Below are 144179 nucleotides of genomic sequence, written 5' to 3'. Positions count from 1 at the left end.
GCTAGTGCAGTGGTCAGTCACATCTCAGATATGTGGTCAAAGCCTGTGTGATCTGTAGGTCATGTACCTTAATGGTTTCCACATGATGGCGCTGCAGTAGTCATGCTGCTATTTGTTTCTAGCTGTAACGTTAACCATTTATGAGTAATGTTAGCTAGCCACCAACTGTATGGCTGTTAGTCGTAGCTACACACACTGTCAGCTTGCTCACTTTCACTAGTATGCTGCTAAAGCTAGTTACAGTCGCTAGTTAGTAAAGCTGGCTAGCCAGCCAGTTAGCTAACGAAATTCTAAAGCTTCTGCTCTTGTCTAAACACTTCAATACAGTAAGCTATCCTTTCACGGTAGCATCGATATAATCAATACTAACTCACCATGTTTTATTGCTAAGATCCGCCTCTATCAAAGACTTGCAACATAACTTTTTTATACACTTGTCTACGATGAACAAAGTCACAGATGACCCCTCATGTTTTGATCCGTGACTTCTCTTGTATATTTCTGGCCTGACAGAAATTAAAGGCACATGTCGTAAAGACTCAAGTCAATTGCTCAGCACTGTCGCAAAATGATAGGGTCCCAATTCTATAGAAATGTATGCCTAGTCCCTAGCTACTTCCTGCCTAGTAATTTAGTGTCCTATAAAATATGTTGCCTATCTGAAAATGCTCATGCATTAATAAAAGAGAATTGTGCAAATACAGTGTTTTTCAGAACACATTATTAAGGTAATGTATAACATACTTATAAATCAGCCTTTTTACCTATTCCCCAGATGTAATACTATTATTTAGATACTTTTTCTCCAGAGACCTGCTTGTTTGACATGCTAAAAAAAGATGTGTATATATACACATATTTTTATTTTATTTTATCCAATGGAACAACGGTGCATGTATAATACATACATGTCCAGTACAAACACGCAGTATTGTACAGCAGTGGGAATGTAATGCCAAATAGTCACACATTAGTCACTCAAATTACAACAGGCACTCATTCATTCAATATACAGTACATTCGGAAAGTATTCAGACCCTTTCCCTTTTTCCACATTATGTTATGTCACAGCCTTATTCTAAAATGGATTACATTAAAACATTTCCTCATCAATCGACACACAATACCCCATAATAACAAAGCAAAAACAGAAATCTTAGCAAATGTATTGCAAATAAAAAACAAAAATACCTTTTTAACATAAGTATTCAGACCCTTGGCTATGAGACTCAAAGTTTCCATTGATCATCCTTGAGATGTTTCTACAACTTTATTGGAGACCACCTGTGGTAAATTCAATTGATTGGACATGATTTGGAAATGCACACACCTGTCTATATAAGGTCCCATAGTTGAAAGTCAATGTCAGAGCAAAAACCAAGTAATCAGGTCGAAGAAATTCTCCATAGAGCTCCGAGACAGGATTGTGTCGAGGCACAGATCTGCGGAAGGGTACCAAAACATGTCTGCAGCATTAAAGGTCCACAAGAATACAGTGCCCTCCATCATTCTTAAATTGAAGAAGTTTGGAACCCCCAAAATATTTACTGGAGTTGGCTGCCTGGCCAAACTGAGCAATCGGGGGAGAAGGGCCTTGGTCAGGGAGGTGACCAAGAACCCGATGGTCACTCTGACAGAGCTCCAGAGTTCCTCTGTGGAGATCGGAGAATCTTCAAGAAGGACAATCGTCTCTGCAGCACTCCACCAACCTTTATGGTAGAATGGCCAGAAGGAAGCCACTCCACAGTAAAAGGCATATGGCAGCCCACTTGGAGTTTGCCAAGAGGCACTTAAAGGACTCTCAGACTATGTGAAACAAGATTCGCAGCTGCAAATGAGAACTTCTTCTCAACTAGCCTACCTGGTTGAATAAAGGTGTAATAAAAATAAATAAAATAAATTCTCGAGTCTGATGAAACCAAGATGGAATTATTTGGCCTGAATGCCAAGTGTCACATCTGGGGGAAACCTGGTACCATCTGTATGGTGAAGCATGGTGGTGGCAGCATCATGTATACTGAGTAAAAGGTCTGATTACTTATGTAAATGTGATATTTCTGTTTTTTATTTTTAAATACATTTGCAAAAAATTGTAGAAACTTGTTTTTGCCTTGTCATTATGGGGTATTGTATGTAGATTGGCGGGGGGGGACACACTATGTAATCCATTTTTGAATAAGGCTGTAGCTAAACAAAATGTGGGAAAATTCTAGGGGTCTGAGTATTTTCCGAATGCACTGTATATACGAAAGTATGTGGACAATCCATCAACTTAGTGGATTCAGCTATTTCAGCCACACCCGATGCTGACAGGCGTATAAAATCGAGCACACAGCCATGCAATCTCCAAAGACAAACATTGGCAGTAGAATGGCCTTACTAAAAAGCTGCCCCCTTTCCAACAAGTCAGTTCCTCAAATTTCTGCCCTGCAAGAGCTGCCCCAGTCAACTTTAAGTGCTGTTATTGTGAAGTGGAAACGTCTAGGAGCAACAACGTGCATAGCGCGTAAAAATCGTCTGTCCTCAGTTGAAACACTCACTACCAAGTACCAAAATGCCTCTGGAAGCAACATAACTATTCATCGGGAGCTTAATGAAATGGGTTTCCATGGCTGAGCAGCCGCACACAAGCCAAAGATCACCATGTGCAATGCCAAGCTTCGGTTGGAGTGGTGTTAAGCTCGCAGTCATTGGACTCTGGAGCAGTGGAAATGCATTCCCTGGAGTGATGAATCATGCTTCACCATCTGGCAGTCCGAAGGACGAATCTGGGTTTGGCAGATGCCAGGAGAAAGCTACCTGCCCCAATGCATAGTGCCAACTGTACAGTTTGGTGGAGGAGGAATAATAATCTGGGGCTGTTTTTCATGGTTCGGGCTACGACCCTTAGTTCCAGTGAAGGGAAATCTTAATGCTACAGTTTGGGTAAGGGCCTTCCTGTTTCAGCATGACAATGCCCCCGTGTACAAAGTGAGGTCCATACAGAAATGGTTTGTTGATATTGGTGTGGAAGAACTTTACTGGCCTGCACAAAGCCCTGATCTCAACCCCATCGAACATCTTTGGGATAAGTTGGAACACGGACTGCGAGCCAGGCCTATTCACCCATCATCGGTGGCCGACCTCACTAATGCTCTTGTGGCTGAATGGAATCAAGTCCCCTCAGTAATGTTCCAACATCTAGTGGATAGCCTTTCCAGAAGAGTGGAGGCTGTTATACAGTAGCTGCGAAGGGGGGTGACTCCATATTAATGCCCATGATTTTGAAATGAGATGTTCGACGAGCAGGTGTCCACATACATTTGGTAATGTAGTGTAACTAGAAAGAACATAATTGATCTTACCTTACATGGTCAGTTCCCAAGAATTGCAATAAGATAGGACTGAACAGAACTTTAACCAAACATCTGCTCTGAGCAATTTAAAATAGAATAGGACATGGTTATCTCTCTTCCCATTGGAATGAAGCACACTGGAGCAACACAATGAGATGTTGAAGGTCCTAATTATTGCCCCTATCATTTGCATAATTACAATGTTTTCCAAGGCACGGGCAGTATAGAAATTTCAAACTGTAGTGGACCTGCAGCAGTCAGTGAAAGTCAGGTTTAATGATGAATCTGTCCTCCATCAGGCAGGCACACTGGCTGGAGGGCTGGAGTTTCAATAGGATTTAAAAAGCCAACTGTGTGGATAAATTAGAGTTTTGCCCCAAAATCATATGGAATTACAGTGCTGGGTGCATGTGGTGAGCCTACACACAAAAAGCCCAGAGGAAGCAGCTATTTCTGTTGGTTTTATTAAACCAACCAAGCAATTTAATTCTTTTGTTCAGGGGAGTTCTACTTCATTGATTAACAAAAGCAGGGATATAATTTTTTCAGCCTTTTTGAAAAGCCTGAAATGTCAAGCCTTTTAAAGCAGATTATTCTGCCTCTGTGCGGTGAATGCTGCCAGAGTAACCTTTTGTCTACAATTAAATATTCCAGCATAAATATAAAAGAAAATCAGAGATGGAGAAGATTGACTCACGAGAGATTGGAGAGGTAGATCCTCACACTGATAGTGCAAACAGCTTGCTTCTAATTAAATATGCCACAGAGTCTCAAAGCATTTGCTTTCAGCCGCAGAGAGAGGAAGCTGCCTAAGAATGAGGGGGAGAAATATATCACATCATCTGTCTGTCCACAGCCTTCCTCTGGGCATCTGAAAGGTATTTCATTTTTTTGTTTTTGTAATGATTTGTTTCCCTTTTTTCGTAGGAAGTATCTAAAGGCAACACCTTCAGGGATATGCATAAATAGAGAAACACAATAAAAGTTCTCAGATTGTTTATGATTCAGACTCAGATGATTAAGCATGACAATGTGGCACTTCAGGGACATGGGGCATTTATTTTACATTTATGGAACTGGGTGCATTCTCCCCATGTCTATGATGCAGAGAGGGGGTATATTCAAAGTCGTTATATTATGCAACGTTTAACTTAGTAGTGTTCAGTTTCAGTCGTATACTTTATGTAGTGGTTCATTTAATTGATGTGTGATTGCATCTAAAGGAAAGAGGTTATATAGAAAGAATATGTGGTATTGTATAACTAGGGGTCATTCCTTGTACCTTTAACAGACATATTACTACATTTGTTGGTGAAATAATGTATAGATAGTCTGGAGTAAAGATAGATGTTTAGTGGTTTGTTTATTGTCAGGTTGACATAGAGGTGACCTCTAATAGATGTCTTGTTATATGTGTTTGCTTACTAACTCCTAAGAGAGTATTGATATTGTAACTTTGATCTGATAACAGCAGTGTTGATAATATTCAACTCTACTTTACATGTGAATATGATATTTTCTCACGCAGATACTTAGCCAAGTTTAGGAAACAGTACTTTGTGAATTTTAGAATGGTTTACTGGAATTGGATCCTATCAACCTTATCAAGTCGTCAAGTGTTTTGAAGAGGTAAATGCATAGCAAATTCTGTCATAGCAAAAATGTGTGAGCACATATTAAATCATAGGTTCTAAATAAGTAAGATAGAATGATTATTGGGAATAAACTTTTTGTTGTTGTTGAGCAGAGCATAGCTGTTTTGATAAGTTGCTAATGTCAGCTTGTTAAAAGTGTGTTATCCTAATAGTATGTTGTTGGTAATAATTTCATTACATTACAGGTTCATAACAGTTATGTTGATCATCATACATCACACATATATCTTCATGGAGGATGTCAGTTTACACATTTGAATGTTTGCTTGCTGCAAAAAAAACATCACAAAGTATTTTCCTTTAAGTATGCTATGTGTATAGGAGAACAAACTCCCAGATAATGGGGGGATATATGGCCCCCTAAGATGTTTTCAGTGGGTGACTGAAGGATTTCAATGAATGCAGATTACTTCAACTGTTGGCTTTGTCTTCTCAGATCTCACTACCTGTATATATCAAAGAAGTAGTAGAGAGGGCTGTGGACTGATAATGTTTTGCGTGAGAAATTGGGCACTTTTTTAAAGTGATTCATTCCAAGCATTTGAATGCTCTGAAACATCCAGACAAAACAGAGGCCCCAACATATGCCCCCTCACCATGACCCCATCCCACTTACCCCATACCTGCAATAAGGTCTTATCAGAAAATTGGGCAAGTCAAGAGTCTGTTGATGAACCCTGACAGACCTAATGATTGTGGGTCAGGGTTTCAGCTTGTGAGATAAAAAGAAACAACCACTAGTGTCAAATAATTAGATGCACTGACAGGCAAATTGTGCTCTGTCATTTGCGTTTTAGGACGATAATGGATTCTGAACTGACCAGCTCTGACTGGTGATGGCGTTGGCTGCAGCTTTTCCCCACGTCTGAAGTGAACGGATGTGGCACGAGGGACGAACCTCATCGCTTTCCCAGACCACAAGTAAATCTTGCATTATGCTGAATTTTAGCTTCCCAAAAGGATTGCAAGGTTTGCAAAAAAAGGAAACAAGAATTATTCAATCAAATTGGCACCTCCACATCCAGATTCGACTAGTGCTGCATAATGCAATCCAGTAATCCCTTTATCAAAAACTCAGATGAAATGGTCTTATTGGAAAAGGAGTTAAAAATATTTAAGGTCATTCTATCACTAGTTTATTTTCCAAAATTGCCCACGCTCTTTTTATCTTCAGAGACAATAATTACTTCTAGTTCAACACACTGGCTGATGAATGTTCAGAGAATCCACAGGAAGAAATCTTTGCAATAATCAGCAGTACAGGTTTCTCTCCCTTTTAACATTTCTATAAATTTGAACATACATGGCTGTCTGAGGATATGCAATGTTAATGTCTAGGTGATGATGGCAATATGTCAGCAAAATATGGTAACCTACTTGAACTGTCATTGTTGCCGCATCAGCATCTTACATATCTTAGGCTACAGTGCTTTGTGGGCTTAGCTAAAATGCAGTTTTTCCAATACATTTTGGGAAGGCATTTCTTTCCTCCTTTTTATTTATTTTATTTTCAGTAATCATCATGGTTCATGTAATTTTTCTAGGTCATAATTGGAAGAATGCTGGGTGAATACTAAACAGAGCCTATATACTGTACATGTAGGCATCCTTTGCTGACTGTTCACATTCCCCACTGCTGAAACCTCATCAGCAGCTGACTGATGCCAAATATCAGCATTCAATTTATCAATAACCCACTAGGCCTAATTGTTTATAAGTCTATTAGTCTGTATAAATGAGAGTGTTTCTGCTACATGTATAGTGCTTTCAGAAAGGATTCATACCCCTTGACTTATTCCACATTTTGTTGTGTTTCAACTTAAATTCTAAATATATTAAATATAACTTTTTTCACACCCATTTACACACAATACCCTATAATGATGAAAGAGAAACATGTTTTTAGACATGAAATACAGAAATATCTTATTTAATCAGTATTCACACCACTGAGTCAATACTTTGTAGAAGCACATTTGGCAGTGATTACAGCTGTAAGTCTTTCTGGGTCTCTAAGAGCTTTCCACAACTAGTTTGTGCAACATCTGCCTATTATTCATTTCAAAATTCTACAAGCTCTGTCAAATTGGTTGTTGATTATTGCTAGACAAACATTTTCAGGTCTTGCCCTAGATTTTCAAGCAGATTGAAGTCAAAACTGTATCTCGGCCACTCAGGAACATTCACTGTCTTATTGTAAGCAGCTCCAGAGTATTTTTGGCCTTATGTTTTAGGTTATTGTCCTGCTGAAAGGTGAATTAATCTGCCAGTGTCTAATGGAAAGCAAACTAAACTAGGTTTTCCACTAGGATTTTGCCTGTGCTTAGTGCCATTTCATTTCTATTTTATCCTGAAAAACTCCCCAGTTACAAGCAAACCCATAACGTGATGCAGCCACCACTATGCATGAAAACGTGGAGAGTGGTACTTGGTAATGTGTTGAAATGGATTTGCTCCAAACATAACGCTTTTGTATTCAGAATAAAAAGTGAATTCCTTTGACACATTTTTTCAAAGTATTACCTTAGTGCCTTGTTGCAAACAGGATGCATGTTTTGGAATATTTGTATTCTGGACAGGCTTCCTTCTTTTCACTGCGTAAATTAGGTTCGCATTGTTGTGTAACTACAATGTTGTTGATCCATCCTCAGTTTTCTCCTATCACATCCATTCAACTCTGTAACTCTTTTAAAGTCACTATTGGCCTCATGGTGAAATCCCTGAGCAGTTTCCTTCCTGAACACAAATGCTTTGTTTGTAAATTATGTCTGAGTGTTGAAATATGCACCTGGCTATCCATAAATTTAAATAACGAGAACATCATGCTGTCTAGTTAGTTTAATACAAGGAATGTGATATTATTTATACATTTTAACAATTACATTTACTTGTGATACTGAAGTATATTTAAAACCAAACATTTTTAGACTTTTACTCAAGTAGTATTTTACTGGGTGACTTTCACTTTTACTCGAGTCATTTTGTATCAAGTTATCTTTACTTACTCAAGTATGACAATTGGGCACTTTTCCCAGCACTATATATTTATTTATACTCTACGGGCTTCCTTCTTTTCACTCCATCAATTAGGTTAATACTGTGGAGTAACTACAATGTTGTTGATCCATCTTCAGTTGTCTCCTATAACAACCATTAAACTCTGTAACTGTTTTAAAATCCCCATTAGGCTCAAGGTGAAATCCTTCTCCGGCAACTGAGTTTGTAAGGACACCTGTATCTTTGTAGTGACTGGATGTATTGATACACCATCCAAAGCTAAATAAATAACTTCACCATGCTCAAAGAGATATTCGGCATTTGCTTTTTCTATATTTTACACATCTACCAGTAGGTGCCCTTCTTTGCGCGGCACTGAAAAACTTCCCTGGTCTTTGTGGTTGAGTCTGTGCTTGAAATTCACTACTTGATTGAGGGACCTTACAAATAATTGTATGTGAAGGGTACAGAGATGGGGTAGTCATTCAAAAATCATGTTAACCACTATTATTGAACACAGAATGAGTCCATGCAACTTAATATGCAATTTGTTAAGAAATGTTTTACTCCTGAATTTATTTAGGCTTGCCATAACAAAGGTATTGAATATTTATTGATCATTTTTTAAATTCATTTTAAACATTTTCAAAGAACATAATTCCACTTTGACATGATGGGTTATTGTGTGTAAGCCAGTGACAAAAAATAATCTAAATTGAATCATTTTTAAATTCAGTCTGCAACACAACAAAATGTGGAAATGTCAAGGGGTGTGAATAATTTCTGAATGCACTGTAAAGTGATACTATATGGTTATTCAGATTCATCAGGGAATAGAAGATAATGCATGTTTTGCCTAGATGTATTGCAATGTTATCAATCAATAGCATTGATTAAAAACTAGCGAGCCCAGGTATTGCAAATACAATTAAACCTGGTGACTATTGACAGTGCTCACAAGACTTAAGCAAAAATATTTATTGATGGTACAAAAATGTAATTCCTATGCACAGGATAGTAATGTTACGCACTTGAAACCAATCATAAATCGATCATACAACATTTTGCCTCTACATTTCAGTAGTTTTACAATGTAACAGAGTTGATCTTTAACACGCCCTTCTGCTTCTGTCAGCTCCCTGGACACAACTACTCATTCCAGGGTTTTTCTTTATTATTAATATTTTCTACATCGTAGAATAATAGTGAATACATCAAAACTGTGAAATAACACATATGGAATCATGTAGTAACCAAAAAAGTGTGAAACAAATCAAAATATATTTTATATTTGACATTCTTCAAAGTAGCCACCCTTTGCCTTGATGGCAGCTGTGCACAATCTTGGCATTCTCTCAACCAGGTTCATGAGGAATAATTTTACAACAGTCTTGAAGGAGTTCCCATAATACAGTGGGGCTAAAAATTATTTAGTCAGCCACCAATTGTGCAAGTTCTCCCACTTAAAAAGACGAGAGAGGCCTGTAATTTTCATCATAGGTAGTACACTTCAACTATGACAGACAAAATGTGAAAAAAAATCCAGATTTCTAATGAATTTATTTGCAAATTATGGTAGAAAATAAGTATTTGGTCACCTACAAAAAAGCAAGATTTCTGGCTCCCACAGACCTGTAACTTCTTCTTTAACCTCTTAAGTCGACCCGACACGCATGCGTCCCATCTAGCCATCTGGAAATGCAAATGTGCTACGCTAAATGCTAATAGCACTCGTTAAAACTCAAATGTTCATTAAAGCACACATGCAGGGTATTGAATTAAAGCTACACTCGTTGTGAATCCAGCCAACGAGTCAGATTTTTAAAATGCTTTTCGGCGAAAGCATGAGAATCTATTATCTGATAGCATGCAACACCCCTAAAGACCCGCAGGGGACGTAAACAAAATAATTAGCATAGTCGGCGCTACACAAAATGCAGAAATAAAATATAAAACATTCATTACCTTTGACCATCTTCTTTGTTGGCACTCCTAGATGTCCCATAAACATCACTATTAGGTCTTTTTATATTATTAAATCGGTCCATATATAGCCTATATATCGATCTATGAAGACTGTGTGATCAAGGAAAAAAACAGCGTTTTATAACTCAACGTCATTTTTTTAAATTAAAAAAGTCGACGATAAACTTTCACAAAACACTTCGAAATACTTTTGTAATGCAACTTTAGGTATTAGTAAACGTTAATAATCAATCAAATTGATCACGAGGCGATGTATATTCTATAGCTGTACGTCTTGAAATAATGTCCGGATGAATCTCAACCAAAATATCCGGTCGGAGACCGGAGGAAATGGGCTGTCTCTTGTCCGTTTGACCAAGAAACAAATCCTAGGAAAATGACAAGACTGTTGACATCGTGTGGAAGCTGTAGGTATTGCAACCTTGGCTCCAGGTAATGTGGTTTCTATTCAACAATACATTCAAGTGGCGCATTGATATATTTTCCAGTTTTCAGTGATCAGATTTTCTTGCGCTTTTCGATGAAACGCACGTTCTGTTATAGTCACAGCCGTCATTTTACCAGTTTTAGAAACGTCTGAGTGGTTCTATCCACACATACTAATCATATGCATATACTATATTCCTGGCATGAGTAGCAGGGCGCTGAAATGTTGCGCGATTTTTAACAGAATGTTCGAAAAAGTAGGGGGTAGACTTAACAGGTCTTGATTCTAGCCATCCCGGATCCGGGATCGTGAATACAGCCTCAAGCTCATTACCATAACGCAACGTTAACTATTCATGAAAATCGCAAATGAAATGAAATAAATAGATTTGCTCTCAAGCTTAGCCTTTCGTTAACAACACTGTCATCTCAGATTTTCAAAATATGCTTTTGAACCATAGCTAAACAAGCATTTGTGTAAGAGTATTGATAGCCTAGCATTCAGCATGCAACATTTTCACAAAAACAAGAAAAGCATTCAAATAAAATAATTTACCTTTGAAGAACTTCAGATGTTTTCAATGAGGAGACTCTCAGTTAGATAGCAAATGTTCAGTTTTTACAAAAATATTATTTGTGTAGACAAATCGCTCCATTTCTTCATCACGTTTTGGTAAGAAAAAACCCTGAAAATTAAGTCATTACAACGCAAACTTTTTTCCAAATTAACTCCATAATATCGAAAGAAACATGGCAAACGTTGTTTAGAATTTTTTCGTTGTTTAGAATATCTATCGATGATAAATCATTCGTGGCAGTTTAGTTTCTCCTCTGAAGAAATGGAACGCACATGGACCTAGAGATTACGCAATAATTTCGACGCAGGACACCGGGCGGACACCTGGTAAATGTAATCTCTTATGGTCAATCTTCCAATGATATGCCTACAAATACGTCACAACGCTGCAGACACCTTGGGGAAATGACAGAAAGGGCAGGCTCATTCCTGGCGCATTCACAGCCATATAAGGAGACATTGGAACACAGCGCCTTCAGAATCTGGGGCATTTCCTGTATGAAATTGCATCTTGGTTTCGCCTGTAGCATTAGTTCTGGGGAATTCACAGATAATATCTTTGCAGTTTTGGAACCGTCAGAGTTTTTTCTTTCCAAAGCTGCTAATTACATGCATAGTCGAGCATCTTTTCGTGACAAAATATCTTGTTTAAAAAGGGAACGTTTTTTTATCCAAAAATTAAAAGAGCGCCCCCTATCTCGAAGAAGTTAAGAGGCTCCTCTGTCCTCCACTTGTTACCTGTATTAATGGCACCTGTTTGAACTTGTTATCACTATAAAAGACACCTGTCCACAACCTCAAACAGTCACACTCCAAACTCCACTATGGCCAAGACCAAAGAGCTGTCAAAGGACACCAGAAACAAAATTGTAGACCTGCACCAGGCTGGGAAGACTGAATCTGCAATAGGTAAGCAGCTCTGTTTGAAGAAATCAACTGTGGGAGCAATTATTAGGAAATGGAGGACATACAAGACCACTGATAATCTCCCTCGATCTGGGGCTCCATGCAAGATCTCACCCCGTGGGGTCAAAATGATCAAAAGAATGGTGAGCAAAAATAACAGAACCACGCGGGGGGACCTAGTGAATGACCTGCAGAGAGCTGGGACCAAAGTAACAAAGCCTACCATCAGTAACACACTACACCGCCAGGGACTCAAATCCTGCAGTGCCAGACGTGTCCCCCTGCTTAAGCCAGTACATGTCCAGGCCCGTCTGAAGTTTGCTAAAGAGCATTTGGATGATCCAAAAGAAGATTGGGAGAATGTCATATGGTCAGATGAAACCAAAATATAACTTTTTGATAAAAACTCAACTTGTCGTGTTTGGAGGACAAAGAATGCTGAGTTGCATCCAAAGAACACCATACCTACTGTGAAGCATGGGGGTGGAAACATCATGCTTTGGGGCTGTTTTTCTGCAAAGGGACCAGGACGACTGATCCGTGTAAAGGAAATACTGAATGGGGCCATGTATCGTGAGATGTTGAGTGAAAACCTCCTTCCATCAGCAAGAGCATTGAAGATGAAACGTGGCTGGGTCTTTCAGCATGACAATGATCCCAAACACACCGCCCGGGCAACGAAGGAGTGGCTTCGTAAGAAGCATTTCAAGGTCCTGGAGTGGCCTAGCCAGTCTCCAGATCTCAATCCCATAGAAAATCTTTGGAGGGATTTGAAAGTCTGTGTTGCCCAGCAACAGCCCCAAATCATCACTGCTCTAGAAGAGATCTGCATTTACATTACATTTAAGTCATTTAGCAGACGCTCTTATCCAGAGCGACTTACAAATTGGTGCATTCACCTTATGACATCCAGATCCAGTGGGACAGTCACTTACAATAGTGCATCTAAAACTTAGGGGGGGTGGGGTGAGAGGGATTACTTAACCTATCCTAGGTATTCCTTAAAGAGGTGGGGTTTCAGGTGTCTCCGGAAGGTGGTGATTGACTCCGCTGTCCTGGCGTCGTGAGGGAGTTTGTTCCACCATTGGGGGGCCAGGGCAGCGAACAGTTTTGACTGGGCTGAGCGGGAGCTGTACTTCCTCAGTGGTAGGGAGGCGAGCAGGCCAGAGGTGGATGAACGCAGTGCCCTTGTTTGGGTGTAGGGCCTGATCAGAGCCTGGAGGTACTGAGGTGCCGTTCCCCTCACAGCTCCGTAGGCAAGCACCATGGTCTTGTAGCGGATGCGAGCTTCAACTGGAAGCCAGTGGAGAGAACGGAGGAGCGGGGTGACGTGAGAGAACTTGGGAAGGTTGAACACCAGACGGGCTGCGGCGTTCTGGATGAGTTGAAGGGGTTTAATGGCACAGGCAGGGAGCCCAGCCAACAGCGAGTTGCAGTAATCCAGACGGGAGATGACAAGTGCCTGGATTAGGACCTGCGCCGCTTCCTGTGTGAGGCAGGGTCGTACTCTGCGGATGTTGTAGAGCATGAACCTACAGGAACGGGCCACCGCCTTGATGTTAGTTGAGAACGACAGGGTGTTGTCCAGGATCACGCCAAGGTTCTTGGCGCTCTGGGAGGAGGACACAATGGAGTTGTCAACCGTGATGGCGAGATCATGGAACGGGCAGTCCTTCCCCGGGAGGAAGAGCAGCTCCGTCTTGCCGAGGTTCAGCTTGAGGAATGGGCCAAAATACCAGCAACAGTGTGCAAAAACCTCGTGAAGACTTACAGAAAACGTTTGACCTCTGTCATTGCCAACAAAGAGTATATAACAAAGTATTGAGATAAACTTTTGTTATTGACCAAATACTTATTTTCCACCATAATTTGCAAATAAATTCATTAAAAATCCTACAATGTGATTTTCTGGATTTATTTCCCTCATTTTGTATGTCATAGTTGAAGTGTACCTATAATGAAAATTACAGGCCTCTCTCGTCTTTTTAAGTGGGAGAACTTGCACAATTGGTGGCTGACTAAATACTTTTTGCCCCACTGTATGCTGAGCAATTGGTGGCTGATTTTCCTTCACTCTGCAGTCCAACTTATCCCAAACCATCTCAATTGGGTTGAGGTTGGGTGATTGTGCAGGCCAGGTCATCTGATGCAGCACTCCATCACTCTCCTTCTTGGTCAAATAGCCCTTAAACAGCCTGGAGGTGTGTTTTGGGTCATTGTTCTGTTGAAAAACAAATGATAGTCCCACTAAGTGCAAACCAGATGGGATGGCGTATTGCTGCAGAATGCTGTGGTAGCCATGCTGGTTAAGTGTGCCTTGGATTCTAAAAAAATCACAGACAGTGTCACCAGCAAAGCACCCCCACACCATCACACCTCCTCCTCCATGCTTCACGGTGGGAACCACACATGCGGAGATGATCTGTTCACCTACACCTACTCTTCGTCTTCATCTACTCTGCGGCTGGAACCAAAAATCGCAAATTTGGACTTTTCAGACTGAAGGACAGATTTCCACCGATATAATGTCGATTGCTCGTGTTTCTTAGCCCAAGCAAGTCTCTTCTTATTATTGGTGTCCTTTAGGAGTGGTTTCTTTGCAGCATTTCAACCATGAAGGCCTGATTCACGCAGTCTACTCTGAACAGTTGATGTTAAGATGTGTCTGTTACTTGTACTCTGTGAAGCATTTATTTGGGCTGCAATCTGAGGTGCAGTTAACTCTAATGAGCGTATCCTCTGCCTTTTCTGTGGCGGTCCTCATGACAGCCATTTTCATCATAGCGCTTGATGTTTTTTGCTTCTGCACTTGAAGAAACTTTCAAAGTTCTTGAAATGTTCCATGTTGACTGACCTTCATGTCTTAAAGTAATGATGGACAGTTATTTCTCTTTGCTTATTTGAGATGTTCTTGCCATAATATGGATTTGGTCTTTTACCAAATAGGGATATCTTCTTTATTCCAACCCTACCTGGTCACAACACAACTGATCGGCTCAAACGCATTAAAAAGGAAAGAAATTCCACAAATTAACTTTTAACAAGGCACACCTGTTAATTGAAAGGCATTCCAGGTGAATACCTCATGAAGCTGGTTAAGAGAATGCCAAGAGTGTACAAAGCTGTCATCAAGGCAAAGAGTGGCTACTTTGAAGAATCTCAAATATAAACACTTTTTTCGTTACTACATGATTCCATTTGTGTTTTTTCATAGTTTTGAAGTATTCACTATTATTCTACAATGTAGAAAATAGTTTTAAAAAATAAAGAAAAACCCTTGACTGGTACTGTACCTCAGTGGTCAGATCCGAGGTGATAACAATGACAGTGCCTTGCAAAACTATTCACCGCATTGGCATTTTTCCTATTTTGTTGCATTTTAACCTGTCATTTAAATGGATTTTAATTTTGATTTCATGTAATGGACATACACAAAATAGTCCAAATTGGTGAAGTGAAATTAAAACAATAACTTGTTTCAAAAAATTATTTAAAAAATGAAAAGTGGTGCGTGTATTCACCTCCTTTGCTATGAAGCCCCTAAATAAGATCTGGTACAACCAATTACCTTCAGAGGTCACATAATTAGTTATATTGCACACAGGTGGACTTTATTTAAGTGTCACATGATCTGTTACATGATCTCAGTAGATATACACCTGTTCTGAAAGGCCCCAGAGTCTGCAACACCACTCAGCAAGGGGCACCACCAAGCAAGCAGCACCATGAAGAACAAGGAGCTATCCAAACAGGTCAGGGACAAAGTTGTGGAGAGGTACAAATCAGGGTTGGGTTATAAAACAATATCAGAAACTTTGCATATCCCACGGAGCACCATTAAATCCATTATAAAAAAATGGAATGAATATGGCACCACAACAAACCTGCCAAGAGAGGGCCGCCCACCAAAACTCACAGACCAGGCAAGGAGGGCATTAATCAGAGAGGCAACAAAGAGACCAAAGATAACACTGAAGGAGCTGCAAAGCTCCACAGCGGAGATTGGAGTATCTGTCCATAGGACCACTTTAAGCCATCCACTCCACGGAGTTGGGCTTTACAGAAGAGTGGGGTGAAAAAAACAGTGCTTAAAGAAAAAATAAGCAAACACATTTGGTGTTTGTCAAAAGGCATGTGGGAGACTCCGCAAGCAGATAGAAGAAGGTACTCTGGTTAGATGTGACTAAACTTTAGCTTTTTGGCCATCAAGGAAAATGCCTGGCACAAACCCAACACCTATCATCACCCCGAGATTACCATCCCTGGTAATGTTTTTCATCGGCAGGGACTGGGAAACTTGTCAGAATTGAAGGAATGATGGATGGTGCTAAATACAGAGAAATGTTTGAGGGAAACCTGTTTTAGTCTTCAAGAGATTTGAGACTGGGACAGAGGTTTACCTTCCAGCAGGACAATGTCCCTAAGCATACTGCTAAGGCAACACTTGAGTGGTTTAAGGGGAAACATTTAAATGTCTTGGAATGGCCTAGTCAATGCCCAGACCTCAATCCAATTGAGAATCTGTGGTATGACTTAAATATTGCTGTACACCAGCAGAACCCATCCAACTTGAAGGAGCTGGAGCAGTTTTGCCTTGAAAAATGGGTAAAAAATCCCAGTGGCTAGATGTGCCAAGCTTATAAAGACATAATACTTGCAGCTGTAATTGCTGCAAAAGGTGGCTCTACAAACTATTGACTTTGGGGGGTGAATATTTATGCACGCTCAAGTTTTCCATTTTTTTTTGTCTTATTTCTGGTTTGTTTCACCAACAAAAATATTTTGCATCTTCAAAGTGGTAGGCATGTTGTGTAAATCAAATGATACAACCCCCCCAAAAAGGCAACAAAATCGGAATAATGCCAAGGGGGGTGAATACTTTCGCAAGCCACTGTACAATTAAAGACGTCTTTCAGTGATTTTTGCACTTTTACTGTTGAAAAGGAATATCATAAGCATAAATTCAGTAAAATACACACACTGAAGGGTAGAAAAATACTTTTTGAGCAAAATTGTTTTTTTTAGACACAACTGCAAATTTCAAGGAGTTGGTCTGATGAGAATCTGCGATGTCATCTGCTTTCCCTCTGCTTGAACAATAGAGGACTTGTACTATGTCATGACATACCTGGACCACCTATTAAGATGTGCCTTTTGTTAAGTAAATCAAGTGATAAATGAAGTAAAAAGGAGACTGGAGTGCTACTTTAAGCGCTTGGCTACAAAAGCCTCCTTATCTGTTTCTTTCAGAGGATTCCCAACTTTGCCAAAATTCCATTTGACTATATCTATCAGAACTCAGGAAAAGACCCAGATGCAGATAGCTAGAATCACAAATGTTTATTGACCCAAACATGTGGCAAGCTCAAGACAGGTCAAGGGCAGGCATTCCCCCTCAGAAGACTGAAAAGATTTGGCATGGGTCCTTAGATCCTCAAAGGATTTACAGCTGTACCATCAGGAGCATTCTGATGGGTTGCATCACTGCCTGGTATGGCAACTGCTCTGCCTCCGACTTCAAGGCACTATAGAGGTTAGTGCGTATGGCCCAGTACATCACTGGGGCCAAGCTTCCTGCCATCCAAGACCTCAATAGCAGGTGATGTCAGAGGAAGGCCCTAAAAATTGTCAAAGACTCCAGCCACCCTAGCCATAAACTGTTCTCTCTGCCACCGCACAGCAAGTCGTACCGGAGTGACAATTCTAGGTCCAAGAGGCGTCTAAACAGCTTCTATCCCCAAGCCATAAGACTCCTGAACATCTAATCAAATGGCTACCCAGACTATTGCATTGCCCTCCTCTTCTACTTTGCTGCTACTCTCTGTTATTACCTATGCATAGCCACTTTAATAACTCTACCTACATACACATATTACCTCAACTACCCCGACACCGGTGCCCCCGCACATTGACTCTGTACCGGTACCCCTTGTATAAAGCCCCGCTATTGTTATTTTACTGCTGCTCTTTAATTATTTGTTATTATTATCATCTCTTACTTTTTTTAGGTATTTTCTTGAAACCGCTTAGTTGGTTAATTAAGGGCTTGTTGTATTTGACGCATGTGACAAATAAACTTTGATTTGATTTGAACTGGCAACATACAAACAGAGAACACAGGTACACATACATAGGGGATAATGGGGAAGATAGGAGACACATGGAGGGGGTGGAGACAAACACAAAGACAGGTGAAACTGATCTGGGTGTGACAATACCAGCGTCATCAAAAACTGATGGAGTTTACTAAAGGAGGGCTGAACTGGAAGTGTTTGAAGTGGGTGTGTTATGTTCACTACCATTGTGTGTTCCTCTCATAGAGTTAGATGGACATCACATCTAGTGTTGGGGAAGCTACTCTGAAAATATATTTTACCAAGCTACCAATACCTTCACAGTGGAAAAGTTAAGCTACACTAAAGCCCTTGGAAAACATATAGTTTACTTAATTAAAGTTTATTTGAAAAAGCAGTTCACCACATCCAAACTACTCTGTGATAAATTATCCAATCTAAATCTGAAATGTTATAGACTACAAATTGCAAGGTCAGATCACTCTGGAGTCAGATGTTAGCAGAATGTGTAATTTAGCCTATTATCCACAAAAACTATGTTTCAAGTAAGAATTAGGCAGGTCTGATGCTGAAAAAGAAAGGACATTCTTGCCTATTTCACCCATATTTTATTTTAGCAAAGGAAATTGTGTGTAGTTCCATTAGCTGGCTACACCGCTGCATGACAAAAAAGTAATTGACTACTGACAGCACTACCAAGACTTGAATTGAGTTCAACTGCCACCAAGCTACTGCAAAATGTAGTTAAATTACTAATTGAATTAGATGTAGTTCACTACTCCCCAACACTGATCACATCATTGTATCTGTCCCATTATGGCATCTGTGAGAGCACAGGCAGCGCCACTTAGGCCATCTCGATAGAATACCACAGTATACGTCATAATACTCATAAAACCTAGAGGTCAAACAAGGAAATGATTCTAATCATTTTTCCACCATTCATCTTTCCTATAGCGGATTTTAGAAACGCTTAAGGGCTGTGTTCAGTGTAGGCTTACCCTGGTGTGATATATTGATAACTGTGTAAATTGCTCTAGAACAAGGTGACTTTTATCAATATATTTAAAAATGAATGCTATTTAGCTGATAATGTGGCTATCATAAAGAACTACAAATGCCATGATGATCTAGACGAGACTGCCATATCGAGGCAAAGGTAAGAATCTCTGGATTAACTATCTAATGTTAGCTAAATTTAGTAATGAATAAATTGGCAAAATGTCTTTAAATGTACAATTCTGTGAACTGCCTTGTGCAAGTTTTAAATGACCCAAAACCTGTTGACAAAGGTGTCAGCTAGAGATGACGTGCAGGAGCTTGCAGGGATTTGTAGTTTTGCATGATGTCTGCTGATCCTAATTAGCATTTCCGGGTCTGAGAGTAAATTAAGCTGAATATATTGATAAAAGTCACCTTGTCCGGGAGAGATTTACATGGTTATCAAAACGTCACGCCAAAATAAGCCTACACGAAACACAGCACTTAAGTGTTTATAAAATTTCCTATGAGAAAAAAATTAATGGTGGAAAAATGATTGGTACCATTTCCCTGTTTGACCGTTAGGTTTTATGGGTGTTATGACACCTCCACTGTGGGGCTCTATGTTGTAGTAGTCAATTGTACTTTTTACTACATCTATGAGTTGGCAAAAAAACTGAACAGGTGCACACTGCCACCTAGAGTGTGTTGTTTTAACAGGTATAAAGCCAAGTTTGGCGATTTACTGCCACCTGTAGATATGGAATGTTTCCTCACTAGTAGAATTAATTGGCTGATCCTTCCTGGTGACCTGGATGGAATTATGTGATTCATCATTAGACCATAGGAAGTCCCATCCAGTTTACTACTTGAAAATGCCCATGCTAAAACTGGCTTTTTGGTACTAGAGTCCTCTATCTATCTCTATGCTTCCTCTTTACTTGAAACATCCCAAACAGCCACTGTACGCGTGACGAATGGCTTAGCATCCTTGTGACGCATGACAACATGAATGTGATTTGTCAAGAATCCCAACCTCCGAGCATTTCCTAAATTCTAGAGTATCAGTATTTGGTCATGTTCCCCTGCTCAGATGTTGCATGTCACATCATTAACTGTAGCTTCGGGCAACAGATTGTTATAACATAGGATGTGGCTAACTGATAAGGAAAATAGCCTACCTACAGTATCCAGGCATTGTGAAAGTAAGCTGGTATGGTGATACTGACGGCTTCTCAGAGCTGATGGCTTCTATGTTTGTGGCTAGATGAAGTACAGCTCCACTTAGTTGTCGCATTAGGGACAACCGGAGCATTTTAGCTAAGCATAACTCTTTTCCTAACCTTAATCTAATTCTCCTAACCTCCTAACTCCATCTAGTTACAACCGTAGAAGCCATCAGTTCCCGACAAACCATCAGTTTCACCACACTTGGAAGAAATTAAATCTATTTTCACCCCTGCCACAGATGTGACTGAAACAGGAACCAACTTTGCTGCGATTCATGTAGGCTACGCAGTGGATATATACTTTGAGTTTTCAAAACATTAGGAACATCTTCCTACTATTGAGTTCCACCCCTTTGCCCTCAGAGCAGCGTAAATTCGTTGAGGCATCGACAACAAGGTGTTGAAAGCGTTCCACAGAGATGCTGGCCTATGAAGACTCCAATGCTTCCCACAGTTGTTTCAAGTTGGCTGGATGTCCTTTGGGTGGTGGACCATTCTTGATACACATGGGAAACGGTTGAGTGTGAAAAACCCAGCAGCACTGCCGTTCTTGACACACTCAAACCGGTGTACTTGTCACCTACTACCATACCCCGTCCATAGGCACTTTAATATTTTGTTTTTTCACCCTCAGAATGGCACACATACACACTCCATGTCTCAGTTGTCTCAAGGCTTAAAAATCCTTCTTTAACCTGTCTCCTCCCCTTCGTCTACACTGATATAAGTGGATTTCAATAAGGGATCATAGCTTTCACATGGATTCACCTGGTCAGTCTATGTCATGGAAAGAGTTGGGGTTCCTAATGTTTTGTACACTCAGTGTACATATGAATGGAATATTTGAGGCTCACCAATTGATTGTTCAATGTACACACATATGATTTCACTTTGTGAGTGTCTGATATGGTGGTTGGAGACATGTTTATTTCATAATTATGAAGAAATGCATTATAATAAACAATGTTTTACATCACCAACTTCACACCCAGGCTTGTAAATGAATTGAACGCAGGAAAATAATTTTCGATGATGAGGTGATTGTGGTCAAATGCTTTGCTCTTTGCCTGGTTATGGTACCCTGGCCTTTGCTTTCACTGACTTCTTTTGCAGTTGCAAGTTTATCACATCGATTCCAGCAGCATAGCACACTGCATCCCACTGCTGGTTTGCCTCTGAAGCTAAGCAAGGTCTGTCCCTGAATGGGAGACCAGATGTTGCTGGAAGTGGTGTTGGAGTGCCAGTAGGTGACACTTTCCCCTCTGGTTTTACTATCATATTCCAGTGCCACATGGCAGTGATGGGGTCATCGCCCTGTCTGAGGTGCCGTTTTTGTGATGGGACGTTACAATGAAGTCTTGATTCTCTGTGGTTCTTTAAGAAAAATCCCATGGCACTTAATGTAAGACTAGGGGTGGTAATTACCTGGTGTCATGGCTAAATTACCAACATGGCCCAATTCCATGTGGATAATTACTGGTGGAGTCAACTAATAAAATAATGGACGACCTGACCAGAGGTTCAGGACCTGAAGAACAGTACAGAGTTCTCCCAGGGTCAGCTCGATGAGTTCAAACAGTTAAAAGGCAAGATGACAGCAATCTGCATGTCATTGAGAGAGGACATCAGTTTTGTATGTGAATCCATGATAACAATGATGGAGAAATCAGATTATTTCAAGGGATAATCAAGGCGGAACTATTTGCAGAATCTCCACGAGAGACCTGGATGGAGTCTGAGGACAAAGTGAGGGAAATGATCTCTTAGAAATTGAAGATGGACGACAGGAATATTGAAGTGAAGTGCGCCCACAGGATTGGAAAACCAACCACCGGCTCAGGTGACCGGCCCAGTCAAGTTCCAGAGGTTCAAGGACAAGGTAGCTGTTCTGGAAATAGCCAAGAACTTGAGAGGAATGTACATCTTTCTCAACAAGGACCATTCTGAAGCTATGTGCCAGAAGAGAAAATAACTTATCACGGCCATGAAAGCTGCCAGAGCGAGTAGGGGCATTGCTTACATCTGCTATGATAGGGTCATTGTCCACCCTCCGTCCCAAAAGCCTAGAAGGTATGAGAGGGCCATACCTATGGGTTTGTAGCTTCAGCACACACACATACTTACACACACCTGATTGATGGACTTCTGAATGTTTGTTTGTTTTGTTTGTTATTTTCCATATTATGTTTATCTCTGAAAAGCCCAGAAAATAGCCTATATTAATATATGTAGCTTAGAAATAAGGTTTGTGAAATCAATAACTTGCTAACATCAGATAACATTCATACATTAGCCATTTCTGAGACTCATTTACATAATTCCTTTGATGATACAGCAGTAACAATACAAGGATATAACATCTATAGAAGAGACAGGAATTCTCATAGGGGAGGTGTTGCTATATACTTTTAGAGCCATATCCCTGTAACGCTTAGAGAAGATCTCATGTCAAGTGTTATTGAAGTGCTGTGGTTGCAGGTTCACCTGCCATCTAAAGCATATTATTTTGGGATGTTGCTATGTGCCACCAAGTGCTAACAGCAAGTATCTAAATAATGTGTGTGAAATTCTTGATAATGTATGTGATGTAAACAGAGGCCAGCTTTCTTGGTGGCCTGAATATTGACTGGTTTACATCAAGCTGTCCGCTCAAGAGAAAGCGTCTCACTTTAAACAGTTCCTGTAATCTGGTTCAGGTTATTAATCAACCTACCAGGGTGTTTACAAACACTACAGGAACAAGATCATCCACATGTATTGATCACATTTTTACTAATACTGTAGAACTTTGTTCTAAAGCTGTATCCGTACCCATTGAATGCAGTCATCACAATCTAGTAGCTGTATCTAGCAGAGCCAAAGCTACAATAATGTATTAGAGATCATACAAAAGATGTGGCTGTGACTCATATGTTTGATGTTAAAAATATTTGTTGGTCTGACGTGATTAATGAGGAGCATCCAGACGCTGAACTTCTTTCAATTATTGCCCCTGTTATGAAACGGACTATTAGAACTGTTATGGCTCCATTGATTTATGAGGAATTTAAAAACTCTATGGTTGAAGGAGATGGTGTCACGCCCTGGTCGTAGTATTTTGTGTTTTTCTTCATGTATTTGGTCAGGCCAGGGTGTGACATGGGTTTTTGTGTGTGGTGTGTAGATAGTGGGATTGTAGCTTAGTGGGGTGTTCTAGGTTAGTCTATGGCTGTCTGAAGTGGTTCTCAATCAGAGGCAGGTGTTTATCGTTGTCTCTGATTGGGAACCATATTTAGGCAGCCATATTCTTTGGTTGTGTTGTGGGTGACTGTCCTGAGTGTCTTGATGTCCTTAGGCTGTGTTAGTGTGCACCAGTTAAGGCTGTTTTGGTTTTCACTACGTTTATTGTTTTGTAGAGTTTGTGTTTTGGATTCGTGTTCCGTTGTGTGATTAAACGTGGATCGCAATATACACGCTGCAGTTTGGTCCGACTCTCCTTCACCACATGAAAACCGTGACAGATGAGGTGAAAGGAGTGTCTAATAAGTCTGTCTGCACATCTGACTGGCTGACTTACTGCAAATTGAGGAAGCTATATTATGAAGCCAAGATCGATGATATAAAGAAAGATGGAAAAAAAACTTTGGAATACTTTAAATGAAATTATGGACAGAAAGATGAATTCAACTCCATCTTTCATCGAATCAGATGGCTTATTCATCACAAAATCATTTGATATAGGCCAATTATTTGAATGATTACTTCATTGGCCAAGTGGGCAGACTTAGGCAGGAAATGCCAACAACGAACAGTGAGCCAATGTATTCAGGCATAAAATTGACAAAATAAATAAAGAAAAGCATTGTAAGTTAGAATTTTGTAAAGTTAGTGTGGGAGAAGTGGGGAAATGATTGTTATCGATCAATAATGACAAACCTCCTGACATTGACAACTTAGATGGAAAGCTACTGAGTATGGTAGCTGACTCTATGGCCACGGATATATGTTACAGTGTCGTGAAAGTATTTGCCCCCTTTCTAATTGTCTCTACTTTTGCATATTTTGGATACTGAACATCATTAGATCTTCAAGCAAAACCTAATATTAGATAAAGGGAACTTGAGTGAACAAATAACACAATAATGACATATGTATTTAATTTATTTCATAATCAAAGTTAAGCAACACCCAATGCCCCTATGTGAAGAAGTAGTTGCCCCCTTACACTCAAGTGCCACCTTTAGCTGCAATGACTCCAACCAAACACTTCCTGTAGTTGTTTATCAAGCTCTCACGTTGCTGTGGAGGAATTTTGGCCTAGTCTTCCATGCAGAAATGCTGTAACTCAGCGACATTTGTGGTTTTTCAAGCATGAACTGTGCGTTTCAAGTCCTGCCACAACATCTCAATTGGGATTAGGTCTGGACTTGACTAGGCCATTCCAAAACTTAAAATTTCTTGCATTTTCATTTAGACTTGATTGTGTGTTTTGGACCATTGTCCTGCTGCATGACTCAGCTGCCCTTAAGCTTCAGCTCACAGACGGTTGGCCTGACATTCTCCTATAGAATTATTTGATACAGAGCAGAATTAATGGTTCCTTCTATTAAGGCAAGTTGTCCAGGTCTTGAGGCAGCAAAGCATCCACAAACCATCACACTACCATCACCAGACTTTCTTACTGTGGAATGAAGTGTTTGGTTTTTACCAGGCATAATGGGACCTATGTCATCCAAAAAGTTATATTTTTAAATCATCTGTCCATAGAACATTCTTCCAAGAGTCTTGATGATCATGCAGGTGCTTCCAGGTGCTTTTATGGCAAACTTGAGTCAACATTGTGGAATTAAGTGTTTGGTTTTCGCCAGTTGAAATGTGACCATGTCATCCAAACAGTCATCTGTCCATAGAACATTATTGATGATCCTTCAGGTGCTTCCAAGTGTAAGAACCTCATACCAATGGTCAAGCATGGTGGTCAAGTGTGATGGTTTGGGGATGCTTTGTTGCCTCAGGACCTGGATGACTTGCCTTAATAGAAGGAACCATGAATTCTGCTCTGTATCAGATAATCCTATAGGAGAATCATGTAGTGTTCTGTTGAAAAACAAATGATAGTCCCACTAAGCCCAAACCAGATGTGATGGTATATATCTGCAGAATGCTGTGGTAGCCATGCTGGTTAAGTGTGCCTTGAATTCTAAATAAATCACAGACAATGTCACCAGCAAAGCACCCCCACACCATAACACCTCCTCCTCACAGTCCCAAAATCCAGAACAAATTCAAGAAAATGTACAGTATTATATAGAGCCACTATTGCATGGAACTCCCTCACATCTCATATTTCTAAAATGAACAGCAAACCTGGTTTTAAAAAATGGATAAACCGACACCTCACAGCACAACGACTCTCCCCTATTTGACCTAGATATTTTGTGTGTATGTATTGATATGTAGGCTATGTGTGCTGTTTTTAAATGTATGTAGTTCTGTCCTTGATCTGTTCTTGTCTATTAATGTTCTGTATTATGTCATGTTTCAAGTATTGTGTGGACCCCAGGCAGTGGTGAAAAAACTATCCAATTGTCATACTTGAATAAAAGTAAAGATACCTTAATATAAATGACTCAAATAAAAGTGAAAATCACCAAGTAAAATACTACTTGATTAAAAGTTTAAAAGTATTTGGTTTTAAATATACTTAAATATCAAATGTAAATGTAATAGCTAAAAAATAGTCAAGTATGAAAAGTAAAAGTATAAATCATTTCAAGTTCATTTTTAAGCAAATCAGACAGAACAATTCTCTTTAAAACAAATTCAGATAGGGTTTATGTTCTGCTTTCAATATCATTATTTTGTTTGCAATACAAAGAATTTTGTTCTCACCTTCAAAAGTTTTACTTGATTTTAATGGCACAAAAGGAACTCCATACAAACTCCACCACCTGGTGAACTGGACCCTCTTAAATCGAATCCCCTCAATGTGGTGTGGAAGTGTGGTGCCAGGAAAATAACCTCTCACCCAACGTCAACAAAACAAAGGAGTTGATAGTGGACTTCAGAAAACAACAACCATCCACATTGACAGGACAGCAGTGGAGGAGGTGGAAAGCTTCAAGTTCCTCAGTGTACATAACACTGACAAACTGAAATGGTCCACCCACACAGACAGTGTTATGAAGAAGGCGCAACAGCTTCTCTTCAACCTCAGGAGGCTGAATAAATTTGTCTTGGCACCTAAAACCCTCACAATCTGTTACAGATGCACAATTGAGAGCATCCTGTCGGGCTGTATTACCGCCTGGTACGGCAACTGCCCCGCCCACAACAGCAGGGCTCTCCAGAGGGTGGTGCGGTCTGCCCAATGCATCACCGGGGTTAAACTACCTGCCATCCAGGACACCTACAGCTCCCGATGTCACAGGAAGGCCAAAACCAAAAAGATCCTCAAGGACAACAACCACCCGAGCCACTGCCTGTTCACCCCACTATCATCCAGAAGGATTTGTCAGTACAGGTACATCAAAGCTGGGACCAAGAGACTGAAAAACTGTTTTTATCTATAGGCCATTAGACTGTTAAAATATGTTAAATAGCCATCACTAGCACATTAGAGGCTGCTGGCCTATATACATAGACTTAAAGCTGGCCACTTTATTAATAACCTCTTAAGGATCAGAGCATTGTTTTTCAATTTTCGCCTAAAATGACATACCCAAATTAGATTTTGGCCACTAGATGGCAGCAGTGTATGTGCAACGTTTTAGACTGATCCAATGAACCATTTCATTTCTGTTCAAAATATTGTATCAAGACTGCCCAATTGGGCCTAATTGGTTTATTGATACATTTTCAAGTTTATAACTGTGCACTCTCCTCAAACAATAGCATGGTATTCTTTCACTGTAATAGCTACTGTAAATTGGACAGTGCAGTTAGATTAACAATAATTTAAGCTTCTGCCCATTTGAGATATGTCTATGTCCCGGGAAATTTTCTTGTTACTTAAAACGTCATACTAATCACATTAGCGCACTTTAGATCAACCGTCCTGTGGTGGGGACACCGATCTCGTAGAGCAGGTATTCCCAAACTGGGTTACGTGTAATGCTGGCAGGGGTACGCCAAATCACATTTTAAAAATATATATAAAAATATATAAATCTTTTTTTTCTTATTCACACTTTCAAACAGTCCATCCATATTTTCCAACGGGGCTATACATTTGGGTGACGTTTTATTCTCACCTGAGTCACCTGGTTTCACTGCCAAAAATAAAATGAAACCATCTAGTGTTCAGCGAAATAACAACACAATGTCAAATACATGTAGCCTAGTCAAATAATTAACATCCAATCACATTAACCTTACTCTCTCGCGGGAATTCCACTAATGGTCCGTATGTAGTCAAACGTAGCTGATGCTCTTTCCCTTTCAATTTTTTATTATTTTTTTATAAAACTTTTGAAAAAGTAAAGCCCGCATCCATAGAGACATATACCAGCTCTACTGGTAGTGCTGCTACTACCAGCAGTACTACACCTGCACCTGTCGACGACACAAGTTGTTCTGCTTCCACATGCACATCCAATGCTAGCATCAGTAATTCCACATTTGTTGATAGTCCAGCTAGCATGGACACTGACAGTTGTGATTCTGATGCAGTCAAAGAGCTACTGCCCCCTTACCCGGGAAAGCACCGAACAACAGACAGGGATGTTGGACCATTGAAGAGGCGCAAATATCACTTATTTTTGTAGTAGTGCCTTTCCTCAGCCACAGTGTGTTATATGTGCAAAAAGTATTATCTCACAACTCGATGAAACCTTCACTCTTGCGCAGACATTTAGAAACAAAACATCGCGTCTTGTGACGGCCGGCCGCCCAACAACCTGCCCGCTCGACCCTATCCCCTCCTCTCTTCTCCAGACCATTTCCGGAGACCTTCTCCCTTACCTCACCTCGCTCATCAACTTATCCCTGACCGCTGGCTACGTCCCTTCCGTCTTCAAGAGAGCGAGAGTTGCACCCCTTCTGAAAAAACCTACACTCGATCCCTCCGATGTCAACAACTACAGACCAGTATCCCTTCTTTCTTTTCTCTCCAAAACTCTTGAACGTGCCGTCCTTGGTCAGCTCTCCCGCTATCTCTCTCAGAATGACCTTCTTGATCCAAATCAGTCAGGTTTCAAGACTAGTCATTCAACTGAGACTGCTCTTCTCTGTATCACGGAGGCGCTCCGCACCGCTAAAGCTAACTCTCTCTCCTCTGCTCTCATCCTTCTAGACCTATCGGCTGCCTTCGATACTGTGAACCATCAGATCCTCCTCTCCACCCTCTCCGAGTTGGGCATCTCCGGCGCGGCCCACGCTTGGATTGCGTCCTACCTGACAGGTCGCTCCTACCAGGTGGCGTGGCGAGAATCTGTCTCCTCACCACGCGCTCTCACCACTGGTGTCCCCCAGGGCTCTGTTCTAGGCCCTCTCCTATTCTCGCTATACACCAAGTCACTTGGCTCTGTCATAACCTCACATGGTCTCTCCTATCATTGCTATGCAGACGACACACAATTAATCTTCTCCTTTCCCCCTTCTGATGACCAGGTGGCGAACCGCATCTCTGCATGTCTGGCAGACATATCAGTGTGGATGACGGATCACCACCTCAAGCTGAACTTCGGCAAGACGGAGCTGCTCTTCCTCCCGGGGAAGGACTGCCCGTTCCATGATCTCGCCATCACGGTTGACAACTCCATTGTGTCCTCCTCCCAGAGCGCTAAGAACCTTGGCGTGATCCTGGACAACAAACTGTCGTTCTCAACTAACATCAAGGCGGTGGCCCGTTCCTGTAGGTTCATGCTCTACAACATCCGCAGAGTACGACCCTGCCTCACACAGGAAGCGGCGCAGGTCCTAATCCAGGCACTTGTCATCTCCCGTCTGGATTACTGCAACTCGCTGTTGGCTGGGCTCCCTGCCTGTGCCATTAAACCCCTACAACTCATCCAGAACGCCGCAGCCCGTCTAGTGTTCAACCTTCCCAAGTTCTCTCACGTCACCCCGCTCCTCCGCTCTCTCCACTGGCTTCCAGTTGAAGCTCGCATCCGCTACAAGACCATGGTGCTTGCCTACGGAGCTGTGAGGGGAACAGCACCTCAGTACCTCCAGGCTCTGATCAGGCCCTACACCCAAATAAGGGCACTGCGTTCATCCACCTCTGGCCTGCTCGCCTCCCTACCACTGAGGAAGTACAGTTCCCGCTCAGCTCAGTCAAAACTGTTCGCTGCTCTGGCTCCCCAATGGTGGAACAAACTCCCTCACGACGCCAAAACAGCGGAGTCAATCACCACCTTCCGGAGACACCTGAAACCCCACCTCTTTAAGGAATACCTAGGATAGGATAAAGTAATCCTTCTCACCCCCCCCCTTAAAATATTTAGATGCACTATTGTAAAGTGGTTGTTCCACTGGATGTCATAAGGTGAATGCACCAATTTGTAAGTCGCTCTGGATAAGAGCGTCTGCTAAATGACTTAAATGTAATGTAAATGTAAAACATGCCCGTTTGAAAAATAAGCCACAGAAGTTTTTTGAGCGAGATTTAAGTCGACTTTCGAGTAGTAAGACATGTATAAAAACAACAGATACCATGAATAAGTAGGGGCTAGAAGCGTATTATAAGGTGAGCTACCAAGTGTCTAGGACAGGCAAGCCCCATACTATTGTGGGGGACTTCATTCTTCCTGCTGCCGCGGATATGGCTGGAACAATGCTGGGGGAAAAGGCCAAAAAACACTGTTTCACGAAGCATCAATGACATGGCAGGAGATGTTTTGAAACAATTACTGCTTCTCATACAAGCCAGTGAATTCTATGCTTTACGGCTGGATGAGTCAACAGACGTGGCATGCCTGGCACAGCTCCTGGTATATGTCCTTTATGTTTATGGGGAGTCAATTAAGGAAAACATCCTCTTCTGTAAACCACTGGAAACCAGGACAACAGGAGAAGATATTTTTAAAGTACTGTACAGCTTTGTGATATCAAATGGTCAAGATGTGTTGGTATCTGTACTGATGGCTCAAAAGCCATGACAGGGAGACATAGTGGAGTGGTAATGAGCATGCAAGCAGTTACTCCCGACGCCACTTGGGTACACTGCAGCATCCACCAAGAGGCTCTTGCTGCTAAGGGAATGCCTGACAGCTTGAAAGGCGTTTTGGGAAAAAAAGCAAAGCCCCTGAATTCTTGTGTATATTCTGCACTATGCAATATATGGGCAGCAACCATTTAACGCTTTTGCAACATACAGATGTGCGCTGGTTATCAAGGGGCAAAGTATTGACGCATTTTTGTAAAATTGAGAATTGTTTTCTTTACTGATCATAATTTTGACTTGTGTGACCGCTTGCATGATAACGAGTTTCTCACATGACTGGCCTATCTGGCCTGAATGATCTGAATCTAAGATTACAGGGACTCTCCACGTCACGACTTCTACCGAAGTCGATCCCTCTCCTTGTTCGGTCGGCGTTCGACGTCACCCATTTTCCATTTGTTTGTGTTTGTCTTACACACCTGGTTTCAATTCCCCAATACCTGTTCATTATTTAACCCTCTGTTTCCCCATGTATGTTTGTGGGTGATTATTTGTTGTATTGTGGTCTGTATTGTGGGCTTGGTAATTCTCTTGTATTTTGAAGACTTTGAGTAAAGTTTTATTTACTCATCTCTGCTGTCCTGCGCCTGACTCCTCTGCACCAGCTACACACAGATCCTTACACCACAACTATATTCAATGTGAGGGACAAAATTGAGGCTATGATTAAGAAGTTGGACTTCTTCTCTGTCTGCATTAACAAGGACAACACACAGGTCTTTCCATCATTGTATGATTTTTTTTGTGTGCAAATTAACTCAAGCTTACGGACAATGTCAAATGTGCGAAGCACCTGTGTGAGTTGGGTGCGCAATTACACAGGTATTTTCCCGAAACGGAGGACACAAACAACTGGTTTTGTTATCCTTTTCATGCCCTGCCTCCAGTCCACTTACCAATATCTGAGCAAGAGCAGTTCTGTGAAAATTGAATTTAATCAGAAGCCACTGCCAGATTTCTGAATTGGGCTGCACTCAGAGTATCCTGCATTGGCAAATCGCGCTGTTAAGACACTGATGTCCTTTGCAACCATGTACCTATGTGAGAGTGGATTCTCTGCCCTCACTAGCATGAAAACTAAATATAGGCACAGACTGTGTGTGGAAAATGATTTAAGACTCTCTACTATACAACCCAACATTGCAGAGTTATGGGCATCATTTCAAACACACCCTTCTCATTAACCTGTGGTGAGTTATTCATAATTTTCGATGAACAAATGAGGTTTTATATGTAAGATGGTTAAATATAGAGCAAAATGATTGATATTATTATATTATTATTAAAGAGCTATAAGAGCTCTTTGTCACTTCCCACGACCCGGATTGTGACAGAAACTCACACTCATTCTTATGTTTAATAAATATGTGGCAGGCTTACAATGATGGCAAAAAACAACATTTGAGACCCTGGCGCTAGAGGGGGTTTGCAGCTGGAGGTTGAATGTTTGAAGGGATACGGGACTATAAAAAGTGTGGGAACCACTGCCGTAGAGGTTAATAATGGAATATTAGTCACTTTAATAATGTTTACATATTTTGCATTACTCATCTCATAAGTATATTCTGTATTCTATCCTATTCTACTGTATCTAAGTCTATGCCGCTCTGACATTGCTCACCCAATATTTATAATTTTCTTAATTCCATTCCTTTACTTTAGATGTGTGTGTTGTTGCGAAATTGTTAGATATTACTGTTGGATATTACTGCACTGTTAGAGATAGAAACACAAACATCTGCTAAACACGTGTATGTGATCAATTTGATTTGATTTGACACTTTCCACCAGCACGATCTGGCTCTGCTTTCCACATTTCGCTCTGAACTGGCACGTGAAGGGCTAGCCTACTGGAACAGGCAGGCCCTGAGACTCAAGAGCAGGTCAACTAATATGACAAATCATAAAGCATGCATTGATATATTGGTTTGAAGCACATTTGCAACATTAACATTAATCAATGCAATATTCAATTCCACCTAAATGGATAATTGTGGGCTATCTATCATAACGATAGACAAATGGTTATGCTTGCGGGTGGAGTCTCATTATGGCCCGCAGTGGTCATCATTTGTAAATGATAATTATAAGGATTTGAAATGAGCTGTGAAATTAATGCAATGAAATATAAATTGTATTCAGCTCAGACCACAGTAAGAACACATCTGCTCTATGACACTTTATAGCACCACTGGCAGAGGTGTCATGTTCATAAGGGGCACAAGAGCATGTGCCCCATCAGATTTGTCCGTTTTTTTTTCAGATGTTGAAATAATTACTGAACTTCATTTTTAAGCCCACGTTTTATCTTAATTATTTATAAAATTCAAGGTGCACCATGGAGCAGATATGCCTTCAGACAGTATCAGTCAGAAGCGAAGGAGAAAGAGTGTAGAGTAACACCCACAGCGTTTGATTTGAATTTAGCTGCCGGTGATGGGCAGGACTCGCAGTGGGTATGTTTGTAAATTCATTTGATCAAGCTACACTACTGTTCAAAAGTTTGGGGTCATTTAGAAATGTCCTTGTTTTTGAAAGAAAAGCACATTTTTTATCCATGAAAAAAACATAAAATTAGTGAAGAAGCGACTCCAGGATGCTGGTCTTCTAGGTAGAGTTCCTCTGTCGAGTGTCTGTGTTATTTTGCCCATCTTAATCTACTATTTTTATTGGCCTGTCTGAGATATGGCTTTTTCTTTGCAGCTCTGCCTAGAAGGCCAGCATCCCGGAGTTGCCTCTTCACTCTTGACGTTGAGACTGGTGTTTTGCTGGTACAATTTAATGAAGCTCACAGTTGAGGACTTGTGAGGCGTCTGTTTCTCAAACTAGACACTCTAATGTACTTGTCCTCTTGCTCAGTTATGCACCGGGGCCTCCCACTTCTCTTTCTATTCTGGTCAGAGCCAGTTTCTGTTGTTCTGTGAAGGGAGTAGTACACAGCGTTGTACGAGATCTTCAGTTTCTTGGCAATTTCTCACATGGATTAGCCTTCATTTCTCAGAATAAGAATAGAGTTTCTGGCCATTTTGAGTCTGTAATCGAACCCACACATGCTGATGCTCCAGATAGTCTAAAGAAGGCCAGTTTTATTGCTTCTTTAATCAGAACAACAGTTTCAGCTGTGCTAACATAATTGCAAAAGGGTTTTCTAATGATCAATTAGCCTTTTAAAATGATAAACTTTGATTAGCTAACACAACGTGCCATTGGAACACAGGAGTGATGGTGGCTGATAATGGGACTTTGTAAGCCTATGTAGATATTCCATTAAAAATCAGCTACAATAGTCATTTACAACATTAACAATGTCTACACTGTATTTATGATCAATTTGATGTTATTTTATTTTAATGGACAAAAATGTGCTTTTCTTTCAAAAACAAGGACATTTCTAAGTGACCCCAAAATTTTGAACGTAGTGTATGTAGCCTATTGATTCCTTGTTGATGAATAAATAAAGCAACATTTTTGTGTTGTTTCTCTGTAATACTAGCCACCTAGCAATTTTATGTAGTTGGCTTTATCTAGCCAGCTAGACAGGTTCCCAATTTCCCAACCCCTGCCAATTTGTTTTTGTTGAAATTTGTTAAATACATGTGAAATATAAAAGAAATGCCAAATAATATATTTGCATTCAAATGTATGTATTCCAAATAAATTTTCAAATGTATATCATGCATTAACATTAATTTCAAAAAGTATAAAAAATACATTATTTGGCCAATTTGTTCTATTTCTTCTATTTCACATGTATACTAAAATGCATCCACAAATATACATTGTATATGTACATATTGAAATAGCTACCAAGACATTTCATCCTATCATTCAAATTAAAGTAGCTTGTCTACGTATCTTAGCTGGCGTGCTTGCTGACAAGTTTGCTAGACTTGAGAAAATACTATAATTGCTTTAATTCTTAGGTTATGCGGCAGGGTAGAGCATTCGACTTGTAACCAGAAGGTGGCAAGTTCAAACCCCTGAGCTGAAAAGGTACAAATCTGTTGTTCTGCCCCTGAACAGGCAGTTAACCCACTGTTGCTAGGCCGTCATTGAAAATAAGAATTTGTTCTTAACTGACTTGCCTGGTTAAATAAAGGTAAAAAATAAAAATAAAAATAAAACAAATATTACTACTGTATATACCAGTGTGGCAGTTGTACTAAACTCATAAGTCATACAAGTTATTAAAGAATCAATGTGCATCATTAATTAAAATGACAATTAAACAGCGAAAGAGGTATGCTTAGATAACCTATGCAGAGAAATATACATATTTTTAACATAGAATTAGGCATAATGTTTATGGCCCAGGATTTCAGTAAAAAGCCGTTTCAGGTGTTTGAAAAATGCAGCCCTCCTCAAGACCACCCCCCATCCAGCCTCACATCCATCCTCTAAAATATTGGGTGCATGACGCACCTGAGCATCAGTGCTCCTTGTCAAAACAAATAATGCATTAGCTCTATAAATGTAACGTGACGTGATGCTCCATATCCATTACAGGACCTGGCACACATTTTTCAACTAACCTTTTCTTGGCGATACTTTCTTCGTTCTCGATTCGGAAGAAACTTCCATTAAAATATCAAATCCACTTTTTTTTTGGAGTGAGAAATGCCTCTTGCATGTGTGTAGATCTTCGCTTTGGTCGCACTGTGTGACACACTCATCTACTTCTACACATGGCGTCGCATAGAAGCGACAAGTTCCTGCAAAGATGTTGGGAAATGCGAGATGTGCGGCAGCTAAAATGGCAGTGCAAAAAGTGGATTTCTTTTTTTTTTTTTTGCATTTTCTCTGGTTTTTGGAGAACGACCTGCAACTGGACACAGACGTTTATAAAAGACAGGTTTCGTCATCAAGAATTAAGAAAGTATCAGTAAGAAAAGGTTAGTTGAAAAATGGGTGCCAGGGCTTTCCATTAGCTAAGCTATGGAGCATTACACATCATGCTACAATTCTGTAGCTAATAATGCATAGCAGCCTACCTGATTTGAGACAATGTGTGAATGTGTGAATGTGTGATGTGTGATCAATTGTGGCTATTCGACACTAAAGTAGGTACTTCTTTTCAGGTTCAACAACTGATTGACACATCAACCATCTTTCAGCCATCTGGAGATGAACAACATTTCTAAGTTCTCTTGTTTGCTCCCACTCTTTCTTCTCTGTGTGTGTGCGAGACACAACCCTGTAATTACCCACAAAGGAAAAACAAGTACAGGCTGAAATGCTTATTGTGGCCATAGAAAAGGAATTATACAGCCCATCTCTTTTTCTTTCTCTCATGGAAGAATGCATCTTTTTGTGTTATGAAATGTTTTTTTGTGCGTTTCGTTTGAACTGTTTTGTAGTGTGTGGGTAAGGGTGGGGGTGCTCTGCAGACCAGTCCTGTGTGTATTTCTTTGTTAAATCCCCTCCTGTCTTGATGATGGAAAATTGATCAGGCTTGAATGAGAGGCTCGATACATGCCCCCCTCTCTCTCTATTGTCTCGGTGAATAGCACACACTGAAGGCCATGGGCAGGTTGCTATTAATATGACAGCCTACTTCATATCCAACTATAATTTCTAATGAAATACCTCATCTCCATTATTTTGATCTGGGAAGGAGATTCACTGAAAGACAGTGGGAGAGAAAAAGTATTTTATTTGAGTTGCTCGTGTCAGCAAACCAATAATTTTGTCAAGTTCTTTTTTTAGCCAACTGAAACGCTTTGTATTGCCACAGTTTATAAAGGCACACAGATAAATCCTTTCAGAGTGCTGAATGAGGACGCCATCTGTTTTTTTATGTCCTCCTTTTTCCTTCTAGTTTTTCAATCCTTGTAATCAAATTTGAGCAAAATCAAATGGGGGGTTTTCAATGAAAGTACCTTTTGTTGGTCTGAAACGAGCAAGTCATTTACAAAATGCCCTTCCTTTGTGTGGGAGGCTAAAGGAAAAAAGAAATCAGTAGCTTTTAAAGCTAGGCCTTGCTGTGACTGCGAAGATAATGAAAGCCGTCTTGTGTTGTGGGGTAGAAAGCATTTCAAAGGCAGGGCCCGACTCAGGGTTACAGTGCTGAAAACCCTGTGTGTTTGTTTTGTGTGGAGTGCCAAGCCAGGCATCCACAGTCTACCATCTTTGGGGTGAAATGGTGAAGACGAGTTCCAGGTAGTGCGAATAGCCCCGGCTTTAATGTTTCTACCTTCTCTCTCTAGGCGGCCCTTGTGTCATGCTCAATCCGCCACAGAAGAAGTGGGAGTGGAGCAGGGGTTCTCTTATTCTGCTTGGTATGATGAGGAGCTTTCACTGAAGACTGGAGTTCCCCGGTTGTTTTTCCTTCAGTCGCCAGGCAATGGAATACCTCTCAGAAGGTTAGTTGTCCTCTTTTCCTGCTTGTAATGCATCTTTCTGGGCATCCTTAGTTTTGTAGCTATTTACATTGACTGACAGAGATATTCCTTTTTCATTTTTAAAGCTTCTGGGCTCTTTTCACTGCACAGTACATGTATTAGACAATGACTCAGGTCCATAATGTAATGTATGGAACTGAGTTGATGTCTCAAACTCAGAACAAGGTCTGTAGGCTTTAAGTATCTTCATGGAAATGTGAATGGAGGCAGATGAAGGCAAGTTAAGGCAAGCCCCCCAGGGCATGCTAGCCTGCTGTCTCAGGGGCAAGGCACAAAATCACTGCAGCACTAACAAATGAGTTGTAATGATGTAATTAGCATCCTTGTTACTAACCGATGAGAGGAGAAACACAAATCATTTATAGAAGACTCACCTGTGTGAAAGTTGATGATATAGCTTCTGTGATTTTGTAAAGATATAATGACATATCATTCTATAAAGATATCAAGGAATGTCACAAATTAAATTATATATGAATAATGTAAAATGAACATTCTTATTGTTTTAGCAGTCTTCTTTGACAATTAGTCTGACGTTATTGTGGTTGTCGGATACTGTCCAGGTGTCCAACTGTCTGTTTGTTTCTTATGCTGCTGCCTTTAAACTTCCCTCAACTGAATTGGTGTTCTCAAGACATGAACGAATGTGTTAATCATATGCCTATGCACACAGCATTTCTTGAGTATTTTCATGTTCAAAAAGTTGGCAACTTTTTGAGAAACTATTTTCTCATATCTGCAAAGTTTCATGTGTGTAATTTCCACCTCTATATTCTCAGTTGACAATAGACAAGCGAGTAATATTCAAATGAGTTGATTTCTCACTTGGCAGATTGAAATGTCAGAATTTGCACTGGAACAAAAAACTTGGTAAAATTCAATTTCAAAAGAATATTTAATCAGTCAACCAATACTAGCAAGGGAATCTTACAGCCTTTGGGGAAAGAAGTCAGTCAGGCAGCCAGTATGCATCGCTGCATTGATTGTTACTAGACTTCCCATTTAGGCTTGTGTGTGACTCTGAGCAGCCATATGTAGGTTATAGTAGGGATTAAATACCACTGCATTTTGTCTCTATTTTAACATGATACATGTCTACTTTGAAGCCCTGTCTTCTAAATCTTTTAAGCATCGTTTTTTTCTGGAATAGTTTTCTGTTCAGTTGACATAATAGTATGTTATGTGTATGCTTACTGTGTGGGTCATTTCAAGTGTTTTATATTAGAGATATGTAGGTTTTGGGGCTGTTTTGGGGCTGTTAGCATAGATTTGGTAGAATTCTATAACAGCCAGTGTTGCTGTGAGGGAGTAAATGGAGTTTTATTCATACCTCGTACTTTTCTGTCAAAATAGATAACATAGAAAAGATTATGGAGCAATAGTATTTTTTGGGGTGATCATTTACTTGCGTAATGTGATAAAACATAACCTCTTTACTGTACAAATGATCATATTAACGTGGTCAGTTTGATGCTTTGCAAGCAATTACCTAAGTCTTTGTAATTACACTGGAATACATCAGAAATAAGGTTGATGGATAAATCTGTCTCCATTATGCTGGGTGTATGCGCTTTCCTCAGGCCCTCCAACAAGAGGAACTTAATGGCGTGGTAAAGTGGGAGGAGGACTTGCTGCTGAGCTGGAGGAGTGGAGGGGCGATGCTGACCGGCAATTAGAGCCCATTGAGCTGGGGCCTGCCAGTCAGTGATGACAGGGCCGCTCTTCCACCCTGGTACTCACAGACTCTGTCATTAGGCCTACTCTGAGGCTGAGCCAGGCCTGTGGTTAGCTAACTGACCCCTGGGCACTCAGGGAGGGATTCACCCGTACGCTGCACTAACCAGTGCAATTAATCACATGCAACGAGTGACTGAACTGCGTGTGAATATGACTGCCCTTCCCGGTGGTGTTAATAGGGCGAGGTGACATGCAATGGAGACCAGTGAACTTTGTGCACATTGTGCATGTATGTGTTAATATGTGGGCAGGGTTATCATCGCTGGTATTCCTTAATTTAAATATCTTAATGGGTTTAATTTCCATGTAGGATTAACCTGAGACCACTTTGTCTTAAAAGCTTGGTGGAATAATGAAGTCTTAAACACCTGCTAGTTCTGATACAGGAAATTAAAACGGTTTATGGACAAACCCAAGCAAAGGAGACCCAAAACTTGATTTTAAAGTCAGCAACTCCATCTTGCGCCAGAGAAAGCTGCAACTAATATGGTTAAAGACCTCTCAAGAGTCTGTCTTGTCTTAATCTTCTAATGTAAATGAAGGATTTAAAAACTATATTACCAGATGTCGGGGAGACACTTGAGAATTAAGACCTCAATCTAGGTTTTCCAGCAAGCTTCAGCCATAGCTGATAGAGGGCCTATGACTCCACAGGACAGGATTTCCACCATAGTAAAACAGAACCAGAAAGTCAGATTGTGAGCTGCCCAGGGAAACATACACTGCTGTTGCCTAGAGCCTTAGAAGACTTGCCTTAAAGTACCATAGTAATTCCTAGAAAATGTTGGCCATTGTTGATTTCGTGGAACTGCACTGGGTTACCCATACAATATATTCCCACACAGTCAAAACTAACTACTGTTAAGAGCTAGATTTTTACAATTTTATTGGAATGTTAAAAAAAATTCCAGCCTCATTGTGAAGAGGGCAATCATCCACAGTATTGCAAAAGTGCAAAAATAAATCAAATAAAAGTACTTGCAGGGCCATGGCTGCAATCTTGAAACAATAACAATGTGCCCTCCCCGCCACTGTTTGGGTAAAATGCTTAGGAACGGGTCTTGAGAAATGTAACCACGCAAATTCATAGACAGAGCCGTGGACGCAAGGACTGGCCATCCATGATATCAAAATTATACTTTTAACCATGTCTTGAGGCTATGCTATGTTTGTTTACATTTGCATTGTTTACAAACATTGGAGTAAAACAAGCATCTATTTTGAGTTCTAATCCAGCCTCATTATGAAGAGGGCAATCATCCACAGTATTGCAAAAGTACAAAAATAAATTAAATAAAAAAACTGTTCGCAGGACCATGGCTGCTTTTTATAATTAGCTCATACAGCTGCTTTTGTCTAATAACTCTCTGGCCCTTTTCATTGTACACAAGAGATCCCCCCCCCCCCCCCCAGTAGTCTTACAAAGTTTCCTTCTTCCTTGTCTGTAAAAACTCTAGTTTGGGTGCTGAAGCTGTGAGAATTTGTATGTGTTTGGCGTGCACGTGTCATGGCAGGTGCTGAGTCCTGTGAAAGCAGGATATGTGAGGTAGCTTATTCTCTCTGCCAATCTGCTCTGGCACAGCAGATCATTGCAGGTGGTCAAACGAGGCCATTAACAACTCAGGGGTGCTGACTGACACTTATCTATCACATGTAAACGCTGTGCCATAGGGGCCCACAGGGGAAATTGGAGTTATTATCCCCTGAATACCCAGAGCTCTTTCTGTTCTATCTTTTATTTGTGTCTGTGTTTTTTAAAATTGTAGCACCTTTGCTGGCTGTGCCGTTATGATCCCAGACAACAACAAACATATTTTGGGGAATGTAATGCACTGTTTCCACCCCATTCAGCTGGATGTCGCTAGTTATCTTAAACTGCTCTGCTTTCTGAGGTCTTTGCATACTGTGACTGACGAACATCAGCCTGTTATTTAGAGAGGAGAAGAATAGATCCAGGCGTAATGTGTACAAACTGACAGCTGAAAATGGGAACGCATCACTCATGAATAATTGGTCACTTTTGCTTTTTACTGTATCCTCCCATCGTGTTTTCCCCCTCTGAGAGGTCATAGTTCCAAGCCATTAAGAGCTGCCATACTGAGTGAAGACAGCAAGGAGAGCATTTGTCCAAAAGGCCTTACATTCAATAAACAGCAGTAGCAGTCAATTTATTGCTCCAATCTATAAATAATAGCGCTGATTATGAGGCTGCTGACGGCAGACGCTGTAATTGTCTGTCATAAATCTTAGTCGCTGGTGACAGCAGCACAATGAGCACAGCCATCTGTTTGAGGGAAAAGGATGAATATCTGCTCTGTCGAAATGCACTTGGATGTGTCTCAATATTGTGGACAGGCTTTCACATCGGCTGCAGGAATGTGAACTTACTTTTTGCTTGCATTGATTGTTAAGACCTTTTTAGATGACGATGGATGGCTACATCTAGGAAGAGTTACGTGATTTCTCTCCAACCACTTTAAGATGTACTTTCTAAAGTACGTGCTGAAGTGAGAAAATATAAAAAACTCACTTTGTCATTTGGGGTGCTGAAAAGATGACAGAATCCACTTTATCATTTGAGGTGCTGAAAAGATGACAGAATCCACTTCATCATTTGGGTGCTGAAAAGATGACAGAATCCACTTTATCATTTGGGTGCTTAAAAGATGACAGAATCCACTTTATCATTTGGGGTGCTGAAAAGATGACAGAATCCACTTTATCATTTGGGTGCTTAAAAGATGACAGAATCCACTTTATCATTTGGGGTGCTGAAAAGATGACAGAATCCACTTTATCATTTGGGTGCTGAAAAGATGACAGAATCCACTTTGTCATTTGGGTGCTGAAAATATGACAGAATCAACTTTATCATTTGGGGTGCTGAAAAGATGACAGAATCCACTTTGTCATTTGGGTGCTGAAAAGATGACAGAATCCACTTTGTCATTTGGGGTGCTGAAAAGATGACAGAATCCACTTTATCATTTGGGGTGCTGAAAAGATGACAGAACCCACTTTATCATTTGGGTGCTGAAATTATGACAGAATCCACTTTATCATTTGGGGTGCTGAAAAGATGACAGAATCCACTTTGTCATTTGGGGTGCTGAAAAGATGACAGAATCCACTTTGTCATTTGGGGTGCTGAAAAGATGACAGAATCCACTTAAAGGGGAAATCTGCAGTTGAAACAATAACAAGGTGTATTCCCTGCCACTGTTTCGGTAAAGAGCTGAGGAATTGGGCTGGAGAAATGTCACCACTCAAATTCATAGACAAAGCTATTGATGCAAGGGCTGACCATACATGATATCAAAATGACACTTTTAACCATGTCTTGAGGCTATGCTATGTTTGTTTACATTTGCATTGTTTACAAAAATTGGAGTAAAACAAGCATATATTTTGGGTAAGACAGTTAAACTAAGTTTATGAGGTGTTTATATTCTTCAAGAATCAACGAGAACTTGTCATTCATTTATAAGTCCAAAAATGCATGCAGCATCTGTGGATTGCCGCTTTAAATGGACTTTGGTCAAATGATTAAACATCAACTAAAGGATTCTTCTTTCTCAGTTATGTTTTTGTTTGGTACATTGTTCTTACAAACAATGAAGGATTTAGATTGTTATGCTGCAATCACACAGGTACAGTAAGAGTATCTTACCAGAAGTCCCGATCATGTATTTGGACATTTGGAGAAGAGGCATCAGATGTGTTCATGGGTAGTAGTTTGTAAACAAAGACACTGTGTACGCATTGCTATGGCGGTTTCCATTTAAATTCCAGCCCTAGAAGTCTGTAGACACGTTCAGAGTAATGCAGGCACTAACAGGCTAACTGACAGACTTGTTTTATGATGTCCTCTTGGGTTGAATCAGTAAACTGTAATTTGCTGTCTCTCTCTGTCACCCTCTCAAGGCCACTTCAGAGTGGCCCACTTCACACATGGCTGTGTAGCAGCACAGTAGCAGCCTCCCCCAGAGCTCGGCTGCTTTTTAGTCCAATTAATGTCAAGCCTCTATCAGCATGTGATGGATGGAAAATGTCCTTCTGATGGAGGCCAGATCCTCCCCACGATTTGAGGTCAGATCGATCCCAGTGGCAGAAGAGAGATTCCCTGGAATTAGTCCTAGGATTTAGTCAATTATCAAATGAACCCTTTGCCCTGTGTGGCCCCTGTTAGGCCATTGAGACGGTGTGATGGTGGAAAGAGTGTGTGTACAGAGACAAGGAGAACGTAGTGAAGCCTTACTTGCTCATGGCCTTCTCCAGACCAACAGGGTCATCAGAACCACCGCTATTAAATGTGAGTGCAACATTCCACCCGGCAGCAACAATTCTACTGATGTCCATGGGTGATTTATTTGCACACAATTGTTGCATAGAAAACCTCATCCTTCCCATATGTGCTGCGATCATCCACAAATGTCATGTCAGATATATCCATAAATCTGAGCAAGTTCTTCTTCGCCTTGATCTTGACTTAACTCTTACATTGGTTTTGAAGGCATTCCAATGAGTGTGTCCCATTGTTCCTGTCTGGACTGATAGGAGGGCATTCCCAGGGAACAGATGTCTTTAATCAGGAGTAATTGCAGTAAGTGGGATGAGTTGAGTGCTGTGTATTTGTTTGGATGCAGTGCCCCCTGCAGTAATATTAGAGTAGAGGGAGATAAGATTTCTAAATCAATGATACATTAAGTATCATGTGCTGTTCAAGAGTGGTGGGTAAAACCATAGACTGTATACAGGTGAACCCAAGAGTTGAACCAATTTGTTGGAGCAACATATATGTGCATAAAGCATTGAAGTATCTTGTGATATTGTTTGAATTGACAGTATATTTATTGTTATTACATTATTCATATCATGTTTACAGTTCTAAAGTTCAATACAGGAAACCATCCACTTTGTATTTCATTTTCGTGTTCTGTGATTTCCAATGTTTGGGAGAAAAGAGGAATGCTTTGTATTGATCCAATTCATTGTTTTTCTTTATGAAAACACATGGCATCATGCAAAATCAAGATATCTCTAGTTCACGATCATATCACCATTTCATCATTTGAAATTTGACTTGGTAGAAGTGGTGGAGATATAATCATTCTGATATCAAAATGAGCTGAATGTTTACTCAATGTTTGTTGCGTAGAATTTAGTAACTGTAACTGATGTATTTATAATCGACTACTTCTATTATGAGGATAGTCACTCTGTATACTCCCCTTGATAAATTGGTCAATTATTCCAATAGATGGCATCAAAACACTAGGCCACGGTGGATAGGCATCCTGTAGTCTTCATTACTAGTCCCCCCAGTCTGCAATACAGAACAGTTCACATCAAGATAGTGCAGAATATGTCAAATTTATTTTTGACATTCTTTTAATGTATAAAAATTATTTGTTCAATATTGACAAAAAAATATATATATCCGAAGCAAAAGTGTAAGCAATATTTGTATTAATGTAGGCAAACACCTTAATGTACCAAGTCATACCTTTCTAACAACAACAAAAATATTTAATTGTGTGCAAAATGTTCTAAGAAGAGGCACTATCTAATTATATCCTCTTGAAATATTTCCTTTGAAGAGACTACTTTTCCTTATGCACTAGCATCTTCCAAGAACTGGACATCGTGAGACAAAATATAACATGACTGGGAAAACTACTTGCCGTAAATTGTTCTATGGCACTAAGTCTCATTGTATCCCATTATTTGACTGATCATACTTAATCATATCTCTCTGTCATTTGATTTATTGAACAAGACATTCAATGTACGGGATAACATTGATGACCTATAAATATATCAATATTAAGTTATCTGAGTAATATCATCCTTTATTTTCTACAATTAAAGAGGGGTTCATCTTACATACTGACTTTGGACCTTTTCAAACCTCTGTAATGTCTGGCTTTGTACTGGGCAGTAGAATGCTCCTTCCTACAGGCACCCTTTGACAGTCACCCCTCACACCGTAATTAAATGATGATTTAGGACGTGTGAGAAGGCCGCTATAGGACCAGGAGAAAATAGGTGCTTATTGGAACACTGAATAACCCTCATTTTCTCCAGTGGTAATTTCCATCTCTTGTCTGTATAACAAACCGGCCCTTCTCGTCCTTTTACTCTGTTTCCCGATAAAGGACTAAACTCCCTGCTGTTGTGTATCTCATGTATTTTCCTTTATATTAAGAGTTGTTGAGGTTGAATTGGCATACTGTTTTTGCAGACAAATGCAGGGTTGACTTGAATTATTAAGTTAAAAATGTATATAATTGTAACACTATGAAAGATAGTTATACTTATTGTATACTGTAGGCATATATACTGACCTCTACTATGTACTGTCAATATAATTGTGGGAGACCCTTAATATGTATATATATTGAATTATATATATTTTTTTAACGTATTTTTCTAAAGAGCCTATATATATTGATATTGTAGTATCTACTATATTATTTTATATCTACAAGAAAATATTATATTCTGTGCTTTTGAAATGTGTAACTTTGCTCAGTGGTAATCTTCAGATCTACTGTAGAACAATGGAGTCTCTCTGTACCTCAAGTTTTTGAGCTTTCTTCAAAATTAAGCTTGATGTCTAATTTGTAACATTGAAGCACAAAAGACCTCCCCAAAGGAGGGCAGCTGTTGAGATGATTTGATTGAATAGAAGAAGAGAAAAAAAGTGGCACCAAAAGATGTTTTAATATAAGGATGTATTGATGGAAGCCTATCATTTTAGGCAATTAATAATGTGTGGCTCCAGAAAGATCATTGATTATAGACAAACCTGCTCCCTCTAAAAACGGCAGCTTTTTATATCCAGGCACCTCTCGAATGATCATCTCTCTGATTATTAACACAAATATATACTTTAAATCAAGACTGCAAATTTAGGAGAGCCTCCGAATCATTGTAGCAGAGCTGTCAGTCAGCAGTGCTACCAAGGCACACTGCTCAATGTATAGGTTACTTAACATGTATAAATGAATATACATGTGTTTATAGATAATACTTGTTTTACAGATTTGCGTGTATTACCCTTCACTATTTGAATAAGAATACTTTTTTAATGCATATTGCAGTGCCTCTATACATAGATTTGCCTTGAAAGCTTCAAAAGACCCTAAAATGTAATAACATTGTTTTTGTTAAAGATATTAAAACACATTGTAAACATATTTTCTTTTTAATGTCTTGCTTATTGTCGAGATGGACTGACTGTCTCAAATAACAATCCAGTTTAAAAAAGATGTATCCTCCAGTTGAATGTTGAATTTTTGATTTCTGTACATTTTATTTCCACTCCCAGTCAAGTCGTACACTCATGCAAAAGTACTACATCCAAATCTAACAGTGTAGAGAAAAATGCATCATTTCTTACCCCATTCCAGTGCTTCAGGGTTCTCCAGACGGATGTGCCGGCGGCTTTTCCAGAGGTGTGCCATAGACAGCGAGTGAGCAGCAGATCCTGTGAACAATGAGCGGAGAGGCCTCAGTGTACTGCCGCCCTGCAGCCGGCTCTCAGCACATGGTTTCTGACCAGCTCTGCCTCTCATTGATACCTTTCACTGTAGGTTTCCGGTTCACCTGTACACTGTAAAGATGTTTTTTATTCTAATTCTTTAAAAAATATTAATATAATTATTTCAGATAATGATTGTGATTAATTGATCTTGTCAAGCTGCCAAGTATGTATGCCCAGAAACACAGTGAGGAATAACTTTTCAAATATCACCATAATTATATTTTTGCTATATCCACTTTAAAACGTTGGTGTTTATATTTTAGGACAAAAACGTGCCTCTTATTCTAAGTCTTGGAATTGTATTGCACAGATAATAAGGATAGTTATGTTAAATTATACAGTCATTTTCATTTTACTTGTTCTTGGTAGTCGTTGATTTAGTTGATTTAATTTCAGTCATTTCATTTATCTATATAGCACCATGTATTACTGTATTATACTTTAAATGCCTCTGTTGCATATTCTATTTCAAAACTCTGAACTGACCTGAGCACTTAGCATATGCTACATGCAAGAGAACATCTCTGGTGATTCTCATCTGTGCTCTTATCTGATCGCCTACATTATGGGTTTATCTCTAACCATGACTGGAGAGACACTTTTGTTGATTTGAATTCAATTGATCCCCCCCGATTCCCCTCATCACAGTAGCCATGTAACTCTTTCAAGTTCAAGTTGAAACTTCCATGAACCAGGTTAAGATAAGGTCAAGCAACTACACTCTTCTCCAGATTAACCCCGTTTGGCTGAATCTGCTTGGCTCCTCTTGGAGAGGGGTAATTTCCACCCTCTGCCAGGCCCCCATTATTAAGGGGATCAGGGGGTTGAGCAGCCCCTCTCCCTGCTCTCCCTGCTGGAGAGTTGGCGAGTCGCTGCTTGTCTGTTTGCCGCTCTCTGGTTCTGACGGCAGAGGTTAGAAAAGCACTTGACTGCCGTCCCAAAGGTACTTTCAACTTAACGAGGAGGGGGGATATCTGTTTCCTCAAATCAATTGCGGTTTTAACTGAACATCATGGACCATCTGTTCGGGGCTTACCGCCCAGCTTCCCATCAAATCTCAATATTTGTGGAAGCTGATCCCGGGACCTGAGGCCTAGAGACGAGGGGTTCCCAGAGCCCCTCAGGCGCACTGCTCTGGCTGGGGCCCTCTGTTGGCCCTACTCCTTCTCCAGCTCCCTTTCCCCCACACGTTTGATTAATCACAAAATCTGTGTGGCAAACGGTGGGGACTCCCATCCTTAGAGAGGAGGAGGGGGCGGAGGGAAGAGGAAAGCAAAATGCACAGCTAATCGCTTTAGCTTTCAGTCCTCCATTGTGTTTTAAAGTAATGAGACTGTGATCTCACATCTCTGTCTTCACCACTTGGTGGGGTTTTTCTTTATTTTTAAGTTATTTCAACTTGTTTTGCATTTTAATTCATCTGCCACTCCTCTCACAGTCTCATCTTTACCGTCAGCACCTTGCCTCCGTTTCCTCAGGGGCCCTTGGCTCCCCAAGTAATTACATCAAAAGTCACCGGGCAATCCTGTAAGCATAAATTTTAACGCCTTTTTACCTCATTAAGCAGGGTTTTCTCCTTTCTTCCCTATTTCATGGGGAGACAGGGACTTGAAAACAACCTGACGCTCAGATTTCAGGCTCAGGAGTCAAACCCTTCCTCACATTTTCCAGTGCTACATGCTATTAGCTTAGCCAGCATCAGCGGAGCAGAGCTGCGTGGGCGCTTTAAGATCAGACGGTTGCCACATCCACATCCATCTCTGGAGCCGAAGAGATCTTTTAGGCAATTAAAAGCTGTCCTCATGCGAATGTGCCATAGAGCACCCTTGACTCTTGTTTTCATCTGCCTAAATAACCTTGAGGTCTATCGACTAGCGGGATATGTGATGGGCAGCCTGAGCACAGGCGCAGGTTGGTTGGTAAATAAGGCTCTTTGACCTCACGTCACTCTTTAGTGGCACTGTAATATCTTCCCCTCTGGACAATGGTGATCTTCTCCCACTGTAGCAGACTGAACCTTCTGTGGGAATAAATTAGCTGTATGAGAGGTTGCGTTTCCTTTGCAAGATGTCAATCGTACAGCCAAGGTCGCTGCCCCTCTGGCATTCTCATGCGTAGCAGCTGCCACAATCTGTAAACATTTGCGGAAACCGACATGTTGAGGTGCTATAACACCCCCTTCCCCCTTCACCACTACCACCAACACCCCCCTCAAGGATAAAATAATACAGAAGCAAATACACAGTAAGCGAAAGGCTAATAGGGTTAATTGTCATGTAAAAACCTCCACAGTCAAGCGCAGGTCCAGTCAGTGGCAGTGTGCCCCCCAACATCCCCCCTCCCCTCGGGCCTCCCTGGGGAAACGCAGCCCAGATGGCATTTTCCTGGAGGCTGTGACCCACAAGGGGCTGGCGGCAGCCGCGTACAAGGTGCATCTCCTCAGCCTAATTAATTTACTATTATAGCACCTGTTTTAGAATAGATAGGGCTGGGAAGGGAAGCGCTCCCCAGACGCAGCGGTGGGGCTCGCCAGTAAATGGGTTTGAGCTGATTATATTAAGCTGATGCTTTGATCATCAGAAGGCGTTAAAATGGAAATATGTTTTTGCTGGCTGTGTGCCTCGGAAAAGAGAGGAGCAGTCTGGGGACGCGGCTGATTACTTTTGACTATGGATTCACACAAACCTCTAAATAAGGGCACCCAGCCTATGAAACACCTTGCTTTTAGAGGTGCCTCTCTCCTTTCTCTCCCATCCTGATCTCTGTCAGGCTCTGAGGTTGCTGGTGCTGAAGCCCCTATTTCATCCTGGGTAGTGTTCTAATGTGTTTCCAACATAAAGAGGTTTTTGTCTTTCACTCAATTGTGCAGCATCAAAGACCCATGTTTGAATATGGAAACATTTTTGTGCAGTTTTTAGAAGAGGATAGCTTACATACAGTATATCACAATATTTGCCATAATAGGGAATCACTTTATGAAGTTGATAAACATGGATATTGTGTTTTGGTTGAACTTTACATGCATGTAGGGTTGCAAAGGGAGGATATACTGAAAACTTTCTTAGTTTACCAGTAAAATACCAGAATTTTGGTAACTTTCAAGGAATATATGGAATTTTATCAGAATGACATCTTGTGGCCTTTTTGGGTACTTCAGATATATCTAAACATGTAAAATATATAAAACAATCAAATAAGATGATTTTAAGATACAAAATAGAATGACAAAGTTGTAAAACATTATCCTAAATCTAAACCATCAACTTAGTGAATAACATTGGTGTTTAATATGAGGGTTTCAGCATGAAATATCCTTTATATATATATTTTTTTACACACGTTTATGTATTGTACTAGGTCTTTGTTGTAAATGTTTTGGGGCCTAACTGGTGGCAGTTGTGAAAATAGATAATAGTTGGAAGAGAATTGAAAATAATTCCATTGTTGATTAGATGCTTCGTTCATTATTATATTTTCTCTTTAACCATGTGGTCTATCTACTTGAAACTCAAAGACAATATGGACACAGATATAAAAATTAATACTATATATGAATACATATGTTTTTAAGTTATTATAGTATAAATTACCTAAATTACCATAGATTGTCATAGATTACCTGCTCATTACCAAACATATAGAAGATTCCGGTAACTTTGGTAGACTACCGGTATCTTTGCAACCCATGCATGATCATTTGGTTGACACTTTTCATGAGTATGGTTGTCATTAGGTCTGTAATGAACTGTTATATGACTGGTCTTATGTTACAATGATAATAACATTATGTAGGCTTTATGTCAGGTTGTGTCAAGTCAAGTGTTGTCCATTTGTGTTTTTTTGATCCAGTCCTTTGTTGTGTCCTGTTGTTTTGCACAGTTCATGTCCATACTTTTAGAACTCCTGTCACATTCTCAAATAATCTCTAACCTCAGGTCTCACACTAATCCAACAAATATTGAGCAAATAAGCGTGCTGGTTTAAGTGGAGGCTGGGAACGGGTTTTGGGGGGATGGAGGTTGGGGGTTGGGTTGGAGGGTGGTTGTGGGGATGAAATGAAGCATCGATGATGGAATAATAACGGGTGAAACTGGAGCCCTGCTCCAGACACTGCCAGTCTGTAAATGGATTTAGGATATGCTAATCTCGCCTTCTCTCTCACTTCATTCATTTCCACCCCAGTGCCCCTTAAGGATTAACATAATTTATCACCCATGAAATGCCAGAAAACAATTTTTGCTTGTAAAAATGCACACCAACATCATATCCACCGGCTGACTGACACTGGTCCTTTTTGCTGGAGGGGTTATGCTACCTGTGAGCTCTATGAAGGAACAACTGTCTACAATGTATCGGTGTATCATGACCATCTAATTTCACACAATTGTATGTAGTGCATATGGAAGACAAGAACAATTCAGCCACACAGGGCCTACATTTTGAAAGTCAAACTCATGTATGCTCAGCGGTCTTTACTGCCAATGCCTGTTCAAATGTGCACAGTAAAATGACAACTTAACACAACATTTTAGAAATGTTGTAATGAGTTTACCAAGATTATTTGGCTTAAACATATTGTTGGCTGTGTGATCACTTTGATCCAACATGTTAGGATATTAAAATTACTTGACATATTTGTTCTGATAAAGTGACTGAAATTAAAACCACAATTAATATTGTTGACAGATAAATTAGCAATACTGCACAGGGGGATGCAGTCGCATAGCATATTTACCCATTAGATTTGACTGGCTGACCCCTTTCTCTTTAGACACGCGAGGCTGTCTCTAAAACACACACAATGTAAAACCATAGCTAGTGGCCATTGTGCTGATCCATTTAGAGGGATTTATTAATGTTTGCTGAGCAACGTTTGACCCATATCACTGCAGCCTCATAATCAGGATGTGTGATAGATGCTGGAGATCCTCCTGTGTTCTCCCAGTGGGTTTGTTTGTTCTTTGCTATTTTCATCCTATAGGGTTTCATTGACTCAAGCCTTGCTCGCCATCCTTTGGTAATGGTAGAGTGGATATTTTGTGGTTGCATGCATGCATCCAGAGGCATCAATAGGTTTACACGTTTTGCTTGGCATACTTTCTAATTTGGTTCAGATGGAAAGAGAATTAGACTTGCTCCTGTGCACACACTATCTCCACAAGCCGAAGGACCGGCCTCTGTATCTTAATATTTATTTTCTCAATTTCTCCTTCTCCTCTTTTCAAATCAGTGTGTATCGTGTGCGGTAGTGATTATAGTCTAAAGATTTGCTCACTTACCTTGGCGTGAACAATGAGTTCTCCCTGAATAGGTGGTATTCACATGGTTAGGCTTTAATGGCCTTCCAAGTTGATATGTTGAGGGGGGAGGGTTAAATCTCTTCCTCCCAACCAGAGCCTGAAACGCATAGAAATGATGCGTTGTCTGTGGCTGGGTAATGAAGGCCTCCTTAGCTTAATCTGCCAATGCAGATGGTGAGAATAACCTGCATTGCTGAGACAGTGCTGCGAAAAGAAATAATGAGACCTAGAAAATTATATTTGCACCCCACAAAAATGTCTTTAATGGGCTTTGGTTTGGCAAAAAGTAATTTTACTCATTATGTATCGTATGTGATAGATAATATGACAGTTGTATGATTTAGTGGCAAATTCACGGGCTTTGACGAAAACCATCAAAATCAATATGCAAGCCTGTAAAATATCAGTTTTGCAGAGTATGTGGTAATTTAAAAACGAAAATATGTAAATAAAAGAATGTTAGATTTTGATAAAGGGCCCCTTGCGGTCTTCAAATTGTTCAAACTTATTTACTGTCCAAACTGGCATCACCAAAATTCTTTCAGCATTTGTTCATAATTGTATAAAGATGATTACATCCCCCAAAATCATGACTGCTGTTCATGAGGCTCTTAACGTGCTTTGGGTAATTGAACATGTCCAGAGATGTTTTATGTACGATGTGTTTTACCACAATATCATCAGCTTGGCAGTGTTTACATACAGTAATAACAAGTTCTGTCATTCAGGGACCCCATGAATTCACAGGCAGTTTGGATTTATCGTAATCTGCTTTCCCTTGGTTCACATTTGTATAGAAAACACAAGATTTCATTTTTCTGTAATTGCCTCTCTTAATTCCATGCACCCCATCAAGCCAAGATTGGAAATATCCAGATTTTTGGGACATCTTGGGACTCAGACAGTAAAGATTTGGGGGAGCTTGAGATTTGATGTTGGAACTTGAATGGTGAAAATAACTAGTTTGAAACTGAAGCAGTGGCCTGCATGGTCATGATAAAAAGTAAGAAATTAAACATCTTAGTTTTAACCCAGCTTGCTACGATAGATGAAGTCTCTGCTTTTCTGGTGTACCATTGACAGCACTTAGCTACTGTGGTAATCTCCTTCACATTGTATGAGCAGGGTGCCCTTGAGGGTTGCACTGGGGATGAAGGGTGTGGGGACAGTTAGTGGGTGACATTATATGAAAACGTTCATCCTCTTCCTAGCTTTCGCTGTGTGGTCGCCCTGGCACACAAGGAGGAGAAGAGAACAGACAATGTTTTAGTTTTTTTCCAGAAATGTTCATGGCTAGACATTTTACCTTCTATTTAAAAGCATTTCTTCCTGTAATATTGTAGTGCATAGTTACATGGAGCATCGCTGGCTACTCTCTAAGCATTGTATATTCCATTGAACAGTTTCAATGAGCAAAACATTGCTGAAATGTGCCTTTTTACGCACAAGGTCCTGATTTTGTCTGTATTGATATTAAAAACATTTGTTGACATGCTTCACACATACTATGGAGAAAGATTTGCTGTGCCCTCCCTGACAGCCTGGGATCCTCTTCAAGTCGGCAGAAAATGGTTTGATTTTCTTTCTAATTCATCTACTTTAGTGTTACATGGGCGAGGTTCCAAGCCCTCACAATTTTCTGTCACGTGTCTCTCTTTAACCCCACACCTGTTAGTCTCACACAGATGTGAACGTAATGAGAGGGGGAAAACAACAACAAACTGTCCTAGAACGGACTGAAACAATCACAGACAATCTGATGAGAAGGAGCCATCTGCTGTATGCATTACCTCTATTGAAAAAGCCCTTTTGTATCTTTGCCAGATTTGGAGAGATTTGTGAAATATGTATATTTTTGATAGTGTTGAAGGGTTACTTTTCCCTCAAACCGAAGGTAAGATGAAAGGAGCTGTTTCAATCAAACGTAGTAAATGATTGAGTGTTCTTTTCCCATAGGAGCGTCAATTGAGCGATAATGATACAAACTTTCCAAACTCTAAAAGGGTTGCAGTAGTCAAACATTTCCCTTCCAATAAGATACAGATTAAAGTAGTGGATGGACATGCAGTCCAGTTTCGGTCATGTATGGTGTGGTTGGTGGTGTTCATTACAAACACTGTGCAAACCTCCTTTAAAGTTATATAAGAGCACTTCACTGATGGATGTGAAAAGTATGTACACAACAAATCCATTTGACTATGAAACTAAAATTGAGTAAGGTATACAGTAATTGCTAACCGTGTATCAGAAGTGTCTGTAAAATTATTTTACCTTCTGTTCGTCTTTCAATCTGTAGAAATGGTGTTTTGAAGGTATATCTGTCATAGTCTTATCACAGTAATGATAGGCTCTTAGGTGAAGTATGCCTTCATCTTTTGATGTCATCACTGCACTTCCTCTCATTGAGAGGATGAGTGTTTGGCTGTGAGTTGTCCGGAGGTTAGATCAGGGTTCAGGAACATTCTATCCCCCCCTGGGAAATTGTCTGACCCTGACGTCTTCTGCACGGTCTCTTCCTGATTATGCTGCCCCTTTGTTGCCCTGATCCTCAATCTATCTTAACACCCTACACCTTCATCAAGTCAATCATTCATTTCATATCTGGGGAAGCAGGGTGTTTGTGTTAAGTTGTTGTGTTTCCCCTGGGCTACATCCTCATATAACTTGGTGGTGACACTATCTCCTAAGTTTACCACCTTTAGAAAATTGGAGGCAGTGATCTGGAAGAAGTGGCTGCCTTCAATTCAGCTGTCCATCAAATGGGCTGGCGTCTGGGGCTTTAACTTTCCATGGGAGATTCTCTGGGCTCAAAGTGGAATTGGATACACTGGAGGGCTATGGCCAAGTGTCAAGGAAGTTTAAGACATTGATTATGTCGATATGCGTTTGACCAACACCTCTTGGTCTCCAATTCCTACTTTGGTGACCTTAAGTTTCTGTCTCTCTCTCCTTGTCTTATCATCGATCTATTCATGAATCATAGCTATAGTCACTCAATGGAGACTGCTGACTCCTGGACTTAACCTAAACCCATGTATGCTAGAGGGGCAAGAGGTATTTGGAAGTACAAAAATGCCAACTACAAGCCAGGCTAAGGGTAGGATAAATCTGTTTGTATTGCGAAAGCAAGGTTGGATATGTAATTTCTGGGAATGTGATGTACCTAGATATCAGCAGGGCTTTCCTTGTCTGCTGCCATGTACATTTCTATCCAATCAGGAATAGTGTAGAGAGGCCAACACATTTCTGTTAGTGGAAATGAAATCGTCTCTCCATGACAGAGAAAAAGCAAAGCAAACAGAGCAAGGAAACGTTGTACCAGCTTTCCAATCTGCCACATGTTGTCAGATGCTTTAACAGAGGAATTCATATGGTTGTATCAATTGCAGTTAAAAGTCGGATGTTATTTGCTTGGTGTGATGGGGCATGTACCGTGACTCTATAACTCAATCTTTGCAGATTCCACCCTTGCTTAATTTCCTTAATTGTAAAGCAGTACGTCTGCCAACTCAGTCCCCTTGGGGAAATTGTTATCACAACCCTGCACCAAATCTGCATTTAATTTATTTTCATTGTGCTGCAGATCACTCTCAAAATGCTCCTGTTTTCCTCAGGTTAAGCATTCTGGTAACTGCAAATGCAATTATCTGTCATATCCGTCTAAATCCAGGGGTATATTTCATTTTTGTAAATTACTGGAGATCTCTTGCGATTGTTAGCAACATTTTACTCTCACCCTTAAACAGCAGCTCTGTTTCAGCAGTACTGTATTTGAGTGCAACTATGGCAACTTGCAGTATGCGAAGGTCTTTTGAAACACATTGGGAAATCTTTTTGTGAGTGAGCGGTCTCAAATCGTTTTTTGTGAGTGAACGGTCTCAAATCGTTTTTTTTGGTGAGGCAACCTTCTTGGTTCAGTTTTCTCATGGTTACCGTGTGCAAGTGAAACCCCGGTGATATGCATCCAATGTGACTGTACAGTCAAGAAGAGTAGAGGCCTATTAGCCATGTCTGGCTCAATGGATATTTCCTCCAGGGGTGAAATCTATTGAGGTGTGGGTGTAAAATGGACTTTGTTCAGGTCGTCCCTTTGTTTTCATGCTGATAATATTCATTTAGGTGGAAGATCCCCCCCCCGTCCTTTTCTTCTTTGCTTCCTGGCTTTCTCCTTCTCCCGGGATTAAGATGCAGTGAAAATGCAGGGGGAAAATGAGCTCCGAACTGTCCTCTGAATACACCTCTCATTGATTTTATGCTACCGATACAAAAGTTATTGTTTGTTATACTGAAATCCAATGTCAAAATGCTCAATCTTGGTTTTGCTTAGGCTTCCTTTTGAAGACTACAGGGTTTGAACTATGCACCCCAACTTTGTGATTATAGGACAGAAAGTGGCAGAAGTGTGTGCTTTAAATGTTTCTCATTACAATCCCAAGCAAGCAATGAACAGAGCATTCCATCAAAGGAAAATGGTTGACCAATAATTTATTGGGCATTTGGGTTTCATCCTTGTAGATAAACAATGGCATTGTAAATGGAACTAATTTCTCATCTGCACCGTTATTAAATAATAGAGGAATTTAATTAAACTAGGGAAGAATGGCACGTACATGGATGTAAACATGGCATACTATGAGGTCTTTGTATTGGATGAAGTATATTGTTAGATGTAGTCCATTGTATAAGTTCTACTGTTCAAGGCCTTCAGTTTGTTTTCAATCTCAGAATGTAAGTGTTATAAACACTCAAAAAGGGCAAGCAAAGATGTGTACAAGTTTTGATATAATGGTTTTACATTTTCTTTAGTGGCATATTTTGTTTGTGCAAAAAACATTTTTGTATGCATGTTGGTAAGCTCAGGAACACATCTTAAGAAAACAGAGAGTCCACCCAAGTCAAACAAGAGACCCCATATCTCAAGGATTTATTTTGCTGATGCCTTGGGTTGTGTCCTCTTGTCAATACCCACCTATCTGCTCCAGTACATTACCAAATGCTATAATTTCCTTGGCAAGCTTGATGTTTATTGTGAGGCTGAAATTGAAAATGTTCGGTAATGGAGCGAGCTTCACAGTCCTAGACCAATTCTGAATCTAAATTACTTGCTTCTTTTCAACGGCATCGACTGAAGAGAGCTTTGTGCGCCTCGTACCTAATCAACCCCCAGTGTGACCCCAGATCTGCCAGCCCTCCTGGATTAATGATAAAATCCTTGGTTCAAACAATTATTCGACCTGAAATGGCTGTCCATTTTACTCAGAAAATTAAAGAATGTTAAATGATTTTTTTTCGAGGCTCAGCATGTTGTAGAGCAGCACTTATTTCTGATCTCTGCCCCATAAACTCTTGATTTTTTTAAAGGTGCTTTTTTTTATCTTCTTTTTTTTGTGGCTTGTGATGTCGCAAACCGCCTGCTTGTCTTTTATACCATATGTCAGAATGACAGGACACAGACAGCTGAGACAGCCTATCACAAAACAAAGAGAATAGTTGCTTCTTCCATGAACTCCTGCACCCCTTATGGGAAAAACTATTTTCATAATAGGTTTACAATATCCTCAAATGAGAGTGGAACATTGGGCCCAGATAAAGAATTGTGCCTAGCAGATACTGTACAATTCAATAGATTTTGATGGTATTTAGTAAGAGAATGGTAGGTTGGCATAAAAAAAATATGGTGTAATAATTATGATCATATCCTAATACAGATCATTCAACTGAACTAGCCCAAAGTTACCAGATGAGAGTAGAAGGGACACATGCCTACTAATATGGGCTGTTTGTCGGTGTTAGAGATATATCCTGGAGCTCAGTCAATCCTATTGAATCCTATTAGATGAAGGTAACAGAGGAATATTGCTACATGGTGTGTTATGTAAGATGATCAAATAAGCTCCTGTGTTTTTGCTCGCTCTACCTAGCACCAGAAGAGGGCACTCTGTCATGTGGCTGCCACAACCGTTCCTCCAACCCCCCTCAGATAGCAGACCAGGAAGGAGTGATGGGCTGGGGATTTAATCAGTAATTACTGGCAGTTTGTCACCATTAGAGAACATAGCAAATGGGTTTGCTATGGCTATTATGTATATCCATAACAGTTGTGATTATATTGTGTGGGCATGGCTGTGTGCTGGCTTTAGGCTTTAGGCCACTAAGATCATGTTATCAGTTGTATATCACGCCTCTATGAAGACATGAAGTATGTGTCCTTCTACAGCAAAGTAGAAAGTTGTGCTGATATTGACATTTAATTAATTAATTCCTTGATATGTGGACACTTCATTCCGTCTTATATTACCCTCGATTGTTATAGGTCAAAACGTTCTTTCAATGTGAAGATAATTCTACTTTTAATACATGTTGGGTATGATTGATTTGGGTTGTACGTGCATGAGGTTCCATTCTCCAACACAAAGCATTAGTCAAAGCCTGTGTTGAAAATGTGTTTGGGGTTCAGACACTGTTCAGGGTTTCTAGGAAGAAAGCAAAGGAAGTGTATTACCATGGAAACGGGTTCAGTGTCATTCATGAGTAATGATGTTCGCCTCCTACAGCTGTTGTCTGTTTGCCAAAGAAAATGACAAGAAGAAAAAGTTTCAGTTTTTGAACATTTTTAATTAAATGCTTCTCAATTGATGAGGTTACTTTAAATATGTTCTAATCTGAAAAACACAATAAGATACAGCATTCTGAAAATCGAAATGCTGAAAGCATTGACACTTAATAAAATAATTAACATCATGTTTAGTACTGGATGAATCATTCAAGTAGTTGAAGGCAAATTCAATATGGTTGTGTACCACAGCTACACTGTAACAGCTCTTCATACAGTATGCTGTTGGCAAAAACGCAGAAACATATGGCATGCTCCATGGTCGAACTTTGGCGACTACTAAATATTTTTCTAACCTTCTGCTTTGGGCTGTATGTGTCTACGTGTAGTTCATACACACATAATCTATGAGCAGAATTACTGTCTTATCTCAATTAGTCACGAAATCTCTAGTTTGAAAGCAACAGTTTTTCTGGAAGCTATGCTGAGCTATTTTCACTACATTTTCCCCCACATGTGCCAGCCCCCTAGCAATTCAAGTTCTAGCCAATGAGCTTCAGCCCCTCGCCATTTTACTGACAGCTTGCAAGATGCACACAAAGTAGAATGAGAGAGAGAGAGAGAGAGAGAGAGAGAGAGAGACAGAGCAATGAGGTGGCTGCATATATGTAATATAGTTTGCAATTTTCAGGGACCACTTTTGGCTCGTGAGGGCTACATGCTAAAAAGTATACAAAAGTACTGGAGAATCTCTTATAAGAGCTCTTGATACAGTATGGATTTGTCAAACACAGAAACAAACACTTACCATGGCTTAAAATGTGTCCACTGAAACACATTCACGTTAGGAGAATCCCATTCTGGGGAGAATACCTTTTTATTCGGGTGGCAGGCCGCTTGTCTCCTTAACAATAGCAATTTTGTTCAATCTAGTACATGGGAATAATACACGTGGATTGTGGACTGAATTGTGTACACAGTTATATCATAGACTCTTATGCGTCGCAGTATGAATTGTATAGCATGAGTGGAAATACAACCTCATTACTTAGACAGTATGTTAGAGGTACAGTATATCAGTACATCTGTAAGAATGAAGCATTGCATTTCCTAAGGTATGTATTATTGAAATATCCCTAAGAACTGGACAGATAGATTCCATGGCACATTTCTAGATAATTGCCCTCCCAGATTGATTATTCTAACCAGGACCATTTCTTTACCTCCACAGAAATCCAGTAAGAGGATTATTCTAAGATATCACCTTCAGCTCTCCTATGTTTCCTTTGACGATTGACTTGTTGATCTGAATGCTACAGTATGAAGGGGAATGTAGAGCTTCAGGGAGACTTTTCTCACTGCTTTGAACCTCAATTAAAGGGCTTCGTACTTCCATTCAGACATATAAAGGACCGTAGTTGAGCTGAAACAGCGATAAGAACTGCAGAAAAATCTGTGACTGAAAATAGAGACATCAATATATGGTTGAGATTCGAAACAATTCTGTCTAGTGGCCGTAATATGTGGAATAATAGTAATGGGCATCTCACAATTGTTACAACATTTCTGGAAAGCGACGGTTGCCTTTAATTTATGGTCAGTCAATAACAGTTAAGGTGTCAGTAGTCAGTCACATGGCCAGAAGGCAGTTCCTTCATTATGCATGTTAGACAATGGCATGTTCATGGCTGCACTAATTATCATTCTGAGAATGTACCAATTTGTTGCATCCAAACAGACAGGCAGCTTTGGGCCTTGAAAGGGGCAGCATGCCAACCACTGCAGTCAAGTAAGAAGGGGCCCTTTCATTCAGGGTAGTGGGACAGGAATGACCCTGTCGTTGCCTATGTGGGCAAGGGAAGGGCAGCATGCCAGCATCATCAGTCTGCTCCCAGGCTTCATCTCTCAGGCCATTAATCCACTGTTGGGCTGTGACTTCAGTTAATGTCACTCTGGGCCGCCAAAATAACCGCCACTGTTGCTATGATTGGGAAGCGCTGGCGTCATGTGAATATTTCAACTCTGTAGGTTTAAGCCCGTCTCTTTTGCATCCTGCGTCTTACTGAAGCATAAGGCCACCCGAGGAGAAGTCTTTGACCTGTATTTACAAAATCATTTTCTTTGAGTGTGTCAACAAAATAAACAACCAAACAATAAATTATTTTGAAATGTTTAAAAATGTGTAGGTCTATTTCATACTATTTATCATGACAGATTCACTCGGTATAAGCATGTGCCATAAAAATAGCAGCCCAAACCCTGGTTGAGTATTATTTTTGCAGGACAGCATTATGATAGCGTGAGAACCTTTTACTACACCATTATCTCTGCGAAAAGATGTCTGTCAATTTGTTTGTCTGTCTTTGTTGTGGTGAGTCTGCCAGAGCACAAACGCAGGAACAGCCTGTCAAATTGTGGACATTCCATATTTTACTGTAGGAACAATAGAGCAACATATCCTATCTCTACAGATGTGCCTTGATGGTTCTCTTCATAACACCATTAAGTGAGTGGAATTGCACTGGAGAGGATGGCTGATGTTTTAGGTGCTCCTAACCAACTGTGCTATTTTGTTAGTTTTTAACTTATTTTTTACATAATGTCGCTGCTACCTCTTATGACCGAAAATAACTTCTGGACTTCAGAACAGCGATTGCTCACCTCGAACTGGAAGCAGCCTTTTCCTTTAACGAGTCCAACGAGTCCGACGCAAAGGATACTGTATGTTGCTTTCTCGGGAACAGGCACAAATCCCCGACATTTGCGTGAAGGAAAGACAGAGAAAAAGTGGGCGGAGGTCAGGCTGCCTTCTGAGAATTCGTAGGCAAGCGGGTTATCTCCCACTGCCATCCATTCTATTGCCCAACGTGCAATCATTGTAAATTATCCTACCAACGGGACATTAAAAACTGTCATATCTGATGTTTCACCGAGTCGTTGCTGAATGACAACACGGATAATATAGAGCTGGCGGGATTTTCCATGCACCGGCAGGACAGAGAAGCTACGTCTGGTAAGAAGAGGGGTGGGTGTGTGTGTCTATTAGTCAATAACAGCTGATGCACAATGTCTAATATTTAAAAAGTCTTGAGGTATTTCTCGCCTGAGGTGGAGTACCTTATGATAAGCTGTAGACCACACTATCTACCCAAAGAGTTCTCATCTATATTATTCGTGGCTGCCTATATACCACCACAAACCGATGCTGGCACTTAGACCGCACTCAACCAACTCTATAAGTCCATAAGCAAACAAGAAAATGCTCATCCAGAAGCGGCGCTCCTAGTGGCCGGGGACTTTGATGCAGGCATCCTTAAATCCGTTTTACCTCATTTCTATCAGCATGTCACATGTGCAACCAGAGGGAAAAAACTTTACACCACCTCACCTCCACACACAGAGATGCATACAAAGCTCCCCGCTGCCCTTCATTTCACAAATCTGACCATAATTCTATCCTCCTAATTCCTGTTTACAATAAAAAAACTAAAGCAGGAAGTACCAGTACTCACTCAATACGGAAGTGGTCACATGACGCGGATGTTACGCTACTGGACTAAGCACAGACTGGAATATGTTCCGGGATTCATCCAATGGCATTGAGGAGTATACCACCTCAGTCATCGGCTTCATCAATAAGTGCATCGACGACGTCCCCACAGTGACCATATATACATATTCCAAACAGAAGCCATGGAATACAGGCAACATCCGCATTGAGATAAAGGCTAGAGCTGCCGCTTTCAAGGAGCGGGTCACTCATGGACGCTTATAAAAAATCCTGCTATGCTTTCAGACGAACCATCAAACAAGCAAAGTGTCAATACAGGATTAAGATTGAATCCTACTACCTCGGCTCTGATGCTCGTCGGATGTGGCAGGGCTTGAAAACTATTACAGACTACAAAGGGAAACCCAAACACGAGCTGCCCAGTGACGAAAGTCTACCAGACGAGCGAAATGCCTTTTGTGCTCGCTTCGAGGCAAGCAACACTGAAGCATGCACGAGAGCACCAGCTGTTCTGGACGACTGTGTGATAATGCTCTTGGTAGCCAATGTGGGCAAGACCTTTAAACAGGTCAACATTCACAAAGCCGTAGGGCCAGATGGATTACCAGGACTTGACCTCAAAGCATGCGTGGACTAACTGACAAGTGTCTTCATTAACATTTTTAACCTCTCCCTGACCAAGTCTGTAATTCCTACAGGTTTCCATGTACCCAAGGACGCGAGGCTAACCTGCCTAAATGATTACCGCCCGTAGCCCCCACGTCGGTAGCCATGAAGTGCTTTGAAAGGATGGTCATGGTTTACATCAACAGCATCCTCCTGGATACCCTAGACCCACTCCAATTCGCATACCACCCCAACAGATTCACAGATGAAGCAATCTCAATCACACTCCACACTGCCCTTTTCCACCTGGACAAAAGGAACACCTATGTGAGAATGCTGTTCATTGATTACAGCTCAGCGTTCAACACCATAGTGCCCACGAAGTTCATCACTAAGCTAAGGACACTGGGACTATACACCTCCCTCTGCAACTGGATCCTGGACTTCCTGACAGGCCACCCCCAGGTGGTAAGGGTAGGCAACAACATGTCTGCAAAGCTGATCCTTAACACTGGGGCCCCTCAGGGGTGTGTACTTAGGCTCCTCCTGTACTCCCTGTTCACCCACGACTACGTGGCCAAGCAAGACTCCAACACCATAATTAAGTTTGCTGACGGGCACAACAGTGGTAGGCCTGATCACCGACAATGATGAGATAGCCTATCAGAGACCTGGCAGTGTGGTGCCAGAACAACAACTTCTCCCTCAATGTGAGCAAGACAAAGGAGCTGATTGTGGACTACAGGAAAAGGCGGACCGAACAGGCCCTCATTAACATCAACGGGGCTGTAGTGGAACGGGTCGAGAGTTTCAACCTCCTTGGTGTCCACATCACCAATGACTATCATGGTTCAAATATACCAAGACAGTCGTAAAGAGGGCACGACAACACCTTTTCCCCCTCAGGAGACTGAAAATATTTGGCATGGTTCCCCAGATCCTAAAAAAGTTCTACAGCTGCCCCATCAAGAGCATCCTGACCGGTTGCATCACCGCCTGGTATGGCAACTGCTCGGCATCTGACTGTAAGGTTGCTACAGAGGGTAGTGCGTACCGCCCAGGACATCACTGGGGCAAAGCTTTCGTGCCATCCAGGACCTATATACCATGTCATAAACTGTTTTCTCTGCTACCGCACGGCAAGCAGTACCGAAGTGCCAAGTCTAGGACCAAAAGGCTCCTTAACAGGTTCTACCCCCAAATCATAAGACTGCTGAACAATTAATCAAATGGCCACCAGACTATTTACATTGATACCACCCCTTCCTCCATTTGTTTTGTACACTGCTGCTACTCACTGTTTATTATCTATGCATAGTCACTAACCCTAACCCTACCTACATGTAGAAATGACCTTGACTAACCTGTACCCCCGCACATTGACTCGTTATCCGTACCCCCTGTATATAGCCTCGTTATTGTTATTTTATTGTGTTAATTTTTTCTTATTTTTTACTTTAGTTTATTTGGTAAATATTCTTTCTTGAAATGCACTGTTGGTTAAGGGCTTAAGGGCTTGTAAGTAAGCATTTCACAGTAAGGTTGTATTTGGCACATGTGACAAATAAAATATGATTTGATTTCAAATGGAGGGAAATGATGCCATTGGCTGTGAGAGGCATTTTGTGTTCTGCAGACTCATGAATGCTATCTTGTTAATCAAGGCAGACCTAGAGAGATGAGGACCATTTTGTAATTTAAAAACATGCTTTCTTCACTCTCACCTGCCAGAGTAAGAAGTATTGTCCTACAAATTGTCATCAGTGGGGGCATGTCATTTATACGCTGTTGTGTAGCCTATAGCGTGCCAATGTCTTCAGCTTCCCGAAAGAAAATGTTGCAAAAGGACAGGTGCACTGCTTAGATAATGATCAGGCCGTGTCTGAATCATTGGCCTGACCTATGGCATAGTTAGAGTCCCATTAATATGCATGGGGCCTCCTGTTTGTGTGGCTGCTCTGTGTGAGCCAGGCCTGACTGGTGGACATTGTTTTGCTCCCAAAGTTGACAATGGTGTTTTGGCAGCAGAGAGAGTCCCCATGCTCAACCCCCCTCCACAGGGAAGACTCATTATGACATCATTCAACACTGATTCACTGCTAATAGTTCATAACACTGACAGTGGTTTACTCCACTTTTTACTTCCAAGTTCTTTACACTCACATGTTTGTGTTTTCCAGACAAACAGAATGTATGGCAAGGTTTTTTCATCAAAATGGGGCTTAGGTAGAGGGTGTGGCAAGGGTGTGGCCCATGGTGCGGATGCTAACCAAACATTTTAGAGGCCATCCTGTTGGCTGACAAAATGTAGCTGTTTTAAAGCAAATTTCCTAGAATTCTACACATTTTGCCATGAGACAGCGAGAAGAATTTGCATTTTTAAAGCACATTTCCTGCTATTCCACACAACTTGCCATGGCTTATGTTATTTGGGAGACATTGTAACAACATCAATGGAGGCCCCATGCAATGATCAAAATTGGAAAATGTAAGATTATCCCTGACAGTTTAGAGGTAGAGACATACCCCAAGCGACTTACAGCTGTAATCGCAGCAAAAGGTGGCGCTACAAAGTATTAACTTAAGGGGGCTGAATAATTGTGCACGCCCAATTTTTCAGTTTTTGATTTGTTAAAAAAGTTTGAAATATCCAATAAATGTCGTTCCACTTCATGATTGTGTCCCACTTGTTGTTGATTCTTCACAAAAAAATACAGTTTTATATCTTTATGTTTGAAGCCTGAAATGTGGCAAAAGGTCGCAAAGTTCAAGGGGGCCGAATACTTTTGCAAGGCACTGTATATAAAGTGAGCTTTAAAAGTATGTACTCCAGCACTTTGAAATGCTACAATGACTATGAGGTTAAACGGCAGACTGTTCGCTTTAATTTTTCAATTTTTCCGTCCATATCAGGTGAACCGTTTCGGAAATTACAGCACGTTTTGTACATAGTCCCTCCCTTTTAGGGGACCAAAAGTATTGGGACAAATTAATTTGTAAGTGTATTCAAGCAGTAAAAAGTTAAGTATTTGGTCCCATATTCATAGCATGCAATGACTACATCAAATTTGTTAGTCCAAATTTGTTGGATGCATTTGCTGTTTGTTTTGGTTGTGTTTCAGATTATTTTGTGCCCAGTAGAAATTAATGGAAAATTGTCATGCAGGTGAAAGAGGACCCAAAAGCGACTTAACAGAAACAGAGTTTATTTCAGTCCAAAACGGAATAACAGAAATCCTCTAGACTTGTAGAGGGGAAACAACTGGAGAAGCGGCCACAGACTGCAGGTCGCTTCGGGTAGGCGCAGGCCGTAGTCGACAGAGACACCTGCTCACACGCAGCATCTGATGAAGGCAAAAAACACGACAGGACAGGGCGATACACAATCACGGAAAAAACACGACAGGACAGGGCGAAACGCAATCACAGCATGGTGAATACAATACAAGGAACCGACGGGACAGGAACGGATCACAAAGGAATAAATAGGGACTCTAATCAGGGGAAAGGATCGGGAACAGGTGTGGGAAGATTAAATGATGATTAGGGGAATAGGAACAGCTGGGAGCAGGAACGGAACGATAGAGAGAAGAGAGAGCGAGAGAGCGAGAGAGGGATAGAAGGAGGGAAAGAACCAAATAAGACCAGCAGAGGGAAACGAATAGCATGGGGAGCACAGGGACAAGACATGATAATAAATGACAAACATGACAGTACCCCCCCACTCACCGAGCGCCTCCTGGCGCTCTCGAGGAGGAACACTGGCGGCAACGGAGGAAATCATAGATCAAACGGTCCAGCACGTCCCGAGAAAGAACCCAACTCCTCTCCTCAGGACCGTAACGAAAAACGATAAAAAGGAAACTAGGGTACTACTCTAAAAAAAAATGAGAACTAGGGACAGACTGAGACACAGCAAGGGCAGGGACAAGAACAGGAGAGATGCGATGGCAGGGAACAGACTGAGACCCAGCAAGACCAGGAGCAGAAGCAGAAAAAAATTACCAGACTTCTTCTGCGCGCAGTCTGAACACGCAGCCACGAAACGGCGCGTGTCACGCTCCTGAGTCGGCCACCAAAAGCGCTGGCGAATAGACGCAAGAGTGCCTCGAACACCGGGATGACCAGCTAACTTGGCAGAGTGAGCCCACTGAAGAACAGCCAGACGAGTGGAAACAGGAACGAAAAGGAGGTTACTAGGACAAGCGCGCGGCGACGCAGTGTGCGTGAGTGCTTGCTTAACCTGTCCTTCAATTCCCCAGACTGTCAACCCGACAACACGCCCATAAGGAAGAATCCCCTCGAGATCAGTAGAAGCCACAGAAGAACTAAACAGACGGGATAAGGCATCAGGCTTGGTGTTCTTGCTACCCGGACGGTAAGAAATCACAAACTCGAAACGAGCGAAAAACAACGCCCAACGAGCTTGACGGGCATTAAGTCGTTTGGCAGAACGGATGTACTCAAGGTTCTTATGGTCTGTCCAAACGACAAAAGGAACGGTCGCCCTCCAACCACTGTCGCCATTCGCCTAGGGCTAAGCGGATGGCGAGCAGTTCACGGTTACCCACATCATAGTTGCGCTCAGATGGCGACAGGCGATGAGAAAAATAAGCGCAAGGATGAACCTTATCGTCAGACTGGAAGCGCTGGGATAGGATGGCTCCCACGCCTACCTCTGAAGCGCCAACCTCGACAATGAATTGTCTAGTGACGTCAGGAGTAACGAGGATAGGAGCGGACGTAAAACGTTCTTTTAGAAGATCAAAAGCTCCCTGGGCGGAACCGGACCACTTAAAACACGTCTTGACAGAAGTAAGAGCTGTGAGAGGGGCAGCAACTTGACCGAAATTACGAATGAAACGCCGATAGAAATTAGCGAAACCTAAAAAGCGCTGCAACTCGACACGTGACCTTGGAACGGGCCAATCACTGACAGCTTGGACCTTAGCGGAATCCATCTGAATGCCTTCAGCGGAAATAACGGAACCGAGAAAAGTAACGGAGGAGACATGAAAAGAGCACTTCTCAGCCTTTACGTAGAGACAATTCTCTAAAAGGCGCTGTAGAACACGTCGAACGTGCTGAACATGAATCTCGAGTGACGGAGAAAAAATCAGGATATCGTCAAGATAGACAAAAACAAAAATGTTCAGCATGTCTCTCAGAACATCATTAACTAATGCCTGAAAAACAGCTGGCGCATTGGCGAGACCGAACGGCAGAACCCGGTACTCAAAATGCCCTAACGGAGTGTTAAACGCCGTTTTCCACTCGTCCCCCTCTCTGATGCGCACGAGATGGTAAGCGTTACGAAGGTCCAACCTAGTAAAGCACCTGGCTCCCTGCAGAATCTCGAAGGCTGATGACATAAGGGGAAGCGGATAACGATTCTTAACCGTTATGTCATTCAGCCCTCGATATCCACGCAGGGGCGCAGAGTACCGTCCTTCTTTTTAACAAAAAGAACCCCGCCCCGGCCGGAGAAGAAGAAGGCACTATGGTACCGGCGTCAAGAGACACAGACAAATAATCCTCGAGAGCCTTACGTTCGGGAGCCGACAGAGAGTATAGTCTACCTCGAGGAGGAGTGGTCCCCGGAAGAAGATCAATACTACAATCATACGACCGGTGAGGAGGAAGGGAGTTGGCTCGGGACCGACTGAAGACCGTGCGCAGATCATGATATTCCTCCGGCACTCCTGTCAAATCGCCAGGCTCCTCCTGAGAAGTAGGGACAGAAGAAACGGGAGGGATGGCAGACATTAAACACTTCACATGACAAGAAACGTTCCAGGATAGGATAGAATTACTAGACCAATTAATAGAAGGATTATGACATACTAGCCAGGGATGACCCAAAACAACAGGTGTAAACGGTGAACGGAAAATCAAAAAAGAAATAGTCTCACTGTGGTTACCAGATACTGTGAGAGTTAAAGGTAGTGTCTCAAATTTGATACTGGGAAGATGACTACCATCTAAGGCAAACATGGGCGTAGGCCTGTCTAACGGTCTGAAAGGAATGTTATGTTTCCGAACCCAAGCTTCGTCCATGAAACAACCCTCAGCCCCAGAGTCAATCAAAGCACTGCATGTAGCACCCGAACCGGTCCAGCGTAGATGGACCGACATAGTAGTACAAGATCTAGATGAAGGGACCTGAGTAGTAGCGCTCACCAGTAGCCCTCCGCTTACTGATGGGCTCTGGCCTCTTACTGGACATGAATTAACAAAATGTCCAGCAACTCCGCAATAGAGGCACAGGCGGTTGGTGATCCTCCGTTCCCTCTCCTTATTCGAGATGCGAATCCCTCCCAGCTGCATGGGCTCAGTCTCAAAGCCAGAGGAGGGAGATGGTTGCGATGCGGAGCAGGGAAACACCGTTGATGCGAGCTCTCTTCCACGAGCCCGGTGACGAAGATCTACCCGTCGTTCTATGCGGATGGCGAGAGCAATCAAAGAATCCACATCTGATGGAACCTCCCGGGAGAGAATCTCATCCTTAACCACTGCGTGGAGTCCCTCCAGAAAACGAGCGAGCAGCGCCGGCTCGTTCCACTCACTAGAGGCAGCAAGAGTGCGAAACTCAATAGAATAATCCGTTATGGACCGTTCACCTTGGCATAAGGAAGCCAGGGCCCTAGAAGCCTCCCTACCAAAAACTGAACGGTCAAAAACCCGAATCATCTCCTCTTTAAAGTTCTGGAATTTGTTAGAGCAATCAGCCCTTGCCTCCCAGATAGCTGTGCCCCATTCTCGAGCCCGGCCAGTAAGGAGTGAAATGACGTAAGCAACCCGAGCTCTCTCTAGAGTATGTGTTGGGTTGGAGAGAGAATACAATCTCACACTGCGTGAGAAAGGAGCGGCACTCAGTGGGCTGCCCAGAGTAGCAAGGTGGGTTATTAACCCTAGGTTCTGGAGGCTCGGCAGGCCAGGAAGTAACAGGTGGCACGAGACGTAGACTCTGGAACTGTCCAGAGAGGTCGGAAACCTGAGCGGCCAGGTTCTCCACGGCATGGCGAGCAGCAGACAATTCCTGCTCGTGTCTGCCGAGCATGGCTCCTTGGATCTTGACGGCAGTGTAACGAGCGTCTGTAGTCGCTGGGTCCATTCCTTGGTCGGTTCCTTCTGTCATGCAGGTGAAAGAGGACCCAAAAGCGACTTAACAGAAACAGAGTTTATTTCAGTCCAAAACGGAATAACAGAAATCCTCTAGACTTGTAGAGGGGAAACAACTGGAGAAGCGGCCACAGACTGCAGGTCGCTTCGGGTAGGCGCAGGCCGTAGTCGACAGAGACACCTGCTCACACGCAGCATCTGATGAAGGCAAAAAAACACGACAGGACAGGGCGATACACAATCACGGAAAAAACACGACAGGACAGGGCGAAACGCAATCACAGCATGGTGAATACAATACAAGGAACCGACGGGACAGGAACGGATCACAAAGGAATAAATAGGGACTCTAATCAGGGGAAAGGATCGGGAACAGGTGTGGGAAGATTAAATGATGATTAGGGGAATAGGAACAGCTGGGAGCAGGAACGGAACGATAGAGAGAAGAGAGAGCGAGAGAGCGAGAGAGGGATAGAAGGAGGGAAAGAACCAAATAAGACCAGCAGAGGGAAACGAATAGCATGGGGAGCACAGGGACAAGACATGATAATAAATGACAAACATGACAGAAAATAATGTCTTGTGTCGTTTTATTGTAAATAAGAATAGAATATGTTTCTAAACACTTCTACATAAATGTGGATGCTACCATGATTACGGATAATCCTGATGAATAGTGAATAATGATGAGTGAGAGAGTTACAAACACACAAATATCATACCCCAAGACATGCTAACCTCTCACCATTACAATTACTGGGGAGATTAGCATTTTTGGGGAGGTTTGATATTTGTGTGTCTGTAACCTAACAATTCTATCAGGATTGTCCGTAATCATGGCAGCATGCAAATTAATGTAGAAGTGTTTAGAAACACATTATATTCTTATTTCTATGCAGAAAAAAACAACCCTGTACAGTACATGGCAAGTAACTGTGTAACTGCCCATACTTACACATTTGTGTAAGGTACCTGCATAAATTATAATCTCAGAGTTGCCCTGGAGTAATGGCCATGTTATGTGTGCTGCTATCTGTTCTTTTGACATTGCATTGATATGCCAAGCTGAGTGGGTTATCTGTGCCAGGTGTGGTGACAGTCGGGTGAACACCAGTCATGTGTGTTCTGGTGGCCCAGTGTGTTACTGGCTTTACTTGTGTCGACAGGGGTGGCCAATATGGACAAATAGGAGGCATGGAGACTGGGGGGTTATGGAGGGAGGGGGGTGTTTAAGGTCACAGACTTGGCTTCAGGACTGAATGAGGATGTCTGTGGGTGGGTTGTGGGGCAGCGGGGTGAAGAGATGACACATGAAGACAGTCTTTGTCAGTCACAGTCCCTCTTTCTCTTCTTCCCACCTTCAGGGGCTGCGAGGGGAAAATGACTCAGCTGCAGTTCCAGTAACTGTCCCAGTTAACCAGATTCCCAGGAACACTCGTAGGTGTTCTGGCACAATCACCTAACTAATCTATGACATTAGAAAATTGGTCTGAGATGGCTTGGATGACCAGTGATGTTTGACTAAATATGTAATATACAGTTTCAGTGGAGATGCCTTTTATGATAAATGCTTCAATTAGTTGTGTTTTCAGAATAAGAGGCCAAATTGTGGCTACGGCTAGCATTCCTTAATGCTGAGACTCAAAGAGGCAGAGATGAACTCAGTGTTGTCAGAGAAGAACCAACGTTTTTGTTTCTGGTGCACATGAGTATGAGTCAGAGTAGAGAGTCAGAACAGCCATTGACATCATATGACTGTGATGTGTTTGGAGGGAAGCATGCTGGGTACTATGAGTATTGCCTATTCATGTATTTTCAGATATCAAACATTAGGCTCGTATCTAGCACAAGATCCACAACACTTGGGCCTGGAATGACCTTTGTCAAGGATGAGCTTGGCAATATGGCACTTGAACAACGTGTTTGCATTTAGATGTAGCAGCTAAAAGGTTTTTTTAGAGGTTGGAGTGGAGCCATTATTCAGTGAACCATGTGGGTTTCCTGTCTGGAGATGACCATGGAGCAACCTCAGCTCTGAGTATTTACTACAGTGCACAACATCTCACTGGACGTTGAAATAAAGACTACATACACACTATTACAAATATACCTTAAGTGTCATGACACATTTTTAGCAATTTGTGACAGTGTGTACTGGTTTAATATTGTTGACTGAATATGAGCATCTAAATGTACACCAGAGCTGGTGTTCAATACAGGGAGACGGAGCATCTGTTGGAGACACAGGCCTAAGTGAATGAGTGTAATTTCACCAGTGGGCTGCTTTTGTGTGTGGCTGGAACTTCGGCCATGGCAAGGAGGAGAAGAGTCTCGTGTCGGCAGGTGCATGCCACCAAATTACCGCCTGCAATTTGCATTTTTCCTCTGCTAAGAAGCATGCCATTATCATATCAAAGGGACCTCGCAGCAACGTCTAGCTTGGAGAGATGTGGCAAAGCTTCAATTTGAGCAATTAATGCAAGATGAAGACACTTGTCACGCGTCCCAGTTTTTTGCTGCATCCAACCACGTTGTCCCTGGCTCGGGAAGATGAGGCACCTTTTTAGGAAAGGAGAGCACACACGCACGCACGCACGCACGCACGCACGCACGCACGCACACACACACACACACACACACACACACACACACACACACACACACACACACACACACACACACACACACACTCCTGTGATAATTTGACAAACACAGGGGGAAGAAGGTCATTATGTCTTTTCCCCTTTAAGTCTCCTGAGGTCTTTTTGACATTTAAGCAGTGGATTACATTGAAGATAGAGCACTGTTACCGTATGATACAGTATATGATTGAATGTATTTCGGCATTGTATTGGCTTAATGAAGATGTATTACTGCTCAGTTACTTCTCTTGTACTGGACTATAATGCATTAGTGTTGTGATCATATTATTGGAGCATTGGACATTTATCATCTACACTTTACAGTACATCATACTACATTGAATAGCCGTTGAGTGAATCCCTTTGCTTTAATGCAGACTTCAACATCCTAAGCCACTCTGGTACTATTTGGCAGCCATTAAATCCAAAGTAGAGTTCAATCAGGCCCATAATTGTACATATTTTTCCTGTTAGAGAAATGGTCTATCATTTAGCTTTTGGGGAAATCTTTTTTTCCCCTTCTTTCTTTTTTATATCCCCGAATTGTTCTGAAGCACTCTACATTTTCTTTGGGTCTAGCACTTACAAGACAGTATTAGTCACAGCTGTTCTCTACGATTTCCATCCCTTCCTAGGCCCGGCATCTCTGCCAAGTGTCTATGAGTGGCTCTCTCCTATTCACTCAGCCTCCTGCCGGATTGCTTCCTCATCTCTAGGATAGTCAGGTGTCCCTTACCAGCTTTGAATAGAATTTGATGGGAGTATTTTGTTTGGATTCCTTGGCAGAGCTCCTCGTTCAGGATAATATGTCTGGGTAATACATGGCTCCATGTCACACTGCATTAAAGTTTAGTGACGAATAAGAATATCATGTAATATTATGAAGCTATAATATTACTTTTCACCCGCAATACGATTTGACCTTTCCTTATGGATAGTATAGAACATCCCTGGAGTCAATGGACATAGCGAGTCTTAAGCTCAAGATTTGTTTTTGTTTACTTGGCTACAGCTTAGAATAAAGCATTGTTGAGTTCAAAACAGTAAAAGCGCTAACATGCTCCAAACAGCATGCCTAAATCACCTCAAAGTAACTTCAAACCATTATTCGTCATATTAATTATATACAGTATTTGATATACAGTACATCAGTTTTCTATAATCAGTCGTGTTATGCTGGGAGTCTAATACTGTAATACTGAAAAGCAAAACTATGGTGTTACTAACCGCTAATGCTAAGATTACTTCTATATAAGGGATACAGACACCACCCACTACTAAATAGATGAACACTCCACCATGTCATACTGTACATTGTTCGTACTGACAAGGAAGAGCAGTTTCACCTGCATACTAATTAGCCAGCTGTGTGTATTTTTGCAGTAGCTCAGAGCGTGCAGTCTCGGAGCTCTGAAACTAGTCAAGTTGGTCTGCTCATTGTAGCCGCTTATAAATGCTATTTACTTAACTTACCCACATGATGCTTCCTTCTCAACTTTTGCACCTGGCAACACCCTCTTCTTCCTACCAACCTTATCTTTAATTCTTATGCAGCTTTCTCCTCTTCCCTTCCTGTGAGTTCCCCCAGATCCTTGATGTTTGTGACAGGCCACGATAGGAGAATGCTCTTATCGCAGTGGGGTTCGGAGGCCTTGCTAAATTGAAAATAGCAAATGAAATCCGCTGGGTTTAAATTCATCAGCTATTATGTCAGATGACCTTTGGCAGCTGCTGATAAAAATGAGTGAATGTTAGCTCTGATCCAATTTTCGACACTATCCGTTCCTTTCACTTCATTCACAGTCAGACAGCGGACCCACTGGAAGTGGAAATGATAGGGTTTCAAGAGAGCACCATTGTGTTGCAGATTAAGATTTTTTCTCCCTTTTGCTGAGGTCGTCCTTATGGTCCCCTGTCTGGTATTTTACCATTGTCCAATCATTTTCGATATCTGCTTCAGAAGACATGTAAGCCATCCACACAGATAAACACTTTCAGGGGGAAATGTTGGACTTAATGGTTTTGCTTCAAAGGTACCTCAGGTCACTGTGTACCAATATTGACTGGCACATGTTAGTTTAATCTGACATACTCCAGGACTCTGACAGGCCACTCTTCCTTCCCAAAGTTGTGGAGCTGCTCTTGCATCATTACCATTTTTGGGAGGATGTAATCTCCACATTTATATTGAAAAATCCATCAATCTGTAATTACACTGTTTTTGCAGCAATGGGTTGTAACCTCAGGTTAGCTAAGGCTATAAGGTAATGGGTTGTAACCTCAGGTTAGCTAAGGCTATAAGGTAATGGGTTGTAACCTCAGGTTAGCTAAGGCTATAAGGTAATGGGTTGTAACCTCAGGTTAGCTAAGGCTATAAGGTAATGGATTGTAATCTCAGGTTAGCTAAGGCTATAAGGTAATGGGTTATAACCTCAGGTTAGCTAAGGCTATAAGGTAATGGGTTATAACCTCAGGTTAGCTAAGGCTATAAGGTAATGGGTTATAACCTCAGGTTAGCTAAGGCTATAAGGTAATGGGTAGGGCTGTTTAACTTTTTTACAGCAAGTCCATGTTAACTATAGTCTACTTGAGAAGAAAGATATGAGGGTATGTTCAGCTATTAATTGGAAAATGGATTATGAGCCTAATAGATAGGATTATCAAGGCTGCTATTGGTCGATACATGTAAATGTTGAGCAAAATGCATTTTCTATTACTTCAACAACAGGGATCTTCAAAGAAAGCCAACCAAATCAAAAATCCTTAAAGATGACATTTCTAGAACCTAACTTTAAATCATTAAAGTTGTTCTGGATGTCATCTGGTCTGAGTATTACCTGAGCGTTGGCCTGAGATGGACAGGGCTTATCATTAACACAGTCCCAGTCAGCTAAGTGATGCAGGGTTAGGAGCTGATTCTCCCTGGCTTCATTGAATGCTTTGATTAAATATGTCACAATGAGAAGTCCCTGTAGAGATGGTGGGGGTGGAGGGACCAACACAGCTGGGGCGGAAAGCAGGCTCAACCTTATGCAGTTATGCAGTCCTCACACATGTAAATATGGAGTACTTTCACGTGAGATTGATCATACATACAGTGCCTTCAGAAAGTATTCACACCTCTTGACTTTTTACACATGTTGCTGTGTTACAGCCTGTATTTTAAATGAATTATATTCTGATTTTTTTTTTTGTCACGAGCCTACACACAATAACTCATAATGTCAAAGTGGAATTATGTTTTTCGAAATGTTTACAAATTAATTAATACGAGAAAACTGAGAATGGATCAACAACATTGCAGTTACTCCACAATACTAACTAATTGACAATGCCTATACAGAATACAAATATTCAAAAACATGCATCCTGTTAAGGTAATACTGCGAAAAATGGGGCAAAGCAATTAACCGTTTGTCCTGAATATAAAGTGTTGTGTTTGGGATAAATCCAATACAACACATGACTGAGTACCATTCTCCATATTTTCAAGCATTGTGATGGCTGCATCATGTTATGGGTATGCTTGTAATCCTAATGGAGCTATGCACAGGCAAAATCCCAAAGGAAAACCTGGTTCAGTCTGCTTTCCACCAGACACTGGGAGATGTATTCAACTTTCAGCAGGACAATAACCTAAAACAGAAGGCCTAATCTACACTGGGTTTCCTACCAATAAGACAGTGAATGTTCCGGAGTAGCCGAGTTACAGTTTTGACTTAAATCTACTTGAAAATCTATCGCAAGACCTGAAAATGGTTGTCTAACAATGGCTAACAACCAATTTGACAGAGTTTGAAGAATTCTGAAAAGAATAATGGGCAAATGTTGCACAATCCATTTGTGGAAAGCTCTTAGTAATTTACCCAGATAGACTCAAAGCTGTAATCGCTGCCAAATGTGTTTCTGCAAGGTGTTAACTTAGGGGTGTGAATACTTATGCAAATGACTTATTTCTGTTTTTAATTTCCACTAAATTTGCAACAATTTCTAAAAACGTGTTTTTTTGCTTTGTCATTGTGGGGTATTGTGTGTAGATGGGTGAGAAAAAAAAGCATATTCAATCCATTTTGAATTCAGACTGTAACACAACAAAATATGGAATAAGACAAGGGGTATGAATACTTTCTGAAGGCACTGTAGATAGTGCATATAGGAAATTCTGATGGCTTGACAAAGGGACTATTTACAGTGAAGAAATTGGTCTTTTAATATCATGTCACGGAAAAAGTCACACTATGTTAAATATATTTTATGGAAATTCTAACATTTTTCTTACCAAAGTGTTTAGTTATGTTTTATACTTTCTTATGAGATGGGCGGTCTTAAAAATGCACTATGAGTGATATATGATAGTTTTTTCTATTTATTTGAAGCATGTCTCTCGGCACCTGTCACAGGTGCTAATCATTAATCAGTTATTACCGCAGTTTATTTGGCGGATGACAAGTTGCAATTTCCCATCTGATTCTGAGTCTTTTGTCAGGTGGGAATTACAGCAAAGCGCATATGACAAAACACATCACCCCTCCCTTTTCCCTCTGGTTCCTGGCTTCTCTTGCTCTTTCCCCTTTCTCCCACTCCAGGTTTTCTACAAACAATATCTGGGACTCTGAAGTAATAAGGCGGAATGTATAATTAATTACCCAGCTTGCTCTAATTAGGGATGAATAAGTTGTGTCCCTCTCATCATCACAAATGTGGTGATGGGTAATACCAGTTTATGCTATATTAACTGCAAATATGCAATCCTTCTGAGAGCACTTTCCTTGATGAATTTGATGAATATGACAATAATTAGCAGAGACAGATGAGAGCTAAATTACTACTGACAATGTAATGCTATCCTGCTTGAGGGCTTGGGAACATGGCAGGCTAACATGGCAGGGACCAGGCCCCATTTCTAATTAATAGTTTTTTTGCCAGTGAAAAAAAGGATGGTAATTGTTTTCGTCAAAGACTGTGGGGAGCTATCAGGGTAATAAAGTTAATTAGCAGAACAAACAACCTTTCACTGCCTTACCGGGATGGGAAAAGTGTCATTCAGGCTGTGGAAAGATATGACTAGATTTGATGATAGGAAAAGGAAATGTTACACTGGAGGAAAACAGAAAAAAATCAATTATTCCATTTTCTTTCTCTCCATGGTACCCTGTATAAGAGGGGAAAAACATTATTTTCAATTGAATGAGAATTGCGTTTGTCCACCCCACCCCTCTGCTATCTTTTCTGCTCATTTAGAAGCTTGTTTATTTCCTGTCGTTCCTCAAGAGCAGCACAGCCGTTGTTGCGGATGGTGGTTGCTATCTCTCACGGTTTTGGTTGGCTTCATCCACAAATTTGTCAAAAGCAATTTGACTTCCATCACTTCTGTAATGATCAGAAAAATAGCAATGTTGTACTGCAGAAGCAATCACAAAGCTGCATTAGACAATGATGTGAATTATTTTAGCCTGAAATGCAGAGGGAGATAGTAAAACAACCTGACATTTGGCTTTGTGGTGATGCTCTGTGGCAGCTCAGGTAATGAAACTGTGTACCCAACAAGCGTTGAACAGGGAGCCGTGTCTGAGGCTATGCACCGTAGGATATCTCAACCTGATTGGGTATGTGTTTCTCTCTGGGTGAGTGAAGTAAACACAGCACACCTCCACAGCAGCATGGTTTTACTGTCATGTTTAATTTCCCAGATACTATAATACATTATTGGATGTGCAGGGAAGTGTTTGTACACAAGGTGGTGGTAGCATCACTATTCTTCTTCTCTAATTGGAAACTATGAATACTAAAGCAAATTAAGATTAGTTGAGTAGCTCTGCATTTTATGTTGTATTACTTGCTAAATATATGCAATTATAACTTAGCATACTACCAACTGGACTGGACATTTGCAAAGAGAACTATGGAATACAACATTTATTGACACTGGTGTTTCTAATACTCCTTTGTGAAAGTTGTGACATTTATTTGGCAGAAATTATATATTTTGTCACTAGAGATTTTGATTCAAATGTTCTTATCGGGTAGATATAAATAAACACATTGTTTGTTTACTTTCCAGATAGGATTCTGTATATTTATAAAGCACTCACCAAGGTACTTTTATAACCACAAGCCTGTGTGCTGCTGAGTGTTGAGGACATGTGATAAAACTGGGTGTGTTTGGTTGCCAGGTATCACTGGGTCGTTTTGTCCTGATGTGATGTGCTGTTAGCCAGCGCTCACCTGGGAGCAGTGATAGCTTATCAAAGCCTGAGCAGTCCCTCTCCAACACGCACAGATAATAGAGCCTTTCAGCTCAATGGAGTGGCAGAGGGGGGAACCATGGGAACCACTGGTCACCTGACAGTTGGATGGACAGCTTGACGGCTCCTCCTGGAGCATCATGGGAAATGGCTGTCAGCTGACGTCCCCGCTCCACTGCCCGCTGAGATAACCTTCAGTGTGACAGAAAAAACCAAGATAGTGTTTTGGTGGAGTGGTTTTACTGGTGAGTGTCCCCCACTCAGACCAGTCAGAGCTGCAAAGCGTGTGATTGATCCTCATTAGGATAATCAATAATCAGATTGATTATTTAAGAACACCGTAAGCAGATGCCATGTTCTTATGACCACATCTGTTGTCCTCAATCATTCTGACCTGGTCATGAATGGCTTGTCTCTCCTTTCTCAACAGTTGGTAGCTGTTTGGTTTTGATTGCAATAAAGTGTTTTTTGTCAAGGTTAAAGTACAGCTCTAACTTCATGAATTAATTTAGTTTAATTTCAGACATATAGAGGTGTCTGTAACAATTAGCTCTCACAGCCTCACTTCAGAATTAGACATTCATACATGTTTCTCAAATGTCAAATTTCAAAGTTGTTGCCAACGTCAAATGTCGATGTGTTTAAGGTTAAATTTAGACGTTACCTCCGAAATCTTAAGGTTAGGCATTAACTCTGAATGGTTAAGGTAAGGGTTAAGGTTTGGGATAGGCTTAAAGCAAGGAGCCACAGACCCCTGTGTTGTTTTCACTTGATTGCCTCTGTGATGGGAGCAGGGCTTTGATCAGATGGCTGTGTGTGTTTGCTACAATCAGCCGTATTGTACATGTCTAACCTTGGTGTAACCTGTCAGACACTGGGATCCGGGAGCCACGGTCTGTGGAGCTCGGTCATCTCATAGTCACAATATCATGCCTCTGTGACATGATGACATGAGAGAGGGGCTTTGAAGTGAACCCACTCCTGTCTGATTCATGTGAGATGTGAGCTGACAGAACACCTTTGGATTCCTCCACACTATGATGCTCCCTTGTTTTACACATCACTAATTGAAAGAATGAATGAGTGTGGACTGAGATCTGGGCAGGTCAATGGGGGCTGGTTGTTATCCTCAGGGTTTTAGGCAGTGTACTTCACCATATACAGGTCTGCTATTTTAGCCTCTTTTTTTATACAAGGATGATGATGTTCATTTGTCATGCTAACCTCTGAGGTAGAATTTGTCAAATTGGACCTTGTATTTTCAGTCAAATGAATTGGGTGATCGTGTCATTACTGTATATAAGATGTAAGTTATTCTAAGCCCAGTGTGAGAGGTAGCCCTGCTCTGCTACCCACCTGTTTGACTGTTAATGTTAATGTTTTAGTGGGTGTTAAGCTGAGCTTTGTTTGACAACAAGGCCTGTTAAATGTGCTAGATTCTTCAGCCCACAAAAGGTAGCGTACACATATTTTATTGTGATGCGGAATTACGGAGGCGGCGACAGCAGCAGCATATTCACTAAAAAGGTGCCAACTACTTGACAATGCCTTTCAGATAGCCTCGCACAAAGGCCTTTCTCCCCAGCGGCCAACAATGGTTGTTCCAGGGGGTTCTGGCTGTGTGCATGTGAGGCCAAACTGTCATGCAGATCTGTGGAAAAGACTGTCTCCTCCCCTAAACACTGGGTCTTTCTTTTAAACATGGAGCTCGAGGGGGGGGATTCTGCTAATTGCTTGACACTGGAAGAGATTAGGAAGTATTAGGCAGGTTAAGCAGTGATTTAGCCGGGCCAGAATTTGTACTCATTTGTCTGCTACAAAGACCAAACTCAAAATCCTCAGTATATATAATTAAGGGTAGTTTGGAATAGGAAACGGCCTTTACTACCTGGAGATTTCCAGGTAGTTACTTTATAGTTATCAGCGCAATGTTAATCAATTTGGATCTAAATCTACTGTACATTACATCAGGAGGATGTGGTATATCCTATGGTTTTATTCTGAATTGTTGTCTATCAAAGCATGTATTTAAATGTCCAAATATGTACTGTATCACCTCTATGTCTCGAAATGTTCACTCGATCAAATCTTCCCTGAAGAAAGCCTTGCAGAAAGCCAATCCAACTGCCAATCTCTTGGAAAAAATAGAAACTTTTGGAACCAAGACCTAAAAAGAACTGATAATGAAATAAGATGGAGGAAGTGTTGAAACATAAATAACGAAATGACGCTTAATCCAGTATAAATGAATGTACAGAAGTTATTATACAAGAGACCAAATTCACAAATTCTGCAATACAATAATAGAGTCATGTCTTCAGTGTAAATCAAACAACTCAGTAACTTGTTCCTTCTGGGAGTTCCATAAAGTCCCAAAGTTATGGTCAGAGTTAGAAAGTTGGCTATCAGAAATGTTACACTTTAAAATGATCTTTATTCCGTCCCTCTGGACATTTTAATATGGAGATGCAATGAGATACCCAATAGGTTGGACAATCTTGTTTCTCTTCAAGCATATTGAAAAGGCTTTTGCTTATTAATAATATAGTAACACCATGCTAATAACCCAGAGGATGCCGCTACAGGCCCCAGGCCATTAGTGGCTCATTACCACCAGGTTGTCCTCCAGGTGTGAGCACAGAAATGTTTCTCACCCCCCTCAACCCTGCTGAGAGAACAGAGTCCCCTGGCCTAGCTCACACCTTCCCCTCAGGGTTTAGTGTTGATGTTCACTCACCAGGGTGTGAAAAGGCTCACCTCCACACTGTAGCTTCTGTTTATCACTCACTCACTCACACAACTGTAGCGTTTGGGGTGTACCTAGGCCTATTTACCAAAGATTTAGAAATCTTCTACAACAGTGTGTAAGATATTAATTTTATTGTGTGACAGAGAGATGACTTATCAAAGCCCAGATCTCAGGGGGCCTGTCAAGGACCTTGCACTTAAACAATGTTAAGTATGATGCAAATCTTTGACTTAAACATGAATTGAAATCCCTGTTACCTCCTGATGTCTAAATGTAACAGTAAAGAGTAAGAGTAAAGAGATCTAACTGTAAAGAGTACAGTGTCTATTATAGCTATTCACCCCCTTGGATTTATTCACAACGAACCTGCCATTTCTACTGGTAAAATGTCAATGCTCATCAGTGACCGAGAACATGACTTTGAGCCAATCACAGAAGTGACAAGGAACAAATAGGGAACTTTTCCTGGTGTAATCCACCCCCTTTTCATCAGAATTGTTCTGACTTTAACAATAAAGCTGCATGATACATCTTTTACATCTACCTAAGGAGTTTTTTGCTTGAAGAAGGATGTTTTTGTTAGGTTCAGTTTGAGAATGTGCACACTAACGGTAGCTTGCTAACTGAGCCAGGCAGTCATACACACTTCATATGAAAATAACGGGGTGGTAAGTGCAGCACAATGCACACAACACTAAATGCTTTACCCAGCTACTACAGTATCTAGCAAGATTAATAAATCATTTATTTCACTCTCCATGATCCCATACTGCCAGATTGCTTGCTAGCTAACGTTGGCTAAATGTTTAGCATTGCCATTTAGCACAACATAGATAGCTACTCCACTGACTCTGGACAGCTAACAGGCAGCTGCTTTGGAGATAAAACTGTTATATATTGAACAACAAAACATTAACTGCTGCCACTCTGGGCAGAGGTGTTAAGTACCGATCACTATCAGATTTCTCATTGTGTCTAAACCTTAAAGGTCCAATGAAGCCGTTTGGATCTCAATATTAAATCATTTCTGGGTACCAGTTAAGTACCTTTCAAAACACAAAAAGAAACAAAAATAGCTTCTTAGCAAAGAGCAATTTCTCAAGCAAGAATTTTAATTGGACTGTCTGGGAGGGAAAACTGAAAACTAGCTATTATTGGTAGAGAGATTTGGAACTATCTTTCTTATTGGTCTATTGTTAACTAATTTACAGCCAAAACTCCATCCCACCAAAACAGGCTGAAATTTCAGGCGGTCTTTTCAAACAACTTTTACACTAAGATGGCAGTGTCATCATTTTCACAATATTATTCCAACCTCATAGTGTGAAAATATATATACATTTCTGACCGCACTGGATTGAGTTTTGCACACATAGCTTGTGCAATATTTGCCCATTATTCTTTTCAACATTCTGTCAAGGTGATTATGGCTAGACAGCCATTTTTAAGTCCTCCATAGTTTTTCCAGCAGTTTAATTTAATTACATTTTTTATTTTACTAGGCAAGTCAGTTAAGAACAAATTCTTATTTTCAATGACGGACTAGGAACAGTGGGTTAACTGCCTGTTCAGGGGCAGAACGACAGACTTGTACCTTGTCAGCTCTGGGATTTGAACTTGCAACCTTCCGGCTACTAGTCCAATGCTCTAACCACTAGGCTACCCTGCCGCCCCTCAAAACTGTAACTTCCACTCAGGGATATTCACTGTCGTTTTGGTAAGCAAGTAGATCTGACCTTGTGTTGCAGGTTATTATCCTCCTAAATGGTGAATTCCTCCCTCAGTGTCTGTGTAAAGCAGACTGAAGCAGATTTTCCTCTTGGATTCTGCCTGTGCTTAGCTCCATCCAGTTTCTTTTCATCCTGAAAAACTCCCCAGTCTTTGTTGATGTCAAGCATACCCATACCATGATGCAGCCTCCACCATGCTTGAAAATGAGGAGGCAGTTTCTCAGTGGTATGTTGTGCTGGATTCGCCCCAAACATAAGGCTTTGCATTTATGCCCAAAAGTATTTCTTTACCGTATTTTTTATACTTCTTTTCACTCTGTCATTTGGCAAATTATTTTGGAGTCTCTGCAATGCTGTTGATCCATCCACCGCATTCTCCCGTCACAGCCATTGAACACCATACTCAGGGATGTCACCAATTGCCTCATGGTGACATCCCTGAGCAGTTTCCTTCCTGTCCTTCAGCTCAGTTCAAGACAATTCAATCAATCAATTCAATCAATCAAATGTATTTATAAATCCCTTTTACAGTGCTGTACAGAAACCCAGCCTAAAACCCCAAACAACAAGCAATGCAGGTGTAGAAGCATGGTGGCCAGGAAAAACTCCATAGAAAGGCCAGAACTTAGGAAGAAACCTGGCTGTGCCTGGTGGAGATTATAACAGAACATGGCTAAGATGTTCAAACGTTCATAGATGACCAGCAGGGTCAGATAATAATAATCACAGTGGTTGTAGACAATGTAGAGGGTGCAACAGGTCAGCACCTCAGGAGTAAATGTCAGTTGGCTTTTCATAACTGATCATTCAATTGTATCTTTAATGTGTCTGGGTGGTTTAATACATCATCAACAGTATAATTATTAACTTGACCATGCTTAAATGTCTACCAATCACTACCACTCTTTGAGGCTTTCGAAAAGTTTCCTGGTCTTTGTAGTTGAATCTGTGCTTGAAATGCAATACTTAACTGAGGGACCTTACAGATGTTGTATGTATGGAGGACAGAGGACAGGGTAGAGTCCTTATTATGTGATTTGTTAAGCCAAATTTGACTCCTGAATTAATTTAGGCTTGCCTATACACAGGGGGTGAATAGTTATGCAACGACTATATTTTTGTTATGAAAAATGTATTAATTTGTAAAAATGTGTAGAATATTCTTTTCACTTTGACATTATGGAGTATTTTATGCAGATCAATAACAAAATAAATCACAATTAAATATTTTTCAATCCCACTTTGTAACGCAACAAATTGTGAAATATATAAGAGTGAAGAGATCTAACCGTAACGAGTAGTGTAGATTCAGCCAGGTGGGGATGGGCTGGCCGTCAACTGTAGACAGAGTAATATCTGCTTGGCAGTGCAAGAAGACCAGAGACTGGATCAGGTTACCTCCCAGTCTCTCATGCTGCAGTGGAGCAGTCCATGTAGTTATACTGCACCCCTATGCTCCCATTGTCATTTTCCCAATTGAGTGTAGTGACGTGTACAGTGTCATTGGAGATATGACATCAGCCGGGCAGTGTTGACAAAGATCATCTCTCTAATGCAATGTTATCAAACCTAACAACCACTGAGCCATAGGAAAACACAAGGCTTCTGCTTCTGGCATTCTCTCTCTGTCAGCAACAATACGAATGTAAGCGAATGCCTCTATAGCCCACTGAGGAATCTGATGTTCTGTTCTGCCCAAATCAAATCATGGTTGTATTTTTCTCCTCTTTGTAATTTGCATTCAGCTTGGTGTCTAGAAATATTATGACAGTTGTATTCTTAAACGGTGTCTGGATACACTCATTGGATGATCACGCTTCATGGATAATGGTCTGGGAGCAGGTAATGATGGCTATTTCTGTGTTGTTACTCCGGAGGTAACCGACATCCTCATTGATTGACAGGGTCACACTGAGAGAGACAATTTGGGGTGTCTTGCCTCACCCCCAGATCTGACTTGTTTGGACAAGAGGCTTACATGGAGGTGGCAAAGTGTGCCTTCCGGGTGTCAGCCGCTCTCTGCTCAGCACCTACCACTCATACACATGTAATCACATTTCCCCATGGAGGGAGAGCCACAGAGGCAGGGGACAGAGGCCTCAGGGGCTGGCACTGGCACAGGCAGGCTCTTCATCAAGAATTTTCTATAGGCTCCGTCATGGATGTTGCACCCACACAAACCACACCAAAATGGTAAAACGCATATGTATAAATGACAAATATTCTATATTTATTGCAATGTTTTATTCATGTGTTATTTATTGTTTTGTTTTACCTTTCTCTGCTCAAGCTAATTTCCTAAAAAAAAAAACGGAGTAGAGAGAAAATAAAATGGTACGTCTGAACGTTTTTACTACGTGTTGCTGTGGATGTTGTGGCAGGAAGCGATCGATGCTGAGAGACGTGGTGAGAGCCCAGGTTGTGTTTACGCCAGGCCTGATGTGTGATAGATGGTGTGTAAAGGCTGAGATGTTCCTGACCTTGTGTGTCCAACTGTCCATCACTGCTTTGTTCAGTATTCTGGTCGATCAGTGGCTCTGACCTGAGGACCACAACACACAGGATCAGACAGCCAAGACTGTTGAACTGAAAATGACTCCACTAGATTTATTTGGTTTTAGGCCACATGTATCCCTGAATTAACCCCTATTTTAATGTCATTTTAAAATGTCACCAATTATATCAAGACATACAGTAAAGGAATCAAGCCTGTGTGTATGAAAGAGGAAGAGGGAAGGAGAAAAGAGAGAGAATGGAAGTGTGTGTGGAGATGTCTTCATTGCGAACTACAGTATGCCTCAATATCTAACACTGAAGTTTAATCATAGACATTGTGGAATATTTCCATGGTAACATGAAACGAGTAGCAATTTGGGTTCAGTAGCTAAGGATAGAGTCATTATCCTGACCTGATGCTGAGCCACCTATTTAAGTATTCATACTATGAATGAACAATTAAACCCAACAGATTGTTACCAAGTGGAGGAAAACAGCATGGTTCCAATATCTACACCCTTTGCTTCCCTTCTCCTGTTATCAATTTGTTTATATCAATTTGAGAGTTCCCTACAGCGGTTCATTAATAAAACGTGGCTGACGCATCATGTATCTAGGAATTGAAATCAAACAAATCAAAAGAATTAGGATGAAGTATGTTCCGTTCTGTTTGAGTAGGGAAGAACTGTATGTCAATTTCTAGAGATAACATTGGGTTCGGTTGTAAATAATATTTACCTATTACATATTATGGTTCACACATTAGGGCGTTATGTCTGGAGCAACATGCTTAAACACTGGTCTGTTTGACAGAGAAGCTTCTCTCTAACTGGGGTCCTTGAATAGAGGACTCTACTCCTCCAAAGTTGATGTCTTCTTGGTAGGGTCCCATCTGCTCTGATTGAGAGGCTGTGAAAATGAAAAGGGGGGTTTGAGGATTGTGCTTCCATACAAAGAGCCCTGGCCCCTGTTGGCAGCTGAGTGTTCTGGGCTGGGGCTGCCTGCATCACTGGCCCCCAGACATCCTCCTCCTCAGCCCCCCTCGATCCCTCCTTTCTCCTTTCTTTACTCTCAGACCATTCAGGATGCTCAGAGATGGGGGGTATGTGCTATGTAGACCATCAGGGGCAAAAATAATTGCTTAAGCATAATAAGTCACTGTCATTGCATTGGATAGTGCATGGTTAGGTGTAGTAGATGTATTAATGAGAGGAGGCCTCCTGGTGTATTTCACTGTTCTATTTGACTGATCTTGATGAAACACAGTGAGCACTGGATGCATGAAAAGGTGACTCAACCAAGCAAAGATTTTGATAAGCAACTGTGCTGCTTCTATTTGGCCTGTTTATTTGGATGCAGAGAATGCACTGTGTCTATCTGAAAAGCTTCGCTACATAGAATCTCCCCCTCCCCAAGGTCACTTGAAGCAGTGTCCCAGCTCTTATTCAGATATGGCTTATCTGGTTTTTTCACAAGCCTTCTGTTTTCAATGCAAAGAATAGGCCTTTCCGGAGAATGGCCGTCCGGCATGGTACCATCCCTCATTCAAGGCCCTTTGTGCTGCCCCATTTAAAGAAGCTGTCAAGTTCTCTGTGCAGTTGGCAGGGAAGGCCAAATCTACAGTGCCCCAGAAGTGGCAAAAAGGAAACTTTTTTGTTTGCCTGCCATCGTGAGGACAGAGTGAAGGAGGGATTTTAGCAACATGTAATTTACTCTTGGGGCTTTTTACTGTACATAGCTTTAGAGATGGTAATTTCTCCCTTTTTTGTTGTGAAAAGATAACCATCAATCAGTTGTCAATTGGTCAATTGCAGAAGTGGTGAAAAGAAAGGGGTTGAACGATCCCTTCTCTCTGGCTACCCTAGAGGATTCAGGAGCCCTGGAAAAACATGGCAGCTGGAGCAGAGCAGGGAGTGGATCAGTCACACAGGTACAGCAGCCATGGTAAGATCTCTCATCAGCCTTTTTTGCTCTTCACCTGCCTCTGTGGTTTTAACTTGGAATAATTCATACCTGTTTGAATATATGTTACACAACTGTAATGTTGATGTTAAATTAGCAAACATTTAAAGGTTCATTTGGATTATTATGTAAATGCCTGTACAAATATACTTTATTATTATTACTCAAATTATATTACAATTAAAATGCACATTGGTGCCAATGTTTCTGTATTTTTCCTGAAACATATTTCACATAGAAACACATTGTTTTGGTTGTTATTTTTTCAGGGGGATTTGTTCAAGTGTAAATTGTACTGTAACAAACACTCTTTTTTTATAGCAGTATAGTATTTTGTGATAGTCATCATTTTGAAAGCTAGCTAAGACTGGCTTATGTAGAAGTGTCTATTCAGGTCTGTTTCCAAAGCCCGTCTGAATCTCAACAACAACAAAACTCTGGTGAAGGGTGCAGCACAAGTGAAAACATCCTGACACCCCCGCACCCCCAGTCCAGTTACACCGATATTGATTTGGGTTTACGTCTGCTCCGTCCACCGCTCAATGAAAAGGATTACAGGCCTGCGAAAGGATGAGATATTATCAGTTTGTAATCCAGCCCATGGTTTCCTAGCTACCGTATTGTCTATTCTGTCCCGCAATGTGAAAAATGTTGAATATCAACAATGGGTTTCGGTGCTGTATTGTTGAGTTTTGTATGAACTAATCTTGCTTCACTAAAAAAGACCTACAGCTTGGACAAAAGTCTATAGCCAGTGCATTCCTAGCTCCCCTTACACTAAAGCAGGCTGAGGCAGAGGGGAAGACATGTTAGTCTTGTGCTCTTCTAGTTGCTAAAGCGCAGAGCTGCCGGGCTGTGGGAGTCATGAGGCGGCCCTGCTTCACTCAATATGGGCTCTGGGCTTAGGGGGAGACCACCATGGATGTGTCTGCAGGTCTAGGCCCTAAGAGCAGTGCGGGGAAAAGGTAAGCTGACTGCTACTACACAGCTGTTTCTCCTCTTGTATGCTGGTCTCTCTCTTCCTTTCTCCCTTTCCCTCTCTTTCTGCCTCTCCCTCTTCCTTTCTCCCTTTCCCTCTCTTTCTGCCTCTCCCTCTTCCTTTCTCCCTTTCCCTCTCTTTCTGCCTCTCCCTCTTCCTTTCTCCCTTTCCCTCTCTTTCTGCCTCTCCCTCCCTCCCTCTTTCTTTCTTTCTTTCTTTCTTTCTTTCTCTCTTTCTTTCTTTCTTTCTTTCTTTCTTTCTTTCTTTCTTTCTTTCTTTCTTTCTTTCTTTCTTTCTTTCTTTCTTTCTTTCTTTCTTTCTTTCTTTCTTTCTTTCTTTCTTTCTTTCTTTCTTTCTTTCTTTCTTTCTGGATCTTTGGCCCTGTGAGGAAATTTGTGCTCAGGTGCAAATGTATGTATGGAGTGTGTGGAACGACTAAAGACGAGCATGCTGGCTGTTTTGATTTGGAATGCAGACGATCAATAACCATACCTCCTGTGTTGGTGCAGGTCTAGGCAGAGTCGGGTAAGAGCAGCTCGTGGCAGGCAGGGTGTGTGGGTCTGTGTTACAGTATGTGCTCTCTCTTGCTCAGTTACTTCACTGCTGTTTATAGACTAGACTAGCACCTGGAGGGGGCGAGGGCGAGAGGGCTGCTCTATGCTGGTACCTTTTTCCTTTTGGATTGCAGGTGCTCTGTGCCTGCACCAGCACACATGTAAAATAGTTATGTCTCTCGCTGCACATTAATTTAAGTCAAAACAGATGTAATGTTACTTATTTATTTATTTATCCTTTCTTCAGCTGCTAGTATGCAGAGTGACAGACCATAGCCAGCCTGCCTGAATGGGGGTGGGCCACTTCTCACTTAGATGACACGAGGGAAGGTCGAATCGAACATGCAGCTTAAAATCATTTGTTGAAGCAAAAGACAGACTGAATTTCAGTTCCTCGGAAATCAAATTAATATAGTACATTTTTCGTATTATATGATGTGGTTATTACTGTGCTTTTGGGTATTGTTTATATATGACTGATGTACATATTACTTGTCAGTTATTAGTGTTTTTCTAACCACATCAAAGTTAATTTTGTGAGAGGATTGAGAGTATTGCGGTGTAAGCGTGTGATTCTAGTCATTCTAAATGGTGGTGTGTCAGTGAGGGGTGGAGGAAAGGAGAGGTGGAAGGAGGATGTATGTTTGAAGTAGGGTGATGGTGGGATAGAAGGGAGGCTTGGTTCTCCTCTCGGCTGTGCTCGCTGGAGAGTGGGCTTCAGTGGAGTCGGCATCCACGGAAACAAGAATTGAAGGGAGGACTGAGACAGTCTTGGTTGGCTTAACCACACACACACACACACACACACACACACACACACACACACACACACACACACACACACACACACACACACACACACACACACACACACACACACACACACACACACACACACACACACACACACACACACACACACACACACACACACACACACACACGTGTGACTCACTTCCTTGAGTCATTTTCAATCCACTGCCCCGTACGGTGCTGGAGCATGAAGTTTTCCCCTTCCTTGCCCATCATTGTCAGACAATTATAGGGTGGAATTGAACTGGAAAATCTGGTACAATCTAGCAATTAGTACAAAGGGTTTCCAGTGTAGTGTAAAGGAGCCCTTGCGGCTAGAAAAAATGGCCCTGACTGGGCACGGACAGTGTATTTTAGTGCTGCTTGGATACACCGTAAAGATGCTGCCTCCTACCCCTACAGGTCTGAGCAGCAGAGTACCACATTACAGGGCTCCTTTCTTAGGACTCCTTTGTGTATGTGTGTATTTTTTTCCTGCCTCTGTCTCTTCATCATCCATTTCAGCCATTATGTGCACTCAGTGAGAGTACATGCTAACAGAAGACCAAGTTGTCGGCAGTGCAAGCAAGTGACATTTTTAAAAGAGAATAACTGTTAATGTGGTCTGGTGATGGTAAGCCTGGTGGACAGTGGATGTGCTCTCCATTATGTTCCACGTATGTTTCGGTCCAAAAAGCACATCTGTTTCCATGCCTGGTGTTTTAGGGTGGACATTAAGTTGCTAATGGGGACTGATGGGTGTAGTGGAGGGAGATGAGTAGTTATGAAAACATATGGCTGCTGGCAACAGCTCCACTCACTCAAACTTTTCAACTCTAAAAGCAGCAGAAGTGGATTTTGTGCTACATTACAATTAACCCATAGCAATGCAGCATTTTTTCTTTTTCATATAGGCTATGACAATTTCTAAGCATTTTCCAATCAAGAGGACACATGTTTTAAACAGACGCACTGTGTCAATAAACCAGTCGGCTATCAACATCATACACTGTGATTTAATTCCGTGGCTTATTATACAGATACGTTTGCCTTCAACAAATATTATTGTTATGTTTCATGTAGTTACTATTGCAGTTATTCTTTTATTATGGTAATTGAAGGGTATTACGTTCTTAGGTTCTGGAGTTTAGGAATTTCTAGTCAGTTGTTTTCTGATTCAGAATCTCAGTGGTGCTTTTGATCAGCTTTAACATGTGACAGATCCACTTTGATCACAGGAATTGAGTTTATTGGCAAGGAGACATCAAAACAACTTTACTAATCTTGTGTAGATGCCAAGCCCATTGAGGTCTTATGAAAAGAAAAATACCTTCTTTTTGGGCATGTTTATAGTCGTTTATGCTGAAGTAGCAAGCAACTCTTCCCCAGCTGGGATAGAAAATATTTTCAGTTATTTTGTTTACCTGGGTTGTATCGCACACTCTTATATCAAACGATGGCTAAAAAGTTGAGACTACTGTGAGTAACTTTGTGCTGTCCATGATGACAGTCTGATGACGATATAGTGAGAGTTACACACGGATGACTGACTATCTGCCCTACAGTCGACTAGCTACTCCAGTGCTAATGAAGGTAGTGGCAGGTCAGAAAACAATGGGTGCAGGCTGGGCAGCCTCACAAATGCTCTGTGTGCTGCTTGCATGCCCCTCATCCAGGAAGCCCCCCAGCCCACCCTCTCCTCTCTCCTTCCTCTCCTCTCGCCGGGCGCAGCTCTCCTCATCCAGGCCTAGCCTCGCAGGAGCTGCTGCCTTTTGTTTTCTGCAGCTTTGTGTTCATCCTCCTCACACTCTTCTCTCCTCTTAAGCCCCGCTGAACTGAGACTGCCAAATTAGCTATTCAATAAGTGCAATTTGCGGTGGGGCTTTTTGTGATGTGAACATCTATCCTCGAGGTTGAGAGCGCAAATCCCCCTCATTGCGTCGCGCTCCTCTCCCTCTCTGGACAGGCAGAGAGAAAATCTAATCTCCAGCAGCGGCTCTGACCCTGGCTCACACCGGCCATCGGCAGCTTCCGACAGCCGCCACATCCCAACAAGGAATTTACTCTACATTAACATTGGAGGAATTAAGCCTCTTTCACCCCTCAGTCCACAAAGAGCACCACAGCAGCCTCTCCACATGAAGCGCCAAATGCTCGTGTGATGTCTGATCTCGCAGATCAGTGAATCGCTATCCCAATTGTTGGAAAACTAATCATGGAAGTGTGTGCTCCTGGAAGAAAGTAGGGAGATACATGAACAGTCAAAACAACTTGTCCAAGTGGAAATGTGTGCCGTTTATGTTTTTTTCACGTTTTTTTTTCACGGTTCCAAACCTAAATACATGTGACTGGTAAAGTTGACAAATAAAACAATTTCCTCAGTTTGGACTAGTTTCCATTTCATGCTGGGAATGTCAGAGAGGGGATTGTTTTTCCCGGTAGTGGACAATACAGTGTTTAGACATGATCTGTATGTGGCAGACCTGCACACCCAGCCAGCCAGGCCCAGCAGCTCATGGGCGTCATAGGAATTCAGCTTGCATGTTGGTCAGTACTTGAAACTGTTCCCTGTTCAAAAACGGGATATGAGGGAAATAAGATTAGAGGGAAATCAAATGGCCAGTTCGATGAACAATAACACTTTTTGAATAGCAGATTTTGTCTGCCGCTATCTGTCCTGAGATAACACTGATGATTGAAATGTGGGATTTTACTGTCAGTGTAAATCTCTTTCAATATGCAGAAAGTCAAACACACGTGACGTGTGTGTTTGTGTGCTTGAGTGTGTGTGTGTGTGCATCTGTCTACCTGCCTTTGTGTGTATGTGTGTGTGTGTGCATCTGTCTACCTGCCTTTGTGTGTGTGTGTGTGTGTGCATCTGTCTACCTGCCTTTGTGTGTGTGTGTGTGTGTGTGTGTGTGTGTGTGTGTGTGTGTGTGTGTGTGTGTGTGTGTGTGTGTGTGTGTGTGTGTGTGTGTGTGTGTGTGTGTGTGTGTGTGTGTGTGTGTGTGTGTGTGTGTGTGTGTGTGTGTGTGTGTGTGTGTGTGTGTGGGTGTGCATGACTGTTGGTGTGCTATGCTGCATGTTGGATTACTGAAATTCCTGGACAGTCCAGAGGGACCCTTGTAGTTCTGTCCGGTCTGTCCCCAGGGGATGGATGGCAGGCAAGAAGACCAGACAGGGTGTTCCCAGAGACTGAAGGTCCACAGCAGGGAGGACACTTCTCCTTTCCCACATGGAAAAAGGGTGGCTGTGCTGCTCACATCACAAAGGGCTGGACTGTCTCAAAAGAAAGATCAATGGCTTTTCAATTTTCAACTTCTGATGGAGTTTTGGGGAATTTCAGCTCGGTCAGATCTTTCCCATGGTTGGAGAGACATAAGGGAATAAAATCTTTACGAGCTATTCAGCTGTTTTGCAGTTGCCTCCTCAAAATGAAATATTTTGTTTGATTCTGTTATACCACGTCATAATTACCAATTTGGATGATATTAAGCCAGTCAATGAAACACGTTACAATGGGACTGTAGTTCGGACCGCTGTGGATTGAAAAGGCGTGGAAGACCTCTGCTGTCACCATCTCTTATAGAAACCTATGTATGGCTTGAGGGTGTCAGGTGTCATTGGCTGTGTGCTGATATGTGTGTTGGAGAAGATGTGGTGCAGAGCTGAGAAGAGTCTTATTAGCCCACAGAACACACTATCCCAACACTAGCCCTCTCTCTGGGGCCAGATGAGTCTCCACCTCTCACATGCTGGGGCCAGAGAGTCTCCACCACTCACAGACTGGGGCCAGAAGAGTCTCCACCACTCACAGACTGGGGCCAGAAGTCTCCATCACTCACAGACTGAGACCAGAAGAGTCTCCACCACTCACAGACTGGGGCCAGAAAAGTCTCCACCACTCACAGACTGGGGCCAGAAGAGTCTCCACCACTCACAGACTGGGGCCAGAAGAGTCTCCACCACTCACAGTCTGAGGGCAGAGAGGTCTCCACCCCTCACAGTCTGGGGCCAGAAGAGTCTCCACCACTCACAGTCTGGGGCCAGAGAGGTCTCCACCCCTCACAGTCTGGGGCCAGAGGAGTCTCCGCCACTCACAGACTGAGACCAGAAGAGTCTCCACCACTCACAGACTGGGGCCAGAAAAGTCTCCACCACTCACAGACTGGGGCCAGAAGAGTCTCCACCACCCACAGTCTGGGGGCAGAGAGGTCTCCACCCCTCACAGTCTGGGGCCAGATGAGTCTCCACCTCTCACATGATGGATCCAGAGGAGTTTCCACCACTCACAGTCTGGGGCCAGATGAGTCTCCACCTCTCACATGATGGATCCAGAGGAGTCTCCACCACTCACAGTCTGGGGCCAGATGAGTCTCCACCTCTCACATGATGGATCCAGAGGAGTCTCCACCACTCACAGTCTGGGGCCAAATGAGTCTCCACCTCTCACATGATGGATCCAGAGGAGTCTCCACCACTCACAGACTGGGACCAGAAGAGTCTCCACCACCCACAGTCTGGGGGCAGAGAGGTCTCCACCCCTCACAGTCTGGGGCCAGATGAGTCTCCACCTCTCACATGATGGATCCAGAGGAGTCTCCACCCCTCACAGTCTGGGGCCAGATGAGTCTCCACCTCTCACATGATGGATCCAGAGGAGTCTCCACCCCTCACAGTCTGGGGCCAGATGAGTCTCCACCTCTCACATGATGGATCCAGAGGAGTCTCCACCCCTCACAGTCTGGGGCCAGATGAGTCTCCACCTCTCACATGATGGATCCAGAGGAGTCTCCACCCCTCACAGTCTGGGGCCAGATGAGTCTCCACCTCTCACATGATGGATCCAGAGGAGTCTCCACCACTCACAGACTGGGACCAGAGGAGTCTCCATCTACCGCAGGCTGGTAAGAAGTGAAGCCACCGTGGGGCACTGAGAAAACGAGAGCAATTACCACCACAAAAACACGGTTATTTGGATATTGAATGGAAGTCAGTGAGGTGCAGGCAGGGGCTAAGATACGGAGCTCAATATTACAAAAGAAAAGGCAATGGGGAGGCTGGCTTGCTTGACTGAGACTGGCCCCCTGACTGTGGAGAAGACCTGGCCACCCTTACCTCTGACATGGTTCCATCTGATATCATGTAAACCCATAGTAATGTCACATTGTCATTGCTAAATGGAAACATTGTTGAAGATTTGTAATGGATAGTTGAAATCACAAGGCACATCTAGTGTGAATCAAACTTTTTTAAAGTTAGCTATTAGGATAAGTAATTACCCTAGTCTCTATTATAGGTAAATTCCCTCCTGTATAGAGTGAAAATTATTTAATTTGGGTACAGATGTGATTTATTGCCTCATTTGAGTTGGCTGAAAATGACAGGAAACGGTAGCAAGTCACAGCTCGCACTTGACGTTCATGAAGCAGTGATTGTGTATCCAGCTGAATCGAAAATCAATCTGCTTCTACATCTGCCATCTTGAGGGTTAAGGGACACAGATGGCCCCATCGCTGGCATCCCACCAAAGCCTGGTGTTAATCGGATGCCAAGGCTGAAGAGGGAAAGTTTGAATCCTCCCTCATTCCTTCGTTAAGATCTCAGGTCCCTCTGCCACCAGATGTGACAGATCTCATGTTGTTGCAATCTGTGTTTAATCACGCATCATTGACAAATGTGACGCTCCTATGGAAGGGCTGAATAGGAAATTAAAGCATTTTAGATAACGTTCATAATTGACTAAATCGTTTAAGCCTCCAGATCACATGTATAATCTCTGCCTCACATGACCGTGCTGAAACGGAGTGCCGTGTTTGATCATTAATGATTTGGATACTTTAAATACTAATCACATTTCCAGTTAAGTTTGTTTTGGGTCTTTGGTTCAGAGCGATGCTCCCTCAAGACTTGACTGGGAAAATAGAATGTTGACCATGACAGTCCATCTTTGGGCTTAATTCCATTTAAGTGATAATTGGTCTTTCAGAATTCATCTCTTGGCGATGATGATAAACTCTGAGGGCCAGTCAGTCTATGTCCATCCACTTTTCTCTCTACACTCTGCAGTAAATGATATACTTTCTGCTGTAAATAAGGGACTAGTTCCCCATTGAAATGTGAAAGCATATTAGTGTTATCCATCCCCTTCAGGGTATTGGGCTTTTATGACCCCAGATCGTCACTGTTGATAATATGAAGTGGAATTCTCCTCTCATATCAGTCATAAAGTGGCTCTAAATGCTAACATGTATGAATATGGAAATATTGCGTATGGAAATCTCCTATTTTACAAAAAGAAAGGCTAATCCTCAAAGATCTTGAACTTAAAATGCATCTCATTGGAGCACCCTGCTTGGTCCCCATTTCTTTCCTTCAAAAGATAGATATGATGAAAATTACAAGACTCGAGTTTGATCTTAAATGAATTCTACTCAGGGTATAAGGAGCACCTTCGTTGCTACAGTAGGTGTTTTCTCTCTGTTTACGTACTCCAGTATCAGGGACTTATGAATGAATAGAGCTCAAAGTTGAGGTTTTCAGTCTATAGCAATTCTCCCATGCTCTGTACCGTGTACCATGTCTTGCCTGTGGTGTTCCAGCACTGCACACACTCTTTATCACATATAATTATTTAGAACTGAATGATTAATAAGAATGATTATGATTGAGAACCATCGGATGAAAAGAATACCATATACACTGACTGCATGAAACATACATTCCAATACATAGACATAGACTGACCAAGTGAAAGCTATGATCCCTTATTGATGTCACTTGTTAAATCCACTTCAATCAGTGTAGATGAAGGGGAGGAGACAGGTTAAAGAAGGATTGTTAAGCCTTGAGACAATTGAGACATGAATTGTGTATGTGTACCATTCAGAGGGTGAATGGGCAAGACAACATTTTGAGTAGGTGCCAGGCGCACCGTGTCAAGAACGGCAATGCTGCTGGGTTTTTCACGCTCAACAGTTTCCCGTGTGTATCAAGAATGGTCCACCACCCAAAGGACATCCAGCCAACTTGACACAACTGTATGAAGCATTGGAGTCCACATGGGTCAGCATCCCTGTGGAACGCTTCCGACACCTTGTAGAGTCCATGCCCCGACGAATTGAGGCTGTTCTGAGGGAAACTCTTCTGACTGAGCGCAACTCAATATTATGAAGGTGTTCTTAATGTTTTGTACACTCACTGTATGTTCTGCATAGGCGACACGAAACTATTTTTCACAGTGCCATGTGGCTTGTTGTTTATTTACTCCAACACTCTTTTATTCTGCAACTCGCTTTAGTCCTCTCTATCTGTTACCTCTTTATGGAGCTCAAAGCTTTTCATCTTTCGGGATTTTGTCAATGGATTAATTAGTTTACAAACACAGTGTGTGTTTATACAAAATTCATCAGGCAGAAACGATAGCTTCTCCCGTGGGAGGTAAATTAGCAAAGTTATTATTTATTTTATTCTTATCTGGTAATTTAATTGCTGCTATTGTCTCATTAGGAGGAGGCACTAATGAATGATAAGAGAAGTTGAAGTGAAATTGTAAGTTTTTGCTCAGTTTGCTTTGAAAGGTCTCAGTTTGAAGACGGGCTTTTATCAGATCTCTGCCGGTGCAAGAACTGAAAGCACTGTTAAACAGTAAAGACAATATTTGCCAAATGCTGCCTTTGCTGTTTTACAGATAATTCTCAAATGCCTCTGCAAATTATCAAAATTTAATTAGCAATATAAATGCCAGAAGGAGCACATTATGTGCAATTGTCTTGCTATCTTTCCAGAAATGAGTCTTTGAAAATGAATTTGCTGTATTAATCATCTTCAAAATATTTTTGATCACTGAATTAATAGTTTCCATTCTGTGTTTTTTTAAGGTATTCATTGACATAGGTGATTGCCTCTTAATTACCAGTGCAACCTCCTCCTATTCACTCCTATTAATTCATGTTTTCTGGCACAGTCCCAAAAGGCAGCCTTGCCCTATATCTTCTAATTACTTCTGTAATTGAATTTGCTCACTGTTTCTGGGCTATTTTTTTTGAAGTGCCTGTTTGTTCCAAGGGTTTATTGTGTCTTTGTGTGACAGCCTTCTGCAGACAGAACATGCATAGCCCTCTTTTCTCATTTCTCATTAATTTTCCAGAGCTCTAGTTCCCCCCTCTCTCTCTCTCTCCCTCTCTCTCTCTCTCTCCCTCTTTCTTTCTTTCTTTCTTTATTACTTGCACCTTCCAACACCAGACATATGATGGTTTAGTGAAACAGGAGGGAAATTATTTAATTAGGAATGTGGAAACAATTACCCTGATTTCCTCTCGTCCAGTTATTAGTACTGTATACCTCACCAGATTTGTGAACCAACAAATCCTCCAAAATGTTTCTTTGTCACTGGAGACACTTATACACTTCCGGTAGTCGCTCAGGGTTGGTAAATGGAAAGGCTTTATACTATTCCAGAAATGTGTCCACATAAAGCCATAAATCACATTAGTTACCTTGGGCCTTTCAGAGAAGAAGTGAAAATGATCAGGAATGGCTATAGGAAATGTGAATGTAACCTTGATATGTTCAAACAGACACTCATGAGGAGCCTCTGCAAAGCTATGTGGACACTGTTCTCTCAGTGCATCAGCGATTCATTGAAATACATATTGCATAACGATAGAAACTAACAGAAGGAGCATTGAGGATGCCAGAGGGCTGAGGGTCCAGCACAGCCCTTGTGTTGTGTCCCTGTGAGTGGGGCTGAGTAGACTCACCGACCGTCCCCTGTGCCTCTTATCTTCCTGGTCCTATTGAGGCCAGCCGACCGACCAACCGGCAGTTCCCTGATGGGCCTGGAGGGCTCATTGTCCTCGTGTCAGGGGCCATTATCCCATCGCTTCGTCCGAAGAAATTCTTCCCCAGGCCTGACAGTGTGTCTTTGAAAAAACTTTCCCTCACTCCTATTGATTTATCTTCCCATCCGGCTCCTATCTCGCCTGCCTTTTGTTTCCTTATCGTTGCTTCAGGTTATTATGTGCAAAGTATTGACAGGAGCAGGAGGCCGTAGTCGATGGAGAGCTAATACATCCGTAATCCCGCCTTTGTTACGGAGGAATGTTTCACTCGGGTCTCCGATGGGGAGAGAGGTGCAAAGCTGTTGATCCCTTTTTATTTGTTGGGAAGCCCATCCATCAATCAAACTGGAGACCATCTGACTGCTGAATGACATGGGGACTCGGCTGAAGAAATTTGATAACAGCAGTATTGTCAGAAGGCTCCCCCCTCACTCTCTTCGATAAGAAATACATTTGACTGGAGCAGATAAGCACATGACGAGTAAAGCCTTTAAGAGAGTAGGTGACACAGATGCCACAAGAGTTTTTTTTTTTCTCAAGAGCTTTGGTGTAAATTATACTTTTGGCAAACAACACAAGAAATACAGATTCACAGTGTGTTGTTTGTGATAGTGCTGGATATGCTTGGATTCTTTAATAAGGTTCCCGATAGTACAGCAACCCCTATTGATACGTGGCATTTTGAGCAGAACTCTGGGAAGGTGAAAAGAGTAATAGGCTTAGTGCTGTGCCACGTTGTCATGCTCTGTGAGAACCATTGTTCTGAATGGCATGAGTATACCAGTATGTTGTGTGTCTTACCAGCTACTATATAGAGGACATCCACTTAAAATCAAACTCTGCTCTGGAGTGGATTGTAATCCCCCCCCCCCCAAAAAAAAACAACAACATTATCATCACCGCCATCTAGAGTAGTCTCTCAGCCTGATTGATGGTAGAAGGGTTAAATCCATCATAGTTATTCATACAGGCATGAGGTAGCCAGTAAGCTCCTTTGAATGGTATACTTTATTCAGGACTGAGTACCATTGATATATGGAGAAATTAGGTGTGTCTATTAGCTCTAATACAACGTGTCCGATGTTAGGAATTCTCAGGTGGGCTATGTCAAGGCCATATAAATATTTTTTGTAGAATTCAATATTGTTCGACAACTATGATTTGATTATATACAACACAAGCGATGAAGTAATTAAAATAACACAATCTTTTGTCTCAAACGGCATACAGTGCCTTCAAAAAGTATTCACACCCCTTTACTTTTTCTATATTTTCTAGTTACAGCCTGAATTTAAACTGGATTCAATTGAGGTTTTGTGTCACTGTCCTACACACACTACCTAATGCCAAAGTGGAATTGTGTTTTTTAGAAATGTTTACTAATTTATTAGAAATGAAAATCTGAAATGTCGTGAGTCAATAAGTATTCAACCCTTTAGTTATGACAAGCCTAAAGTTCAGGAGCAAAAATGTGCTAAACAAGTCACATAAGTTGCATGGACTTACTCTGTGTGCAATAATAGTGTTTAACATGATTTTTGAATGACTACCTCATCTCTGTACCCCACACATACAATTACCTGTAAGATCCCTCGGTCCAGCAGTGAATTTCAAACACAGAATAAACCACAAAGATCAGGGAGGTAGATGGATAAAAAGATACATTTAATATCATTTGAGCATGGTGTTCGTTATTAATTACAGTTTGTATGGTGTATCAATAAACCCAGTCACTACAAAGATACAGGCGTCCTTCCTAACTCAGTTGCCGGAGAGGAAGTAAACCATGAGGCCAATGGTGACTTTAAAACAGTTACAGAGTTTAATGGCTGTGATAGGAGGAAACTGAGGATGGATCAACAACATTGTAGTTATTCCACAACACTAACCTAACTGACAGATGGAAAAGAAGGAAGCCCGTATAGAATAAAATCGTACAAAACATGCAACCTGTTCTCAACAAGGCAATAAAGCAATACTGTAAAAATGTGGCAAAGCAATTACATTTTGGTTCTGAATACAAAGTGTACTACACTCCATATTTTTAAGCATAGTGGTGGCTGCATCATGTTATGGGTAATCTTGTAATCGTTAAGGACTGGAATGTTTTTCAGGATGAAAAATAAATGGAATGGAGCTAAGCATGGGCAAAATCCTAGAGGAAAACCTGGTTCAATCTGCTTTCCGCCAGACACCAGGAGATGAATTCGCCTTTCAGCAGGACAATAATCTAAAACACAAGGCCAAATCTACACTGGAGTTGCATACCAAGAAAAAAGGGAATTTTCACTACTGGCCAATTTACAGTTTTGACTTAAATCTGCTTGAAAATCTATTGCAAGACCTGAAAAGGGTTGTCTAGCAATAATCAACAACCAATTTGACAGGGCTTGAAGAATTTTCAAAAGAATAATGGGAAAATGTTGCACAGTCCAGGTGTGGAAAGCTCTTAGAGACTTACCCAGAAAGAATCACAGCTGTAATCGCTGCCAAAGGAGATTCTAACATGTATTGTCTCAGAGGGTTGAATACTTATCAAATCAACACATTCGTGTTCGTGTTTTATTTTTCACATTTGTATTTTTATTCCACTTTGATATTACAAAGTATTTTGTGTAAATCATTTACCTCCCCAAAAATCTGAATTCAATCCATTTTAATCCCACATTGTAACACAACAAAATGTGAAAAGGTCAAGGGGTGTGAATACTTTTTTGAAGGCAGTGTATATAAAATAGATTTGAAGAGAACACTCCCTGTGTATCATCATATCAAACGTACAGTTTATGAAACATAATCAAAGGAGAGAGAAGAAGAGATTTTTAAATACATTTCTATTCTAGTTCAGAAAAGATGAGGCCAACATTTGCGCAACTGCACATTTTCCATTTTCCAAAAATAGGACAGTTGACCTGTAAAAAGACTTCAGAAGAAAATATAAAGAAAGCCTGAAATTACCAGAGGGCAAGAACATGGAGGTTATTGTGACCCATGCATTAACACACTATATGATTAAGTTCGTTTTTGTGTTCATAATGACTAGAGGCTAAGGAATCACGAGAGGGGGAAAAATCAATGTAAGTGTGCTGGAGATTAGCCTGACAAATTACATGCGCTCGGCTACTCCATTGTACAGTATGGCCTCTATATTCTAAAGATGACGCCACAAGATGGAGCTGCCAAATGGCATATGGACTCCAAGATCATTTTTATTGATTTTGAACAAACATCAATGGGGGAATTGGGGGTAGTTGGGGGTAGTCCAGCGAGTCTGCATCTTGGATGTATGTCAGGTCCTGGCCCAAATGCCTGAGCAACAATGCCATGCCAGAGACAGACAGACAGCTGTCATTGTTCCTCTGTCCTGGCCTTTCACACTCCCAGACACACTCACTTAGAAACAGAGCTCTTTTTAAATGTACATTATTGCAGAGGTGGGTCTTGTATCTTGGTCGACTAGTCAGTTCATTACTGCTAAAAGTATGGCAGATACTTTGACATTGTTCAAAATCCGCACCTGAAAAATCTCAAAATGGTAACTAAATGTGTAATGTGCATATATTCAATAAAATGTTATTATCAAAAAGACTCACTTCAGCTGAAAACATTGTCAACTGTGAACAGTTAGCAGAAACAACATGTAGCTAAGAATTGCCGTTTGAATTGAATGTCCGAAATGATATACTTAAACAGCAGGAATTGACCATAAACTGTACCTAACTCTTGTTACATGCTATTAGCTACTAATTTAATATGAATGTGATGTGATAAGAAAATAGGGATTTAAGCAGATTACTTATACGCCTTACGTGAGCAGTATGTTTCGGTTTTACGCCAGCCTCAAGCTTACTCTAGATTGATAATCATCTAACAACAAATCTGCTTGTTGCGTCATAATGAAATGTGTGCGTGTAACGTGATGAGGGTTGGCAGCGTGGGATCATTTGATTCTATTAGCCTGTATCTGCTGTACTACTGAGTTACATGGCAACGTTAAGCATAGCAGATGTTAACAGTGGGAGGTAAAGAGCTGACAGCTATTAAGTGCTCTCTGGCAGGGGCACGTACACACACGCACACACACACACACACACACACACACACACACACACACACACACACACACACACACACACACACACACACACACACACACACACACACACACACACACACACACACACACACACACACACACACACACACACACACACACACACACACACACACACACACACAGGCAAATGTTGCAAACTGTTGCATGCACTTGCCACTAGTTCCCCCCCCTCCTCCTTTCATTGGGATCTTTCCCATGGAGTTCCTGCCATTCCTAATGGTGACAATGGACGTCGTAAGCCTCCATAAGTCAAAGGCTCTCTTTGCTTTTCACAGACAGGCAAACGCCAAAGATTTATCTTCCCGTGGGCCACAGGCCTTTATGAGCTAGTTGTGAAATTCTACAACTAGTGTTTAAAGAAGGGGTAAGAAAGCTAAGGAAATGAGAAATGTGTGTCAAGTCATGTCTTGTCTGATGGTAGAGGGTACTGTGTCGCAGGTCTTTCTGGTCTTCTCACATTAACTCCATGGTGTGATCTCTCCCCCCTCCCTGTCAATAAAAAAATCCCTTTCAGCATGGGCTGCTTCTCAATCCACCACATCTGCCTATGGCGGCCTTTCGCATCTGGGTTGGAAGGTCGCTGAGCTACAGCTGTGTTTGTCAAACCATGAGACATACAGAAAATCGGTCTTATCACGAAAACCATTTGGGCTATAAACTGATGTGACCCCATTGTAGAAAGGGGAGATTCTCGCTAAGACGATGGTGTTCTCCATTTTTCACAAGTGTCACGGGACTTGTCGGAAAGTGACCGATACCGGTACGACCCAGTACATCACTGGGGCCAAGCTTCCTGGCATCCAGGACCTCTATACCAGGCGGTGTCAGAGGAAGGCCCTAAAAATTGTCAGACTCCAGCCACCCCAGTCATAGACTGTTCTCTCTGCTACCGTACGGCAAGCGGTACTGAAGCGCCAAGTCCAGGTCCAAGAGGCTTCTAAACAGCCTCTACCCCCAAGCCATAAGACTCCTGAACATCGAATCAAATGGCTACGCAGACTATTTGCATTGCCCCCCCCCCCTCTACGCTGCTGCTACTCTCTGGTTATTATCACTTTAATAACTCTACCGACATTTACATATTACCCCAATTACTTCGACTAACCGGTGCCCCCACACATTGACTCTGTACCGGTACCCCCTGTATATAGCCTTGCTATTGTTATTTTACTGCTGCTCTTTAATTATTTGTTACTTTTATTTTTACTAAACTTCATTGTTGGTTAAGGGCTTGTAAGTAAGCATTTCACTGTAAGGTCTGTAAATACCTGTTGTATTCATGGTATGACAATCTTCAAACAATTCCATCTTAAAACAGTTTTGTGTCTACCCAAAAAAAAGGGGTTAAATATCAGTTGTTGTTTTTAAAGAAAAAAAGTTGCAGTTGTAAATGAGAACTTGTTCTCAACTGGCCTACCTGGATAAATAAAGGTGAAATAAAAATAAATAATTAACACCTCCTCCTCCATGTTTCATGGTGGAAACCACATATGCAAAGAAATCCGTTCACCTTCTCTGCGTCTCACAAAAACACGGCGGTTTGAACCAAAAATCTCACATTTGGACTCAGATGAAAGGACAGATTTCCACCGGTCTAATGTCCATTGCTCATGTTTCTTGGCCCAAGCAAGTCTCTTCGTCTTATGGGTGTCCTTTAGTAGTGGTTTCTTTGCAGCATTTCAACCATGAAGGCCTGATTCACACAGTCTCCTCTGAACAGTTGATGTTGAGATGTGTCTGTTACTTTTATTTGGGCTGCATTCTGTTAACTCTAATGATCTTATCCTCTGCAGCAAAGGTAACTGAGTATTCCTTTCCTGTGGTGGTCCTCATGAGAGCCAGTTTCATTATAGCGCTTGATGGTTTTTGCAACTGCACTTGAAGAAACTTTCATGGTTCTTGAAATGTTCTGTATTGACTTATCTTCATGTCTTACAGTAATGATGGACTATTGTTTCTCTTTGCTTATTTGAGCTGTTCCTGCCATATGGACTTGGTCTTTTACCAAATAGGGCTATCTTCTGTATACCACCCCATACCTGGTCACTACACAACTGATTGGCTCAAACGCATTAAGAAGGAAAGAAATTCCACAAATGTCCTTTTAACCAGGCACACCTGTTAATGGAAATGCATTCCAGGTGACTACCTCATGAAGCTGGTTAAGAGAATGCCAAGAGTGTGCAAAGCTGTCATCAAGGCAAAGGGTGACTACTTTGAAGAATCTCATATCTAAAATATATTTAGATTTGTTTAAGACTTTTTTGGTTATTACATGATTCCACATGTGTTATTTCATAGTTTTGATGTCTTCACTATTATTCTACAATGTGTATATATATTTCCTGACACTTCAAAACCTTATTCCTTATGATTATTATTTGATTTGTTTTAACAGTAGGAGACAGCAACGTGGAGAATACCAGACTCTCATTAGGGAGATGAAAACAGACAACCATGTACTCTTCTCACATTACCTACAAATGCCACCGGCAACATTCAACTGGCTCCAATCACTTTTTGCTCCCTACCTAAATCATTCTTTAAATTACTTTTTTTAATTTGACCTTTATTTAACTAGGCAAGGAACAGTAGGTTAACTGTCTTGTTCAGGGGCAGAACAACAGATTTTTACCTTGGGGATTCGATCTCGCAACATTTCGGTTACTAGTCCAACACTCTATCCACTAGGCTACCTGCCATCCGCAATCATCAAAAAAACTCATTGCCAACCAATGGGAAAGCAGGGGTAAGAATGACTCTGACCCTACAGTTAGTAATAGGCTAGACTCATTGACAAAAAGTAAAGGCAATGCAATTCACCAGTTAGCGGGTTAATCTTGTTGAGGTAGGCTGTTATGGGTAGATTAGTTTGGTGGATATTTGTTTGTGGTGGTGGATTTTGTTACATTCAGTTGTCAGAAGTTTACATACACTTAGGTTGGAGTCGTTAAAACTAGTTTTTCAACCACTTCACAATTTCTTGTAAACAAACTATAGTTTTGGCAAGTCGGTTAGGACATCTACTTTGTGCATGACATAGATATTTTTTTCCCAGTGGGTCAGAAGTTATCATACACTAAGTTGACTGTGCCTTCAAACAGCTTGGAAAATTCCAGAAAATGATGTCATGGCTTTAGAAGTTTCTGATAGGCTAATTGACATAATCTGAGTCAATTGGAGGTGTACCTGTGGATGTATTTCAAGGCATACCTTTGAACTCTTACTTGACATCATGGGAAAATCAAAAGAAATCAGCCAAGAAAAACATTTGTAGACCTCCACAAGTCTGGTTCATCCTTGGGAGCAATTTCCAAACACCTGAAGGTGCCACATTCATCTGTAAAAACAATAGTACACAAGTATAAACACCATGGGACCACGCAGCCATCATACCGCTCAGGAAGGAGACACATTATGTCTCCTAGAGATTAACATACTTTGGTGCGAAAAGTGCAAATCAATCCCAGAACAACAGCAAAGGCCCATGTGAAGATGCTGGGGGAAACAGGTACAAAAGTATCTATATCCACAGTAAAACAAGTCCTATATCGACATAACCTGAAAGGCCACTCAGCAAGGAAGAAGCCACTGCTCCAAAACCGCCATAAAAAAGCCAGACTACGGTTTGCAACTGCACATGGGGACAAAGATCATACCTTTTGGAGAAATGTCCTCTGGTCTGATGAAACAAAAATACAAATGTTTGGCCATAATGACCATTGTTACGTTAGGAGGGAAAAGGGGGAGGCTTGCAAGCCGAATGACATCATCCCAGCCGTGAAGCACGGGGGTGGCAGCATCATGTTGTGGGGGTGCTTGCTGCAGGACGGTCTGGTGCACTTCACAAAATAGATGGAATCATCAGGAAGGACAATTATGTGGATATATTGAAGCAACATCTCAAGACATCAGTCAAGAAGTTAAAGCTTGGTCGCGAATGGGTCTTCCAAATGCATCTTTCCAAGGTTGTGGCAAAATGGCTTAAGGACAACAAAGTCAAGGTAATGGAGTGCCCATCACAAAGCCCTGACCTCAATCCTATAGCAAATTTGTGAGGAGAACTGAAAAATGTGTGCAAGCAAGGCCTACAAACCTGACTCAGTTACACCAGCTCTGTCAGGAGGAATGGGCCAAAATTCACCCAACTTATTGTGGGAAGCTTGTGGAAGGCTATCGAAACATTTGACCCAAGTTAAACACTTTAAAGGCAATGCTACCAAGTACTAATTGAGTGTATGTAAACCTCTGACCCACAGGGAATGTGATGAAAGAAATAAAAGCTGAAATAAATCATTCTCTCTACTATTATTATGACATTTCACATTCTTGAATTTAAATGGTGATCCTAACTGACCTAAATTAGGGATTCTTTACTAGGATTAAATGTCAGGAATTGTGAAAAACTGAGTTTAAATGGCTAAGGTGTATGTAAACTTCCGAATTCAACTGTGTGCGGATGTGAATGGCTAGAGCAATCAATTTTATTTAAACATATATTTGTTTGTTTGTTTGATGCGTCATAGATTAAGTAGTCAAGAATTAGCTTTGCTATCTAGCTAGCTCTGCTAACGTCAGTTTACTTATGGGCTGAATTAAGCTGGCTAGTAATTGCTAGCCAGGAGTTCACTTCTTTCCGGGCATCTTTATAGTAATTTGTCTCAACTGCATAGAGACAAGGATGTACCATAACTGCACTTAACAGCCATTCTACAAAAATACAGTCCTCCATAATGTTAAATGTATGTTTTTATGTATTCTGTAGGTATTCTGTATTTTAGCTATGTAGTATGCAATTGTTAACCAGCTAGCTGTTAACCAGGCGTTTGATTGAAAATGTTAGATTCGTTGTCATGGTTACGTAGCTCCAGTCACAGCCTGTGCAAAGCCTGTCCCATGTACCCATGACAACGGAGGCAGCAACAGGGTCAAAGTTGAACTTTTTTCATGTCTGTGTAACAAGGAAACAGACAGTCGCAGCGACAGTCTACAGACATTCCACCGGAGTATAAACCTGGCTTTAGACGCTTAAGAAATACACAAATCTTTCTCTCTCTCTCTCTCTCTCTCTCTCTGGCCCTGTCTGTAGGCTACTACTGGACTCATACTGCATGGCAGGGTGACCCTCATTCAACTCACATCACATATGCAAGTTTCATTCACCATTTTCTTTGTATATGATTTTGAATTTCCAGGACAGTGTAGATTTATATTTCTCCCAAAATGTATATGAGATGGTTGTGTGTGGATGCATTCATTTTTCTTCTTTATACAGGCTCCTATGACATCATATGTTTTTGTAAGAAAACTGATAATGTCTGTCATTCGTTGTAACCTCATATAAAAAAGTACCCCATGAAGTAACCTTTCTTTTTATGTCAATAGATATCTGTGGGCATTTTTAGAAATGACAATTTAAACTATTTTTGAGAGGACACCAAAATAAACATTTTATTTAGGCACTTTGAACTATTTCATAATTGAAATAGAGGATTTGCAGTAGATGAGTGATAGTGAGCATTGGTATTTCTCTGCAGATGGATACTAAATGCCTTTAAAGGCTCTCTTTGTCCAGCCACTTACCACAAAACATTATTTTTGTGTGTGTGCAGTAGCAAGGGAATAGTCTTTATTTTTTACCAGATTTCCCCGGCTTTCACAAAGTCCACCACAAGATAGCCATTTTGACTCAGAGCCCTGGACGGCCATCAAAACAAAGCTTTCCACCTCTATCAAAGGCAGCTCAGCCCTGTCAGATGGCGGTCCAGCCTTGTGTGTCTGGAGCATACTTGTATCTGCATGTTCTTGGCCTGAGCAGCAGAGAGGCCTATCCTATCCCGGCCCGGACTTCGCTTAACACTCCATGCCTGGCGCCAGCCAGGCCTGCCTGACTTGAGTGGAGGGAGCTATGTCTGTCCCGCCTATGACTGCCTAGTGCCTTTCACCACCCCGGCATCTTCAGCCAGCTGCCAGTCGCCAGCCCCCAGCCCCATCTCCTCAGGCTGTCTGGAGCTCTTCCCAAATGGATGGAGGATACGGTCAACAGCTTAGATGGACACCACTTGAGGTCCCACTGGCCTGTGGAAATCCTACTGGCAAACTATGCTGTGTTTTCATGGATGTGTTCGGGATGTTTAGTTACATGGCTTAGAGTGGGAAAGGTATATACATGTCATAATGAACAAAGAAATGGTAAATCAATGTAGGAAAATAATCCCATTAATTCTGCCTTGTATGGGTACATCTGAAGCACCTGCCTGTTCACCTCGAAAGTGTAAGAAAAATTAGTTGACGCTTTAATTAAAATATTCAATATCATACACATCTTGATCTTCTGTTTGTCCCAGAATGTGTTTTTTAATTGTTGCCATGTGATGATATCTGGAACTAAATGGATAACTGGTTTAAAGATGTGTGGTTGTACAGTAGTGCATTCAAAAAGTGTTCAGACCCCTGGACATTTTCCACATTTTGTTACACTACAGCCTTATTCTAAAATGGATGAAATCTTTTTTCCCTCATCAATCGACACACAATACCCCATAATGACAAAGCAAAAACAGGTTTTTAGATTTTTGTTGTTGTTGTAAATGTATTAAAAATACATTTTAAAAAAATCATATTTTCATAAGTATTCAGACCCTTTTATTCAGTACTTTGATGAAGCACCTTTGGCAGAGATTACATCCTCGGGTCTTCTTGGGTATGAGGCTACAATCGTGGCACACTTGTATTTGGGGAGTTTCTCCCATTCTTCTCTGCAGATCCTCTCAAGCTCTGTCAGGATGGATGGGGAGCGTCCCTGCACAGCTATTTTCAGGTCTCTCCAGAGATGTTTGATTGGGTTCAAGTCCGGGCTCTGGCTGGGCCACTCAATGATATTCAGAGACTTGTCCCGGAGCCACTCCTGCGTTGTCTTGGCTGTGTGCTTAGGGTCGTTGACCTGTTGGCAGGTAAACCTTCACCCCAGTCTGAGGTCCTGAGCGGTCTGGAGCAGGTTTTCATCAAGCATCTCTCTGTAATTTGCTTCGTTCATCTTTCCCTCAATCCCTCGCTTGGCATTCAGGCCAAAGAGTTCTATCTTGGTTTCATCAGACCAGAGAATCTTGTTTCTCATGTTCTGAGAGTTATTTTAGGTGCCTTTTGGCAAAAAAAACCCAATAACCTGTTTTCGCTTTATCACTATGGGGTTTTGTGTGTAGATTGATGAGGAAAAATATTTATATAATATATTTTAAAATAAGGCTGTAACAGAACACAATGTGAAAAAAAGTCAAGGGGTCTGAATACTTTCTGAATGCACTGTAAATCCAGTCCAGTCCAGTGGGTCTGCTGTCTCTGCTGTACTCTGCTTGGTATCACTGTCTGTGTGACATGATGTGGCCAGCATCTAAAAGGTATCATCCTACTCTGCCTTGGGTGTCTTGGTTTGCCACCTAAATTACTCTCCACACTTAATTACAGAGGATGAGGTGAACGCCTCATTTCTCTTTGTTATAGGCTAAACTGTCAGTAATCCCAAACAAAGGGCCCTGGCTCTGGAAGCTATAGGATTTGCTGCTGGGATTATAGTCTCATGGATAATGATGTGCAGTCAGCAGAAGCAAAGCTTTATTTTAACTCAAATTGGCCAGTAAACAAAACCAATGGTAGTCTGATGGCGAGAGTAACTGTGTAGTAAGCGCTGTGGTAGCATATCGTCACTTCTGCCACTTAGCTGGATCTATTATGTGTGTTTTACAGTGCGGACTTTTGTTATCTGATGGGACCGCCACCTATTCTCTGCTATTGTTGCTACATTACTGTTTTCCATGTGGGTTGTCGCTCACAAAATGTTCCTGTTAGGTTCATGCCGGTTCGACCCCATTGTCAGGTGATTTTCACTCTGTCTATGTACTCTGTGTCACATAATGTAGCTGTTGATATGACTATAGCAATTACCATGCTTCATTTTGTTGAGATTGTTTGACATTGCATATGTACAGCATTTGCTTCTATACCTGGGAAAATACAGATTATCTGATGATATGACTTGACAGTGCAACCATAGCACTGTCATAGAAATTATACCAGGTCATAACTCATGACAATTCGTAAGTATCACACATCTTCAACTTAATAGGATTAGATTATTATTCATAATGCTTATGACTATCATTACAGTCTGTCACAGCATATTATGACAGGTGTTTTGTCACTAGGTTATTACTGTGCTGTGCATTAGAGCACTTCCAGTTAATAGTTACCAGTGTTGTTTTACTTGTGTTGTGCTCAGACTTTCACAGTTGATGTGTATGTCAGTGGTTTTTGGCAGAGGGTTGTGTGAGGTGGGTTTACTTTGTCTTGAAATCCTCTCCTTTCAGCTGGTGTGTGTGTGCGTGTGTGCATGTGTGTGTGTGCGTGTGTCCTGCTTTCCAGATCCCCCGGTCAGACTCCATATACATTTTTTATTTTATAAACAAAATGCTAGTGAAGCAGGACAACATGTGCAAATATAAACATATGTTTCTCAGTTTATCTGCTCTGGCTGGTGATATACCATAATGTATGATTATATTGGTATCTTTTTCTTCATGTGTGACAGTCAGTTGACCCATTTTGAATAGGCGTTTTTAGAAGGGAAAGACCTTGAAAGAGCCATATCAAATATATAGATATGTGTATCATATATATTATACACAAATTAAAAACATGTATTTGTGAATGAGAAGGGTCCCATTGGTGTTCCTTGGTAAGTGAGGGGAAAAATGCATCTTCTGTCCACATTTTCCTTGAGTAGTGTATTAACATTACACAATTGTATATCTGCTCTGTATGACAAGGAGATTAGAGTTTCTAGAGCTTTAGCATTTCATGTCAAAGACCATTTGGTTTTTCAAACCATCATATTGCCTATCAACCAATTATTGATTATGCTACCTTAATCACATTGGAGTTATTTCATGCAGTGAGCACTGAGTAGCTAGCCCCTGATGTGATGAGAGCTGTCCACAGTGAACTGGTCCCTGTGAGTATGAGAGTGAATGAGTGTGCATGGATTTACACTCTCTATTCATTGCCATGGTAGTTCACATGAGGGATCAATGTGACACATGACTGACAGGTCTCTGGCCTTGTGTGCTTTTGGAGGACTACTCTCTCATTGATTACAGATTCAGTGTCTCGTGTAAAGAGAAAAGCATGGGGTCTTGAGTGTCATCCTCCTATTAGGCTGTGGTTGTGTAAAATAAACGCACACAAACAGGCGCCTCATGCATATGGAAATGAAAAGCCCATGTTGCAGATATGAATGCCTAGTTTTTCATCTGAAATGCATTAGCAATCTGTGATGCTCAAAACACTATCTAAGTGAACTCTCTCAGCCCAGCTGTTATTAGACTGCCTAGAAAACAACGAGCTGTTGCATTGTATCATTTTTATCTCAAATAGTTTCAATTATAATCATCCAAAGACATCCATTGTAGGACTCATTCGACTTTGATTCTAACTTGGAGATAAAAGTTAATAATGCGATCTATGGCAAAGCACATTACTAACAGTAAATCTGTTAATCCGCTTGACAATAATACTTAAAGCTAAGATACTTTCCCTTGACTCTCAATGGGGAGTAAGGAAAGTGCTTTGAAAGTGAGTTTTGAGAAAGACATGAAACATTTTCAGATTACTGTTAGCTGCACTGATTTAAAACGAGGCGGAGGCTGTGGGACATTTTGTCACTCAACTCCTCCATAATAATCCTATCACCCGATTACTGTTTTTGTTGTTGTTATTAGACGTCCCCTACATAATCTGTTCAACTCCCTCCCTCTTCTTGGGTGCACCTTGCAAGCTAATTAACAGGGGTAGAATTTTGATTGAAGTCATTATTGCTCACCCCTTTGTAGCAGCACCTTAGAGATTAATGGTGAACCATGTTATATGAGAAGACAAAGCCCTTGCTGCCACTGGAGTGGATTACTGTCAGTATGGAGCTATAGGAAGGTAGAGGAAGCCAGTAATTCCTATAGAAAAGTAGACAAACGTAGAACCACTGACTAACAACTTTCCCCGCTGAGACCTTTTGTCTTGAGATTCCTCCTTTCTCCTCCAGCTCCCTGTCAGGAGTGATAAAGACCTTGAGTCAGGCCAAAGCCAAAGCCTAGGTGACATGGAGAGTAAATCCAGCCCTAACGATTGGTGATATGCAGTATGTTTTGTTTGGCTAAACTTCGGTGCTCCCTTTGTAATTCCTTAAGCACTTTATTGATTACCTATAGCTTAATTACAAATGGCATCAACTGCAGATTGAATACTGTTACTTTAAATGGCTATAGAAACCTTATTATGCTCCCTGAATGCTAAATTCAATCATCTCACTTCACAAAAGAAAAATGATGCTATGTGAAATCCATGGTAAGAATACTATTGAGGTTTTAAACCCACTGACATATGTAACTTTTAAGCTTAATTCACAATCCTTAACCACAGTTAATTTTATCATTGTCTATTGTAGCCTATCTCTCCAAAAAAAGTGTCACTCTCATCCATTTTCTGTGCAGTTTAAGGATTCCGCTTGTGAATGGTCGTTTTGGGGAATGTATGTTAGTAATAATAATAACAATAACCAACCTAGAGCTAACATTTTATTCAACTAGTTTCTCTTTACATTACAATGACGCCTACATTCTGCAAAGAAAAAAATCTTTATCAAATCCCTATTCTATGCCTTTCAATAAACCAAGCCCATTACCTCACGGCAGCTTTTGTTGGCCCTATACAAGCGAGAACAAAATGGTTATTCAGGAGAACGCTTTAGATTTTTATAGTGGGTAGAATTCACAAAGAGCAGTGTTATTGTATTAAAAAGAACCATCTGTATCAGAAACAATGGCTTCAAATTATCTCTGAATACCCACTGAAAAAATATAAAGCTTTGGCTTCTCATTATGTGCGGTGTAAAGGGGGGGGGGGGTGAAGCAGACTTGGTATAACTGACTTTTGTTGTTCTTGATGCATTCTTCTCGTTTTAAATCGGCCCCTTTTCAGATTGTGTGTAGCCATAAACGGCTTTTCTTCTTACAGGGGTAGCTAGCAAAGGACCAGCGTTCAGCGAGGAGCATGAGCGGCAGAACGCTGAAGTAGGAGCACTGGCTCTTGTAAAAACTCTGCGGACTAGGGGGCTAGTAAAGAGGGAGAGGTGCCCAGAGAGCATACAGCGGTTTCGGTCGAGCGAGAGGGAGTTCTCCGGCGGCTGAAGAGTGGTTCTTGAATCAGACAGATGATGTTCCATCCTCTTTTCTGCCAATCACCCAAAGATGAGGACAACACCCAAACTGGCACGTAAGTAGCATTGCAGTCTAGAGTGCGCGAATGCAGTGCACAGCAGTGTGAGAGTATCGCATTATGAGCTTCAGTGGTTCGTGGGTTCTTTTTCCATTGATGTATCGGACATAATTTAAAGCTTGCTCAACACCCGCAAACATTAGATTTTAAGTAGATTTTCTATTATAGCCTAACAATCCAAAGTGTAAGTGTTTTTTGGTTGGATTCTTTTGTAGGCTCCTAGCTTTGTTTTGTTTTTGTAGACTGGTTTAGAATGTTCCGATTATACTTTGGGGACATTTTGTTAGATTTATGAAATTCTCCTTATTTCTCAGCAGAAGTAATGTTTGATCTTTAGCCTAAACACTGTTCTCAATAATTTTCAAGATTGTTTCATTTGGATATGAACTATTCTGGCCAATTTGCTGATATTAGACTGTCAATCATAAATAGGCCTATTGAAACAGGGTTGGTCCAAAGTAAACGTTTAAAATATATTTATACATTTCTGACTCTATACCTACAATACTGATTTCGAGTTTGGAATTAATAAAAAATATACCAAATAAGAGAAATCATAAAAATATTGTTTTGCTAATGCTAAACAAGTCTAAGAATATTAGTTTCAAAATTGCACTTTTTAACCGTCCACTCCCTGTCCCATTGGTATTTCATAGGCTATATGTATTGAGTGCTCAGAAGGTAATATTTTCTGTGGTGTACTGCTCTCCAATCACTGGCACGGCCCCTAGTGGACAATAATATGAAGCTTGGAGATTCATAATTCCATATATTTTCTTACCTGAAGTCTCTCTCTCTCTCTTCCGCTCTCTCTCTCTCTCTCTCTCTCTCTCTCTCTCTCTCTCTCTCTCTCTCTCTCTCTCTCTCTCTCTCTCTCTCTCTCTCTCTCTCTCTCTCTCTCTCTCTCTCTCTCTCTCTCTCTCTCTCTCTCTCTCTCTCTCTCTCTCTCTCTCTCTCTCTCTCTCTCTCTCTCTCTCTCTCTCTCTCTCTCTCTCTCTCTCTCTCTCTCTCTCTCTCGCTGAGAAAAGGAAGGATCTGTTGAAAAAGTTAACCAATTTATTAAATAAACATATTACATCCAATTAGTAATATCACGACTGGTTTGGTTCTGTTGGATTATATTGAGTAAATATTGATTTTTAAGGAGAACGTGTGATGGGAGATTGCGTAATGAGTTAGGCTATAGGCCTAAGGGTTATTATGGCAGGCTTGTTTTATTATCGGGTGAGGTGTCAATTTTGAAAGGGAGCTATAGTGACTACATTTTTGAGAACGGAAGGCTTTACAATCTATAACAAATTCCCTCTTTAAGACATTTTCACACTCATTGTGTTCAAGAGTTGTAAGTCGCTCTGGATAAGAGCGTCTGCTAAATGACTTAAATGTAAATGTAAATGTTAAATGGGATGGGCCTGAATTTAATGTTTGCGCTTACTATAAATTACAAAGTTCATTTGCCATGAATTGCAGTGCGTTTCTTTTTTAGTTTATACATAAATAAAATACCCTATACATTTGTTATCATGTCTTTTGCTCCGTCCAGCCTTCATTGCAAATATGGTTTATATGCTGCAAACAGAAGTAAATGTTGGTTTGGTCTCAAGAGTGGTCAAATGAGGTTTGCCCGCAATTCTGTTAGTTGTCGGTTTGCTAATTACAAATGCAGGGAAACTCCTGTTAAGTATTCTTCATGATGTTGCAGACTCCCGCTGTTTCTTTCACATTATCATAAGCAGATTACAAATAGCGGGGAACACACCCATATGCAGATAGAGGAGAGGGCTATTTCCAACTTGCATTATAATGGTCTGCTCTGCTGTAAGCCTAGGCCTACCTTATCGCCACATCTCACCCAATTACTCAAATGTTAAACTTTTCAATATGGTGGTAATAAACTATGTATCAATTTCTATATACATTTAAATAAGTAGTGATGTTTGGTTTGATGAAATATACAAAAGAGGCCTATAATTATTTTATTTAAAAAATAATTTAATGTAATATTATAGGTTAAGCATTGTAGATGCATATCACTGAAATGTTTAAGATTTTGTAAGCACACGCTCACAAGAATGTGATCTAAAAATACAGTCTATACAGTGTCCAGATTCTCGATACATTTATGTATTGGCCTATCTGATGCTTTTCCAGGATCATTCATAGCCAAATGTTCTACCATAAGAGGGAATGTAGCCTACAAAGGAAAAGGCATTATCAGTAAACTAAACATGTAGTTGGTAGCTTATACAAGTTATATTATTATAGTTCACAACGAATATATAAGTGTATTAGGCTATGACAGTGTTCCATGAAACCTTTAAGGTTCATAAATGTGTTTTTGCTATTGTCTATTTCGCCAGCAGGCGGCGCTGAAGGCATGTAACAACATGGCTTCATCTGTCTGTGTTGCTCACGCCTAACCTTTTGGATATAGCCTATGTGTGAATGTATATATGTATAAACACGTGCTTTTACAAGATACATAGCGGCTTGTTACTGTTGCTTCTCATATTCTATCATCTTTCATAGCTCCCATTTAGAATGTAAATTAACCATCAGATCATTAACAAATAAAAACAATTGTATAGGCCTATTTAAAACATGTATCTATCTATCCTATAGGAGTTTTAACAATGACAATTGATGATGTTATGGGTTGAAAACCTATGCGCAAAATTGCATGTTATTTTGGCCTGTCATTGAAGTAGTGACCACTCTTGGTCATATTGTTAGTGAGTGAACTTTTTGTTGTTTACTCAAATGTCCTACGACTAAGTGAATTTCAACAACAAAGGCTATATGTAGTCATGTTTTTGTTCAGGCTTATGTGCTGACAACACCCGAAACAAAACTAGGCAACTTATTTGTGATGGGCTTGCCTCCGTTTTCTTTTGGCATTCAACTTCAGTTCAAGTGAAGCTCATCCATTTCAACAATGGGGAAACAGCTAAGATTGCCTATCCCCTTTTCAATGTAAAAACCGAGCTGAACTTGCTGATCGGTTCCTTTTATGTTAAGTTAACTGAAAACGCTAATATTTATTTCATGGATAGCTACACTACTTCTAATTACTAACAGAAAATGAATAACATCACCCTTATGGCTATAGCCTCTACAACTAGACCTCTACATTCACAACTATTACTACAACTGTTACTATGGCCTAATGGTAATAAAGTGATTGTTCTAAGCGAACTTAATAGAATAATATAGGCCAGGATATTTGTATGTTTAAGTTTTGATTGATTTATCCCCCCATTTGCTTTGCCCCACGTTTAGTCGTTGAAAATTTAAAACATCAGGATATAGCCTACAAATAGAAAACATGATATAAAGATATTTGCATTTGATTCAGTAAAGATACAATATCTAATTAAGTTTAAAATGCTATGTATTATTCTCAGCAACTTTTGAATGTTGGCTTAAAATAATAGCCTATATAAATTGAAACAGCTGAATTGGTCCAATATGCTGTTTACCTAACAACATAATTAAATGTATCCTACTGTATAATTTCTGGATCTTGTAATCCTTCGATTTTCAGTAGGAAGCACTTAAAGTTTGCCATCCTAGTGAAATGTTTCCACTTAAAGCACTTGCAATAATAAATATATAGCTTAGGCCTATTGGTTGATAACTGCAGATTCTGCCTCAGTGCTCCACCACTGACCGCAAGTAACCCCGCCCCTTTATGCTAAATAAAAGACACAATCCTGGCCAAGGGAACAGTCGCTCTGTGATTGGTCAGGTAAAAAGGCATTTATTCCCTGACAGCCCTCATCACATGAATGGTTGTCTATTAACTTGTTCAAAAAGTATCAGGAGTTGTCAAGGCTCTGGCGGAGAGGGAAAAGTAGTTTGTTGATTCTTTGAGACCAAGAGAGAAGTTTGTGGACACAACAGGACCTACTGGCTCAAAGCAAAAAGACGTTTACTATTTCTACAAAGTTACTGAAAACGACAAGGTAACTCCAGCTAACTGCCTTTTGAGTTGGACTTTTTCATTGGTCGGGCAAATTTAATAAAAATCTGTTAATAATGTATAACATGATGGAAACTGAACTGAAACCCCCCGCACCCCAGACAAATTCTGGGGGTACTGGGAATTCAAATTCATCTGGAAACAACCAGAAAAACAGCCCGGACCGAGTCAAGAGACCCATGAATGCCTTCATGGTTTGGTCGAGGGGACAACGAAGGAAGATGGCACAGGAAAACCCCAAAATGCACAATTCGGAAATAAGCAAAAGACTTGGGGCCGAGTGGAAGCTTCTATCTGAGAGCGAAAAGCGACCTTTCATTGACGAAGCGAAGCGTCTCCGGGCTCTCCACATGAAGGAACATCCGGATTACAAATACCGACCCCGGAGGAAAACCAAGACGCTGATGAAGAAGGACAAGTACACTCTGCCAGGTGGGCTTCTTGCACCGGGCGGTAATGGCATGGGCGCGGGAGTGGGTGTAGGGGGAGGCTTGGGTGGTGGTGTTAATCAAAGGATGGACAGTTACGCACATATGAACGGCTGGACAAATGGAGGTTATGGCATGATGCAGGAGCAGCTTGGCTACGGGCAGCACCCTGGTTTAAACGCTCACAACAACGCGCAGATGCAGCAAATGCACCGCTATGACATGAGCGCACTTCAGTACAACTCCATGACTAACTCCCAGACCTACATGAACGGATCACCCACGTATAGCATGTCCTACTCACAGCAAAGCAATCCTGGAATGACTCTGGGCTCCATGGGTTCGGTGGTCAAGTCAGAGTCCAGTTCCAGTCCCCCCGTAGTCACATCGTCGTCTCACTCCAGGGGTGCTCCATGTCAGACAGGAGACCTACGGGACATGATCAGTATGTACTTACCGGGCGCAGAGGTGCCGGAGCAAACTGCTCAAAGCAGACTCCACATGTCCCAACATTACCAGAGCGCACCTGTACCCGGCACGACGATTAATGGCACACTCCCATTATCACATATGTAAATGAACTTTTATAAGAGAAACTGGACTACTCTGGACTATTTTTGTACAGAAAATTTGGGGTGGGAAATGTTGTATAGAACTCAAGGAAAGAACATAAAACTTTGTCTTTCTATTCTAAAGATAAGTTCTAGAGGAACGGTAGGAACTCTGCAAAAGTTTTTCAATTATGTATAAGTTTGGAAAGTAGAAAGTGGGAGAGTCTCAGATGTTTTATTATTGCAATCACCTTTTGTACAGTATTTATCAAAGAAACATAACAATCAGATGTAATGTTTGTAAACTACAAGAGGTTACATTTTTATAATCAGAAAGTCTGCAACAAAGAAAATGGCAGAATTGAAATTGAGTTCAAGATGCTTATAAAACTGCAAACATTGGAATAGCGGTAGAAAAAGCAAAGCAGGTAAATGTTTCTCCTTGAGGGTCATTAGTACTAAACCATTTTAATTTCCTTTAAACAAAAGAAGAAGAAGCGGAAACCTTTCCTTGCAGGTTAAGCATAATTGTTAATTTATATTTTGTCTCCCACTTTTCATCTGTTAGAGATATAAAGTTTGTGTTCTTTATTTTCTAATGATTTGTACGATTTATGTATATTTACTGTGATATTTTAAGTTTTTATTTCAAATTTCATTCCCGTAGTTGTATTTTAAATGTTGGCCTGTACGCAGCTGCCAACACTTCATGTATATATATATTCGAACTAATATCATCATTATAACAGTTACAATTTCAGCTGAGTTTTTTCAATATGCAGTTTGAAATGAATAAATTTTTGAAATTTGGATACTTGAAATTGTATGAGTTTTGATTTTATTTATCATTTAATTCATTAGATAAGATTGTCATCCACGATCAATTTGTTGTGGATTGTTCATGTTTTGTATTGCATTTATGTTATTCATGTTGCGTCAATATTTATTAATCACATAATATGTAATAACTTTATAGCCTTTCATATTCTGTCATATTTATTATATAGTTGTTTTTTTTACAATCCAGGGAAACAGGAATAAAATAAAGCTATAATGTGCTAAATCTGAAATCATATTTCATCATAACTATCAACAAAGACAAAATCATAGCAAATCATTTTATTGTGTGGTTGCTTCTGTGTCCATGTGCAGGCATGCATGCATTTGTCATTTTAAATCTTTAGATGATTAAGACTCCGGTTAACGACGTTTTATTTGTTTTTGTGAAAGGAGCTATGCGCCTAAGGATTACGAAGGACTATCGTGCAAAGTTTGTTGCCTGTAAACCAATGCTTTGAGGTGAAGATTATTCGCCCAAAATGTTCAAGATTCTCACCAAGGTATTCGTTCATTTTATATTTTTACATAATCAATACACTCATAATTTGATTTATTTGAATTCTAATTCAAATTGAGAACAGGTTTGTTCGGGGCATGCATATGATTTAAAACAGGCCTATACTGGTTTGAAATAAGTTTACCTCTCATGGATCAGAAAACAAAGTTTGAATGTGACAACATAGACGTTGAGACAGTCCATTTGAGCGGCTGGATTTTAAAGGCATGTTTGTAGTATCGATCATTTAAAATGTAATAACATTAACGGCTCTTGATATATGAATATAAATAGACCCACTGAGCAACAAGGAAACAAATATGTTATATTACAAATAGGCATATTGTTACACGCAGGGCTACTTGTCTTGAAAGCATGCATGCACCACATCAACAGCATTTTTTCATTGTCGCTCCATATTAATTTGATTATTCGTTTAGTATCAAATTGTTCGACCGTCTTACACTAAGTGTAGCCTGTTTAATGATTAAATCATATGGAAAGTATTTTTGCAAAGAATCAAAAGACCCAAACAGCTCAAATAATTTTCACCCAGAGGCCTAAATACTGTTGCTCCATCTTCGAGTGGCCATTGAATTCACTATTTATTCAAATTGAGATTTTTAAGATAACCACGGTTCACACAGTTCATGTCCATGGGTCGATGGGCAAACCTTTAAAAAAAATATTCCTGAAGTGTTCGCACTGTCATCTGTTGTTTCAAAACAAAAAGCCCTAGATGAGGTTATGCGTTGAATATAACCACGTTTTAAATCTGGGGGTGTTAAACAATTATTTTTTCCTGAACTGTAGAGGTAGATTTGCACTGTTGCTTGCCAAGGCTGGGAAGCTTCTATTACACTAGGTCTCAGGGGAGAGGAGCTCACATTAACCGCTAAATGAATATTTGACGAGGGCTCATTTCAAAGTATTATTCGACAAACGTGTCCCTACCGGACTTTCAAGGGGTCAGGGAGCAGTGGTTCAATTAATTATTTATACAAGCAGTGGAATTGGTTGTAATAGCTGAACATGTTTCATAAACTAGGATTTTTAAAGGTCGAGTGTGTTTATTTTAATTTAATGGAAGCAGGATTGGCCCATGTCATCATATGTGAAATATTGAAGTATGAGCGTTTAGCTGTAGTTTCATTAGTGTTTTGGGGGGGAATGGGAGAAAATAAACATTTGATAGCATATATGCATTTTACCTTTAAAGTCTATTGCAAACACGTAAGTGAAAAACATGCATGAAAATATCAACGGAGCACTTTTTTTTGTAGAGAGGTGTCGACTATATTCCCAGTAGTTGTGATAAGGTACAGGGCATGAACTAGCAATTATATTAGGCTACTGGACCTATTGAACTTGAGACTTTTGTGTTGGACTTCCATTGAGAGACTCGTCTTCTACACGTTGAATAAGGGATATAATGCTTTTTCTATTCCCTGGAGGAGCAGTAATCAGTCAAGGAATCCCCCTGTTGGCTTCACCACAGTAGGAGGAAAGTATAAAAGAGGAGTGTTGAAAATTATTTTCAATTGCGTCATTTAATCTCAAAGCGCCTAATGGCTGGTGTTCAATCCTCTCATGTTTTGAATGCTTGGACGTAGGCCCCCATATGCTTGGATATAGGCACTCGTAAAACATTGACAACTAAATATATCGTTTTGTGTGATTTAGGATAACAGCACTGTATAAGAAGAGGACCCAATGGTTCCAAAAGGCCTGGTTTTGCTCTACCGCCGTCTGCCCGGTCTGCCGCAGCTATTTGGACAGCAACAGGTGGTAAGCGCGCTGTTTTGCTCATAGTAAAACCCCTCAGATATGATCTTTTGAGATCTTTGTGAAATGACACGCTCTTCCTGGATAGTAATTATCATAACATATGAGGGCCCAACGTGTATAAACACATGCTAATCTCTAGTGTCCAGATCTCATTCATATGGGTAGGAAGATATAGCCTACGGCAAGAGACCTCCATATTTAATAAGATATAGGCTATGTTATATTTGTAGGGCTATACAACTTTTGTAGTTAATAAAAGGTGTATCGTTTGATAAATTATATACAAACGTGAGAGATGTGTCCCATAGTGTTCTCTGATCCAGAGGTAGTGGAATATGCGCACAAGTAATGGTCGCCAACTAGGCTTCTAATCCAACCCCTAATCAGTCACCAGATTTAGCCTATTGATAGTACGGAGTAATGACGTCACATGTACTAGATTGGTAAATAGAGTACTTAATTTTCTCCTTGGATAATATTTTATTGGACATACCACGTGCGAGAGTGTGTTCTTATAACATGTTATGTATAAAATAATAAAACATCTAGATTCAAGTAATTGTATAGACAACAAGAAAAGGCCTACGCGTATTACTATTTGCCTACAACTTTATTTCGACTGGTGGCATAATAGATGTTGAAAGATTATATTTGATTACTTATTAGTATTGTTGATGTTGTATTGTTGTTGATATTTGTACGAATTTATTAAGCTATTTCTGCTGGAAAATGTTATGTCTCGTTACGCACATCATTGGGATTATCCATTGATAAGGTTCTAACTAATGGCTACACTGTAAAGAAAACGACTTTTCTCTATAGTAATGACTTTTCTCGCTTTCTCTGCTGTAGTTTGAGGAGTTGGGGGTTGTAGTGGACGGCTTTCTGTGGGGGGATGCAGCATTGTGAGATTCGTTGCATTGAAATCTGTCAGATATGCCATCTATTTTAAGTCTCTGGTGGGGTGAATGGCAGTCGCTCCCTGATCCAGTGCAGGTGCAGGGAAGCAGGGGGATGGGGGTCTCTGCGCGGCCAAAATGCGCATCCTGTTCAATAGACCACACAATGTCAGCCAGCATGCCATCATCTCTGCGCCTCTCATACATTCTCAGAGCAGTGCAGGCTTTACCAGCTCGCCAGCAGATATACCGACGTAGCCTACACAAGCGCGGGACCGAATGACTCTCAAGATTGTTTAATGATCACTTTTTCTGTTTTTATCATTCATGTTTGATAATGAAAGGTTTATAGCCATATGCAAATGTGTGCTTTGAGAACATCATACATTATTTGAAAACATTCTTCAAGTTATTTCCGTTTGATTGATGTGGTGTGATCTTATCCCACTGGTCAAAAACTGTTTGAGTCAACGTTGTTTCCACGTCATTTCAACAACAAAAATATTAAATGTGATGACATTGAATTGACCTAGAAGACTGATTTGGATTTTTAAAAAGTAATCAATGTAACGGAATTTCGTCTTCTTTTCAGCCAACTTTGAACCAAAATCCAATTACATGCTGACATTTTTTTGTTGATTTCACGTTGAATTCACATTAGTTAACAACTCAACCAAATGTAAATCAAAACTAGACGTTGAATTGATGTTTGTGCCCAGTGAGATGTTAGTAATAGTAGAATGTCGAACCTTCTTTTTCATAATCATCACCATGGCCATTTAAGTTGTTTTCGATTGTGGACACACCCTAATTTGATTGATGGTGGATTTTAAATTGTAAAACAGCGGCCCTAAACTCATTACATATTCTGGTTTCTAGGAGAGACGGGATTAGAACAGGGACGACAGTTCAATGGATTAGTAGCCTACCAGTGTGTTAGTAAATACAATATACCACTGTACTCAAGTTGCTATGGAGGCCGCTGGCACTTGCCTATAATTCTAACCAAACCGCGGTATGTAGCCCTGATAAGATACAACAGTTGGTCTCTCAAGTTTCACTATTTCAGTGACTCCAGTTGTTTTGTGTTTTAATCTAAAAAATATCAAACTTAACACTTTTGAGGGAGAAGTTGAGAGTATTTGTTGCTGATTGAATTTAACATATCTGCACTAATCAGGTTATTAACAGCACATTGAATGCTCTTCCAATGATGGGATGCAGTAAACGAACTGCTATAATATTGGAAGATTATGCTTTTTATGATGAAGCATGTCACCGCTTATCATAGTTTTACAAACCAGCCGGTTTTAGAGAGGGACATGCTAGAAGTGGCATCTCAAACTTAAATGTACATTGTTTTATAACTAACTAAGTTAATACACTTGCAATGACGGGATATAAGCTGATAATTGGCCCTTTTACTGAACAACAATATAAATCACCATCTCTTTATTTTTTAATAACGTCAAACGCTTCGCTGGATTGGCTCTGACAGTGAATACCTTTTCTCTGTGCAGTGTTGTTGGGAAGGGAACAATGCACATCTAATTGTGGAGATTTCAATAGCTGCATGGCCACTACAAGTGAACAGCAAAGATATTGAACTTAGAGCAGACGACACGTCCACTGTCCGTTCTGGCTTTCACCATTTGTGACTCGAATTCCTTTATTCTAGGAAGGGAAACATTAACATTATTTGCACTGTACGGCCCACTGTCTCCTTCCCATTCAAAGAGTCTAAAGGAAAACTTTAAACGGTTGCCTGTAGCAAAAGTAAAAAATATGTATATCTTGATTGTCAACATTGTCATTGTGTAAAGGGAAATAAGGCTGAGCGGACTTGGAATACTTTCATTTCAGGGACATTGTATCTGTCTGGCTACTGGTCTTTACCGACACATGTATACAGCAGTATGACAGGCAAGCGGTGATGACGGAATACTACACGATAGGCTGAATACATTTTAATCGTGTCGAAAAGTGAAAGCGTAGAACTTTATTGGTTAGGATGTTATTGCGCGGAAACAAAGTTTATTCATGCGCAACTTTGGTCGGACAAGTGTTTCTGCGTTTCCAGTTATTGGACTGTTCACCCTATGCCTAAAACAATATATGTTTTGATGCAGCGGTGCAGCCAGCAGGGGTGTGCAGTAAGATGCAGATCAAGCTCGAGCTTCATGGACCACTGACAGCCTGGGATAAAAACTAGGCGAGGAGCTGAGTGCGCGGGGTGGTGAGCAGAACGTCTGTTTCAGACAGCTTTTAATAGTTGTGCTGCTGTGTTGATACTTCCCTTCAGGCCTTTAACCAAACACAGTTGTGATTAGGTTTTGCTTTTGCAAACCTAATAAATAACATAGCTGAACAATATGCATGATTAAATCTTACAACAATAGAACTTTCATTTGTAAGGTATCTTTCGAAATACCACTTTCTAAGAACTGTGTCTGTGTTTGTGTGTGTGTGTGTGTGGGGGGGGGGGTACCCCAAATATCTTGAATTTAGCCCCTTTTAAGCACAGGTTTAGCCAACGAGCCTCAAATGGTGACAAATATGACTGACCTGTTAACTTATTTCGTTTTGTCAGAGACACCGAGGACCTGAATGTTGCATCTGACTCGTTAGGCCTACTAGACTAAAAAAGTAATATGACAGGACTACCAACTAATGAACAATAAGCCTATTAATAGAACATGTAAAATGGCATAACATGTCTTACACAATCATACAATAAAAAAACGTAACATTTAGTTTTATTTTGTGAAAAGTGTTATGTTTATTCCAAATCTTTCTACAATCATATATGTTACATTGTAGGCCTATATATGACATTCGACACTTTTGGGTAAATATTTAGCAGACAAAACGGGAACTTCTTTGTCATTTCCCAGTAGTGGCAATTGTAACCCTCTGTCGACAACAATGCACTGACTTCCCCAACAGCAGGTCTCATTGTTTACTTAATTCCTTCACGATTTCAGGCTTCATGCACCTCATATTGATCAACGATCACATTATAAACACCTGGGAAAGACCATTTGGGGATTTAAGACAAATCAGTAAGAAATTCAAAAAAAGTATAATCATTAGATACAGTATTTCAATCATTCAATATAAGCATATAGACATGTAGCTAGGCAAACAGTTTGCACTGTAGGCCTAGAAAAGTTTAGCCTTGTCCAACTTCATCAATGTGTTGTTTATCCCTGTGTCAGATCGAGATTGTTTCTGGAAATACATCTACGACACAGCTCGTTTGCTAGCGGCTCATTTTCTGTATGCGTTAGAATAAAGGGTATACAAAGTTTGTCTGAGCACTGAAAGGGCCCCACAACGGCCCTTTATATTTCTCTAGACATGATGCCGGAGTCATTTCAATGGAAGTTGGAGAACTACTCGCCTTGAACACGTGGGTTTGTTGACAAAACAACTAAAATGATCACATATCTACATATTTCAAAAAACGCACACATTTTCCCTATAGGGAAACGATAATATTGGATACCGATATTGGATACCATGATTTAAGTAGGCCTAGCATATTCAGTAGAGTTAGAGACATACATGTGTTAGATAAAACTAAATTAAGTAGACCTGCTCTGACATAAAATATGACATCTCATTGGTCTTAATAATAAACAACAGCAGAATTATTACTCCCAGTGTGAGATTATGTGAGTGTATGACACAATCGAAAAAATATCCTCCATAACTTCAAAATGGTTGTGTTTAAATATACTAAATTACGGATGACTTCCCTCCAACAGTAAATTATGTCCTCCAACTGCTTGCCTATTCTATCACTACCACCAGTACTGGAAAGTCGATTATGTTTAATCCATACATTTCCATGGATTGCATCACCCTAATTATAATACTCAAGACTGCTCTGTGGCTCTCCGTTTTTGAATGGTCTCTCTCATGCCGTTCTGCCGAAACCGTTCTGGAATGGAAAAGTGGGTCTATTAAAAAAGAGTCTCTAGAGACCATCCAAGGCGTTTTTCTGTGACTGATAATGAGGCATGACTCAGATGCGACAAGAGTCTGTCTGCATGGGGTAAACAGCGCCCTGATTGGGAGAGGATGACACTCACTTCTGGGAAACAGGCTATTCATATATTTCTCATAATGCATATTTTTCGTTTCTTAAACGTCCACTGTTGCAAACACAACATTACGTTTTACTCATAAGACAGTGAATAATAATGATGCCCTATTAATTCATTTGTTATAAAGGTCTACACTATTGGGTTTTGGGAGCTGCACCTGTTGCAGGGTTTAGTTAAATATAGGGCAAAGAGACAGAGGGGGTAGGAGGTATGCTGTTCTGAACTGCATTTGATTGTAAATAAGAAGAGTTCACACGCTGATCGAGTGACTAAGGGGAACAAGCGAACCATTTTAAATCAGGTGGCTATCTCCCTATCGCGGAGATCAGAGCTCTGTCACTCCCGAGCTCGTCATTGTGTCCTCCCTGCGAAATGACATCTCCCTCAGAAAAGTGCCTGGATGAGATTTCACTGTCTCTGCGCTATAGGCCCCAACCATTAGCACAACGCAGTGAAACGAGTTATGTAGCCTAGCCTAACACAAGTAAAAACATATCGTCTGCTTCAAGATACGTTTTTCAGAGAGAGGGGGCCACCGTAAACATGTTTTGTTGTTGTTCAAGACCCTATTTTGTATAACCTTCCATAGTTGTAGGTCTACATAGGGAAGTAATGCCCTATATTTCCATGGCTCATTGCTTAACTGATGAAGTGTATGGCCATATGAAGCGAGGCCACACAGTTGGCAGGGTGTCAGACCAAGTTACGACTTCAAGAAGAGATGAAGATCCCAGACAGCTGGAACGCTCTTATTGATTATGTGACGTTTTGCTTGACGATAAGCGGGACATCTAAACCATGAGTACCTTCTACTGCGCGTGCATCCAAACCCGCAATCAGAACATCACTCCATCATAAAGTTGCCCCGGGCGAGAGGAGAAAGGGAAAATTAATTAAATGGATCAATCGATGGAATCATAACTTGGTTACAGAGAATGTAAAAGGTAACATTTGAAAAGTGCAGTATTTGATTAATAGTCATCTTGTTTAGGACTAAGCCTATCTTTCAGTACAACATTTCTGATTGTCTTGAACTTTAGGCCCGTGTAAGAAGCAGCTCAAAGGTTGACCCTTGGGCGATTTCTGTTGCATTCAGTGGGATACAGTAAAGTATCAAAACACTTAATTCTGAAATTCCGAGTAAAAAGTTGAGGGCTGCTCAATAATAAACCAGTTCAGTCCCAGCTTTCTAGAAGGTCTCATAAAAAAAATACACACACAACATATGGAAATAGAGTATTGTCTATCAGGGTTGGGGTCAATTCAGTTTTCAATTCAGAAAGTGAATTTAACTTTAACTCATGAATTGAAAACTCCTCATACAAAACAATACTTTAAAAATGAATTGATCTCAAACATTGTTGTCCAAAAGTAGCACACAGGTGGAATAAGTCTACATACATGGAAATTATATGAAATTGTGGTTTTTATAAGAGAGCAACATTAGTGTGGTTGCATAAATCTGTATTTGTAAATTCCCATTTTGATACCCCAGTTCATTGAAGTAGTGGGAGTGGAAATTGTGCTTGGAATCTTGGACAGGAACAATCACTAAACACAAAGATTTGGTTGACTAAGATAGCTTTTTATTCAGCCTACATTTATTGACATTTAGACAGTACAAATTGAAAGGCCGCAATGGAATTTAATAACAGTTATTCATACATGGGGAGGGGAGGCAGAGAGGGACTTGACCACATTGACACTACAAGAAAAAGCACAAAAACTGCCTACTCCTCCACAACAACAGCCATTATTACAAGGCTTTTATAATTATTATAAATATATAAATTATAATCTGGTAAATAATAAATTATTGTCAATATAACACAGTAGAAGAAATCCAACCTAATAACAAAATAAACTGCAAAAGGTACCATATAAAAAGGACATTCATTGAAAATAAGGAGATGCGACTTTTTTGCCCAGTAGATTACAGTCCTTCTTGTTTCAGTAAGTAGGATAAAGCTTGGAGTGCCTCGTCACCGTGGAAACTGCCAGAACAATTCAGTTGAAGTTTGAGGAGGTCAGCTTGCAGGGTCAACAGCTCCAGCCTCTGCCTGTGCCAACTTCTGTTGGGCTGGGGACTTTTTAGTGGGCGTGTTAGCCCTGGCCTAGCCTTGGGTGGTAAGCAAGTCTGATATACATTTTTTGAGTCAGTTTGCAGCCTAGGCTCTCCAGGTGGCCTGTGAAATCGATTGTAACCCTGTGACCCTGTCTAGCAGAGGCATGGTTGACAACCTGGGTGAGAATTTAGTTGGCACTGACAGATCTCCACAGATTTCAGTACAGCAGTTAGGAGAGAGTTGGTGTGTGTGTGGCTGTTCTATTTAATCAGCTCAAGATTGTGTCGGTTTGTTGCATTACATGTCACTGGAGTTCACCGATCTACTGAGAGGATTTACAATATTTTTTAGTAGTGATGTTTGATTGAGAGTTATCAGGGTGTTCATGCAGTTCTGAAATTCCCAATTTTCCACTTCACATGATAAAAAAAAATAAATAATAATAAACCACAAAAATACCCCCCCCCAAAAAAAGTTTTCATATTGAATTTTCTAGTAGATCAATTACATTAATACATGTCTATATTTGATGATAACTAAAGTTTACATAAGTTAGTGAAATACAGATATCCAACCTTTGCTAATACTTCATGTTTTTAGAATGGTCACGTATGCTTATGACTTTGAAACCTTTGCTTTTCCATGACATAGTTCAGCTTGCTTACATGTCATCCCATGTGGATGGAGGATATGGCTTACCTCCCTGGGTGAAGAGTGAAGGTGCTCATGGCCCTGCAAATATGTGTCAACTTTATCAGTGATTTTGAAATTGTCATGGCGAGTCCCACAGGAGCATGTGTGAATAAAGGGCAGCTCTTCACAGGATATTTCAATCTGCTGTCTCTTTGGTCCTGGATATGCCCCATGGGCTCCCAAATGATGCTATTTGTCACGTTAAACAGACTGCTACTCTCTAGAGGGTGTTCTGTGTGTGTGTGTGTGTGTGTGTGTGTGTGTGTGTGTGTGTGTGTGTGTGTGTGTGTGTGTGTGTGTGTGTGTGTGTGTGTGTGTGTGTGTGTGTGTGTGTGTGTGTGTGTGTGTGTGTGAGTGAGTGCGAGTGCGAGTGAGAGAGAGATAGAAAGAGGGACGACACTAGTCTGAGTGCCTGAGGATGCTATTGTGATTGATTGTATTTGATTGTGTTTGAGTGGGACCTATGTGATGCTTCTCTTCTGAGAGCTTGTATCATCCAAGCAGTTTTCCTGTACCCATAGGGAAGAGAGTGCTGCAAGGTGCATGCCATTCTTATAACTGGAAAAATGCTCGCTCTGTTATTTGGAGATGACATTCATGGAGTGATCCTGTGTTAGCACAATGGACGTGTTTCACTATTCTTTTCAAACTGAATGGTTTCAGCAATAGGTGTAAACTTGAACTCGGCCGAGGGGGAGAATCTCTCTTGCTTTATTTAGCCTCATATCTAATCAATCCTCCCTTCAAGAGAACTATGTCATGTGTGTTCCTATGCAAATGTTTCTGTAAACACTGAATGGTAAAGCACAGAGCTATCCTTAAATTCTCTGTGTCTTTTAACTCCATGCAAATGGCTAACCTACCATTTTCTCTCTACTATTACATTCATATACCAATATTGCCACAAGCATACAAAGCATTTATGTCTTCAACGTAATATTTGCCACTAGCCATTGTTTGTAGTAATGCTTCAGTATTTGTTTGTTCAAATGTGAAAAATCTTCTTCCTGCTGATGTGTAACTCTGTGTCGTATCTGTCGAACTGCTTTGCTTTATCTTGGCCAGGTCGCAATTGTAAATGAGAACTTGTTCCCAACTTGCCTACCTGGTTAAATAAAGGTGAAATAACTAAATAAATACATAAATGTTTGGTGAAGGGCAGGGTCGTGTGCAGAAACAGAGTTGGCATCAGCGACAACAGAGTAAGTACCAGATCCACTTGTAGAGGCTTAATGAACCATTTTTTTTTGTGGCAGCAGCAATATATTTCTGATTACCTTTTGGATTTATTGGGCGTAGTGTGTGTGTGAGTATTCGCACGCGTGCATGTGTGTAGGTGACTGGGTGCCAGTGTGTGTGATTTAATGAGGGATTTTTTGGCAAGTTGGCATTGTTCATCAGTGTCATGGCAGTTTTGTTTCAAAAGTGCTGGTGCTGGAGAAAGAGGGATTTCGGCCCATCAGCAGTATGTGATGTCAGCATGCCCTGACAACAAAGGACAGCTCCAAATCCACGGTGTTTGCAGCATTATGGGGGCCCAGTCTGGGCTGAACATGGCCCCTCTTTCACTGGAACAAACATACTAGAGGACAGCTAGCTAGAGCACCATAACAGAGTGCAGTGCACACACACAACAGGACTTTGCTTTTCAACCCTGTTCATTCATCATCTCCTCCACACTCTGTTACATAAGCTTTACCTATATGAGGATAATATTTGGGAGAAATGTTAATGATAAGGAAGTTGGTTTTTGATAGCGTTATGGTCAATTAGCTGACACTTCCAATCCAACACACAAAATCAGTACAGGGCCTATGCGTTTGTATGAAACATTTTATATTCTATGGGTACATTGTATACAAACAGTGATCAAGTGCCTCAAACTGGGTAAATCTTGAAAGTACAATACTCATTTTCATTGGTCACATTCAGAGCTGTGACTTCCTGAAAATCTTATATGAGCCTTGTTATTTGCCACTTGTGCTCCAACTGTAACAGAAAAACTGATATTCAAAGTAGACACACACCTCTGTTTGGTTAATGCTTTGGCTAAGTCACTGTAAAGCCACCTGCAGTTCTCCTTGCAAGTTAGAATTACATATGGTGATTTCAGTAGTCATGTTGGCACAATAATAACTAGCATGCTTATTATATTATATATATTATTATTATTATCATGCTGTCTGAAGCAGAAGCACTCAAAGAAAACATGGTAACCATGTCTGTATGCATTCTGGGAAATCTACTTAAAAGTCAAAGGATTTCATAATTCAGCATATAGTTTAAATCCTTGTGGGTCTGGAGCTAATAACAAAAGTACAATTCTGTATATTTCTAAACATTTTGCGTCGGCAAATAATTGGGGACATGGCAATGAGGATATTCTTCATCCCTGGCATTATTACCATTAAAAAGTTTAACCTTCTTGAACCTATTTATCTACATCTTCAATAAAGTTCCTCTGAGCCACTCCAAGGAGAGTGAACAGTCTGTGTTTCAGAGACACTGCCAAGCCAAAGAACACAGCGTGGTCTGGCTGGCATTGGCCATGGGTAGGCCCTGAAGGCAGTGTATTGTAAGAGACAGACAGACCACACGGATCCCCAACAAGTCCTCTTTATGATGGGGAAGAATTATGATTGCTATGTCTCGCAGTGGAGCCCTCAGATCAGCCTGTAGTGGGGTTATAGGAGCTAGATGCCTACAGTAACATACAGTAACACAGCGGCCCCCATTCATTACATGCCCATGTGTATTAAACTACTGGAAGAACGCGAGGCAGCTGCAGTATGTAGTCCAACACAAGGCAACACTTTATTTTCTGCTCCCTACTGTCTGTTTTGGTACAGGCCTGTCTGTCTCTGGTACCCTCTGTGTGATTATACAAGCGTGCTCAAAAACTTTCTACAGAGATTTGTTTTCGATGTTTGGTGTGGAAACAATGGTTTCCTTTTGACTAGATAAAGGGGGACTTCATGTTGGAATGGCAACCCTAAAGTGATAAATTTGTATATAGCCACCCTAGTCATAGACTGTTCTCTCTGCTATTGCACAGAAAGCTAGCTGTACCAGAGTGCCAAGTCTAGGTCCAAAAGGCTCCTTAACAGCTTCTACCCCCAAGCCATAAGACTGCTGAACATTTCATCAAATGACCCCCCTCCCCCTTTTTTTACACTTCTGCTAGTCATTGTTTATTATCTGTGCATAGTCACATTTCCTCTACCTACATGTACATATTACCTCAATTACCTCGACTAACCTGTACCCCCACACATTGACTCATTGACATTGACACATTGTAAGTAAGCATTTCACTCTAAGGTGAAAAATATATACAACACCTGTTGTATTCTGTGAAAATTATATTTCCTCAATCTAAAGGCTCCCAGATACAATGCACTGTGTTCTAAATACATATGTAACACATAGTAAACCAGAATTTGTTTATGTGCATTATTTTGTTACAGAAAAGGTGAGAGGAGATTGCTGAAATCCATATGACAAAGACGACATGTCTGCCCAGGAGATGGATACCTCACCAGATATGGTAGGTTTGGGGCTGAAGAGAAGAGACCGGTTGCATGTTATACATTGTTACACCTTGGTACACCTTATTGCGCACAGCTACTATTACTAATATCCCTCCCCTCTAAAAGTAAGTGTTCTCTTCCTTCATTGAGAAATATTCAGACGTTTCCCATTACCTCTGAGAAGCCTTGCCATACCTGTTTTTCCTGGTTGGTTGCATTCTCCAATGCCCTGAGAGGGTGGCAGGCCGGCCCAACAATCACTATTCCAAATTGAGCGTGGCACAAAGAATATGAACTCAGTCATTGGAAGACTGCCATTGGTTGTTCTTTAGAACAGCTGAGTGGTAATTACTCCGAGAGAGGCTGCGTTTAGACAGGCAGCCCAATACTGATATTTTTTTCCACTAATTGGTCTTTTGACCAATCACAGATTTCTTCACGTCAGATTTTTTCAGAGCTGATCTGATTGGTCAAAACACCAATTAGTGAAAAAAAATATCAGAATTGGGTTTCCTGTGCAAACGCAGCCAGAGAGACACCGAAGAAAGTCTACTGATCAATTTACACATCAGTGCACGGTTTCCCGATAGCAATGGAACTTCGTGTTACAAGTGTTTTAACAATGCATCTTACCTACAACGGCCGAAGATGTAACATGTGTTTCCCAAAACACTACGCAGAGAAAACGGTCGCTAATTGCGTCGTTGGAGCATGTGTCGATACTGATAGGATGGAAAGAGAGAAAGCGCTGCTCTCGGTTCAGCTTTCTCCATTGAAATCTTACATTATTATAATTATTTCACAATACTGACGACGGATCAGCTACTAGAAAGATATTACCGCCTACGCCTGCAAATATTGAGTCGGCTTATTCTAATGCTTCTCATTAAAAATGCATAAAATCACAGATTTGCCACGTCACTGCGCATGACTACACATCATGGAATATATTGAGACAAATTAGACAGTAGACTAAAAGTAGCAAAATAGAGCTCAATTGATTGAACATGAAATGCATTTCAATATGATTGAAATAGGCCTATAGTTTACATTTGAATCCAGCCATCTCTGTTTTCGTTTGAAGCATCGTTTTATATGTTGCTTGTTTGTATCAATTGCAAATACGGTATTTGTAATCAACTTTTTTCTGAAGTTATCGGCGGTCACCGATGCGTTTGTTTAACTATGTGACTCTATGTTTCGCGGAGATCTTCTGTGTATAAAATGAGGGCTAAAAAGCATCATTTACGGCGCACTTCTCGGTTCTGGGAGTGGTCTGAGGCAGGCATTAGATTACGAGCGTTTTCAAGTGCAAAGTTAATAACGATGGTTTAGGAGAATAGTTAGGCGATTTAACAATGCTCCTACGAAGGTTCTATTTCGTTGAATTTAGCCTTAAAATGCTTTTGGGAAACCGGGCCCAGATCTGATCCTAATCCACGTCCATTCGATCATTTTAAGATTATTTACAGTATCTTGTCACTTTTTAGTATCGTTAAACCTGGTCCCCATTCTATTCTTGTGCACCTGGTTTGGATTTCCCTCATTAACAAACTGGGACAACACATCATGGAACCACTGAGTTCCTAGTCCACCCCACTTTCTCTACATACAGTGGGGCAAAAAAGTATTGTCAGCCACCAATTTTGCAAGTTCTTAAAAAGATGAGAGGCCTGTAATTTTCATCATAGGTACACTTCAACTATGACAGACAAAATGAGAGAGAAAAAATCCAGAAAATCACATTGTAGGATTTTTCATGAATTTATTTGCAAATTATGGTGGAAAATAAGTATTTGGTCAATAACAAAAGTTTGTCTCAATACTTTGTTATATACCCTTTGTTGGCAATGACAGAGGTCAAACGTTTTCTGTAAGTCTTCACAAGGTTTTCACACACTGTTGCTGGTATTTTGGCCCATTCCTCCATGCAGATCTCCTCTAGAGCAGTGGTGTTTTGGGGCTCTTGCTGGGCAACACAGATGTTCAACTCCCTCCAAAGATTTTCTATGGGGTTGAGATCTGGAGACTGGCTAGGCCACTCCAGGACCTTGAAATGCTTCTTACGAAGCCACTCCTTCGTTGCCCGGGCGGTGTGTTTGGGATCATTGTCATGCTGAAAGACCCAGCCACGTTTCATCTTCAATGCCCTTGCTGATGGTAGGCTTTGTTACTTTGGTCCCAGCTCTCTGCAGGTCATTCACTTGGTTCCCCCGTGTGGTTCTGGGATTTTTGCTCACCATTCTTGTGATCATTTTGACCCCACGGGGTGAGATCTTGCGTGGAGCCCCAGATTGAGGGACATTATTAGTGGTCTTGTATGTTTTCCATTTCCTAGTAATTGCTCCCACAGTTGATTTCTTCGAACCAAGCTGCTTACCTATTGCAGATTCAGTCTTCCCAGCCTGTTGAAGGTCTACAATTTTGTTTCTGGTGTCCTTTGATAGCTCTTTGGTCTTGGCCATAGTGGAGTTTGGAGTGTGACTGTTTGAGGTTGTGGGCCGGTGTCTTTTATACTGTTAACAAGTTCAAACAGGTGCCATTAATACAGGCAACGAGTGGAGGACAGAGGAGCCTCTTAAAGAAGAAGTTACAGGTCTGTGAGAGCCAGAAATCTTGCTTGTTTGTCGGTGACCAAATACTTCTTTTCCACCATAATTTGCAAATAAATTCATAAAAAATCCTACAATGTGATTTTCTGGATTTTGTTTTTTCATTTAGCCTGTCATAGTTGAAGTGTACCTATGATGACAATTACAGGCCTCTCTCATCTTTTTAAGTGGGAGAACTTGCACAATTGGTGGCTGACTAAATACTTTTTTGCCCCACTGTATTTAAAGAAAAAGTGTACATTACTGAACCCTTTTCAGACAGGGACACGTCCCAGTTCTCAGTCCCTTAATGTCCCCAGGCATTGTGAAAGCGTCCCTCCACCCCTACTCTTGTCACACACAGTGCCGAGAGAAAGACGCATTGGGCCCTTGTGGAATGTGGCATGTCTCTGTGAACTATTCCCTGCTTTGTCATAAGAGTTTTGTGTGGTGGAAAAGTTCCCTTTTTTCACACCTCCTCGTTGGTGGCGTAGTGTTGGTCCTCTGCTGCAGCTGGCCTGTGCTCAGGAACAATGACATTCTTTAGGTTTAAGGTCCGTAAAATATGGCTATTTCAAGTCAACAACCTAATGTGTCTGTGTCACCAGCCACGTTAACTGTGAAGCACTTGCCTTCTCCAGTCTTTCAGTTTGATGGGGCAACATGGGGGCAGAGAGGATCCAATATGAGGTGATTTACTGTAAAGCACAGTGGAATATCACCATATCTGAAATGGAAATAATTAATCTCTTATTAGGATGGTTATTTCAGGACAAGTCACAATTTGAATAGAAATTAATCTAATTTTAAAACCTTGGTCACAAAGAGCAAGACTCAATTTAGACCCAATCTAAAATTAATGAGAGCATCTTAAGGGACACAGTGGAATTGGCACAACCTCGTCTATTTATGTTAGTTAAGGACACAAGCTGGAGACGTGTAACCCATTATGGAACCATCAGTTAAAAAGTCTACATTACATTGTCACGACATTGTTGTGATGGTAGGAAGATGGCTTTATGAAGGCGGCTTCCAGAAAGGTATAATCAGGATTTGTTATTTTTGCTCATTTCCATGGTTAAATATTTAGGTAGTGCAATGATTGAATATTGGAGTTTCATATTTGCTTGGTTCAACGGTTGTTGAAATTCAAATAGAGTGAAGTCCCATTGGGGTGCTTGGTTTTATTGACTAAACTCCGGATGGGTAAGTCGAGACTCATTACCCTCACACACATGGCGCTTTGTCCACTTGTCATGTTTGAAGATGAACGTTTCTCTGCTCACACATCCCATTGTCTTCAGATGATGGATTAAACATGTATGTACTTTGGATTGTGATATAGTATTGAAAAGGACTAACGCTTTAACTAATTCCTAATACTGTAACCTGCAGCCCTCATAGAGACAAGTCATTGGGAGGAAAACTGTGATGTATCAAACCAAGTGTAGACATTGTCAATGTTGTTGTGCAGGAATGCAGTGATCTGGGATCTTTCTTGACTTCAAAACATTGTTGGTAGTATGGGAACACATCTGCCTCTCACAGGGCAGCCATCACTCAGGTCAGAGAGGATATGCAGGACTTCTAAGGGAGAATGTGGTGGAGGAGAGGCCAACTCCATCTGTCGGGAGAGTTTGTTCCAGCCGTGCGCCTGGCCACACTGACGGGATTGAGCCCACATGTTTGGGCCACGAGGTTGGGAGGACAGAGCAGAGAGGGACAGGCGGGACAGAGGGGGTAGAGGGGCACTCTGGCTTCCTCCCACAGACCCCAGCATGGTGCTCCTGGAGGCCGGTAGCTGGAGGAGTGGCCCAGGCTCCAGGCCTTTGTCACTGGGGGGGTGAGAGGATGGGGGAGTGGGGGAATACTGGGACCCTGCAGGGAAGGAAGCACATATACCCTCCTCCTCTTCTAACGACAGCAGGGGGGAAAGCACATTACATGCTTGCAAGTCTACCCTCTACTAGTTTTGTATTTACTGAATCTTGCAGGGAGATTGGTTCCTCCTCTCTTACTTTAAAAACTTTTGATGCTCTTGTATGGACATGAAACACCCACATACACACACACATTCAAGATAAGATAAATAACATAATGCCTTATGTGCAGCCAGGCAGTTTAATCAAAAGTATTTGTTTTTATATATATATATTTTTAAATAAAAGGCTATGACATCTCTAGTTCAGATTTTCTCCTTTCTTTCCCCTCTAGTTTTCCCTGCCATGGTTGTGATAATTGGATTTTCTGGACACCTGTATGAGTGCAGTATATCCAGCGGATTATAACCAGGGAAAGGGTGAGTCAACTCTAATTATTGTCAAGCAGCCTCAACCCCCTCTCTCTATAGCATAGTAGCCCAGTCCCTGCTTTCCCATCCACCTCATACCAACAGAACTGGTTTACTGTCTCAGAACAGCCAAGCTATGGAGAGGTAGGCTCGAGGAGGCCTTCAATTGTGAAGTTTCTGTCCCATTCACATCAGCAGGTACAGAAGTTGACACAGTTTACTCAGAGATTGCGAAAATTAGGAAAAGTTGTTTATACACTTAGACAAACCATGAACATTATAAACTCACTTCCGTCTCCAAACACCCCACACTGTGCTGGGCCAAGACGGGAGTAGATAGTGAGTGTTTGTAAACAGTGTGTGACGGGGGGGATGCAGAGACAGGTGAGGAGAAGGGGAGTGCTGGGGTGTGCTTTCCTCTGCTCACGGTCCCACAGAGAAACCTGAGGAGGGAGCTGTGACTGAGCGGGGATGAGCGATGAACAGACAGGGCTTGTCCACAGACAGTCAAAGGGAGAGCTGGAGCTCTTTAACCATGGGGAGGGAGGGGAGCAGGATGGGGAAGGATGGACTCACAAGGTGTCTGGGCCGAGGCAGGTAATTCATCAGGCCATTCTCTCTCTCCAGGATAGGCTGCCCTACCGGCCAGGCCCAGCCAGCAGGAACTTCCCATGGTCACCTCCGCTCTGCTCCGAGGGACTGAGAATCCTAATGAGCTGGAGGGGTCCACATTTACCACGGCTGATTAACTGAGAACAATGAGGCCAAACAGAACTCACTGGCACTCACAGGCACTCACAATAGTGACTAGAGAGCCTCAAGGCGTTGTCTCTGTATTTTTTTGAGGGGAGAGAAAATGAGAGAGTGAGCGAAATAGGAGAATGGGGGGGGGGAAGTGAACAACTGTAGTTTTGTAATGCTTTGTTTTATTTGTTTAGAGGAAATAAGCGATACTTTGAATACTTATTTTCACTATAAAATATCCACGAGGCCATATATGTCCATGGGCAGCACATTGTATTAGTTCCTGTTAAAAAGGTGGGGTATAAAGTTGGAGTTTGGACTACAGCTTATCTAATGATGTTTAAATTATATTTATAGCATGCTAAAAAAGCAGTTGCATCATTAGTCATTTCCTCATGCAAATGAAGCCTAGCTATTTGCCTACATAGGCCTGCTATGTGCAGTGAGACCTAGTTACATCCCCTCACAGGGGCCTAGTGAATGAGGGTTGTTCTGACAGCTAGTGAGTGTCATTTAAACCCAGCCAACCTCCACCGATTACCATCTACACATTTATGGAGAATATGAGCATTATATGGTACCATTTCAATTAATAACCCCTTTTTCACTGACTGAATGCTTTGTAATCCCGACTATGCAATTAGTTTAGAATGGCTAAGAGATCAACTTCATTAGCATTTTTTTGTACTGAAGGTGCCGGCTTGGGCCAAATGTTCGTTCTCAGTGGAAAGCGTATCTCTTTGGAAAAGCTGTTCTAAATTAGTTTCTGTATCAGTTAAAGACTATTTCCTCTCTGCTTTAAACTTGGGTGTGATAGAGGAACCTCTGGAATATTTATGGAGGGGAAAATAAATCCAGAAAGACAATTTTGCCATTTGGTTACATGTTCTGCCTTCCCTTCTTGTGTTTTTCCAATTACTTAATGCTATTTAAATATAGCAGAGCCGACACATGCAGTTCACTGTAGTGGGGCCTGAAATAAGTCACGCTTTAATTGTATTTCATAAATGATAATAGGAGCCCATCACAGTAAGCTAGCTGTAATAAAATGATAAAATGGACAATTATGAAAAAATCCAGGCCCTTAATTTTCTAAACACACTCCAGAGAGCGTCTTTAAGCCGGGCATATTTGACTAGATGCTGAACAGTATTCCCCTCTGTGAGGGCTGCTGAAGTGCTGTGAATTACAGTAGAAGTGTTTTGTATGTTGTACAGTAACGTGTAGTACTACAAACTGTAGTGCCACTTCATGAAATACTATTTATCCAATTGTCTGCAGGGAAAGGTTTATATTCATTATATTCCCTTATGTATATAAGGCCAACTCAAATAATGTCTGGCAGAATAAACCATACAGTACAATATGTGTGCTGAAGGCAGGCCTGAATGTAGACACAACCAGGGTCTGTAAATCAGTCATTTCCCCATCATTGCAGGAAGGATATGGCTGGTTCGTGCATTGGTGTTTGTGGTCCCCTGTCAGCCAGTGGGTCAGACAGAGATAACACCTCTCTCTTTAAGAGGCTCTCAAATTCCCAATCAGTGTTTGACTTGGGAGACAGGTGATTACTCACACCTGGGTACCTGGCCTCTTTCTGCACCTGGACTCCACCCCACCCTGTGCCAAGCATGATCCATCGGTGAGGCAGCATGTGCCATGTGATGACACGCCACCTGCTGGTGGGGTGGGGTGGGGTGGGGCAAACCCGCTGCTTGCTGTCCCGATCAATCAATTAAATATTTTTAATAAGAACAAATTCTTATTTTCAATGACAGGCTAGGAACAGTGGGTTAACTGCCTTGTTCAGGGGCAGAACGACAGGTTTTTACCTTGTCAGCTCGGGGATTCGATCTTGCAACCTTTTGGTCCAACGCTCTAACCACTAGGCTACCTGCCACCGCTTTACACTAAAAAAGAAAACACAAGAAAAGGGAAAATAAAAATTACTCATCACTAAAACTACATCTGAAAGGCATTATGGTAACCTGCACATAAAGCAGGGAAAAGCATGAATTTACACAAGGTAAAATATAAGGACAGGCAATGAATCCCTTTTATCCAGATAAATGAATGACTGTACATTGCTTTTACTTGGAGGGCATCAAGACCTCAACCATGAAATCCTATGGTGCAGTATACCTGTAACATGTCTCTTTCCCAGGTGTCTTTCTGACGTTCTTGATGCACATCCAATGATGAGTGGGTGATGGAGGTCCCTCTGCTGTAACCCTGACCTCCAGAGCATAATGACCGCTCCAAAGACAGGACCTAAGGAAAGATGAGTCCAACGAAACACATCTAGACACCACTGCTTCAGCTGCAAACATGATGGCATGATCTGTCTCTGTGAAGACAAAAACAATGTACCTGTTGTGCAACTCTCATATGGTTGGATCATATGGTTCATTTTGAAACGGTTCAACTGAAACAGTGAAACTTTTTACCAATAGAGGCTACGCTGCTTATGATATGAACTGTATCGTCCGTTGATGTATTATATTTCATGATGTTACATATCTTCAATAAATGTATTGGTGTCTTTGGTAGAAATATTGAGCATTACAATATTTGGAAACTGGGGTAGGGAGTTCACAATCAGAGCAGGGGAAGGTAATTGCAGGTTTTTGTTCCAGCCCTCCAGGACAGAGAATACCCCCCTACACACACCATTTGCCACTGTAGGTTTAGAGATCTACAGATGGCCTCTGTAAATATCTGAATAAGGCTAGCCTCTACCGTGTAAATGATAACACAATTTCTGGTCATCATTGATCTAAATACAGAACATTGTGGGGTAACTATCCTCCAGTATGGTGTGTTATCGTATATTGTTCATGTTGTATCACTGCAACCCTCTGTCACAATAGCTGCCCTCTCTCGCTCTACTTTTTCGCGAAGCTCCCAGGACAGCTTTCAGCCATGGATATTCATCCCCTTTATTTAAAACACACGTGTTCCACTGGCTACCAGTCATTCATCACTGACAACTAGAGTGGGTATGTGTGGCCATTTAGGCTTATTGATTAGCCATATCATTCACAGATATCTCTCTCAAGTATTTACTGTGTACATCAGCAAACAGGAACCACACAGTAAGTGGATATACCTCCTCACTCACACTTGAATATCCTCTGAGAAGAACCCAAGCAGGAAGCGTTTTCTCTGGGGGTGTCAAGTCCAGCCCAGGAGATGGTCAGCATCATGACACTAAGGAAGACCCTTGAGAGAACCAATCGAAGGCCCATCTGTGTTCAGCGCAGAGTGAATCCTGTGTTTCCAGGTTGAAACTGAACGTTATTAAAACAAGTGGGCTGAAAGGTCAGGAGAGAGCAGCCCACAAAAACAAACAATTCATTTGGCATGGAGGTGTAATGGGATGAGATGTGGACTGGGGTCGGGTCTATTGTTCTGCTGGAATTAACCGTGGCAGGTCATGTGTCACTGGGCACTGACCCCGGCCCCATTCAGGAGCCCAAACTCTGCATTAGCCACGGCCCAAAGAGAGGTCAAACATAGTCACAAACCGGGCACACACACAGCCAGTTCTGACCAGGGCAGCACTTACAAAACAAAGAGGGGTATTACCATGCGGTGGTTGTGACACTGGCGGCATCAAAGGCTTTGTGACTCATCCGTTGGCCTGAATCTGTTGGACTGGTGCATATTGGAGGCATTAAGCATGAACAACATGCACCTAAATACTCCTATTTCATCTGTGCAAAGTGTGTGAGCCGGAGGTGACTCCACTCCCCATTCCCACATCCATACCTGGCTGAGGTGCAGAGTTGGAATGAGAGTACAGAGTACAGAGTGAGTCAGAAGAGTGGGTTTGGTTCCCGTGGGGCCTGCTTGGGCATACACTCAGACCACCCATCAGGATTGCTTTGTGCGGTCTAGTCTGCATGCTTCTTTTCCTCTCTGCAGCGTGTCAGTCTTCTTGCATGTGAAGCCAATCGCTCGGCTGTTGTAGGCATTTCCATTTCCACCTGACAGATGCCTGGTGGAACAGTGGCATGTTGTAAAAACATCTGATCCTTTAGCTGCAGGCTACAGATACTGCTAATTGAAAAACGCCTATTCCAATATTATTGTTGCACAGTGCAATCACATTCTATGATTTCTCAAGACTTGGCTGCTTTGCCTCGTTTCACTGACATTCCTCCTCTGTCCACTTGAGCGTATAATCACAACATATTTATTGATTAGAGGACAAACAGTAGCTAGCTCAACTGGACGGTAAATTCCTTTGTTTTATTCCTATTCAGCATGGTGGCAGCAGTACTTCTCCCAGGTAGCTAGACGACAGCCAGCCACAGCTAAAGCAGGCCTTTGCTCCAACATGGCTCTGCGGTCTCTGCCCTAATTGATTGGAAGGGGAAAGGCAGAACAGCTGCCCCAAAGCACAGAGCCAGAATTAAAACTTCAATCCCACTCCCGAACACTCAATTTCATCCATGATCCAGCATTATACAAATGAGTTGAGAACAGACAGCCAGGTGTATGGTTCCCCAGTAGGGTCCCTGGACCCACTGGCCTCAGAACCACAAACTGCTCCCCTCTCTCTCCCAGCAGCACCAGGCCCTCTGTGCACCTTCTGTGCTCCCTCTGTGCTCCCTACCCTCCTACAGACAGCCCCCAGCCAAAACTACAACAGGCCAATTCTAGATTTTAGGGGATCCATTCACAGCACTTTTCATTTAGGTAAGAATCAACAAGAGGGTGTAACACTTAAATGATTATCAGTCCAGTAGCTTTGCCTGCCATTTCTGGGCCCTCCTCCACACACATACATTAACCAGAATATACTATAAAATTAGTAGAAATACTAGCCTACCAATAAGTAGTAAGTACACGCATGACTTTCACAGAGGACAACAAAGGAGATGGATATGCAAAAGCTCAGAGTATGTTAGAAAGTCACTGGGTTAGTTATAGTGTTACACAACCAGTTTCAAATTACAACTGTTTTTAAATGTGATATATATATATTTTACCTTTATTTAACCAGGCAAGTCAGTTAAGAACAAATTCTTATTTTCAATGACAGCCTAGGAACAGTGGGTTAACTGCCTGTTCAGGGGCAGAACAACAGATTTGTACCTTGTCAGCTCTGGGATTTGAACTTGCAACCTTTCGGTTACTAGTCCAACGCTCTAACCACTAGGCTACCCTGCCTAGGCTACAGATACATTAAGAGTGAATTGTGTCAAAATAACACAGAATAAATTAATTGTTAAATGCCCAGAGCAGTCAAAAACATGATTGTCCTGTGTTTTAGACTGTTAAACAGCCACCACTAACATTGAGTGGCTGCTGCCAACACACTGACTCAACTCCAGCCACTTTAATAATGGGAATTGATGGAAATTGATGTAAAATATATCACTAGCCACTTTAAACAATGCTACTTAATATAATGTTTACATACCCTACATTACTCATCTCATTTGTATATGTTTATACTGTATTCTATATCAACTACTGCATCTTTATGTAATACATGTATCACTAGCCACTTTAACTATGCCACTTTGTTTACATATCCTACATTACTCATCTCATATACTGTGCTCGATACCATCTACTGCATCTTGCCTATGCCGTTCTGTACCATCACTCATTCATATATCTTTATGTACATATTCT

At 41.1% G+C, this 144179-nt stretch overlaps 2 protein-coding genes and 2 long non-coding RNA genes across 8 annotated transcripts in view; 2 read left to right on the top strand and 2 right to left on the bottom strand.

Moving 5' to 3' along the window:
• dnajc19 (DnaJ (Hsp40) homolog, subfamily C, member 19) overlaps window positions 1-529 on the bottom strand; it is a 1872-nt gene extending 1343 nt beyond the window's left edge. Inside the window, exon 1 of one of the 2 annotated variants that reach the window (XM_046300883.1) lies at window positions 375-529. In XM_046300883.1, coding sequence (XP_046156839.1) covers window positions 375-377 — 3 coding nt within the window. In that variant the 5' untranslated portion in view covers window positions 378-529. The remainder of the gene's footprint in view (window positions 1-374) is intronic. The other variant, XM_046300884.1, reaches the window with a different exon arrangement.
• Window positions 530-87685: 87156 nt separating this feature from the next.
• Window positions 87686-143613, top strand: LOC123996972. 4 transcript variants are annotated; one of them, XR_006832061.1, is made up of 7 exons: window positions 87686-87878; window positions 113260-113517; window positions 119712-119821; window positions 121501-121605; window positions 132843-132922; window positions 137711-137795; window positions 140695-143613. It is a non-coding gene; the product is annotated as an uncharacterized LOC123996972 (long non-coding RNA). The 4 variants fall into 4 exon arrangements; XR_006832060.1 differs by lacking the exon at window positions 87686-87878 and having other exon boundaries at window positions 113139-113517; XR_006832062.1 differs by lacking the exons at window positions 87686-87878; window positions 119712-119821 and having other exon boundaries at window positions 113142-113517.
• On the top strand, window positions 117273-119298 carry LOC123996971 (transcription factor Sox-2). The gene has a single exon (XM_046300875.1). The coding sequence runs from the start codon at window positions 117559-117561 to the stop codon at window positions 118504-118506; it is 948 nt and encodes a 315-aa protein (XP_046156831.1). The 5' UTR covers window positions 117273-117558; the 3' UTR covers window positions 118507-119298.
• On the bottom strand, window positions 132826-133741 carry LOC123996973. Its single transcript, XR_006832064.1, has 3 exons — window positions 133539-133741; window positions 133101-133165; window positions 132826-132934 (listed from the first exon to the last, which is right to left on the bottom strand). It is a non-coding gene; the product is annotated as an uncharacterized LOC123996973 (long non-coding RNA).
• Window positions 143614-144179: the final 566 nt, after the last annotated feature.

Source organism: Oncorhynchus gorbuscha, linkage group LG15, assembly GCF_021184085.1.
Source record: "Oncorhynchus gorbuscha isolate QuinsamMale2020 ecotype Even-year linkage group LG15, OgorEven_v1.0, whole genome shotgun sequence".
Taxonomy (NCBI): Eukaryota; Metazoa; Chordata; class Actinopteri; order Salmoniformes; family Salmonidae; genus Oncorhynchus; species Oncorhynchus gorbuscha.
Note: the sequence above shows the minus strand (reverse complement) of the source record. Positions and strands in the feature narration are given on the sequence as shown.

Bases quoted from the DNA above. Each gene is read 5' to 3' on its own strand.
- LOC123996971 (XM_046300875.1), top strand. From the start codon at position 117,559: ATGTATAACATGATGGAAACTGAACTGAAACCCCCCGCACCCCAGACA.